The 137,744-nt window shown below is 45.4% G+C and overlaps 1 protein-coding gene, 2 non-coding genes and 1 pseudogene across 5 annotated transcripts; 2 read left to right on the top strand and 2 right to left on the bottom strand.

The window, feature by feature from the left end:
• The first annotated feature begins 3,413 nt into the window (after window positions 1-3,413).
• Window positions 3,414-4,131, top strand: LOC134809329 (nucleophosmin-like; annotated as a pseudogene).
• A 15,332-nt stretch (window positions 4,132-19,463) lies between these two features.
• Window positions 19,464-76,790, bottom strand: ZNF157 (zinc finger protein 157). 3 transcript variants are annotated; one of them, XM_054676772.2, is made up of 5 exons: window positions 76,104-76,790; window positions 71,920-72,106; window positions 32,381-32,507; window positions 32,008-32,189; window positions 19,464-30,401 (listed from the first exon to the last, which is right to left on the bottom strand). In XM_054676772.2, exons 4-5 carry the CDS (start codon window positions 32,078-32,080, stop codon window positions 29,176-29,178), a joined length of 1,299 nt encoding a protein of 432 aa, XP_054532747.1. In that variant the 5' UTR covers window positions 32,081-32,189; window positions 32,381-32,507; window positions 71,920-72,106; window positions 76,104-76,790; the 3' UTR covers window positions 19,464-29,175. The 3 variants fall into 3 exon arrangements, with proteins under 3 accessions (XP_054532747.1, XP_054532745.1, XP_054532746.1); XM_054676770.2 differs by having other exon boundaries at window positions 32,008-32,103; XM_054676771.2 differs by lacking the exon at window positions 76,104-76,790 and adding an exon at window positions 75,927-76,096 and having other exon boundaries at window positions 32,008-32,103.
• LOC112207681 (small nucleolar RNA SNORA11) lies at window positions 54,018-54,146 on the bottom strand. The gene has a single exon (XR_002942122.1). It is a non-coding gene; the product is annotated as a small nucleolar RNA SNORA11 (small nucleolar RNA).
• A 14,064-nt stretch (window positions 76,791-90,854) lies between the features above and the next one.
• LOC129138895 (U6 spliceosomal RNA) lies at window positions 90,855-90,961 on the top strand. The gene has a single exon (XR_008542137.1). It is a non-coding gene; the product is annotated as a U6 spliceosomal RNA (small nuclear RNA).
• The last annotated feature ends 46,783 nt before the right edge of the window (window positions 90,962-137,744 follow it).

Below are 137,744 nucleotides of genomic sequence, written 5' to 3'. Positions count from 1 at the left end.
AAGACAGGATCCAACCATATGCTACCTGTAAAAGCCACACTTTAGATTCAAAGTTACAAATACGCTGAAAGTAAAATGATGGAAAAATATCTAACATGCAAAGAGTAACATAAATGAGCTGGAGTGGCTATACTGATTTCTGGCAAAATAGAAATTTAGTTGGAAAATGTTACTAAACACAAAAGGGTCATTTTATAATGATACTATGGTCAATTCATCAGAAAAATATTTTTTTAATTTTATATAAATTTATAAAATTGTATATCAATGTATATTTTATTAAAAATATATATTTAATAATATATATTTATAAAACTATATATATATATATCTAACAAAGGAGGCTCGAAACACACGGAGCAAAAAACTGACAGAAACAAAGGGAAAAATAGACAATTCAGAAATAGCAGTTGGAGAATTCAATAACCCATTCTCAGGAATTAATAGAACAACTAGAAATAAAATCATCAAGGATATGGAAGACTTGAACAACACTATAAATCTGATGTGACCTAATTGACACCAATAGAACACTGCACTCAACGACAGCAGAATACACATTATTTTCAAATACATATGGAACACGCTCCAGGATAGATCTATGCTAGACCATAAAACATGTTTCAAAACATTTTAAAGGGCTTAAATTCTACAAAATATGTTTTCTGACTATAACAACTAGAAATCCACAAGAGAAGGAAATTGGACAAACCCACAAATATTTAGAAATTAACACGTTTTGTTTTGTTTTGTTTTGTTTTTTGTTTTTGAGACAGAGTGTCGCTCCATCAGCCAGGCTGGAGTGCAGTGGCATGATCCCAGCTCACTGCAACCTCCGCCACCTGGGCTCAAGCAATTCTCCTGCCCAGCCTCCTGAGTAACCGGGATTACAGGCGCCTGCCACCACACCTGGCTTATTTTTGTATTTTTATTAGAGACGAGTTTTCACCATGTTGGCCAGGCTGGTCTCGAACTCCAGATCTCAGGTGATCCACCCGCCTCGGCCTCCCAAGTAGCTGGGATTACAGGCAGCCACCGGGCCCGGCCAGAAATTAACACATTTCTAAATAAGCCATGAATGGGAAATTAGAAAGTAATGCATGAAAATGAAAACACAACATACCACAATTTATGGGATGCGACTAAAGCAGTACTTAAAGGGAAATGTATAGCTTTAAATGCCTATATTAGAAAAGGAGAGGGTGGCACGGTAGCTCGTGCCTGTAATCCCAGGACTTTGGGAGGTCAAGGCGGGCAGATTGCTTAGGAGTTCGAGATGAGCCTGGCAAGAATGGCAAAACCCCATCTCTATAAAAATTAGCCAGGTGTGGTGGCACGTGCCTGTAGTCCCAGCTACTTGGGATGCTGAAGCGGGAGGATCGCTAGAGCCCAGGAGGCAGAAGTTGCAGTGAGCTGAGATTGTGCCACTGCACTCTAGCCTGGGTGACAGAGCGAGACTCCATCTCAAAAAGAAAGAAAAGAGAAACGGAGAAAGATTTCAAACCAATAGTCTAAGCTCCCACCTTAAAAATGTAGAAATGTAGCAATCTACACTTAAAGCAAGCAGAGGTAAGGAAATGATAAAGATTTGGATGGAAATCATTGCAACAGATAAATTTAAAAAACAATAAAGAAAATTCGTGAAACCAAAAGTTGATTCTTTGAAAAGATCAACACAATTGACAAATATTTAGATGGACCAAGAAGAGAGAAGACACATCACCAAAATTAGGAGGCAAGACCACTGACCCTACAGAAAGGAAAAGGATGACAAGATACTTCTATAAAAACTTTATGCTAATAAATTAGACAACTTGGACAAAATGGGCAAATTTGTAAAAGTGCACCAATTATCAAAACTGACTCAAGAAGTCATAGAAAATATGAATAGAGCCAGGCACGGTGGCTCATGCCTGTAATCCCAGCACTTTGGGAGGCTGAGGTGGGCAGATCACAAGGTCAGGAGATTGAAACCATCCTGGCCAACATGGTGAAACCCCGTCTCTACTAAAAATTAGCTGGGCGTGGTGGCGGGCGCCTGTAATCCCCACTACTCGGGAGGCTGAGGCAGGAGAATCGCTTGAACCTGGGAGGCAGAGGTTGCAGTGAGCCGAGATCTCGCCACTGCACACCAGCCTAGCAACAGAGCGAGACTCCATCTCAGAAAATAAAAAAAAAGACAGAAAGAAAGAAAATATGAAAAGAGTTGTAATAAGTAAGTTAAAATCTGTTCACACAAGAAAAACCCAAAGCCAGATAGTTTAACTGATTAATTTTATTAAACATTTACAGGAGAAATAATACCAACACTCTACAAAATCTTTCAGAAGATAGAGGAGGCGTGAACACTCTCCAACCCTATGAAGCCAGTATTGAGACCTAAGAGACCTCTGAGATGTAAGCCAAACAAACACATCACGAGAAAACTATATAGCAAATTAAATTTAGCAACCTATCAAGAATTATACATCATGACCAAGTGGGGTTTACTCCAGTGATTCAAGGCTGTTTGAATTTTTTTTTTTTTTTTGAGACAGGATCTCCTTCTGTTGCTCAGGCTGGAGTGCAGTGGGGTGATCACTAGGCTTACTGCAGCCTCAACCTCCTGGGTTCAAGTAATCCACCTCAGCCTCCCAAGTAGCTGGGACCACAGGCGCATGCAACCACACTCAGCTGATTTTCGTATTTTTTGTAGAGACAGGGTTTCACCATGTTGTCCAGGCTGGTCTGAATTCCTGAGCTCAAGCAATCCACCTGTTTCAGCCTCCCAAAGTGCTGGAATTACAGGTGTGTGCACCCGGCCAACCTTCAAAATTGAATCAAAGTAGCTTGCACCAATGTGATTCTGTGTGACTGTTCTCTGGAACAGTAGTCGTTTAGCTCCATCCACCTTCCCTCCTATCTAAGTGCATGCCACCACCCCATGGAAGATTCAGTGGACATGGATATGAGCCCCCTGAGCTCCCAGAAGTATCTTTTTGGTTGCAAACTAAAGGCAGACAAAGATTGATCACTTTAAAGTGGATAATGATGAAAATGAGCACCAGTTATCTTTCAGAAAGGACAGTTTAGGGGCGGGTGCAAAGGGTGAATTGCACGTTGCTGAAGCAGAGGCAATGGATATGAAAGCAGTCCAATTAAAAGTAACACTGGTTGGCCAGGCACAATGGCTCACGCCTGTAATCCCAGCACTTTGGAAGGCCGAGGCAGATGGATCCCCTGAGGTGAGGAGTTCAAGACCAGCCTGGCCAACATGGTGAAACCCATCTCTACTAATAATACAAAAATTAGCCAGGCGTAGTGGCGGGTGACTGTAATCCCAGCTACTCGGGAGGCTGAGGCGGGAGAATCGCTTGAACCTGGGAGTCAGAGGTTGTAGTGAGCCAAGGTCACGCCACTGCAGTGAGCCAAGGTCACGCCACTGCACTCCAGTCTGTGCGGCAGAGCAAGACTGTCTCTAAAAAAAAAAAAAAGTAACACTGGCAACTTTGCAAATGTTTGTACAGCCAAAAGCTTCTCTTGTGGGCTTGGAAATAACACTGGCTATTGTCTTACAATTGAAGTGTGGTTTAGGGCCTATGCATATTAGTAGCACTTAGAAGCTGTGGAGGAGTCAGATGAAGAGGAGGATGCCAAATCCCTAAGTCTATCTGGAAAGCAATCTGCCCCTGGAAGCAGCAGCAAGTATCCACATAAACTAAAACTTGCTACTGATGAAGATGAATATGATGAGGAAGATGATGAAGATGGTGAACATAATGAGGAAACTGAAGAAAAAGCCCCAGTGGAGAAATCTATACGAGGCACTCCAGCCAAAAATACACAAAAATCAAACGAGATGAAAATGACTCACTACCATCAACACCAAGATCAAAAGTCAAGAATCCTTTCAAAAACAGGAAAAAACCTCCTAAAACATTGAAAGGACCTAGTTCTATAGAAGACATTAAAGCAAAATGTGGCCAGGTGTGGTGGCTCACACCTGTAATCCCAGCACTCGGGGAAGCCAAGACGGGAGGATCGCTTGAGCCCAGGAGTTCAAGGCTGCATTAAGCTATGATCACACCACTGCACTCCAGCCTGGGTGACAGAGTAAGACCTTGTCTCAAAAAAAAAAAAAAAAAAATGCAGACTGGGAGAAAACACTGGCAAATCATGTATCTGATAAAGGACTTGTATCCAGAATCTATAAAGAACACAACTCAGGCTGGGCACCGTGGCTCACGCTGTAATCCCAGCACTTTGGGAGGCCAAGGCAGGAGAATCACTTGAGCCCAGGAGATGGAGACCAGCCTGGGCAACATTAGGGAGACCTCATCTCTAATTAAAAGAATTCAAAAAGAAGACAAACAACCCAGTTTAAAAATGGGCAAAAGAGGTTGGGTGTAGGTGTCAGTGTCCCCATGCTGAAGCCAAAGGGATTGCATAGGGTAGGGAAGTGCCAGGTTGCCCCCGCACCCCTCACGGCCACTCTGTCCCAGGCAGATGCTCCTGCTGGCCCCTGCCTGCCTCGCCACCCGCTCAGCTCCAAGCAGGCATGTCTCTGGCCGGGTCAGGTTCCTGCCTGCTAGGGTTCTGCTGAGCGACCCTGGTCTGTCCTACTCCTCTCTGAGCCGAGACTCCTCCTTGGTCACTAGAAGATGAGAATGGTGTGGCATACCTTATACCAGAAGAATAAGAAAATAAAGTGTTTAGTGTGTAGTAGAGAAGAACCAGAAACATACTGAATGCATAACTTGGGTATTGGTTGAGAAACTGGGGCACATCCATACGGCAGGGGCGCACGGTGACACTAATGAAGAAACATTGCCGGGAGGAAAAACCAAATTACAGAATAGTATGCACAGCAAGACCTCATTTATGTAAAAACACACAGCAAACACAGTTTTTGATGTTTGTTTCTATAAATGCACAGTGAAAGGTCTGGAAGGTCATGTCAGACTGTTAATGGGAAGAGTATGCAAGTGCACTGAGGAAGGAAGTGCTTCTCTTTATATGGTTTTATACTGTTTTATTTTATTTTATTTATTTATTTATTTATTTGTTTATTTATTTATTTTGAGACAGAGTCTCGCTCTGTCACCCAGGTTGGAGTGCAGTGGTGTGATCTCAGCTTACTGCAACCTCCGCCTCCTGGGTTCAAGCAATTCTCCTGCCTCAGCCTCCCAAGTAGCTGGGATTACAGGCATGCACGATAAGGCCCAGCTAATTCTGGTATTTTTAGTAGAGACGGGGTTTCACCATGTTGGCCAGGCTGGTCTCGAACTCCTGACCTCAGATGATCCATCTGCCTCAGCCTCCCAAAGTGCCAGAATTACAGACGTGAGCCACCGCACTTGGCCAATTTCTATACTATTTAAATCCCCCTTTTTGTTACAATGGTTTGTATTTTATTGTTGAAACAAAAAAAAATTAAGAAAATTCCAAAATGTTTTTAAATGGACAAAAATATTGAAAAGACATTTCACCAAAGACAATATACAAATAAACAGATGATACTTTGGGAGGCTGACGCGGGAGGATTGCTCAAGCCCAGGAGTTCGAGACCAGCCTGGGCAACAAAGCGAGACCCTGGCTCTACACAAACTAATTTAAAAATTAGCTGGGCTCGATGGCACAAGCCTGTAGTCCCAGCTACTTGGGAGACTGAGGCAAAAGGATCCCTTGAGCCCAGGAGATCGAGGCTGCAGTAAGCTGTGATGGAGCCACTGCACTCCAGCCTGGGTGACAGAGTGAGACCTCGTTTCAAAACAACAACAACCTATAACACATGAAGAGATGCATAGCATCATAAGTCATTAGGGAAATGCCAATTAAAACCACAATGAGATACCACTTGATATACACTAAAGTAGCTTTAATTAAAAAGTCAGTTATAAGAAATGTTGGCAAGGATGTGGAGAATAAGAAACCTTCATACATTTCTGCTGTGAATGTAAAATGTAATAGCCACTTTGGAAAAGTTTGGCAGCTTCTTAGAAAATTGATCAAAAATTTGACCAGGCCCAGTGGCTCACACCTGTAATCCCAGCACTTTGGGAGGCCAAGGTGGGTGGATCACCTGAGGTCAGGAGTTCAACACCAGCCTGACCAACATGCTGAAACCCCATCTCTACTAAAAAATACAAAAATTAGCTGAGCGTGGTGGCAGGTGCCTGTAATCCCAGCTACTTGGGAGGCTGAGGCATGAGAATCGCTTGAGCCCAGGAGGCAGAGGTTGCAGTGAGCCAAGATCATGCCACTGCACTCCAGCCTGGGTGACAGAGCGAGACTCTGTCTCAAAAAGCAAAGAAAGTTGATCAAAAATTTACCATATATACAACCCAGCAGTGCTACTCCAAGGTATCTATCCAAAAGAAATGTGACAAATGTTCACACAAACACTTGCACTTGAATCTTCGGAACAGCATTATTCAAACTAGCTAAAAGGAGACAATCCAAAAGCCTGTCAACTGGCAAATGGATAAACAAAATGTGGTACATTTACCAAGAAAAAGGAATAAAATGTTGAGAAATACAACAGGGATGAACCTCAAAAACATACTAAGCAACTAAAAATACAAAAATTAGCCGGGCATGGTAGCGTGCGCCTGTAATCCCAGCTACTCAGGAGGCTGAGGCAGGAAAATTGCTTCAACCTGGGAGGTGGAGGTTGCAGTGAGCCGAGATCGTGCCACTGCACTCCAGCCTGGGTGACAGAGCAAGACTGTCTAAGAAAAAAAAAATCTATAGAGATCTGTAGATTACTGGTTGTCTGAAGGTGGGAATTACAATTAATGGATATTAACTGTAAATTAGCACAAGGTGCCAGGCACAGTAGTTAACGCCTAAAATCTCAGAGTTTGGGAGGCTGAGGTGGGAGGATTACTGGAGCCCAGGTCTTTAAGACCAGACTGGGCAACAAAGCAAGACCCTGTCTCTATAAAAAAAAAAATGTTTTTTAATTAGCTGGGCATGGTGATACATACACGGCTGCTGTCCTGGCTACTCGGGAGGCTGAGGTGGGAGGACTGCTGGAGCCCAGGAGGTTGAGGCTGCGGTGAATCGTGATTGTGCCACTGCACTCCAGCCTGGGTGAGAGACCGAGACCCTGTCTCAAAAAAAAAAAAAAAAAAAAAAAAAAAAACACACACACACACACAAGGGATCTTACTGGGACTATATAAATGTTTTAGAACTTGAATGTAGTGACGGTTGCACAAGTAGGTAAATTTAATAAAGTCAGAGCTGTGTTGGCTGTTGTAGGTCCTTTACATTTCCATATGAATTGTAAAATAAGTTTATCCAATTCTGCAAAAAAAAAAAAAAAAAAAAGGCTGTTGTGATTTTTATTGGAATTGGTTTGAATCCATAGATCAATTGGAGACATTTGAAATCTTTTTTTGTTTTTGAGACAGGGTCTTGCTCTGTCGCCCAGGCTGGAGTGCAGTGACTTGATCTCAGCTCACTGCAGCCTCAACCTCCTCGGGCTCAGAGGATCTTCCCACCACAGCCTCCTGAGTAGCTGGGATTATAGGCGCGAACCACCATGCCCAGCTAACTTTTGTATTTTTTGTAGAGATGGGGTTTCGCCATGTCGCCCAGGTTGGTCTCAAACTCCTGGGTTCAAGTGATTCACCCACCTCGGCCTTCCAAAATGCTAGGATTACAGGCCACCGCACCTGACCAGAATTGAAATCTTAACAATATTGAGTTTTCTTTTTTATTTTTTTATTTTTTTGAGACGGAGTTTCACTCTTGTTGCCCAGCCTGGAGTGCAATGGTGCAATCTCAGCTCACTGCAACCTCCGCCTCCCGGGATGGAGCAATTCTCATGCCTCGGCCTCCCGAGTAGCTGGGATTACAGGCGCACATGACCACATCCAGCTATTTTTTTTTTAATTTTTAGTAGAGATGGGGTTTCACTATGTTGGCCAGGCTGGTTTCGAACTCCTGACCTCAGGTGATCCACCCGCCTCGACCTCCCAAAGTGCTGGGATTACAGGCGTGAGCCACTGCACCTGGCCAATATTGAGTTTTCTGACTCATAAATCAGGATACCTCTCCATGTCTTTCTTTTCTGTTTCTGGTTTTTTGTGTGTGTGTGTGTGTGTTTGTTTGTTTTTGAGACAGTTTCACTCTGTCATTCAGGCTGGAGTACAGTGGCATGATCATAGCTCACTGCAGCCTCCAACTCCTGGGCTCAAGCAATTCTCCTGCCTCAGCCTTGAGAGTAGCTGGGACTACAGGCATGTGCCACTACACCTGGCTAATTTTTTAAAAATTATTTTTTGTGGAGATGGGCATCTCACTATATTGCCCAGGCTGGTCTCAAAATCCTGGCCTCAAGCAATCCTCCCACCTCAGCCTTCCAAAGCACTGGGCTTACAGGTGAGAGCCACTATGCCCAGCCCCCTCTCCATTTCTTTAATTTCTCTCAGTAATACTTTGTATTTTTCAGTGTACACATCTTTCACATATTTTGACAAATTATCCCCTAAATATTTCATATTTTTTATGCTGTTTTACTTGATATTGTTCTATTTCCACTTTATTGTGTGGTATTCATTTTTAAGTTCAATTTCTTATTGTTAATTGCTAGTCTATGGACAATAAATGGATGTTTGTAGTTTATCTTGTGCAAAAGTTAGAGGGAATAATCACCATACAAGACTGTATCCACCTCTGACACCAATTGCAAACTCAAAGGTCTCCAAGACCCTCATATTCAACAATTCACTAGAGGCTAGGCTGGTGGCTCATGCCTGTAATCCCAGCACTTTGGGAGGCCGAGGCTGGTGAATCACCTGAGGTCAGGAGTTCGAGACCAGCCTGGCCAACATGGTGAAACTCCATGTCTACTAAAAATACAAAAATTAGCTGGCGTGGTGGCAGGCGCCTCTAATCCCAGCTACTCAGGAGGTTGGGGCACGAGAATTGCTTGAGCCCGGGAGGCAGAGGTGCGATGAGCTGAGATTGTGCCACTGCACTCCCGCCTGAGCGACAGAGGGGAGACTCTCTCTCTAAAAAATAAATAAATAAATAAAAAATAAAAAAAACAATGATTCACTAGAAGGACTCACAGAACTCACTGAAAGCCATTATACCCATGGTTTCACTTTATTACAGTGAAAAGATACAGATTAAAATCAGCCAAGGGGTGAAATACACAGGGCAGAGTCCAGGAAGGTAATAAATGCAGAGCCTCCAGTTGTCCTCTTCCGTGGAATCAGAACAGCAATACTGTCTCAGCATTGTTGTGTGACAATAGCATGGAGTGTTACCAATCAGGGAAACTCACTCAAGCCTTGGTGTCCAGGGCTCCATCATGTAGGAAAAATTGACTGTCCACGTGGTTGATTTCAGTTTCCAGCCCTCAGGAGGTCAAGCCCCTACCCTAAATCACATAGCTATTATCTGGCTGGGCTAAATCCCCTACCCTAAATCACATTGCTTCAATCCGACTGGCCCAAGACCCCCAAGCAAACAAAGAGACAGACTCCTATCAAACACAACAGTCCAAGGGCTTAGAGATTACCAACTGGAATCTGATGGCAAAGGCTAGACCTCTCTTCAGATAAAGTTAAATTCCTTAATACACAGGTGACCCCTGGCCTTTGGCCAAGACTCATTCACAGCAAAATGATCGTATTTGTCTGGGCATCTACTTTTGGTATAGCATTTATGTGACATATAATAATAGTAAAAAACTAATTCATCCTATCAAACCATTATATACATCTTCATATTTTTGTACTAATTTTATTTTTTGTTCGTTTTTTGGGTTTTTTTAAATTTCTTTTTTTTTTTTTTTTTTTTGAGACAGTGTCTCTGTCACCCAGGCTGGAGTGCAGTGGTGCAGCCACGGCTCACTGCAACCTCCGTCTCCCGGGCTCAAGTGATCCTCCCATTTCAGCCTCCAGAGTAGCTGGGACTATAGGTGCATGCTACCACACCCAGCTAATTCTTTGTATTTTTAGTAGAGACAGGGTTGTGCCATGTTGCCCAGGCTGGCCTCAAATTCTTGGATTCAAGCAATCTGCCCGCCTCAGCCTTCCAAAATGCTGGGATTACAGGCGTGAGCCACCAAGCCCGGCTTTTTGAACTAATTTGATTATTCTTCCTCTTTGATCTCCCTCTATTTGTATCTTATGTAAACTTGTACAAAACTATTTAGCAGGCTGGGCGTGGTGGCTCACGCCTGTAATCTCAGCACTTTGGGAGGCCAAGGTGGGCAGATTACCCGAGATCAGGAGTTTGAGACCAGTCTGGTCAACATGGTGAAATTCTACTAAAACACAAAATTAGCCGGGCATGGTGGCATGTGCCTGTAATCCCAGCTACTTGGGAGCCTGAGGTTTGAGAATCGCTTGAACCCAGGAGGTGGAGGTTGCAGTGAGCCAAGATCATGCCGTTGCACTCCAGGCTGAGCGACAGAGCGAGACTCCATCTTAAAAAACAAACAAACAAACAAACAAAAACTGTTTAGCATAGAAATTAGCTGATGGTTAGCCAAAACCAGTTTTTCCACAAGGCAGTCATTTTCTATTAGTATTATATCTTGAAAGGCTTTAACTCAATTTACCAATATGTTTGACCATCAATATAGATATTATAATCTTAGCAACAATGCCAGTGTTACATTATATCATGCTATGGTAGTAAATGTAACCTGCAGAGTAAGAGTCAAAAGATACTGGCACATTACTGGAGTTCCCTTAACAATTGGTCCAGTTCATCTCCCAGAGCAATGCCACTGAGGTTTACAGGCATCGACCTTGTTAGGTTCTAAATGTTGAGGTTAGTTTTTGCAACATACAGTTTCATTGTGGTTTCATTCTTTTTCTTTCTTTCTTTTCTTTTCTTTTTTTTTTTTTTGAGACGGAGTCTCGCTCTGTCACCCAGGCTGGAGTGCAGTGGCGCAATCTCAGCTCACTGCAAGCTCTGCCTCCCGGGTTCCCGCCATTCTCCTGCCTCAGCCTCCCAAGTAGCTGGGACTACAGGTGCCCGCCACCACGCCCGGCTATTTTTTGTATTTTTAGTAGAGACAGGGTTTCACCGTGTTAGTCAGGATGGTCTTGATCTCCTGACCTTGTGATCCACCCACCTCCGCCTCCCAAAGTGCTGGGATTACAGGCGTGAGCCACTGCGCCCGGCCTTTTTTTTTTTTTTTTTGAGATGGAGTTTTGCTCTGTTGCCCAGGCTGGAGTGCAGTGGACTCAATCTCAGCTCACTGCAGCCTCGACCTCCTGGGCTCAAGCAATCCTCCCACCTCAGCCTCCTGAGTAACCGGGACTACAGGCATGCACCACCATGCTTGGCTAATTTTCGTAATTTTTGTAAGCAATGGGGTTTTGCCAGGTTTCCCAGACTGGTCTTGAACTCCTGACCTCAAGCAATCCTCCCACCTCAGCCTCCCAAAGTGCTGGGAGTACAGGCTTGAGCCACCGCGCCTGGCCACTTCATTCTTTCAGATATCCGGTATAATTGAGCCAATAAATAAAGTCACCTCTTGTTCTCGGCCTCTTTCAGGGCATCAGTGTAATGACTTTTCCTTATTGCACAACACATTTCTTCATTCTTTTACTCTCAGGTACCATTCCTCTTTCTCTCCATTTATGGCTGAATTTGACCCAACTTTTCCACCTTTGGAAGGGACATTAGGTTCAGCCTCTGTGCTAGTCTAGATTATCAGCAGCAATACCAGTCTAGCAAATGCTTCTGCCTCGGTCTACCCCCATCCATGTAGGGTATAGTTACATAGGTGTGGAACCAGTGGGCTACCTCAATCACTGGGTAACACAGCTGCATGCATTCACTGTTTACCCTAATTTGCCAGATGAGGTGAAGGCGCAGTCTATCATGTTAGGCCCTGTGTTAGGCTGTTCTTGCATTGCTATAAAGAAATACATGAGACTGGGTAATTTATAAAGAAGGGAGGTTTAATTGGCTCACAATTCTGCGGGCTTTTGTTTTGTTTTGACACAAGGTCTCACTCTGTCACCCAGGCTGGAGGGCAGTGGTGAAATCTCGGCTCACTGCAACCTCCAATCCCCGGGTTCAAGCGATCCTCCCACCTCAGCTTCTCAAATACCTGGGACCCAGACGCACACCACCACACCTGGCTATTTTTTTGTATTTTTAATACAGATGGGATCTCACCATGTTGTCCAGGTTGGTTGCGAACTCCTGAGTTCAGGGAATCTGCCCAACCTTGGCTTCCCAAAGTACTGGGATTACAGATGTGAGCCACCGCGCCCAGTCTAGTTCTACAGGCTTTACAGGAAGCATGGTGTTGATGTCTGCTCAGCTTCTGGGGAGGCCTCAGGAAGCTTCCAATCATGGCAGAAGGCAAAGAGGGAGCAGGCGTCTCATCTGGTGGGAGCAGGAGAGCAAGAGACAGCATGGCAGGGGGAGGTGCCACACACTTACCAACCAGATCTCAGGGGAACTCACTCACTATGGTGAGGACAGCACCAAGCCACAAGGAATCCACCTCCATGGTCCAAACACCCCCCACCAGGCCCCACCTCCAATACTGGCAATTACATTTCAACATGAGATTTGAGGCCTGGTGTGGTGGCTCATGCCTGTAATCCCAGCACTTTGAGAGGCCGAGGCGGGTGGATCACTTAAGCCCAAGAGTTCCAGACCAGCCTGGCCAACATAGCAAAACTGCGTCTCTACTGAAAAAACAAAACAAAACAAAACAAAAAACAGATTTGGGCAGGGACAAATATTCAAACTATATCAAGCCCTTAGGAATTCTGACATAAACATGTAAAAGTACAGTTAAAGTTTCTTGCTTAAGGCTCATCCCTGCTTCTGGAAGCTACAGTCGCAGTTCTGGTCCTGAGACTACTGCGTCAGGTAGGGAAAAACAGAAAGATGAGATGGTGTGGGAGGAAACTGTATATTGTACCAGCATCCACTCTGACTTCCTCTTCCCCAGATCCTTCTATAAAGTGAATGAATCCATCTGGTGGAGACCCTCCCTTGGCCCTCCTCATTTTGATGGTGAGCACACAATTGTGAAGGTGTGTACATTAGCCCTTCATGCCTTTATTGCCCCCATTTTTTTTGTTTGTGTTTTTCTTTTGTTTTTTTTGTTGTTGTTGTGTTGTTTTGTTTTGTTTTGTTTTTGAGACGGAGTTTGGCTCTGTCACCCAGGCTGGAGTGCAACAGCGTGATATTGTCTTACCACAAACTCTGCCTCCCGGGTTCAAGCGATTCTCCTTTCTCAGCCTCCCAAGTAGCTGGGGGTACAGGCATGTGCCACCATGATCGGCTAATTTTTGTATTTTTAGTAGAGACGGGGTTTCACCCTGTTGGCCAGGCTGGTCTTCAGCTCCTGACCTCAAGCAATCCACCTGCCTTGGCCTCCCAAAGTGCTGGGATTACAGGCGTGAGCCATCACACACAGCCGAGGGTTGTTGATACAGACTGAATTGTGCCCTCCCAAATTCATATGTTGAAGCCCTAACCCTCAATGTGACTGAAAGAGATAGGGTCTTTAAGGAGATAATTAGGGTTAAATTAGGTTAAAAGGGTGGAGCCCTAATCCAATAGGACTGATGTCCTTATAAGACGAAGATTGTGGCAAGCATTCACTTAATTAAACATATATGTACACACGTATATATACATATATACACACATATATACATATATACACACATATATACATATATACACACATATATACATATATATATACATGTATACACATATATACTATATATACACATATAGATATACATATATACATATATATACACATATACATATACATATATATACACACATATACATATACATATATACATATATATACACACATATATATTATTTTTTTAAAAGATAGAAAGAAGAGGAAGGCCAGGTGCAGTGTCTCATGCCTGTAATCCCAACACTTTGGGAGACCAAGGTGGGTGGATCACTTGAGGTCAGGAGTTTGAGACCAGCCTGACAAACATGGTGAAACCCGGTGTCTACTAAAAATACAAAATTAGCACCAGGCACGGTGGCTCACGCCTGTAATCCCAGCACTTTGGGAGGCCAAGGCGGGTGGATCACGAGGTCAGGAGTTCAAGACCGGCCTGGCCAAGATGGTGAAACCCCGTCTAACAAAAATTAGCTGGGCATGGTGGCAGGTGCCTGTAATCCCAGCTACTCGGGAGGCTGAGGCAGAGAATTGCTTGAACCTGGGAGGCAGAGGTTGCAGTGAGCTGAGGTCATGCCACTGCACTCCAGCCTGGGCAACAGAGCAAGACTCCATCTCAAAAATAATAATAATAATAATAATACAGAATTAGCTGGATGTGGTGGCACATACCTGTAATCTCAGCTACTCGGGAGACTGAGGCAGGAGAATCGCTTGAACCCGGGGGGTGGAGGTTCCAGTGAGCCAAGATTGTGCCATTGCACTCCAGCATGGGCAACAAGAGTGAAACTCCATCTCAAAAAAAAAAGGAGGAAGATACCACCCCCAAGAGTCTGTGTGTTAGGCCTTTCTTGCATTGCTATAAGGAAACACCTGAGACTGGGTAATTGATAAAGAAAAGAAGTTTAAGCTGGGCATGGTGGCTCATGCCTGTAATCCCAGCACTTTGGAAAGCCAAGGCTGGCAGATTGCTTGAGCTCAGGAGTTCAAGACCAGCCTGGGCAACATGGCAAAACCCTGTCTCTACAAAAAAACACAAACATTAGCCAGGTCGTGCTGGTGCATGCCTGTAATCCCAGCTACTTGACAGGCTGAGGCAGGAGGATTCCTTGAGCCCAAGAGATTGAGGCTGGAGTAAGCTGTGTCCATACCACAGCACTCCAGCCTTGGTGACAGAGCAAGACCCCATCAAAAAAAAAAAAAAGGAAAGAAGTTTAATTGGCTCACAGTTCTGCAAGCTGTACAGGAAGCATGGTGCTGGCATCTGCTCAGCTTCTGGGGAGGCCTCAGGAAACTTACAATCATGCCAGAAGGTGAAGGGGGAGCAGGTGCAACACAGAGCCAGAGCAGGAGCCAGGTAGGGGGGAAATGCCACACTTTTATTTTTATTTTACTTTATTCTTTTTGAGATGGAGTCTCACTCCATTGCCCAAGCTGGAGTGCAGTGGTATGATCTTGGCTCACTGCAACCTCCACCTCCCGGGTTCAAGCGATTCTCCCTGTCTCAGCCTCCTAAGTATCTGGGATTACAGGCACCTGCCACCACACCTGGCTAATTTTTGTATATTTAGTAGAGATGGGGTTTTGCCATGTTGGCCAGGCTGGTCTCAAACTCCTGACCCCAGGTGATCCACCTGCCTCAGCCTCCCAAAGTGCAGGGATTACAGGCGTGAGCCACTGCGCTCAGCCCAGAATCTTCTGTTTGTTTTAGAAACATCAATCCAGGATTTTTAGTTATACTTAGTGGGAGGAACAGGGAAAAACACATCTACCTCATTTTCCCAGAAGTAGAAGTCTTATAAAGTTGATTTGGGTCTTTTACAAACATTTCCCATGTCTCTACTAACTTTGTGAGCATATGCAATAGGTACAATAACTTTTAATATCCTTGTCTGCTAATTTTAACATTTGTGTCAGCTCTGGGTCAGTTTATTGGTTGATAGATTATTCTCAATTGTGTCCTGTTTTCTACTAGGAGGATGAGGCGGGAGGATCACTTGAGTTCGGGAGGTCAAGGCTGCAGTGAGCTGTGATTATGCCACTGCACTCCAGCCTAGGTGACAGACTGAGACTGCATCTCAAAGGAAGGGAAGGGGGAAGGGGGACGGGGGACGGGGGAAGGGGGAAGAGGGAAGGGGGAAGGCGGAAGGGGGAAGAGGGAAGGGGGAAGGGAGAAAGAACGAAAGAAAGAAAGAAAGAAACAAAGAAACAAAGAAACAAAGAAACAAAGAAATTACAAATAAGAAATATGCCAGTGGGCGTTTATTAACAAGAGTTTTCAGTGGAAGTCATCTATGGGCGATATGTCAATGTGTTTATTTCTAAATGGGGAGATTTGTTAGGAGGGGTCATGAATGGGACATTTTGATAGATGTTTTTGAATGGGGTGATTTTTTTTTCCGCAACAGGTTCATGAATGAAAGATTTGCCAATGGGTAGATATCTCTGAAAGGGGAGATTTGCCAGTCAGGGGGTCATCAATGGGGATATGTCGGTGGGATATTCGTGAAAAGGAAAGGCTCAGAAGCGGCCACAGTAGGCAGAATTCTAAGAATGTGCCCCCCATATCCCTCACCCCTGTATAAACTCCTTGATTGTAGGTAGAATCTGTGAATATGATGAGATCTCACTTGTGGTTATATTACATTATATAAAAAAGGGATCTTGCAGATATAACTAAGGTTGCTCATCAGTTGACCTTAAAATAGGGAGACTATTCAGATGAGCCTAATCTAAGCACATTAGCCCATCATAAAAGCAGAATTTTCTCCTGCTGGTGGCAGAAGAGGAAATCAGAGAGATTGGAAACATGAGAAGCATTTGACACGTCCTAGCTGGCTTTGAAGATGAAGAGGCCCACACGGTGAGAAATTCAGTCACCCTCTAGGAGCAGAAAACAGCCACTGGCTGACAGCCAGCAAGGAAATGGGGACATCAGTCCTACATACTGCAAGGAGCTGAAGTCTGCCAATAACCTGAACAAGGTTAAAAGTGTGTCCTTTCTGAGAACCTCCAGATAAGAGTCCAGCATAGCAAATACTTCGACCTTGGCCTTGTGAGACCATTAGGGAGAGAACCCAATACAACCTGCCAGGACTTCTGACCTACAGAACTGTGAGATAATAAATGGGTATTGTTTTAAGCTGCTAAGTTTGTGGTAATTTGTTATACATCAATAGAAAACTAATACAGCTGGTCAGGCAAGGTGGCTTATGCCTGTAATCCTAGCACTTTGGGAGGCCAAGGAGGGCGGATCACTTGAGGCCAGGAGTTTGAGACCAGCCTGGTCAACATGGCAAAACCCCATATCTACTAAAAATACAAAAATTAGCCAGGCGTGGTGGCGCACCTGTAATCCCAGCTACTGGGGAGGCTGAGACATGAGAATCGCTTGAACCTGGGAGGCAGAGGTGGCAGTGAGCCGAGATTGTGCCACCGCACTCCAGCCTGGGTGACAGAATGAGACTCTGTCTCAAAAAAAAAAAAAAAAGAAGGAAGGAAAGAAAGAGAAAGAAAGAAGAAAGAAAGAAAGAGAGAAAAAAAGGAAGAAAAGAAAAGAAAGAAAAAGAAAAGATAAGGAAAACTAATACAGTTAGTATTTGCCAGTTGGGTATTTGTAAAAGAGGACATATGTCACACTGAGGAGAGGGGGCTCTTTAAGAGAAATGTTTACCAAGGGCTTAGGGATTTGCAAGTTATCGTCTTGGCAATAGTTGGCAATAGTACAGATCTTTATTTATTTACTTTTTGTAGAGATGGGTATCTCCCTATTGCCCAGGCTGGTTTCCAACTCCTCGCCTCAAGCAATCTTCCCACCTTGGCCTCCCAAAGTGGTGGCATTAGACTGTGCCCAGCCCAGTAGAGATTTTTAAACCTGGAGATTTATCAAGTGAGGACTGCATACTGAGGAACTGTTATGGGTTGAATTGTGTCTCCCCAAAAGATGCATTGAAGTCCTAACCCCCAATACTTTAGAATGTGAAAACAGGCACATTATCATCGGGAGAAACTGTGCTCAGAAGTCTTTGAAATGTCGCAACTTGTCAGTGGGGAGATGTTCATACTAAAAATTAGCGTACAAGCATCATAATAAGAATGAAAACATTACAGGCCGGGCCTGGTGGCTCACGCCTGTAATCCCAGAATTTTGGGAGGCCAAAGCGGGCAGATCACTTGAGGCCAGGAGTCCAACACCAACCTGGACAACATGGCAAAACCCCATCTCTACTAAAAATACAAAAATTAGGCCAGGCGTGGTGACTCACGCCTGTAATCCCAACACTTTGGGAGGCTGAAGTGGGCGGATCACCTGAGGTCAGGAGTTCGAGACCAGCCTGACCAACATGGAGAAACCCCGTCTCTACTAAAAATACAAAATCAGCCAGGCGTGGTGGTGCATGCCTGTAATCCCAGCTACTTGGGAGGCTGAGGCAGGAGAATCACTTGAACCCAGGAGGCTGAAGTTGCAGTGAGCCGAGATTGCGCCATTGCACTCCAGCCTAGGCAACAAGAGCGAAACTCTGTCTCAAAAAATTAAAAAAAAAAATACAATAATTAGCCGGGCATGGTGGCATATGCCTGTAATCCCAACTACTCAGGAGGTGAAGGTTGCAGTGAGCCAAGATCGCGCTACTGCACTCCAGCCTGGACGACAGAGCCAGACTCTGTCTCAAAAAAAAAAAAAAAAAAAAAAAGAAAACATTACAAATGAACATATTATATTTGTGACATCTTTGGGAGAGATTCTCAAAATCATTGAGTTAAAGTTGTCAGTGTGAATAAAATTATTGCTACAAATATCATAAGTTGCCATTACTAAAATGTATCACTACTAAGTCATAAATTAAATTATATTTGCCATTACTACTACTAATATAACTAATACAGAGAGCTGGATATGTGCCTAGCATTATTCTAAGCACTGTACATTTATGACTTCATTGTCCCTCAGATTTAGGCATTATTTTTATCCCCATTTTACAGATGCAGAAACTGAGGCATAGAGAGGTAAATATGATTTCCCCAGGGACACATAGCTAAGACAAGGCAGAAACAGAAATGTTTTTCCCTAAAGTTTTATGCAGGCACTAATTAAATTTTTTCTTTTCTTTTTTTTTTTTTGAGACGGAGTCTCGCTCTGTCGCCAGGCTGGAGTACAGTGGCGTGATCTCGGCTCACTGCAACCTCTGCCTCCCGGGTTCAAGCGATTCTCCTGCCTCAGCCTCTTGAGTACCTGGGATTACAGGCATATGCCACCACGCCTGGCTAATTACTGTATTTTTTTTTCTGAGATGGAGTTTCACCCGGCTAATTATGTACTCTTAGTAGAGACGGGGTTGCACCATGTTAGCCAGGATGGTCTCGATCTCTTGACCTCGTGATCCGCCCACCTTGGCCTCCCAAAGTGCTGGGATTACAGGCATGAGCCACCACGCCCTAAATTTTTTTCTTAATGAGGTGGGGTGTGGTGGCTCACACCTGTAATCCCAGCACTTTGGGAGGCCGAGGCAGATGGATCAACTGAGGTCAGGAGTTGGAGACCAGCCTAGCCAACATGGCGAAACCCCGTCTCTACTAAAAAAATACAAAAATTAGCAAGGAGTGGTGGCGTGTGCCTGTAATCCCAGCTACTAGGGAGGCTGAGACAGAATCACTTGAATCCAGGAGGCGGAGGTTGCAGTGGGCCGAGATCCAGCCTGAGCGACAGAGCAAGACTTCATCCCAAAAATTAAAAATAAAAGTAAACAAATAAATAAATAAATTTTTTTCTTAAAGATAATATTACAAAGACTCAACTTTAAAAAATACTGACCTAGTTCAAATCTTTATTTTTATAATTTCCTATTTTTTAAACTTTATTGAGATGTAATTCACACACGTACAATACAATTCATCCATTTAACATCACAATTAAATTAGCTTTAGTACATTCAGAGTTGTGCAACCATTACAATAGAATTTTAGAATATTTTCATCACCCCCAAGAGAAACCCAGTACCTGTGAGCAGTCACTCCATTTCTACCACCTACCCCCACCCGAGTCCTAGACAACCACTAATCTACTTTTTGTTTCCCCAGTTTTGCCTACTCTGGACATTTCATATAAATGGAATTATACAATATGTGGTCTTTCCCAACAGGCTTCTTCATTTAACATGTTTTCAAAATTCATCCACATTGGCAGAATGTATCAGCACCTCGTTTCTTTTTATTACTGATTAATATTTCATTTTATGAACATACCACATTTTGTGTATCATTTCATCAGTTGATGGACATTTGGGTTGTTTCCACTTTTTGGCAAGTAGGAATAGCACTGCTGTGAACATCTGTATTCAGGTTTTTGTGTGGACATATGTTGGCATTTCTCCCACATAGATACCTAAGGATGGAATTGCTGGATCACATGGTACATTTATTTTTAACATTTTCAGAAATTGTCAAGCTGTTTTACAAAACAGCCGCACTATTTTACATCCTACCAGCAATGTAGAAGGTTCCAATTTGTCCACATCCTCTCCAACACTTGTTGTTATCTGTCTTTTGGATTCTAGCCACCTTATGGGTGTGTAGTGTTATTGTGGTTTTGATTTCCATTTACCTGATGGCTAATTACGTTGAGCAGTTTTTTTGTGGGCTTATTGGGCATTTGTATATCATCCATGGAGAAATGTCTATTTGAGTCCTTTGTCCATTTTTATTTATAGTTATTTATTTATTTGAGATGGAGTCTCACTCTGTCAGCCAGGCTGGAGTGCAGTGGCACGATCTCAGCTCACTGCAATCTCTGTCTCCTGGGTTCAATTGATTCTCCTGCCTCAGTCTCCCGAGTAGCTGGGATTACAGGTCCATGCCACCACGCCTGTCTAATTTTTGTATTTTTAATAGAGACGGGGTTTCAACATGTTGGCCAGTCTGGTCTCGAACTCCTGACCTCAAGTTCCACCCACCTTGGCCTCCCAGAGTGCTGGGATTACAGGGATGAGCCACTCCGCCCAGCCTTTGCCCATTTTTTAGTTGGGTTATTTATGGTTTTTTTTTTTTAAGCAAAGTTCTTTATGTGTGCTTTTTGTCCCATACCTAAGAAACCATTAAGGCACAGGATTTGAATGCATATCTGGCTCCAGCATTCATGTTCTTAGCCATTACACTACACTGCCTGTCTAGAAACTAAAGGCTGTTAGTAATATTGCACATTAAGTTATTATAAGGGTTTCATGTTGTGAACTAAAAAACACCCATGGGGCAGACACCCTATATTCATCCTCCAACATCAGCATGGACTTCTGAAGGATTCTGGGCTGGAACTGTGATGCCATGTATTAGGGAGAAGGAATGAGGCTCGGGCAAGAGCAGGACTGGTCCCCATGCTGCACACCACACACCACTGTGATCTCCATGTGCTTCCTCTCGGCCGTCACGGTCTCTCCCAAACAGAGACTCACACACAGACACCCCTAATGCTGGGAGGTGTTCACTTTAATGAATTTTCTAGCAGGGTGATGGAAGCAAATCTAGTGACTCTTGGGCTATAGATATCCTGCCAGGAGGCCACACCAGGGCTCTAAAGCAGGCAGCGTCTCTGCAGGGACTGTTTCCCCAGGGCATCCACAGCTAAAGAGGTCTACCTGGAAGGAAGGTGCTCCCCCTGCAGCCTGCCATTCCCACTTGCTGTTTAATGCCCCCCAGCTGCATCCAGGGTATGCAACAATCCTTGGGATGGAGAAACTGTAGGAGACCAGAAAAGAGGCAAGAGGAAGTATGAACATACCCAGGATTGAGGTAGCAAGAGGGAGGGTAAGGTAGCCTATTCCAGGCATTGGGGAGTCACTAGAAGCAGCTCGAACAGTCTGGTTCCAGACAATAGCCAAGGGCTGAGTGAACATGCCAGGACACTAGAAAACAGCCACGGGGACTGAGAAAGAGTCTTGCAGTGACATGAACAGCCAGAGTACAGTCCTTGTAGTTGGGACAGGCAAAGACTCTACAATAGTCAAACAGAAGAGGAAATTGTCACCACATGTCATGCAACAGTGAGAACTACCTTGGAAACAGCCAGAGAAATAAACAAACAGCCGGAGGCTTAAAGGAAAAGTGTCTGGCCTTGAGGAACAGCAGGATTGTTGAACATCTGGAGACCACAAACAGTCCTTGCATTTGGAAGACAGAGGAAAAGGGGATAAGACTCCACAGCCAAAAAGACCAAGGGACAATCCCTGATGCTAAATAAACAGTCAGAAAAATAAGAAAACAGCCTGAAGGCCTGGGGAACTGCCAGAGTTGAAGGAAACATTGCTGAGATTGAAGGAAACATTGCCGAGATTGAAAGAACAGTCAACAAACCAGTGTACGGAGATCAGGGAACAATAACTGCACCTCATAGAGGGTAATCAGAAACTGTATGGTGTCATCACAGAGATCAAAGCCACTATATTGATGACCAATGAGGATTCAACAGACACAGTGTTGGGAGCTATGATAGCATCAGCAGACATGGCTGTGGGAACTCATGAAGGTTAAAGACACTGTACCGGTAGCTAATACAGGATCATCTGAAACCATGTTATACTTTCATGAAGGGTAGGCTCTAATGAACCCCAGGCATTATGCCAGGGCTCATGAGGTCAGCACACTGTACTAAGGGACAATGACACATCAGTGTGGCAGGGATGGGGCTAATACCGCGATGGAGACAAAACCACTTTAGTGGTGGCTAATCAGCAGAGTGACTAAGGGCTAATGTGGGGAGAGCAGACAGGCTGATTTTTTATGAAGATTGAAGACACTGTACTTGTGACCAAGATTAGCAGACACATAGCTGGGCATGATGGCGGGTGCCTGTAATCCCAGCTACTAGGGAGGCTGAGGCAGGAAAACTGCTTGAATCCGGGAGGTGGAGATTGGAGTGAGCCGAGATTGCACCATTGCCCTCTAGCCTGGGCAACAAGAGTGAAATTCCATCTAAAAAAAAAGATTAGCAGACACAGTGGTGACACTAATATAGGGTTGGCAGATACTGTGATTGAGAAACATGAGGCAGACTCCATAGTGGTGTCTAGTAGTCGGCAGACACAGTGTTGAGGCTCATATAATCAGATTAGCAGACATAGTGATGGGCTCCAATGCAGGACAGCGTGTGCTGTGATGGGGCATCATTGCATTCAAAGACATTCTATGCATGGTTGATGGAGGATCACCAGGCAGTGATGGCAGTCAATACAGGGTCAGCAAACACTGTGATTGGGTCTTATGAGAGCCAAAACCACTGTATTCATGGCCAATGGGTGACCAGAAAGCCAAAGCTAATGTGGAATCAGCAGACACTGTACTGGGAGTTCATGGAGGTTAAAGTCTCTGTTCTTATGACTAAGTGGGGATCAGTAGAGTGAGAGTTGCTAAAGTTGGGTCAGCAAAGACATTGTTGGGGCCTCATGGGTGCTGAGGAAACTGTACTGTTGGCTAATGGAGGAGCAACAAACAGTGATAAGGGCTAATCTGGGGTCAGCAGACTCCACCAAGGCCTCAATGGGCCAATGACACAATACTAGTGGCTAATGGGGGGATTCAGCAGACACAATGATTGAACTATGGTAAGGACAAAAATATGGTGATGGGTCCAAAAGCAGGGCATCTGTGCTGTTGGCAAGTAAATCAGAAGACATTCATGTATGGTCAGCAGATATACTCATGGGCTGTAATACATGGGCAGTTGATACACCATTAGGGGCTATTTTTGGGGAAGCAGACACCACTGGGTCCTCAAGCTTAAAAATCTTGCAACCTGGTAATGGGGGATCAAAAGACAGTGACATGGTCATGCGAGTTCTGGAGACATTGTGCTGAGGCCCAAGAGGACCAAAGTCATCATATTGGTAGCTAATTGGGGAACAGCCATTGGGTGCCATTGTGCTGTGCTGAGCCCACTGTGCTGTGCGCTCATGTGGCAAAGACACTGTACCCACAGCTAATAAAAAAATCAGCAGACAGGCCCAGCATGGTGGTTCACACTTGTAATCCCAACACTTTGAGTGGCTGAGGCAGGAGGATCTCGAGTCCAGGAATTTGAGACCAGCCTGGGCAACATAGCAAGATCCTGTCTCTACAAAGAAATTTAAAAATTAGCCAGGCCTGGTGGCGCATGCCTGTAGTCCCAGCTACTTGGGAGGCTGTAGCCAATGGGGAATTAGCAAACAAAATGGTGAAGCTAACATGGAGTCAACAGACACTACATTAGGTCAACAGGAAGACAAAACACAGGGCTGTGAGCTAATCGGAGTCAGCTGTCACCATGCTAAGTCTAAAGGAGGGAAGTAAGACATGATACTGACTTAATGGAAGATCATCAGACACTAAGCTGGGGTTGAAGGTGGGTGATAAGATATGATGTGAGCTAATGGGTGATCACACATCGTGCTCTGGCTTAAAGGGGTGGTAAGAACTGCTGTGAATTAATGGAGGGGTTAGTAGACACTGGACTGCTGACTGATGGGGGTAAAAACTACTATGATGGTGGCTACTGGAGGATTGGCAGAGACTATCCTTAGGCTCTTGGGAGTCAAATCTACAGTGCAGTGTTGGCAAGTGAGGGAGCACCACGGATGGTGACGTTAGCTAATGAAAGTCAGTATACCCCAGACTGGGGCCTCAGAACATGTCATTTTCATGGAGCAAGACAATTTCTAAAGCCTTAGGAGGACCAAGTTGCCCACTGCCAAGAGTCTTTTATTTGCTCTAGCGATCAGTATTCCTGTTGTCCTCCCAGGCAGCCCAGACATGACTCCTGAAATGGGAACAGGGGATGTTTTATTGCTTTGTTTTCACATTTCAGTTGAGATATAATTTATATACAATAAAACAAATAAACCTTAAGTTTACCCACTTGATGACTATTGCATTCACACTCCAGTGAAGATATGGAGTATTTCCATCGCCCCAGTAAGTTCCCTCCTACCCCTTACAAGTCAATTTTCACCCCAGAGGCAACAACTATTCTGTTTTGTGTCACTATAAATTATCTTATTTATGGTTGGCATATTCCATAATAAAAATTTAAAAACATCAGCTGGGCGCGGTGGCTCACGCCTGTGATCCTGGCACTTTGGGAGGCCGACGCGGGCGGATCATCTGAGGTCAGGAGTTCGAGACCAGCCTGACCAACATGGTGAAACTCTGTCTTTACTTAAAAGACAAAACATTAGCTGGGTGTGGTGGCACATGCCTGTAATCCCAGCTACTCAGGAGGCTGAGACAGGAGAATCACCTGAACCTGAGAGGCAGAGGTTGCAGTGAGCAGAGATCATGCCATTGCACTCCAACCAGGGCAACAAGAGCAAAACTCCATCTCAAAAAGAAAAAAAAGGCGGGGGGTGGTGAGCTACAGATTGGAAGTATTGATGAAATGGCATCTTGATATACTTAATTAATACTTAATAGAGTGAGGGCATACTGCACAGAAAACACAAAGTGTATTTTATATATATTCAAATATATGCTGTATTGTGGGGTATCTGATGAGTAATTCAAATACCTTGGATCACGATAATCATTAAAGGACACTCAGGAAAAAAGTAAAAAAGTACTTAATTTTTTAATTTTTTTTTGAGATGGAGTCTTGCTGTGTCGCCCAGGTTGGAGTGCAGTGGCACCATCCCAGCTCACTGCAACCTCCGCCTCCCGGGTTCAAGTGATCCTCCTGCCTCAGCCTCCCGAGTAGCTGGCATTACAGGCATGCACCACCAAACCCAGCTAATTTTTACTAGAGACGGGGTTTTACCATGGTGGCCAGACTGGCCTCAAACTCCTGATCTCAAGTGATCCACCCGCCTTGGCCTCCCAAAGTGCTGGGATTACAGGTGTGAGCCACTGTGCCCAGTCAAGTACTTAATTTTTTATCAGTTTACTGTGACATAGTGCTACCAAATATTTAAGGTAAAGGATTCACTTTTACTTGTAAAAAAGTGTGGAGTCCCGATGAGATAAATAAGCAAGAAGGTGGGGAAGAACCATTGTTCTGAGAGACGACTAATCGCAAACAACCTGCTGGCACAACAACCTGTTCCCAAATACCTTGTTCTGTGCAAAGCCCCAGCAGCACAAACTCATTCCTCACATAGTCCCTCCAGCACAACCCTATACAACTTCCCTCCAGCTCTTGCCTCTTTGCAGACAGCCCCTTTCTCTGCTGTGCTGCCCATTGCCTCCTTGCAACCTACTTTCCCTCTAATAGACTTGGTTTCTTTAATTCATGACTGTCTTGGTAAATTCTTTTACCACCCGCGATGCCGGCCCCAGCCAGTGACAAAAGGTACAATGAAAAACATTTTTAGACAAAACTGAGAGGCTCACCAGCAACAGACTCTAAAGGATACTCTATGGAGTATTTTTCAGGCAAAGAAGAAAATGATCCTGGATGAAACGCAGACAGTAATGAAGTGCAACCAAGGTGGTAAATATTTGGGTAAAATGAAATTAAAACTGCCCACATCAAACAAAAATGTTGTGTGGGGAGATGTGTCTGTGTATGAGAGAGAGACACAAATATTATATGTAAGTATATATATAAACCCCACAACATCATTATATTTTGAAATATATATATGTATACCTGTATAAATGCAAAACTGCTATTAAAAAATTAACTTTCATAGACAATTTCTTGGAGAAAACCACAAAATACTATTGAAGGATAGGAAAGATGAGTTAAAAAATAAAGACAGGCCAGGTGCAGTGGCTCACTCCTGCAATCCCAACACTTTGGGAAGCCGAGGCAGGCGGATCACTTGAGGTCAGGAGTTCGAGACCAGCCTGGCCAACATAGCAAAACCCTATCTCTATTAAAAATACAAAAATTAGGTGGTCGTGGTTGTGTGCACCTATAGTCCCAGCTACTCGGAAGGCTGAGGTACGAGAATCACTTGAACCAGGAGGGAGAGGTTGCAGTGAGCCAAGATTGCACAACTGCACTCCAGCATGGGTGATGGAGTGAGACTCTGTCTCAAATAAATAAATAGGCCAGGCGCAGTAGCTCACGCCTGTAATCCCAGCACTTTGGGAGGCTGAGGTGGGCAGATCACCTGAGGTCAGGAGTTTGAGACCAGCCTGGCCAACATGGTGAAACCCCGTCTCTACTAAAAGTACAAAAATTAGCTGGGTGTGGTCATGCATGTCTGTAATCCCAGCTACTCGGGAGGCTGAGGCATGAGAATTGCTCCATCCCGGGAGGCGGAGGTTGCAGTGAGCCGAGATCACGCCATTGCACTCCAGCCTGGGCAACAAGAGTGAAACTCCATCTCAAAAAATAAAAATAAAAAAGAAAAGAAAAGAGAGAGAGAGAGAAAGAAAAGAAAAGAAAAGAACAAAAGAAAGAAAGACAAACCACATTCATGGAAGCCAAGGCTCAAAGCCATTTCAGACCTTACAGATTGGCAATAATTTAAAGGACTGATAATAAGTGCTGCTGAATGGCAAAATGAAAACTTTCTCAAACTGCTCATGGGAGTATAAATTAATACAATTTGGAAGGGAAATGTCAATACTTAATAAAGTTAAAAAACCTTCTGTATCAATCAGAGCCCAACTAGGAGACAAAAACCACACTAGTTATTTTAACAGAGAGAACTTATACATAATTTTAACTAGTTATGAGGTTGTAAACCAAATAACTGAAGAGACAGAGAACATTCAAGTTATCAGGGAGGTAGCAACTGCAGAAAACAGCTGGGCTGGCATAACAAAGGGAAGAAGTTGACAATTTTTTGGGAGACAGGGTCTTGCTCTGTTGCCCAGGCTGGAGTGCAGTGGCACAATCATGGCTTACTGCAGCTTCAACCTCCAGTCTCAGACTCCCAAGTACCTGGGACCACAGGTGTGGTCCCATGCCTAGCTGATTTTTGAATTTTTTTTGTAGAGGTAGAGTTTCACCATATTTCCCAGGCTGGTCTTGACTCCTGGGCTCCAGCAATCCACCCACCTTGGCCTCCCAAAGTGTTGGGATTACAGGCATGATCCACTGCACCCAACCATAAATTGAAATTACTAAAACTTAGAAGGGGGAGGAGGGGTCCCATGTGACTAGAATTCACATCTCTAAGGAGGTGACACCAGCCAGCTGATGCTTGTGTCTCAGAGGGGATGGGCTACCATCTGTGAGTGCTGGAAAGCTGCAAACTAGATTAAACTGCTGCTATGACAAGGAACTGCTGGTGTCTGAGTGAAGAAGCAATGCTTAGCGGACACTCCAATGACCAGGAAGCTAATAGGAATAGAAAAAAAAGGAGCAAGTCCCTTCTTCCCTCTCCAGCCCCAAAGTTTATATCTAGTATCTCTTATTGGCAAGGCCCAACAGGGAGCAGTTGACAAAGCCAAAATGTGGTTTGTAAAGTCACAAAGCACAGTCAAGAAGGGTGGGTTTGGAGCTCGGACACAATAGCTTAATAACCAGCACATTGCCTAAATCCTATGACCCATCAGTTCCACTTCTAGATTTAGACACTAAACTCGAAAAAGATACAAATGTCTTTTACTAGGGGAACGGAGAGATAAATGACTAGCCAGACCTATACTTATCAACAAGGACAGATCTTGGAAAGGTAACATTACATGAAAAAAGCAAGCTGCAGAACTTTAAATACAGTGTGAGCCCATTTATGTAAAATTATATAAAGACAATATAGTAGTATGTATTGCACACTTCATGCTATAACAAAAAAATCTCACAGGAGATTGAAATTCTAAATGTTGAAAGGAAAACCTTTAGAGGAAAGTATAGGTGAATATTATCACCTTGAAACTGATAATATTAAAATATAAAACTTTAGCCAGGCACGGTGGCTCACACCTGTAATCCCAACACTTCTGGAGGCCGAGGCGGGTGGATCACCTGAGGTCAGGAGTTAGAGACCAGCCTGGCCAACATGGTGAAACCCCGTCTTTACTAAAAATACAAAAATTAGCCAGGCATGGTGGTGCACACCTGTAATCCCAGCTACTTGGGAGACTGAGGCAGGAGAATCGCTTGAACCTGGGAGGCGAAGGTTGAAATGAGCTGAGGTCATGCCATTGCACTCCAGCCCGGGCCACAGAGTGAGACTCCATCTCAAAAAAATAAAAAATAAATAAATAAAATATAAAACTTCAGCAGAAGAAAACAGATGACAAAATTTAAAAAACCAACGACAGTCTGGGAGAAGATATTTGCAACACATATGACTGAAAAAAAAAGGATTTTTATATTCTCATATGTTAAAAAACAACAACATTTAAACCAAAAAGCAAGAGATGAACAGCCCATTTGAAAACAATGAGCAGAGGACATGAACAGTCAATGCACAGAAGAAAAAACCCAAATAGCCAATCAACAGATAAGATGTTCACACACCACTAATTAGGGAAATCCGAATAAAAACAATGAGCTATCCCCTAAGGGGATCAGGACATATTTTGATACAAATGTAGGTGCCAAATTTTCACAGGCACACTGTGTGCCCTGGTGATCATATGCCCCAAGGAGCTTGATCCAATGGTGAGGGAAGTCTTCAGGGAGAGGCTTTCTTCATTGTACAACGCCAGGACCAGCCTATGTGAGTTCTCTGATGTTCTGTGAGGTGTGCTTTCCGGCAGAAAGCTTTCCCACATTCTTGACACTCAAAGGGTCTCTCTCCTGTGTGAATTCGCTGATGTTCAATGAGGCGTACTTTCACATAGAAGGCATTTCCACATTCATTACATTCATAAGGTTTCTCTCCTGTGTGAGTTCTCCGGTGTTGACAAAGGGATTTCTTCATACTGAAGATTTTCCCACATTCACTACATTCGTAGGGTTTCTCTCCTGAATGCATCCTCTGATGTTCAATTAGGCGTGCTTTCACATAGAAAGCATTACCACACTCATTACATTCGTAAGGTTTCTCTCCTGTGTGAATTCTCTGATGGATCCCAAGAGATGAGTGCACCCTGAAAGATTTCCCACATTCATTACACTGATAGGGCTTTTCACCTGTGTGAGTTCTTTGATGATTATTGAGAGTCATCTTCATTCGGAAGAATTTCCCACATTCACCACACTCATAGGGTTTCTCACCTGTGTGAATTCTTTGATGCTGATTTAGGGATTTCTTTGCACGGAAGTTTTTCCCACACTCCCCACATTCATAAGGTTTCTCCCCTGTGTGAGTTCTGTGGTGTTGGGTAAGGGATATCTTTACACGAAATGTTTTCCCACATTCACTACATTCATAGGGTTTCTCCCCTGTGTGAGTTCTCTGATGAATTGTGAGGGTCGCCTTCTCAGAAAAGGTTTTCCCACATTCAGTACATTCATAGGGTCTCTCTCCAGTGTGTGTTCTTGTATGTAGGATGAGTTGTGACTTCCTGCCAAAAGATTTCCCACATTCATTACATTCAAAGGGCCTCTCCCCTGTGTGAGTTTTCTGATGAGCAATGAGGTATGATCTTGCACTGAAGGTTTTTGCACATTCACCGCATTCATAGGGTCTCTCTCCTGTGTGTATTCTCAGATGTTCAACAAGGTTTGATTTCCTACAGTAAGCTTTCCCACATTCATGACATTCAAAGTTTTTATCTCCTCTGGGTGTTCTTTTACGTCTAACAAAGCCTGTTTTCTCATGGAAGCCTTTCCTGCATCCATTATATTCAACATTTTGATCCAATGTTTGAATCTTCTGATGGTGAAGAAGGTCATTATCATGCCTGAGGGCATTATCCCCAACAGAACCATTGCCACACAGCAGTGAGAGAGATCCTTTAAAAATAAATCACAGCATGTCACTCTTTTATGTAAAATCCCAAACTGGCTTCTCTTGTCACAGTATAAAATTAAACTCCTTAACACAACCTTTAAAACTCTATTCCAGCCAGGCACAGTGGCTCACGCTTGTAATCCCAGCACTTTGGGAGGCCAAGGCGGGCAGATCACTTGAGGTCAGGAGTTTGAGATCAGCCTGCCCAACATGGCAAAACTCCATCTCTACTAAAAATACAAAAATTAGCTGGCCATAATGGTGCCCGCCTGTAATCCCAGCTACTCGGGAGGCTGAGGCAAGAGAATCACTTGAACCCAGGAGGTGGAGGTTACAGTGAGCTGAGATCGCACCACTGTACTCCAGTCTGGGCGACAGAGTGAGACTCCATCAAAAAACAAACAAACAAACAAAAAACCCTCTATTTCCTAAAAATCAGTATCTATCCTTCTTACCTTGCACTGATTTTCTTTTCACCATCAAACATATGATGTATTTGTTTGTTTCTGGTCACTTTCCCCCACTATATTGTAAGCTCCAAGAGAACAGAGATATTATTTTATTCACTACCAGTTTCCCACACCTAGAACATACCCAGCATATAACTGATACTCATTTAAAGTTTCATGGATGACTAAATGAATATATGAATGAATGCCTGATAACAGAAAGCATCCAAGGCAATGGAGGGAAGAAAGAATAAATGTTGCCAGGTGTGGTGGCTCATACCTCTGACCCTAGCACTTCGGGAGGCCATGGCAGGTGGATCACTTGAGCCCAGGAGTTCAAGACCAGCCTGGGCAACATAGTGAGATTCTGTCTCTACAAAAGAAAAAATAATAATAATACAAAAATCAGCCAGGTATGGTGGTGCGCGCCTGTAGTCCCAGCTACTAGGGAGGTTGCCCTGGAAAGGTCGTTTAAACCGGGCAGGTGAGGTTTTACGTTGAGGTTGAGCCATGATTGCACCACTGCACTCGAGCCTGAGCAACAGAGAGACACTCTGTCTCAAAAAAATAAAAGAATAAATGTTTAAGATGAGGCAGAGATAAATAAGAGTGGTAAATAACTTAAAAATCAAGATAAAGGCTAGGTGCGGTGGCTCACACCTGTAATCCCAGCACTTTGAGAGGCCAAGGCAGGTGGATCACTTGAGGTCAGGAGTTCGTGACCAACCTGGCCAACATGGTGAAACCCTGTCTCTACTAAAAGTACAAAAATTAGCCAGGCGTGGTGGCACGCACCTGTAATCCCAGCTGCTCAGGATGCTGAGGCAGGAGAATCGCTTGAGCCCGGGAGGTGGAGGTTGTGGTGAGCTGAGATCGCACCACTGCACTCCAGCCTGGATGACAGAGTGAGACTCCATCAAAAAAAAAAAAAAAAAAAAAATCAAGATAAAACAGGAGAAAGCACTGAAGTTTAAGTGTGATATTAAGATGTGTGACTTTGGTATCTGAAGCATGTAGACCTTCCGTCCTTATTTTCAAAGAGCTAGGAACTCTAAAAAGAGATTCCTAGAAAGTGTTACACAAGCATACCCTTTGACCTGAATTCCTGGGCTCTTATTTCCCCTATTTTCCATATGTCCAGTTCTTGCCCAGTACTTACCTGAGTAACCATGGCCTGAGGATTCCTCCTCTAATATCCACAGCTCTTCTCCTCGCTCCAACTTGAAGATCATCTCTGGTTTGGCCACGCAGAGGCCTGTTAATGGGAAATGGCACAGGACGTGGGCCAAGTTGTCTGAGCTCTAGGGCCTCTGATGGAGGAGGAAGGTGCATCTTCATGAGCTGCACAAGGAAGGGGGCCCATTTAAACCTTTCATTGGGGAAGTAAGAACGCACACATTTTTTCTGGTGCCCTAAACTGATTACTCATCTGTGACTCTTAATATCATTAAACCCTCGCAAGGCTGCACATGTTACAGCAACCAAGAAAGGAAACACATGCTCTCAGGAGTTACACGGACAATCATCCTCACCCACAGATGCCAGGTTGCTGTAGGTCTCCAGCATCACATCCTTGTGCATGGTCCTCTGAGCAGGGTCCAGTCTGTGCCACTCCTGTCGGGTGAAATCCACAGCCACATCCTCGAATGACACGGACCCCTGTAATAACAATCTCCAATGATCAGAATGGGATGCATGAAAAGGATGTGCAGGAACTAATCTTCTCAATGGAGCCCTGTTGAAAGTTGACTAAATAGAGCTACACTGGATACCTGATTTTGTGTCTCGCTTGATATACTTTTGGGGTGGGGGGTACCCAGAACAGCTCTATTACTGTGTTAATTTATTAATGCATGAAAAAAAGATCACTGCACTCCTGAGTTAACACTATGTGCCTCAGTAAGCATATTTCTGGAAAACCAATGAAAAAACAAACACTATGTGCCTGGACGTGTGCAAGTTGCTGGGTTAAAAAATGAAGAAGGAGGCTGGGCGCAGTGGCTCACGCCTGTAATCCCAGCACTTTGGGAGGCCAAGCTGGGTGGATTGCCTGAGGTCAGGAGTTCAAGACCAGACTGGCCAACAGAGATGGAGTGAAACCCCATCTCTACTAAAAATACAAAAATTAGCTGGGTGTGGTGGTGCACATCTGTAGTCCCAGCTACTCAGGAGGCGGAGGCAGGAGAATCACTTGAACCCAGGAGGCGGAGGTTGCAGTGAGCCAAGATCACACCACTGCACTCCAGCTCGGGCAACAGAGCAAGACTCCGTCTCAAAAAAAAAAAAAAGAAGCTGGCTGGGCATGGTGGCTCATGCCTATGATCGTAGCACTTTGGGAGGCCGAGGCAGGCGGATCACTTGAGGTGAGGAGTTCGAGACCAGCCTGGCCAACATGGTGAAACCCTATCTCTACTAAAAATACAAAAAAAAAAAAAAAAAATTAGCCGGGCATGGTGGCAGGTGCCTGCAATCCCAGCTACTTGGGAGCCTGAGGCAGGAGAATCACTTGAACCCGGGAGGTGGAGGTTGCAGTGAGCTGAGATTGCGTCACTGCACTCCAGCCTGGGCAACAGAGAGACCCTGTCTCAAAACAAAGAAACAAAATATATTTATACTTATAAATGATACAGAAGTGCTGTTCTGTGGGAGAAAGGGAGACAGTATTGCTCCCAGGATAACTGCATGAACAGCTGGGATGAGGCTGGAGCCATGTATAGACATTAGCAAAACAGGAGAGACAATGAGTTCATGGAAGAAAAACTGAGATAGACTTTGGAGTGTTTATGGAACATACTGACAGAGATGTCCAGCTGGAGCTCAAGAGAGAAGGCTAGCAGAGCCCAAGGTTTGGGGGGTAAGATCATTCCAGTACTAGCTGAAACCACCAGAATAAATTGGATAGCTAAGAAGGAGCACAGTTTGAGAGAAGCACCAAGTACAGAGTTTGAGGGAACACCAATATGCTATGAAGGTTGCAGAGTAAATTCCTGATATGGTTTGGATCTGTGTCTCCACCCAAATCTCATGTTGAATTGTAATCCCCAGTGTTGGAGGTAGGGCCTGGTGGGAGGGGATTGGATCATGGGGGTGGTTTCTCATGATTTAACACCATCCTCCCTTGGTGCTGTCATCGCCATAGTGAGTTCTCATGAGATCTGGTTGTTTAAGAGTGTGTGGCACCTGTGCCCCAATTCCTACTGCTCTGGCCATGTAAGATGTGCCTGCTGTCCGGGCGCGGTGGCTCATGCCTGTAATCCCAGCACTTTGGGAAGCTGAAGCAGGTGGACAGCTTGAGCCCAGGAATTTGAGCAGACTGGGCAACATGGTGAAATCCTGTCTCTACAAACAAACAAACAAAAATTAGCTGGGCATGGTGGTGCATGCCTATAATCCCAGCTACTTGAGGGGCTGAGGCAGGAGGATCACTTGAGCCCAGGAGGTCGAGACTGCAGTGAGCCAAGATCACACCACTGCACTCCAGCCTGTGTGACAGAGCGAGATCCTATCTTACACACACACACACAAAGATGTGCCTCCGGGCACGGTGGCTCACGCCTGTAATCCCAGCACTTTGGGAGACTGAGGTGGGTGGATCACCTGAGGTCAGGAGTTTCAGACCAGCCTGGCCAACATGGTGAAACCCCATTTCTACTAAAATACAAAAATTAGCGGGGCATGGTGGTGCACACCTGTAATCCCAGCTACTCAGGAGGCTGAGGCAGGAGAATCAGGAATCACTTGAACCCAGGAGGCGGAGGTTGCAATGAGCCGAGATCGTGCCCTTGCACTCTAGCCTGGGTGACAAGAGTGAAACTCCGTCTAAAAAAAAAAAAAAATTTATTCCTTCTTCCTCTTTGCCTTCTGCCATGGATTGGAAGTTTCCTGAGGCCTCCCCAGAAGCCGTTATGCTTTTTGTACAGCCTGCAGAACCATGAGCCAATTAAATCTCTTTTCTTTATAAATTACCCAGTCTCAGGTATTTCTTTATAGCAATGCAAGAACAGACTAATACAATTATTAGATGGTAGAAATAGAACCAGGAAAGTGTGGGGTGTTGGAAGGTAGGAGGGGAGACAGTTTCAAGTAACAGTGCCATTTCCAGTTTAAAGTGATAGGTAAGAAATGAGCTGGGTATGGTGGTGCAGGCCTGTAATCCCAGCTACTTGGGAGGCTGAGGCAGGAGAATTGCTTGAACCCGGGAGGTGGAGGTTGCAGTGAGCCAAGCTCCATCTCAAAAAAAAAGAAAAAAAGAAAAGAAAACAAAGAGATATTACTATATACCTCTAACAACATTAAAATGAGAGTAAGAGAATGCCACGAACATTTTTATTCACATAAATTCACCAACTTAGATGAAATGGACCAATTCCATGAAATATACAAAACACCAAAACTTACCCAAAGAGAAACAGACAACTGAATGGAATATCAATTAAAGAAACTGAACTTGTGGTTTAAAACCTTCCAAAAAAGAAATTCCCAGGCCTTGATAGTTTCACTAGTAAATTCTACCAAATATTTAAGGAATACATCAATTCTATACAGTCTTTCCTCTTCCATTTTCTAGACAAGGACACTTCTCATTTTATGAGGCCATCATTATCCTGATTACAAAATCAGACAAAGACATGACAAGAAAAGAAAATTGCAGTCCAATATCCCTTATAAACATAGAAGTAAAAAGCCTCAACAAATATTAGCAAATCAAATCAAGCAACATATGTAAACACATAGCATGATCAGTTGGTGTTTATCCAGAGAACGTGAGGCTGGCTGAACATTTTTAAATCAATCAATATAATCCACCATATTAAGAAACTAAAACAGAAAAACCACACAATCATCAATTGATACAGAAAAGTCATTTGACAAAATTCAACATTCATTCCTGACAAAACCTCTCATCAAAGTAGGAATAGAAGGAAACTTCTTTAACCTGATAAAGATCACCTACCAAAAACCTACAGCTAACATCATATGTAATGAAAAAGACTGAATGCTTTCCCTAGAAGATCAGGAAAAAGGCAAGAGACGTCCACTTTTACGAATCCTATTCGAAATCAAAATCCTATTCAAAGTCCTACTTTAGTGAAATCAGGCAAGAAAAAGGAAATAAAAGGCATATAACTGGTTGGAAAGAATAAATAAAACTGTCTCTGTTCTCACACAATATGATTGTCTATGTAGAAAATCCTAAGGAATCTACAAAGAAGCTCTTAGCAAGACTGCAGGACACAAAGTCAACTCATCGAAGTCAATCATGTTTCGGCCGGGCATAGTGGCTCACGCCTGTAATCCCAGCACTTTGGGAGGCCCAGGCAGGCATATCAGCTGAGGTCAGGAGTTCAAGACCAGCCTAGCCAACATGGCGAAACCCTGTCTCTACTAAAAATTTTTAAAATTAGCCAGGTGTAGTGGTGCGTGCCTGTAATCCCAGCTACTCAGGAGGCTGAGGCAGGAGAATCGCTTCAACTGGGGAGGCCAAAGTTGCATTGAGCCAAGATCGCGCCACTGCACGCCAGTCTGGGTGACAGAGTGAGACTCTGTCTCAAAAAAAGAAAAAAAGAGAGAGAGAGAGAGAAAGAAATACAGTAAATATAATATATACCACAGTGATTATAACATAAAATAAAATGAGAGAATTGAGACCAAGCTTAACAGTAACGCGAATAAATACAAATGGGCTTAATTCGCTTATTAAAGGAAAAAGGGAGCCAAATGTGGTGGCCCACACCTATAATCCTAGCACTTTGGGAGGCTGATGTGGGAGGATTGCTTGAGGCCAGGAGTTCAAGACCATCCTGGCCAACATAGGAAGATACCAACTCTATCTATTTAAAATAATAATAATAATATTTTTAATAAAACATTAAAGCAAAGCTATGAGGACACAAAGGCATAAGAATGATACAATGGACTTTGGGGACTGAGAAGAAAGGGTAGGGGGGTAGGGATAAAAGACTACACATTGGGTATACTGCTTGTGTGATGGGTGCACCAAAATCTTTGAAGTCACCACTACAGAACTTCTTCATGTAACCAAACACCAACCATTCCCCAAAACCTATTGAAATAAAAAAGAAACTGAAAAATAAAAATGAAAAAAACCTAAAAATATGTAAAAGCTATGTTTTCCATGTAAAAGCAAAGTACAAAAGACAAATGCATTTGATTACTATTACGTATGTCTGGCTGGGCTGTTCTATTGATGGGTCAGCAATATTTAGGTGAGTAATAAAATAAAAACATATACAATCAAAAAAATAAATAAAATAAAAAGGGTTTAATATTGCCTCATAAAGCAAAGCCCAGCACTATGCTGCATACAAGAGACATGATTAAAACACAGTCATGCAAAAGGCTAAAATTAAAGGGTTGGACAAAAATTTACCAAATGCCTAATAAACTTGCACATGTTCCTGATGTGGTTTGGCTCTGTGACCCCATGCAAATCTCATGTTGAATTATGATCTTCAGCGTTGGAGGAGGGGCCTGCTGGGAAGTGATTGGAACATGGGGGTGGATTTCCCCCTTGTTCATTTTTTTTTTTCAAGACAGAGTTTTGCTCTTGTTGCTGAGGCTGGAGTGCAATGGTGCAATCTTGGCTCGCTGCAACCTCCACCTCTGAGGTTCAAGCGATTCTCCTGCCTCAGCCTCCTGAGTAGCTGGGATTACAGGCGCATGCCACCATGCCCAGCTAATTTTTTGTATTTTTAGTAGAAATGGGGTTTCACCATGTTGGCCAGGCTGGTCTTGAACTCCTGACCTCAGGTGATCTACCCGCCTCAGCTTCCCAATGTGCTGGGATTACAGATGTGAGCCACCACGTCCGGCCTCCCCCTTCTTCTTGTGATAGTGATTGAGTTCTCACAAGATCTGGTTGTTTAGTGTGTGGCACTTCCCCCTTTGCTCTCTCTCTCCTGCTGCCATGTGAGACATGCCTTGCTTCCCCTTCACTTTCCACCATAATTGTAAGTTTCCTGAGTCCTCCCCAAAAGCAGAAGCCTGTCCAGCCTGTGGAACCATAAGTCAACTAAACCTCTATTCTTTATAAACTACCCAGGTCGTTCTTTATAGGAGTGTGAGAACAGACTAATACAGTACCCGAAACCTAAAATAAAAGTTAAAAAAAAATTTTTTTAAATAAATAATAAATAAACAAAGTCAAGACAATAGAGAATAAGAATAATATCCAGGGCACTTGGTTAGGAATTAGAGAAAGCCATACCTGAAACCCAAGTCTAGATATCTAGACTGGCGTTATGGTTCACAACATCATATTCAGTCACTCATTTATATATAGATAATGCAGGCTTTTTTCTATGCTTAAGTTCATTGATTCCTTTTTCATCTGCATTCTGCTGTCGAGTCCATTTCTGAGTTTCCATTTTGATTATTGTATTTTTAATTTCTAAAATTTCCATTTGGTTACTTTTTATGGCTGTTTGTTTCAGACAGATTCTCCCTCTGTCTGCCAGGTGCAGTGGCTCAAGCCTGTAATCCCAGCATTTTGGGAGGCCGAGGCAGGCAGATCACCTGAGGTCAGGGGTCTGACACCAGCCTGGCCAACATGGTGAAATCCCATCTTTACTAAAAATACAAAAATTAGCAGGGCATGGTGGTGCGCGCCTGTAATCCCAGCTACAGGGAGGCCGAGGGGGCAGAATCGATTGAACCTGAGAGATAGAGGTTGCAGTGAGCCGATATCAAGCCACTGCACTCCAGCCTGGGCAACAGAGTGAGACTCTATCTCAAAACAAACAAACAAACAGTCTGGCTCTGCCGCACAGGCTGCAGTGCAGTGGCTCCATCTCAGCTCACTGCAACCTCCACCTCCCAGGTTCAAGCAATTCTCATGCCTCAGCCTCCCAAGTAGCTGGGATTACAGGCGCTTACCACCACACCCAGCTAATTTTTGTATTTTTAGTAGAGACAGGGTTTCACCATGTTGGCCATGCTGGTCTCCAACTCCTGACCTCAAGTGATCTGCCCGCCTCGGCCTCCCAAACTGCTGGGATTACAGGCGTGAGCCTCTGTGCCTGGCAACTTTTTATGTCTTTTATTTCTTTGCTGGGGATTTCTATTTTTTTATGAAAACTTTCTAAAAAAGTTTGTTTTGAGTGTGTTCATAATTGTTGAAGTATTTTTATGATGGCTGCTTTAAAATCCTTGTCAAGTAATTCTAAACTCTGTATCATCTCAGTGCTGGCACCCATTGATTTTTTTCTCATTCAAATTGAAATGTTCCTGGTTCTTGATATAACTTTTGGATTTTTGTATAATGAGTAAACAATATCTTGGTCAGGTGAGGTAGCTCATGCCTGTATCCCAGCACTTTGGGAGGCTGAGGCAGGCAGATCAATTGAGCCCAGGAGTTCGAGACAAGCCTAAGCAACAGAGCAAAACCCAGTCTCTACTAAAAATACAATAAATTAGCCAGGTGTGGTGGTGCACACTTGTAGTCTCAGCTACTTATGAGGCTGACGTGGGAGAATCACCTGAGCCCAGGCAGTCGAGGTTCCAGTGAGCCGAGATCCTGCCACTGCACTCTAACCTGGGTGACAAGAGTGAGACCCCGTCTCAAAAAATAATAATAACTAGATACTGGGGTATTATAGTACAAGACTCTGGAGCTTATTTTTTTGTTTGTTTTTCGAGACAGAGTTTCACTCTTGTTGCCCAGGCTGGAGTGCAGTAGCGTGATCTCTGCTCACTGCAACCTCTGTTTCCTGGGTTCAAGTGATTCTCCTGCCTCAGCCTCTCTAGTAGCTGGGATTACAGGTGTCTGCCACCACACCCAGCTAATTTGTGTGTGTGTGTATTTTCAGTAGAGACAGGGTTTCACCATGTTGGCCAGGCTGGTCTCGAACTCCTGATTTCAGGTGATCCACCTGCCTCGGCCTCCCAAAGTGCTAGGATTACAGGCATGAGCCACTGTGCCCAGTCTGGAGCTTATTTAATCATCCGATTTAATGTACCCTATTCAGGTGATGGTGACACTAAAAGCCCAGACTTCACCACTCTGCAATATACGCATGTAACAAAGCTGTACTTGTATCCTCTAAATCCATACAAAATCTTTAGGCCGGGCACGGTGGCTCACGCCTGTAATCCCAGCACTTTGGGAGGCCGAGACAGGCGGATCACAAGGTCAGGAGATGGAGACCATCCTGGGTAACACGGTGAAACCCCATGTCTACTAAAACTACAAACAAAAATTAGCCGGGCGTGGTGGCGGGCGCCTGTAGACCCAGCTACTCGGGAGGCTGAGGCAAGAGAATGGCGTGAACCCGGGAGGTGGAGCTTGCAGTGAGCTGAGATCATACCACTGCACTCCAGCCTGGGCGACAGAGCAAGACTCCGACTCCAAAAAAAAAAAAATTAAAAAATTTATCAAATGCAAACAATAAAGTAACAGCAACAGCCTATATAAGCCGAAAACTACAAGAATGAAAGAAGAAATAGAAATATTCTCTAATGGGAGACTTTTAACATACCATTCACAGAATGAGACAGATTAAATAGACAAAATATAAGTAATAATATAAAAGACCTAAACCACATAATCAGTAAGGTTGATCTTTTGGATGTATATATATTGAACACCACACCCTGATCATATAGAATATACTTTTTCTCACGTGCACATAAAATATTCACAAAATTTGGTCAAATACTAGGGCACAAAGAAAACAACTTCGGTAGGTTCCTTAAGATACATATGTTACAAACAACATTGATCACAATCAATAAAACAAAATTAATAATTAGAAATTGACAAGCTGCTTCTAAAATTTATATGGAAATTAAAAGGGCCTCGAACAGCCAAAGCAATTTTGAAAAGGAAGAAAAAAGCTAGAGGATTTATATACCTAATTTCAACACTTACTATAAAGCTACCGTTCTCGGTCAGGCATGGTGGCTCTTGCCTGTAATCCCAGCACTTTGAGAGGCCGAAGCGGGAGGACTGCTTGAGCCCAGGAGTTCAAGACCAGCCTGGGCAACATAGTGAGACCCTGTCTCTCCAAATATAAAAAATTAGTGGGTGTGATGGCACACACCTGTGGTCCTAGCTACCTGGGAGGCTGAGGTGGGAGGTTTGCTTGGGGCAGGGAGGTGGAGGCCGCAGTGAACTGTGATTGTGCCACTGCACTCTGGCCTGGGCAACATAGTGAGACCTTGTCTCAAAAAACAAAAAACTGAAGAGCAAGCTAGGACTGACTTAAATACAATAGTGACATACATGACCAACAGAGGTGGTTGATAAATGCGACAAAAATCCAAAGGCCCACTCAAATGGTGAAATTCTTAGGAATAACCTGGGCAGGATCCACCCCTAACATTCCCCAAGCAAGAAAAAAATGAACTGCTGTCACTGCCTACTACCCCTGGTATACGCGAGAAACACAGTACCTAATCAGGTTACTTGTCATTTGCAGGATGCATGTTCCACATCTGAGAATATTGCTAGCTTCCCTCCATTAAACAGCACAAAAGAAGGCCATATTTACGCAGGCTATGTCTGAATTGCAAAGAGCAGACACTCTCTTGATGCTTTTGAGCCCTTATATAAGATCCACAGGCAGACATGATTTTGAAAATGTCTGCAACTTGTATTTATAGAGACTGGAGATTGTGGCAAAAGCCTGTGAGTGCTACCCAACAGCAATGGCTGAGGTTTTGGATCAGAGAATTTCCAGATGTGGTGGTATGGTGATTTTTTTGTGAATGAAAGATAAAATAATCTTGAAACCTGAAATACCCATAATGTCCTAGGTGATGTCAGAGAAACATTCTAATAAAGAAGGCAATGCCCAGAAGAGTTCCATAATATAATGCAAACAGTTTATACGAGGACATGCTACTGGAGGATTGCAAGGCAGTACTCATCGTATTCAGCATTTCCTCTAAGACCAACTTTGAAACCACCAGAGGAACTGACAGCTCCTACTGCCACATGGATGGCACCCTATGAACAGCTCTCATGACTGAGCACAGGGTCTCATGCCTATAGTCCCAGTACTTTGGGAGGCCGAGATGGGAGGACTGCTTTAGGCCAGGAGTTCAAGACCAGCCTGGAGAACACAGGGAGAACACATCTCTACAAAAAATATAAAAAATTAGCCAGGCACGGTGGCACATGCCTGTAGTTCCAGCTACTCAGGTGGCTGAGGCGGGAGGATCGCCTGAGCCCAGGAGGTCGAGGCTGCAGTGAGCCCTGATAGCACCACTGCTCTCCACCTTGGTTACAGAGCAAGGCTCTGTCTTGAAAAAGAAAGAAGAGAAAAGAAAAGAAACAGAAGATACTACACCAATTTAGACTGCCATGTTACATCTCTTCAGATCAAGGAACACACCTTACAGCGCATAGTATCCAACAATGGGCAAAAAGATAAAACACCAAATGGACATATTATGTTGCATATCATCCTCAGAGTTGTAGTTTTGCACAGAATTGGAATGGACAATTAAAACATCTGTCAAACGCTGGGTGCAGTAGCTCATGCCTATAATCCCAGCACTTTGGGAGGCCGACTTGGGAGGATCCCTTGAGCCCAAGAGTTTGAGACGAGCCTTGGCAACATAGCTAGACCCTGTCTCTAAAATAATAATAATAATAAGAGAGATAGAGAGAGATAGGAAAGGCTGGGCACAGTGGCTCACGCCTGTAATCCCAGCACTTTGGGAGGCCAAGGCAGGCAGGCAGATCACCTGAGGTCAGGAGTTCAAGACCAGCCTGACCAACATGATGAAACACCGTCTCTACTAAAAATATAAAAATTAGCTGGGTGTGGTGGTGCGCGCCTGTAGTCCCAGCTACTTGGGAGGCTGAGGCACGAGAATCACTGAAATCCGGGAGGCAGAGGTTGTGGTGAGCCGAAATTGCGCCACTGCACTCCCGCCTGGGTGACAGAGCAAGACTCTGTCTCAAAAAAAAAAAAAAAGAGAACAGAAACTGGGCAATGTGGCTCATGCCTGTAATACCAACACTTTGGGAGGCTGAGGCAGGAGGATCACTTGAGCTCAAGAATCTGAGGCCAGCCTGGGCAACATAGGGAGACCACATCTCTACCAAAAAATACAAAAATTAACTAGGCATGATGGTGTATGCCTGTAATCCTAGCTACTCAGGAGGCTGAAGTGGGAGGATTGCTTCAGCCCTGGAGGCTGAGGTTGCAGTGAGCCAAGGTTACACCACTGCACTGCAGCCTGGGCAACAGACCCAAACCCTGTCTCAAAAAAGAGACAGAGAGAGAGAGAAAGAGAGAGGAGACATGGGCTTAAAGAGCTGGCTTACACACCTTCCCAAGTTTGTGCTCACAGTCAACATGAGCAGAATCAATGGTACATTCTTGCTAGATAGATTCCGAGATTCCTCCACTTTTCTGAGAGATGAGGTGTAAAGGTGATGGGGGAGGATGCTAATATGACTATACAATTCTCCCCTATATTACCTAAACTTTCTTTCTTACTGCTTGTTGCAATGGTTCCAGGACCAGGGCTACAACTGTGGGTGCTGGAAGCAGAGATGATCCTTAGCAAGAATCTGTAACTATACTTTAAAAATATATATATGCCAAAATTCCTATGGGCCTAATGAGATAGATTGTGCCTTCACCCCATCTGACAAAATTGGGGTTGACAGTGAATCCAGATGCACTGTCTAGTGGTTGAGATACCCCATGAGTTTGGTACCAATATAACTACATGCTATATGAATGGGAAAAGACCAACGGGGAGGCATTTGCTAGACCAATATTGTTGCCAGCAACCTGGACCAGAACAGTGTGTGGGTAGAAATCAGTGACAAATAGAGAGAAATAGAAAGAATAGGCTGGACACGGTGGCTCACACCTGTAATCCCAGCACTTTGGGAGGCCAAGGCAGGCGGATTACCTGAGCTCATGAGTTCGAGACCAGCCTGGCCAACATGGCGAAACCCCGTCTCTACTAAAAAATACAGGCCGGGTGCAGTGGCTCACTCCTGTAATCCCAGCACTTTGAGAGGCTGAGGCGGGCAGATTGCCTGAGGTCAGGAGTTCGAGACCAGCCTGGCCAACATGGTGAAACCCTGTCTCTACTAAAAATACTGGGCATGGTGGCAGGCGCCTGTAATCCCAGCTACTCGGGAGGCTGAGGCAGAAGAATCGCTTGGGCCTGGGAGGCAGGGGTTGCAGTGAACCAAGATCGCACCATTGCATTCCAGCCTGAGTGACAAGAGTGAGACTTCATCTAAAAAAAAACACACACACACAAAAATTAGCTGGGTGTGGTGGCATGAGCCTGTAATCCCAGCTACTCGGGAGGCAAAGGCAGGAGAATCGCTTGAACCCAGGAGGTGGAGGTTGCATTGAGACAAGATTGTGCCACTATACTCCAGCCTCCAGCCTGAGAGACAAAGCAAGACTCTCTCTCAAAAAAAAAGAAAAAGAAAAAGAAATAAAAAAAGAAATAATAGCTGAAAGTAAAGGAATGAATACATGGGTTATGCAACAAAGGAAATCCACCATCATGGTATTCCACAAAGCATTGCTTCTGACCAAGGAACTTATTTCACAGCAAAAGGAGTGGGGCAATGGGACCATGCTCATGGAATTCACAAGTCTCACCATGTTCCTCACCATGCTTTTTGAAGACTCAGTTACAGTGCCAGCTAGGTGGCAATACCTTGCTGGGCTGGGGCAATGTCCTGCAGGAGTCTGAATATTCTCTGAATCCGCATTTAATATATGGTGTGATTTCTCCCGTAGCCAGGATTCACAGGTCCAGGAATCAAGGAGGTAAAAATGCAAATGGCTCCCAGCTACTCAGGAGGCTGAGGCAGGAGAGTCACTTGAACCCAGGTGGAGGAGGTTGCAGTGAGCTGAGATCATGCCAGTGCACTCCAGCCTGGGCAACACAGCAAGACTCCGTCTCAAAAAAAAACACAAAAACAAACAGAAATGCAAATGGCACTACTCACTATTACCCCTAGTAACCTACTAGCAAAATTTTTATTTCCTACCTTCATGATATTATGCTCCACTGGTGTAGGGGTCTCTGTTCCAAAAGGAGGAAAGCTTCCACCAAGAGATACAACAGTGATTTCATTGAACTGGAAGCTAAGACTGCCACACGGCCACTTAAGGCTTCTCATGCCTCTGAAGCAACAGGAAAAGAAGGGAGTTCCTGTATTGGCTGGAGCATCTGATCCTAACTACCAAGATGAAATTGGCTTGCAGTAGGGCACGGTGGCTCACGCCTGTAATCCCAGCAATTTGGGAGGCCAAGGCGGGCAGATCATTTGAGGTCAGGAGTTCTAGGCTACCCTGGCCAACATGGTGAAACTCTGTCTCTACTAAAAATACAAAAATTAGCTGGGCATGGTGGCAGGCACCTGTAGTCCCAGCTACTTGGAAGGCTGAGGCAGGAGAATCGCTTGAACCCAGGAGGCGGAGGTTGCAGTGAGCCGAGATTGTGCCGCTGCACTCCCAGCCTGGGTGACAACAAGACTCCATCTCAAAAAAAAAATAAATAAATAAATAAATAAATAAATAAGGCAGGCATGGTGTCGCATGCCTGTAATCCCAGCTACTTGGGAGGCTGAGGCAGGAGAATCACTTGAACCTGGGAGGCGGAGGTTGTGGTTAACTAAGATCACATCACTGCACTCCAGCCTGGGCAACAGAGTGAGACTCCATCTCAAAAAAAAAAAAAAAAGAAAGAAAAAAAGAAACTGGGTTGCTATTAAACAATGAAGATAAAGAAGAGTAGGCCTGGAACACAGAAGACCCCTTAAAGCACACTACAATGCCCTGTGATTAAAGTCAATTGAAAACTACAACAACCCAATTCAGGCAGGACTAACAGTAGCTGGCTGATAGGGTTTGGCTGTGTCCCCACCCAAATCTCATCTTGAATTGTTGCTCCCACAATTCCCATGTGTTGTGGAAGGGACCCAGTGGGAGGTAATTGAATCATGGAGGCAGGTCTTTCCTGTGCTGTTCTCATGATAGTGAATAAGTCTCACAAGAATGGATGATTTTATAAAGGGGAGTTCCCCTGCACATGCTCTCTTGCCTGCCACCATGTAAGATGTGACTTTGCTCCTCTTTCGTCTTCTGCCATGATTGTGAGGCCTCCTCAGCCATGTGGAACCATGAGCCAACTAAACCTCTTTCCTTTACAAATTACCAAGTCTTGGGTATGTCTTTATTAGCAGCATGAGAACAGACTAATACACCCAGACTCTGCAATAATAAAGGTTTGGGTCACCCCATCGGGTAAAGAAGCAGCTCAGGTGTCTGCTGAGGGCAAAGGGATCTGGAATGGGTAGAAGAAGGCAGTTATAAATACCAGCTATGACCATGTGACCAGCTGCATAAATTACGACTATATATAAATATATAACTTTTTTTTTTTGAGACGGAGTTTCGCTCTTGTTGCCCAGGTTGGAGTGCAATGGCGCGATCTTGGCTCACTGCAACCTCCGCCTCCTGGGTTCAAGCGATTCTCCTGTCTCAGCCTCCTGAGTAGCTGGGATTACAGGGATGCACCACCATGTGCAGCTAATTTTTTCCTTTCAGTAGAGACAAGGTTTCACCATGTTGGTCAGATTGCTCTGGAACTCCTGACCTCAGATGATCTGCCCACCTTGGCCTCCCAAAATGCTGGGATTACAGGCATGAGCTACTGCACCCGGCCAATATATCATTTTTTTTAGAGGTAAGGTCTTGCTACGTTACCCAGGCTGGACTGGATCCTCTTCCCTCAGTCGCCCAAGTAGCTGGGACTACAGGCGTGCACCACTGCCCCTGGCTACAGGACTGTAATTTTTATGAGTATTTCTTCCTTATTTTGTTAGGCATATGTGTGTGGATATATAAATATATATGCATATACATCACAAGTATTTGTTTTGTTCCCTCTCTTATCCTCTTATCATCTAACATGAAAACTATTAATACTTAACATTATAGTACAATATTCATTTTTTGAGACAAGGTCTCGCTCTCTCACCCAGGCTGGAGTGCAGTGGCTCAATCACAGCTCACTGCAGCCTCGACCTCCAAAGGCTCAGGCAGTCCTCCCACCTCAGCCTCCTGAGTAGCTGGGACCACAGGCACACGCCACCACACCTGGCTAATTTTTGCATTTTTTGTAGAGATGGGTTTTCACCATGTTGCCCAGGCTAGTCTCAAACTCCTGATCTCAAGTGACCCTCCCACCTCAGCCTCCCAAAGTACTGGGATTACAGGTGTGAGCCACCACTCCTGGACCTCAATATTTATTTATTTAAGTTACAGGACATCAGGGGAAAGTGTGAGCATCACCCACTGACTTTGTCTCCTCTTCTGAGGAAAAGAAGGTGTTTTTAGTTGTATACTTGAGAATTGCATCATGTTAGGCAGAAGTATGAGCTTGTTATCTTTATTTAGAGATTAAGTATGATTTAAAGAGATATGTATAGGTGCCAAGATAATGAGGGGTGGATTGCAATAATCAATTTGATGTGTCAGTTGGACTGGATATATGCCCCAGTTATTCAATCAAACACTAATCTAGGTGTTGCTGTGAAGGTATTTTGTAGATGTGATTAACATCTACAATTAAGCCAGGAATGGTGACACACACCTGTAGCCCCAGCTATTCAAGACGCCAAGGCAGAAGGATAGCTTGAGCTCAGGAGTTCAAAACCAGCCTGGGCAACATAGCAAGACGCCCATCTCTTGAATAAAAAAATCTAGCCAGGAGCAGTGGCTCGTGCCTATATTCCCAACACTTTGAGAGGCTGAGGCAGGAGGATCTCCTGAGCCAAGGAGTGTGAGCAATGCCTGGGCAACATGGTGATGCCTCCACACCTGTAACCCCAGCACTTTGGGAGGCCAAGGTGGATGGATAGGTTGAGCCCAGGAGTTCAAGACCAGCCTGGGCAACATGGTGAGACCCCGTCTCTACCAACAAAAATACAAAAAATTAGCTGGACATGGTGGTGTGCTCCTGTAGACCCAGCTACGTGGGAGGCTGAGGTGGGAGGATCACTTGAGCCTGGGAAGTCAAGGCTGCAGTGAGCTGAGATCACACCACTGTACTCCATCCAGCCTGAGCAATAGAATGAGATCCTGCCAAAAAAAAGAACAAAACAAAACAAAAAAAACACTGCTGAGGAGGGCTCAGAAGGAGGAAGTAACACAACTAAGAAAGCTTCTATCGTCTTACAGAATACAAACATCATCCTGCACAAAATGTTGGAAATATGAATGTTAAAGGTGCTTCTAGTTTTGACTCAGAAGGAAATGAGGAACATGATATTGGAAACTAGATGAAAAACCATCCTTGTTATATAATGGCAGAAAACTTAACAGAATTTTATTCTGGAAATACCCAGAGGTACTTTCCACACAAATACTTCGGTATTTATTTAGCTGAGAGATTTTCGAGCAACGTGTTTGAAGGGACGGCCTGGTTTTTTCTTACAGCTTTCAGGAAAATGTGAGACATAAGAGATACATTGAGTAAGAAACTGTTAAGCCAAAAGGAACCAGTACTTGATGATTTGGGAGATTCTCAGCCTATCCAGATTGTAAAAGATGCTAAAATTAGAAAATTCACTGTTGGCCAGGTGCAGTGGCTCATGCCTATAATCCCAGCACTGTAGGAGGCCAAGGTAGGAGGATCACTTGAGCTCAAGAGTTCGAGGGGCCAGGCGCGGTGGCTCACGCCTGTAATCCCAGCACTTTGGGAGGTCGAGGTGGGCGGATCACGAGGTCATGAGATCAAGACCATCCTGGCTAACACGGTGAAACCCTGTCTCTACTAAAAATACAAAAAAATTAGCCGGGCGTGGTGGCGGGTGCCTGTAGTCCCAGCTACTCGGGAGGCTGAGGCGGAGAATGGCGTGATTCTGGGAGGCAGAGCTTGCAGTGAGCTGAGATCGTGCCACTGCCCTTCAGCCTGGGCAACAGTGCAAGACCCCATCTCAAAAAAAAAAAAAAAGAGTTCGAGACCAGCCTGGGCAACAAAGTGAGACCCCGTCTCTACAAAAAATAAACAGAATTAGTTAAGTGCCTGATTGGGGTTGGAACTTTGAGCCCCATACTCAACCTCCTGGGAGGGGAGAGTGGCTGAAGGTTGACTTGATCACCAGTGGTCAGTGGTTTAATGGTTTAATCACTCCAGCCTGGGCAACAGAGCAAGACTTTGTCTAAAAAAAAAAAAAAAAGGGGGGGGCGGTGGCGGGGATGGTAGCTCAATCCGGTAGTCCCAGCTATTCGGGAGGCTGAGACAGGAGGACAGCTGGGTTGGAGCCCAGGAGGTTAAGGCTGCAGTGAACGGTGATCATGCCACTGCACTGCAGCCTGGATGACAGAGTGAGACCTTGTCTCAAAAAGAAAAAAAAGAAAGAAAATTCACTGTTGGGAAAGCATGCTCTTTGTGATACTCAAGGATCCGATGACCCATTTCAGCAGAATCAGGAATAGAGATGGGATTATCCAAGAAAGCTCTGTGGACGGCCTTCTTCTCTAATAGGAACACATACAGGAGAGTGACAAGGCTTTTGGGAATGTTATACCAGTACAAACACTGCCAGCTTAAACAGAAAGAAACAGAGAAAAGACAAAATGACAGAAGGCTGTCAGACTTCCAAAACTTTATAGGCAGGAAATGGGCTGATCGAACTATCTGGTTATAAGCATGTGCTACCTGCAACACAAAGGAAGAATGACTCCAAGGGCAGAACCGCAGGTGCAGAGGCATGGGCGAGGCAGAGGCCAAGAGAGCAGAGCAACAGGAGATTTTTTTTTTTTTTTTGAGACAGTCTCACTCTATCCCCCAGGCTGCAGTGCAGTGGCAGGATCTCGGCTCACTGCAACTTCCGCCTCCCAGGTTCAAGAGATTCTCCTGCCTCAGCCTCCTGAGAAGCTGGGATTACAGGCGTGCGCCACCATGCCTGGCTAATTTTTGTATTTTTAATAGAGACGGGGTTTCACCATGTTGGCCAGGCTGGTCTCGAACTCCTGACCTCAGGGATCCACCTGACTCGGCCTCCCAAAGTGCTAGAATTACAGGCATGAGCCACCATGCCCGGCCTCAACAGGGGATACTTTTCAGGCCTTAATCTAACGATATTTTCCCTACTGGGTTTCAAACTTGATTGGGACCAGTGAACCCTTTATGACTTCCAATTTCTGCCTTTTGGAATGGGAATATCTGTCCTATGCCTGTCCCACCATTGTAGTTTTGGAAACAGATAACTTGTTTTCCAGTTTCACAGATCCACAGGCAGAAACTGATGCCGTAATGCATTAAGACTTTTGGGTATGTTGGGATGGGATGAATGTATTTTGCATGTGGGATGGACATAAATTTGGAGGCTAGAGAACAAACTATAGTGGGTTGAATGGTGCACTCCCCCAAAAGATATATCCACATCCTAACACCCAGGCACGGTGAATGTTACCTGGGTGTTATTTGGAAAAAGGATCTCTGCAGATGTAGTTAAGGATCTGAGTTGAGATCATTCTGGATTAACTGGGTAGCCCCTAAATTCAATGACAAGTGTCTTTTTCCAGAAGAGGAGAGGGGAATGATGCTATACTTCCAGGAAACCATTCAGGTCGCCATCACAGTGGCCAAGAGTAACATCACAGTTGTCATAGTGTCATGGCAGCTGATGATAAACAGCCTACACAGATGGCTGCAGGTTAGGAAGATGACAAAGTGACAGAAGCATCCTCAAACAGTTCTGTTGCTATTAACAGCAATGCAGGTTCAGGGCTGGGCACGGTGGCTCACGCCTGTAATCCCAGCACTTTGGGAGGCCCAGGCAGGTGGATCACGAGCTCAGGAGATCGAGACCATCCTGGCTAACACGGTGAAACCCCGTCTCTACTAAAAATACAAAAAATTAGCCGGGCATGGTGGCGGGTGCCTGTATTCCCAGCTACTTAGGAGGCTGAGGCAGGAGAATGGCGTGAACCTGGGAAGTGGAGCTTGCGGTGAGCTGAGATTGCACCACTGCATTCCAGCCTGGGCGACAGAGCGAGACTCCCTCTCAAAAAAAAAAAAAAAAAAATCAATACAGGTTCAGTATCCACAGTCCAAAAATCCAAAATCTTGGCCAGGCGCAGTGGCTCATGCCTGTAATCCCAGCACTTTGGGAGGCCAAGGCGAGTGGATCACCTGAGGTCAGGAGTTCAAGACCAGCCTGGCCAACATGGTGAAACCCAGTCTCTACTAAAAATACAAAATTAGCCGGGTGTGGTGGCACATGCCTGTAGTGCCAGCTACTCAGGAGACTGAGACAGGAGAATTGCTTGAACCCAGGAGGCGGAGGTTGCAGTGAGCCGAGATCGTGCCACTGCACTCCAGCCTGGGCAAGACAGAACAAGACTCTGTCTTTTTCCAGAAGAGGAGAGGGGAAAAAAAATCCAAAATCTGAAATGCTCCAAAATACAAAACCTTTCGAGCACCAACATCATGCTCAAAGGAAATGCTCATTAAAGCATTTTGGATTCAGATTTTCAGATTAGGGATCCCGAATCAGTGAATATAACTCAAACGTTCCAAAATAAGAAAAAAAATCCAAAACACTTCTGGTGCCAAGTGTTTCAGATAAGAGAGTAAACCAAAAGATGCAGTAACTAAAAACTGAAACATGAGTTGCAAATGGGAGCCAGTCAGAAAGTTTAGTCACTGTTTCATCCCTCATTTGAACCCAGTAACACTTGTAACACTTTGGAAAACTTTCAGTGCAGAAATGTTGAGTTTTGTGATACACCACCTACCTCTCCTGACACAAAGTCATATATATTAAACAAGAGGAAACAGATCAGGGCATGTCATTGCCTCAAAGGGAGCTTAGAGGAAGGTCAAATCAAAGACCTACCAAGAACCTCACTGTCAGAGTGAACAGACTAAGACTAACCAAAATACTTGAAAAGGTAAGTGGAAGAACAAAGAGATCAAGAGGGAAATTGAGAAGGAAAACTGAAAGAGAAATGCTGTATATCAAAAGAAACAAGAACAATTGACAAAAAGAATGTAAGAACAAAGAAACAGGAAAGGCAGAATATAGGGCAGCTGAAAGACATATGAAACAGACAACTGCATGGAATCACGCAGAGTGCTGCTCATTTCACAAAGACCAGATGAGAGAGAGAGAGAGACAGAGACAGAGAGACAGAGAGAGAAGCTGCCAAAGCTGCTGCTCTGCTAAAAACAGGCAGAAATGGAATTCAAGAGGAAAACTTTTTTTCTTTTGAGACGGAGTTTTGCTCTTGTTGCCCAGGCTGGTGTGCAATGGCGCAATCTGGGCTCACTGCAACCTCCACCTCCCAGATTCAAGTGATTCTCCTGCCTCAGCCTCCCGAGTAGCTGGGATTACAGGCATGCACCACCACACCCAGCTAATTTTGTATTTTTAGTAGAGACGGGGTTTCTCCATGTTGGTGAGGCTGGTCTCGAACTCCCGACCTCAGGTGATCCGCCCGCCTCGGCCTCCCAAAGTGCTGGACATTTTGTGCAGGCATGAGCCACTGTGCCCAGCCCAAGAGGAAATCTTATACAAGACAAAGAAGCACTACTGCAGTCATTCAATTCTGTCTTTTTGATGGTTCTCCCTTCACAAATCAGCTTCCCTTTGGAAGCTCCTTAAGAAGCAGCACAGCAGTTTGAGGCACAGATAGGAAGACTGACTATATCCAAGGTATGCTCATCCCGTGGGGACACTGGATCCCTGTTGGGAACAATACTTTATCCATTCCTAGTCATCTGGATATTGACTAGCACTTCCTTATTTAGTAATGCTCCTCCCACACAGGCTTCTTTGAGAATAAAATCATCAGAAAACTCAAATTGTGCACCATCTACCAACTCAGAAAAAAATAGAACCAGCCAGAAAAAGAGTGCTGGAAAAGCATGAAGACATCAAACAGGAAGGGAAGATAGACTGAAGATTCAAGAGGATGGTAAAGATGAAAATACGTGGAATGCAAATTCTACTCAGTGGTAGCGAGACAAATACAGTACAATATGCAATAACCACTGCTTCCTTTTATTTTTCTTTGAGACAGGGTCTCGCTCTGTTGCCCAGGCTGGAGTGCAGTGGCATGATCTTGGGTCACTGCAGCCCCAACCTTCTGGACTCAAGCAATACTCTCACCTCAACCTCCCAAGTAGCTGGTACTACAGGCATGTGCCACTACACCCAGATAATTTTTGTATTTTTAGTAGAGACGGGGTTTTGCCAAGTTGGCCAGGCTGGTCTCAAACTCCTGACCTCAAGTGATCCACCCACCTCGGCCTCCCAAAGTGCTGGGATTACAGGCATGAGCCACTGTGCCCGCCCTTCATCCTGTAGTTTTTAAAATCTTACTTAAAAACTGAATGAGACCAAGGAGGGAGACTGGGGAACATAGGGAGACCTCCTATCTACAAGAAATTAAAAAATTAGCCAGGCATGGCGACGTGCGCCTGTAGTCTCAGCTAGTCAAGAGGCTGAGGTGGGAAGATCTGCCTGAGCTTCGGAGATTGAGGCTGCAGTGAGCTGTGATCAGGCCACTGCACTTGAGCCTGACCAGCAGAGCAAGACTCTGTCTTGGAAAAAAAAAAAATTAATGGCTCCCAGCTACTTGGAAGGCTGAGGCAGGAGAATCGCTAGAACCCAGGAGTCAGACGTCACAGTGAACTGAGATCTGCCATTGCACTCCAGCCTGGGCGACAGAGCAAGACTCTGTCTCAAAAAAAAGAAAAAAGAAAAAAAATTAATGAAAAAGTCTTTTCAAAAAGACAAATAGCCACAGAAGACCTGTAATATCACTTATGACAAGGTTGTAATTGAAAATATTGTTTCCGGCCGGGTGTGGTGGTTCACACCTGTACTCCCAGCACTTTGGGAGGCCAAGGGCGGATGGATCACTTGAGGTCAGGAGTTCGAGACCAGCCCAGCCAACATGGTAAAACCCTGTCTCTACTAAAAATACAAAAATTAGCCAGGCGTGATGGTGCTACTCGAGAGGCTGAGGCAAGAGAATTGCTTGAACCTGGGAGGTAGAGGTTGCAGTGAGCTGAGATCGCACCACTGCACTCCAGGCTGGACAAAAGAGCGAGACTCCATCTCAAAAAAAAGAAAAGAAAATATTGTTTCCATCATCCGTATGAAGATTTAACAAAATATTTCTTTTTTTCACATGTGGGGCATTTGTTCATAGAGAGGTCACAAGTTTTGTGCCCCCCGTCACAATGACCCCAGATTCCTATTGGGTGTGTTGTAAACAGAAGAAGCATTCTTCAGGCCCCCTGCTCTGAGCACACCCCAGAGGATTTCTTGACACTCAAGTATTAGGAACTGCTGCATGCAGTGGCTCACACCTGTAATCCCACCAACTCAGGAGGCTGAGGCAGGAGGAGTGCTTGAGGCCAGGAGTTCGAGACTAGCCTGGACAACATAATGAGACTCTGTCTCTACAAAAATAAAAATTAAAAAATTAGCCAGGCATGTTGGTGTGCGCCTGTGGTCCCAGCTATTCGGGAGACTCAGGTGGAAGACTCTGACTCAAAAAAAAAAAAAAAAAAAAACATAGCCAGGCACAGTGGCTCAGGCCTGGAATCCCAGCACTTTGGGAGGCTGAGGCGGGAGGATGACTTGAGCTCAGGAGTTCAGGACCAGCCAGGGCAACATAGACCTCATCTCTACTAAAAATCAAAAAAATTAGCTGGGCGTGATGACAAGCACCTGTAGTCACTGCTACTCAGGAGGCTTAGGTGGGAGGATCACTTGAGTGCAGTAGTTCGAGGCTGCAATGAGCTATGATTGTGCCACTGCACTCCAGCCTGGGAGATGAAGCAAGACCCTGTCTCTAAGAAAATAATAATAATAAAGTAATAAAAAAATTTAAGTATCAGGAACTCTCCACTATAAAGGAATTACTGATTTCTCTGTAGAAGCATTGTAATTCTCTAAGAAAATAATAATAAAGTAATAAAAAAATTTAAATATCAGGAACTCTCCACTATAAATGAATTATTGATTTCTCCGTAGAAGCACTGTAATTCTTTTTTTGTTTGTTTGTTTTTTTGAGACAGAGTCTTGCTCTGTCACCCAGGCTGGAGTGCAGTGGCACAATCTCAGCCTCCTGTGTTCAGGTGATTCTCCTGCCTCAACCTTCCAAGTAGCTGGGATTACAGGCATGTGCCACCATGCCTGGCTAATTTTTATATTTTTAGTAGAGATGGGGGTTTCACTACATTGGCCAGGCTGGTCTCGAACTCCTGAGAACACCTTAGCCTCCCAAAGTGCTGGGATTACAAGTGTGAGCCACCGCGCCCGACTGAGGCATTGTAATTCTTGATTGCAGCTCCTGCTCTGCTGTGTCTTCCTAGAATATACAGATTAAGCAAGACTTCAGGACCAGGCATGGTGGCTCATGCCTGTAATCCCAGCACTTTGGGAGGGTGGGATGGGCGGATCACTTGAGCTCAGGAGTTCAAGACCACCCTGACCAACATGGTGAAACCCCGTCTACTAAAACTACAAAAATCAGGCTGGGCATGGTGGCTCATGCCTGTAATCCCAACACTTTGGGAGGCTGAGGCAGGTGGATCACTGCCTGAGTGGATCACTCAGTCGGGAGTTCGAGACTAGCCTGACCAACATGGAGAAACCCCGTCTCTACTAAAAATACAAAACTAGCCGGGCATGGTGGTGCATGCCTGTAATTCCAGGCTACTCGGGAGGCTGAGGCAGGAGAATCACTTGAATCCGGGAGGCGGAGGTTGCAGTGAGCTGAGATCGTGCCACTGCACTCCAGCCTGGGCAACAAGAGCGAAACTCTGACTCAAAAAAAAAAAAAAATTAGCAGGGCATGGTGGTGCACGCCTGTAGTCCCAGCTACTTGGGACGCTGAGGGACGAAATCGCTTGAAGAGAGGTTTCAGTGAGCCAAGATCACACCACTGCACTCCAGCCTGGGCAACAGAGTGAGACTCCATCTCAAAAAAAACAAAAACAAAAAAAAGACTGCAAAGTTTTCTTGTTCAGTAGGCTCAGTAGGATTGCTGACAGGCATGCTTACTTTCTAAAACTTGTATTGATATTTTCTTCTTTTTTTTCTTCCTTTTATTCTAATACGTATTTATTTATACTTAGAAGCATCCTAAAATACACAGGAAACAAAGGCAACAAGCAAATAAATAACAAATAAATAAAGGGCAAATTGGGAGCCGGGTGGCGTGGCTCATGCCTATAATCCCAGCACTTTGGGAGGCTGAAATGGGCAGATCACTTGAGGTCCAGAGTTCAAGACCAGCCCGGCCAACATGGTGAAACTCCATCTCTACTAAAAATACAAAAATTAGCCGGGTGTGATGGTGCACGCCTCTGGTCCCAGCTACTTGGGAGGCTGAGGCAGGAGAATTGCTTGAACCTGGGAGGCAAAGGTTGCAGCAAGCCGAGATCGCACCACTGCACTCCAACCTGACGACAGAGCAAGACTCCATCTCAAAAAAAAAAAAAAAGTCACATACTGTATACTTTCATTTATATAACACTCGTGAAATGACAACATTCTAGAGATAGAGAACAGATTAGTGTCAGGGTTAGGAACCTCGAGGGGATAGATGGCAGGAACAAGGGTAGCAGGTGTGGTTGTGAAAGGGCAGCAGGAGACATCCTGGGGTTGTGTCAATGGCCACATCCTGGTTGTGATATTGTGCTATTGTTCTGGAAGGTGTTACCATTGGAGGAAACTGGATAAAGCGCACATAGGATCTCTCTGTATTATTCCTATAATTGCATGGGAATCGATACTGATCTCAAAATCAAAGTTTAATTTTTAAAAATGCATAGCTCACCTAGGATGGTTGTATAACTGCTTTAGACTGTGGCTATGCAGAAGTAACCAGAGAGTGTCGAGAACAAGGTCAGGTAGGAAGGAATCTCCTGGACACAGAAGAGAACAAGCAAGAACATGGTGGTGGGAGCCACGCTGCCTGGGTTCAAATCTTGGCTCTGACTCACACTCGTGCTATTACTCTGGCTAAGTTACTACCTTCCTCTGAGCCTCAGTCTTGTCATCTGTGAAATTTGGGTGAATCATACGTGGAATCATGGCCGGGTGCAGTGGCTCACACCTGTAATCCCAGCACTTTGGGAGGCCGAGGCAGGTGGATCACCTGAGGTCAGGAGTTTGAGACCAGCCTGGCCAACATGGTGAAATCCTGTCTCTACCAAAAATACAAAAATTAGCTGGGCATGGTGGCACGCACCTGTAATCCCAGCTACTCAGGAGGCTGAAGCAGGAGAACGGCTTGAACCCGGGAGGCAGAGGTTGCAGTGAGCCAAGATCGTGCCACTGCAGTCCAGCCTAGGCAACATGAGCAAGACTCTGTCTCAAACACACACACACACACACACACACACACACACACACACACACACACGGAATCGCTTAGGGCAGCACTGATACAGAGCTAGCACTCAAGAGTTTGTTATTCTTTCTATCATTTCACCTAGGAAGGGTGTGCTCAACTGGAAATGCTAGGTGGACTTAGAGTAACACCGTAAAATCCATCATGTGAATATTTAGCTCATGGGAATTTCACTCTTCATGCTCTGGGGTAACTAATATATATTCTATATACTCACTTGTATGACTATTCAGATCTGCTTCAGTAATCATTATTCCAATTTATATGATGAGAAGAATATAAATTTGTAAATACTTAAATACTATTATTTAATTAAATCGTCAAAGAGTTATGAGAGGCAAAGAAGGAACCTTCTCAACTGAATAACACTAAAGTGATGACACGTAAATGCTAAACATAATCCTAAATTGGCTCCTTTTGCTATAATGGACGCCATTGGGACATCCAAACACGATGCAGTCCATTCGCCTTGGAACTGCCATCCACAAACCAAGCATCTTTTTGTTGGTCAGTTGAGAGCTGGAGCATTGTCCAATCGATGACAGAACCGACCAGCTCCTCCTCCATCAGTCCTGGCAGAAAGGAGTCTACCTGGTTGTGAAAACCACTAATTCCGCACTCCCCTGGCAGCATATTCTTGTACGAACCATTTCCATGTAATTATGGAACTACTCTGGGCACTGCACTCCCTATTGGAGCGTTACACCATCACCCGAGACATCATGGATATTTTAGGTTTCAAAATTATTTTATGTCCTTCAATCATAAGGGCACTTTCAATTAATGTCTAATCCAAGCTCAACTGGAAATTCTCTAGTCCAAAGTCCCAGGTTACCACTAGGAGGCGCTCTTAGGCTTTTGCCATAAGCGCCGGTCTCTGCTCCACAAAGGGCTATTGTACAGATAATCTGTCTGTGCGGCACCCCAGGTTCTATTCTATACTTCGTGGGCTTCGGCAATCTTACTGGTTCCCGTTTAGCATGTTCAAGTAATACCGGTTGAAGGGTGAATTTACAATACTAGAGAGGGGAAACATTCCACAGTCAGATACAATTTCAATCTCCATAATACATTGAGGTAAAAGAGATGCAACCATTTCAAATAAAGCCTGTTCAAATCTACAAATTTTCCAAACTTTCACCTTAATCCCATCAACCCTTATATTCCTCCATTGGGATTTCATCAACAGGTTTGAGTGTCACAATACTAGTTAGGGGAAGTGTTCCCTGTCAGTCATAATATCCATTCCCATAAAACATTCAGCTAAAACCTGTTTATTTTTATTTTTTAAAAAAAACATTTATTTATTTGAGACTTTGTCTCGCTCTGTCACCTAGACTGGAGTGCAGTGGCGCGATCTCGGCTCACTGCAGCCTCCCCGTCCCAGGCTCAAGCGATTCTCCTGCCTCAGCCTCCTGAGAAGCTGGGAGTACAGGCACGTGTCACCACACCCAGCTAATTTTTTTTTTTTTAATTTTCAGTAGAGACAGGGTTTCACCATGTTAGCCAGGCTGGTCTCGAACTCCTGACCTCAAGTGATCCACCCGCCTCGGCCTCCCAAAGTGGTGGGATTACAGGGGTGAGCAACCGCACCCAGCCACAAAGCCTGTTTAAACACATTCCAATTTTCACCCAAATGTACACCTTAATCCTATCAACTGTTACATTTCTATATTCTCCCAGTCTAGTTGTAGCCCATGTTACAGCTTCACTAATGGATTTTGGTACCTCCGTGTATGAGGCTTCCATATAAAGGAGTCCCAGAAAGTTCTCTTTTCCTCCCATTTTACCCAGAAACTTCTCTTCACCACCCATTTCATGTGCACAAAGCTTTGGGTCCCCATCCCGGGGTGGAGCCAAAGAACCTTTGCCCTTGGTCTTTTTTTTTTTTTTTTTTCTGAGACAGAGTGCAGTGGTGCGATCATGGCTTACTGCAGGCTTGACCTCCCCAGCTCAAGTGATCCTCCCACCTCAGCTTCACAAGCAGCTGGAATTACAGGCGTGCACCACCATGCTCAGCTAATTTTTTTTATTTATTATTTTTTTTTTGTAGAGATGGGATTTCGCTATGTTGCCCAGGCTGGTTTTGAATTCCTGGGCTCAAACGATCCACCTGTCTCAGCCTCCCAAAGTGCTGGAATTACAGGTGTGAGCCACCAAACAAAGCCCAACCATCCCATTTCTTTTTTTTTTTTTTTGAGACTGAGTCCCTCTCTGTCACCCAGGCTGGAGTGCAGTGGTGCGATCTCAGCTCACTGCAACCTCTGCCTCCCGGGTTCAAGCAATTCTCCTGCCTCAGCCTCCCGAGCAGCTGGGACTACAGGTGCCCGCCACCACGCCTGGCTAATTTTTTTGTATTTTTTAGTAGAGATGGGGTTTCACCATATTGGCCAGGCTGGTCTCAAACTCCTGACCTTGTGATCCGCCCACCTCGGCCTCCCAAAGTGCTGGGATTACAGGCATAAGCCACTGCGCCCGGCCATCCCATTTCTTAATAGCCACTGAGAGATTTCCACTTTGCTGGTAGACTTGACCCTTCCCTAGGCTTCTCCCCATTTTCACGTTAATGTTTTCATTAGCAGCTGTGGGATCCCTGAAGGGAAGCTGAGGCAGCAAATTCAATGAGGCTTTTGGGTCTATTGCTGTATTTTGCAGCTGTAAGTTTACATGGGGTGCCTATGCAAAAAGACCCCTTAACCATAGCTGAATATGGCCTGGGTAATGGGCATATTCAGTGGGTGAATATCATAGGCACCATAAAGCCAGTCCCACATGGCCTGCATATGAAGCCTATCAGCTGCTTCATCAGGGGTGCTCCTCTTGGCATATGTTACACAGTCCTGTACTTAGGGTTGTGAAGGAAAATAAATCTCAGGACTCCAAAATCATTAAGCCAAAGGGTGTTAGGCAAACCTGCTTCACATTTTATTCCCAAATAAGATAGCTACAAAGATTTAAAAAAAAAAAAAAAAGGCTACATGCCTCCCTCACAATTTGCCCACAAGAAAAGACCTTGTGGGCCTCAAGACCTTTACCTTAAGATGTTCTGGGCCGGGTGCGGTGGCTCATGCCTGTAATCCCAGCACTTTGGGAGGCCGAGGTGGGCGGATCACGAGGTCAGGAGTCCGAGACAAGCCTGTAATCCCAGCTACTCGGAGGCTGAGGCAGGAGAATCGCTTGAACCCGGGAGGCAGAGGTTGCAGTGAGCCGAGATCACGCCACTGCACTCCAGCCTGGGCAACAGAGCGAGACTGCGTCTCAGAAAAAAAAAAAAAAAAAAAAAGTTCTGTTGAATTTCACCCTGGCAACGTAAATTGATAGCTTATCTTCACAGGTGCAGGATGACAAAGGACAGACAGAACTCAATGTCCTCCCTCTGCTCACCTGAGACAAATGGATATCTGATTGCTTCCTCTGCCCTGTTGTTTCATTAGGCAGACTATTCTATCCCCTCTCACATGTAAATTATGTATTCAGTGAAAAGCTGATCAAAGACCCAAGAGAATGCAACCTTTTGTCTCTTATCTACCTGTTACCTGGAAGCCCCCACTTCAAGTTGTCCCGCCTTTCCGAACCGAATCAGTGGACATCTAACACATACCTTGGGCACCTGTTCTCAGTATCTCCTGAGTGCTGGTTTGGAATAAGTCTCTTCAAATATTTTACAGAATTTGACTCTTTCCGCTGACAGGGTAAACACACTTTACAGTGGCTTTGAGCAAGTCTGGCATGCTAGGTCTTCCCTCATGAATAACTTCTTGTGTTTTTGTGTGTCTGGCTCAAGTACAGCCATCTGTGATTGGTCACTATGAGCTGTGGGTCCTGCATCAACCCAGACATGCTCTTCCACTCTACAGCATTCAAAATCAAACATACTACCCCTATCATTTAGCTACTCTCACAATCCATTTCACTAAAGGATTTTCTGGCACTATTAAGTGATTATAGTAAAGTCACAGGATACAGGCTTAATAAAAGTCAATTGTTTTCCTATATACCCGAAATGAACAATTGATATTTAAAATTAAAAACATAATACCATTTACGTTAGCACCAAAAAGATAAAATATACATAAACCTAACAAAATATGTAGAAGACATACATGAGGAAAATCAAAATTTGACATGAAATATATCAGAATATATAAGTAAACAGAGAGATATTGCATGTTTATTGACAGAAATGTTAGAATAATTAGGTAGTTAGGTAGTTAGACAAGAGCAGAGCAGGAGAGCACCCCCCCTCAAACCCCACCAGGAGGTGATGGTCAGGCAGTTGTTAAAACTGTCTCTCTAAAATAATAATTGCTCCCTGCTCCTCCTCCTGCTCCTCTTCCTCCTGCTGCTCCTCCTCCTGCTGCTTCTCCTCCTCCTGCTCTTTCTCCTTCTGCTCTTCCTCCTTCTCTTTCTCCTCCTCCTCCTGCTCTTCCTCCTTCTCTTTCTCCTCCTCCTGCTCCTCTTCCTCCTCCTCCTTCTCTTTCTCCTCCTCCTCCTGCTCCTCCTTTTCTTTCTCCTGCTCCTCCTGTTCCTCCTCCTTCTCTTTCTCCTCCTCCTGCTCCTCCTTCTCTTTCTCCTCCTCCTGCTCCTCCTTCTCTTTCTCCTCCTCCTGCTCCTCTTCCTCCTCATCCTCCTCCTCCTGCTTCTCCTGTTCCTCCTAAAAAAAAAGAATAATAATAAAAAAAATAAAAATAATAATTGGTTGCAGCTGGCGCCAGGGAAAGGCAGTCTCTCAACAGATACCAAAAAACCTGAAACTGGTGATCAGCAGCTTCCCAATAAGATCTCAGGAGTTGGGCCAGTGGGCTCAAGACATGTGCACTACGATGCAAAATGGCCGAGTTTAACTGGTATATAACCTTCCTTTAGGAACACTCCGCTGGTAAGGGAAAAACTCCTCAAGTGAGCATGCGTAGAACTTCAGTAACCACAATGCGCATGCGGCCCCTTCTCAAGCGCTGACAAGCCACAGCACATGCGGACAGCCCACCCCAAGGTAAGAATCAAAGGAGGGGTAATATAGACCCAGGAAGCATAAAACCCCAAGTCAAAGTCAAACCGCACATTTGATCTCTGAAGTCGCCTGCTTGGCCCTCTTCCAAGTGTAGTTTGCTTCCTTTCATCCTTGCTCTAAAGCTTTTTAATAAACTTTCACTACTGCTCTAAAACTTGCCCTGGTCTCTCACTCTGTCTTATGCCCCTCAAATTCTTTTTTCTGAGGAGGCAAGAATTGAGGTTGCTGCAGACCCGTATGGATTCTCTGCTGCTAAAGGGAAGACTCAATACTGTTAACATGTCAATTGTCCCCACCTTGATCAGGAGATTCAACATAATCCCAATCAAATTCCCACCAAATTATTTTGTGGCTATCAACAAACTGATTCTAAAGTTTATATGGAAAGGCAAAAATCCAAAGTAGTCAACATAGTACTAAACAAGAACAAAGTCAGAGGACTGAGACTACCCAACTTCATGACTTACTATAAAACTAGACTAATCAAGACAGAGGTATTGGTGAAAGAATAGGCAAATAGATCAAGGGAATAGAATAGAGAACCTAGAAATATATATACACACAAAAACAGCCAACTGATCATTGACAAAGGAGCAAAAGAAATTCGGTGAAGAAATAAGTCTTTTCAACAAATGGTGCTGGAACAACTGGACATCCATACGCAAAAAAAAAAAAAAAAAAAAGCATCTAGACACAGTCCTTATATGTTTCACAAAAATTAACTCAAAACTGGGAGGCCAAGGCAGTGCATCACTTGAGGTCAAGAGTTCGATACCAGCCTGGCCAACATGGTGAAACCCCATCTCTACTAAAAATACAAAAATTAGTCGGTTGTGGTGGTGTGCACCTGTAGTCCCATCTGCTCCAGGGGCTGAGGCAGAATTGCTTGAACCCAGGAGGCAGAGGTTGCAGTGAGCCGAGATCGCACCACCGCACTCCAGCCTGGGTGACAAAGGCTGGAGTGCAGACCCTGTCTCAAAAAAAAAAAAAAAAAATTAACTCAAAATGGATTATAGATCTCTATGTAAAATGAAAAACTATAAAATTTATATAAGATAACAAAGAAGAAAATTCAAGTAACCTTGGGTTTGGTGATGAGTTTTTAAATACAACACCAGCCAAGTGCAGTGGCTCATGCCTGTAATCACAGCACTTTGGGAGGCTGAGGTAGGTGGATCGCTTGAGCCCAGGCGTTCAAGACCAGCCTGGGCAACCTAGTGAGACCCCATCTCTATAAAAATATATATGTATATGAATACAACACCAAAAGTATGACCTGTGAAAGAAAAAAAAAACAGTACATTGTGCATTATTAAAATTAGAAACTTCTCTTCTGTGAAAGACGCTGATGACAGAATAGACAAGCCACAGACTGGGAGAAAATATTTGCAAAACACTTATCTCATAAAGGACTTGTATTGAAACCACCGTTGTAAAATTATAATGAGAAAATTATTACAGTGAAAGAGATCCAACCTAAACCAACTCCGTCTTGCTTCTAACCTCCAAACTACCCTTGTTCATTCCTGGGCACAGACCAAACTAACTTTGAGAGGAACTTAGTTTTTTTTTTGAGACAGAGTCTGGCACTGTCGCCCAGGCTGGAGTGCAGTGGCACAATCTCGGCTCACTGCTACCTCCGCTTCCTGGGTTCAAGCGATTCTCCTGCCTCAGCCTCCCGAGTAGCTGGGATTACAGGTGCAGGCCACCACGCCCAGCTAATTTTTATAATTTTGTAGAGACGAGGTTTCACCATGTTGGCCAGGCTGGTCTCAAACTTCTGACCTCAGGTGATCTGCCTGCGTCGGCCTAAGTGCTGGGATTACAGGCATGAGCCACCGCGCCCAGCGTGAGAGGAACTTGGCTTATAGTTTAACGTTGAAACAAAGAGGATAACAGCCCTTTCCCAAAACAAACCCCCTTCCTGCCTGGGGATTAGACTGCCTTTGTAGGACTAAGAAATTAGCCACAAGATTAGAAGTAATGATTCAGGAGTCATGCAACTAGAGACTACAAGATTCTGACTCTAGCCAAATTGTTCCTGGGAATAACATCACAATTGTAAAACCTAAGATTAGTGCTTGAGATATTTTGCAGACTCTGCACTTAATTGATCAGTTGGGACCACCCAGATCCATAAACTGGCTCGATCTGGTCTTGTGGCCCCCACCCAGGCACTGACTCAGCACAAGAGGACAGCTTCAACTCCTATGATTTGATCCATGACCTGACCAATCAGCACTTCTAACTCACTGGTCCCTACCCACCAAATTATCGTTAAAAACTCTGATCCCCAACTTTTCAGGGAGACTGATTTGAGTAATAATAAAAATTCCAGTCTCCCGTACAGCTGGCTCTGCGTGAATTATTCTTTCTCTAGTGCAGTTCCCCTGTCTTAATATCAGCTCTGTCTAGGCAGCGGGCAAGGGGAACCCATTGGGAGGTTATAGTATCCGAAACATACAAAGAACTATTAAACTCAACAATAAGAAAACAAACTACTCAATTAAAAAGTGGGCAAAAGATCTGAAAAGATGACCTCATCAAAGACATTCAGATGGTAAATAAGCATATAAAAAGGTCCTCAACATCATGTCACTAGAGAATTGCAAATTAAAACAAGGAGATAGGATCACACACCTATTAGAATGTTTTTTTTTTTTTTTAAAAGGCTGGGCATGGTGGCTCACACCTGTAATCCCAGCACTTTGGGAGGCTGAGGCGGGAGGATCATTTGAAGCCAGGAGTTCAAGACCAGCCTGGGCAACATGGTGAAACCCCATCTCTACTAAAAATACAAAAATTAGCCAGGCATGGTGGCACATGCTTGTAGTCCCAGCTACTCTTGGGAGGTTGAGGTGGGAGGATCACCTGAACCCGGGGAGGTTGAGGCTCCAGCGAGCTGTGATCATACCACTGCACTGTCTCAAAATAATTAATTAATTAATTAAAAAGCTGACAATACCAAATGCTGGTGTAACTGCCCAATGGCTTCACCTTGCCTGTTACCCAGACAGAGCAGATTTATTAAGACAGAGAAACTGCAATAGAGAAAGAGTAATTCACACAGAGTAATTCACAAAGACCCAGAATTGTATTAATACTCAAATCAGTCTCCCCGAGCATTTGGGGATCAGAGTTTTTAAAGGATAATTTGGTGGGGCGGGGGGCAGGGGTAGGGGAGAGCCAGTGTAAGCCGGGAGTGCTGATTGGTCAGGTCAAAGATGAATCCGTAGGGAATGGAAGCTGTCTTCCTGTGCTGAGTCAGTTCCTGGGTGGGGGCCACAAGATCAGATGAGCCAATTTATCGATCTGGGTGTTGCCAGCTGATCCATTAGGTCCAGGGTCTGCAAAATATCTCAAGCACTGATCTTAGGAGCAGTTTAGAGAGAGTCAGAATCTTGTAGTCTCCGGCTGCATGACTCCTAAACCATAATTTCTATCTGGTGGCTAACTTGTTATTCCTACAAAGGCAATCTAGTCCCCAGGCAAGCAGGGGATTTGCCTTGGGAAAAGCCTGTTACCATCTTTGTTTTAAACTATAAACTAAGTTCCTCCCTAAGTTAGTTCAGCCTGTGCTCGGGAATGAACAAGGACAGCTCGGAGGTTTGAAGAAAGATGGGGTTGATCAGATTAGATCTCTTTCACTGTCTCAGTTACAATTTTGCAATGGTGGTTTCATTGGTGAAGATGAGGAGTAACAGTAATACTCATTCATTGCTGGTGGGAATGCAAAATGGTGAAAAACTTGGGAAGACAGTTGGGAAGTTTCCCTTTTTTTTTTTTTTTTTTTTGAGACGGAGTTTCACTCTTGTTGCCCAAGCTGGAGTACAATGACGCGATCGTGGCTCACTGCAACCTCTGCCTCTCAGGTTCAATCCATTCTCCTGCCTCAGCCTCTCAAGTAGCTGGGATTACAGATACCTGCCACCACACCCAGCTAATTTTTTGTATTTATAGTAGAGACGGGATTTCACCATGTTGGCCAGGCTGGTCTCGAACTCCTGACTTCAGGTGATCCACCTGCCTCAGCCTCCCAAAGTGCTGGGATTATAGGTGTGAGCCATTACGCCCTGCCTGGGCAGTTTCTTATAAAGTTTATAAAGCTTATATGACATAGCAGTTATGCTCCTAGTTATTTAGCCAATTGAGTTCAAAACATGTTCACACAAAAATCCGCACATGAATGTTCATAGTAGCTTTTTTCATCATTGCTAAAACCTACAAACAATGAAAGTGCCCTTCGGTAGGTGAAGGAATAAGCAAACTGTGGTACTTCCAATTCTTGGAACTATCAAACCACAAAAAAACATGGATGAACCTTAAATACAAATTGCTAAGTGAAAGAAGCCAGTTTGAAAAGACTACATACTGCATGATTCCAACTACATGACATTTTAGAAAAGGCAAAACTAGACCTGGCATAATAGCTCACATCTGTAAATCCCAGCACTTTGGGAGGCTGAGGTGGGCAAATTGCTTGAGCCCGAGTTCAAGACCACACTGGGCAACATGGTAAAACCGTGTCTCTATAAAAAATACTGAAAATTAGCCAGACATGGTGGCATGTGCCTGTGGTCCTAACTACCCAGGAGGCTGAGATGGGAGGATCACCTGAGCCTGGGAGGTAGAGGCTGCAGTGAGCAGTGATCACACCACGGCACTCCTGCCTGGGCAACAGAGTGAGGCACAGTGTCAAAAAAAAAAAAAAAAGGCAAAACTACAAAGACAGTAAAAAATGAGTGGTTGATAGAGGTTCGGGCAGAGGGAAAGGCAGGATGAATCGCTGAAGCACAGGTGAAATGGAATGAAACTGTATGAAGCTGCACTGGTGGATATATGTCATGATCTATTTGCCAAAACCCCTATGTACAACACAAAGCAGTGAGCCTTACTATAAACTGTAGGCTAAAATTAATAGTAATATATCACTATCAGTTCATTAATTTTTACAAATGTACCACACTAATGCAAGATGTGAATAATAGGGAAAACTGCACCAGTTGTGGGGGGGGGTGAGGAGGTGACAGCATATGGAATTATAGGTACTATCTTAACTTTTCTGTACCTCTAAAACTGTATTAAAAATGATTGTCGGCCAGGCACCGTGGCTCATGCCTATAATCCCAGCACTTTGGGAGGCCGAGATGGGTGGATCACGAGGTCAGGAGTTCAAGGCCAGCCTGGCCAACATGGTGAAACCCTGTCTCTACTAAAAATACAAAAATTAGCCAGGCATAGTGGTGCACACCTGTAATCCCAGCTACTCGGGAGGCTGAGGCAGGAGAATTACTTGAACCCGGGAGGCAGAGGTTGCAGTGAGCCAAGATCGTGCCACTGCACTCCAGCCTGGGTGACAGAGCAAGACTCTGTCTGAAAAAAAAAAAAGATTGTCAGCCGGGCTCAGGGCTCACGCCTGTAATCCCAGAACTTTGGGAGGCTGAGGTCAGGAGCTTGAGACCAACCTGGCCAACATGGTGAAACCCCATGTCTACTAAAAATACAAAAAAATTAGCCAGGCATCATGGCGGGTGCCTGCAATCCCAGCTACTTGGGAGGCTGAGGCAGGAGAATAGCTTGAACCTGGGACACAGAGGTGGCAGTGAGCCGAGATTGCATCACTGCACTCCAGCCTGGGTGACAGATCGAGACTCCATCTCACAAAAAAAAAAAAAAAAAAAAAAAAAAGATTGCTGGGCGTGGTGGCTCACACCTGTAATCCCAGCATTTTGGGAGGCCAAGGCGGGTGGATCACCTGAGGTCAGGAGTTGGAGACCAGTCTGGCCAACATGGTGAAACCCTGTCTGTACTAAAAATACAAAAAATTAGCAGGGTATGGTGTTGGGTGCCTGTAATCCCAGCTACTCAGGAGGCTAAGGCATGAGAATCGCTTGGGCCGGGGAGGCAGAGGTTGCAGTGAGCCAAGATCACATCACTGCACTCCAGCCTGGGCGATAGAGTGAGACTCTGTCTCAAAAAAAAAAAAAAAGATTGTCTATTAATTCTGTTCTATATGCATTTGGCATACAATCCCACAATTGTTCTCGCATGCATTTACCCCACTGTGTAGGAGTAGAAATACAAACACAGTTTCTCCTACTAGACTCTCATAACATGCTGTGACAACAGATGAGTGAGGGATTTTCCTCACACATCAAGCAAGAGGTCAATTCTGCAGTAGACAACAGCTGGGTGTCCTCCAATTCAATTCCATTCTGACACTATCTGCCAGGATATAGCATCAGGTCCCACAGGTTGAGGGCTCAGTTCTGAAGACTACCCCCACTTCAGACTCCAGAGCTTCGTACTGACCAGCTACAAGTCAAGCTTCCCACAATCCCCTCCTAGGGTTCAATTAATTTGCTAGAGTGGCTCATAGAACTCAAGGAAAGGCTGGGAGTAGTGGCTCATGCCTGTAATGCCAGCACTTTGGGAGGCTAAGGAGAGAGGATTGATTGAGGCCAGGAGTTCAAGACCAGCCTGGGAAACAAAGTGACACCTCATCTGTAAAAAAAAAAAAAAAAAAATTTTTTTTAATTAGCCGGGCGTGGTGGCACACACCTGTGGTCCTAGCTACTTGGAAGGATCACTTGAACCCGGGAGGCTGAGGCTGCAGTAAGCAAGCTGTCACTGCACTCCAGCCTGGGCGACAGAGAGACCCTGCATTTAAAAAAAAAAAAAAAAACTCAGGGAAATGTGGAGTCCTAATTAGGGAAAAGGAGTTGCTCCAGGACATATAAACAAAAAGAAGATGCAGATAAGTTTAAGTTATAGGTCTGTCTTTCTTTATGGCCCAGGACATATAGTCCTCTTGAGCAAATAATGTACATAACTCACAAACTTCCTGCTTATCATCAAACACTCCAATTCATCATCAAACACCTTGGCTGACAGAAGAATGCAAGTTAGCTCCCTGCTACCTTGGCGTTATCAAACAGCCCAAGAACCATCCTATAAAATCTCCAGCAAGCCTTCATTTCCTCGAAGTCAGTTCCTCTTTTGCTGATTCTACCTGTTGCTCTCTTGCAATGTATTTTCCTCCTTTCTCTAATAAATCTGCCTTTCTTTACCTACAACTGTCGTGGTAAATTCTTTTACCTGTGAGCCACCGGCCCAGACAGTGGCCGCTCACCCTCAACAGGAAACACAAAACTGACTATGTTTACTGGTTTATTATAAAGGATTTTTTTTTTTAAGACAGAGTCTCGCTCTTTTGCCCAGGCTAGAGTGCAGTGGTGCGACCTCGGCTCACTGCAACCTCCGCCTCACAGGTTCAAGTGATTCTCCTACCTCAGCCTCCCGAGTAGCTGGGATTACAGGTGCCCGCCACCACACCCAGCTAAGTTTTGTATTTTTAGTAGAGATGAGGTTTTATCATGTTGGTCAGGCTAGTCTCGAACTCCTGACCTCAAGCGATCCTCCCACCTCGGCCTCCCAAAGTGCTGGGATTACAGGCATGAGCCACCGTGCCCCACCTGAGCTTTATTTTTTGTAGTAATGAGGTCTCACTTTGTTGCCCAGGCTGGTCTTGAATTCCTGAACTCAAGCAATTCTCCGGCCTCTCCCACCAATAAAGGATATTTTAAAGAATACAAATTCAGGCCGGGCATGGTGGCTCACACCAGTAATCCCAGAAGTTTTGGAGGCCAAGGCGGGTGGATCACCTGAGGTCGGGAGTTTGAGACCAGCCTGACCAACATGGAGAAACCTCATCTCTACTAAAAATACAAAATTAGCTGGGCGTGGTGGCATATGCCTGTGATCCCAGCTACTCGGGAGGCTGAGGCAGGAGAATCACTTGAATCCAGGAGGTGGAGGTTGCAGTGAGCCAAGATCACGCCATTGCACTCCAGCCTGTGCAACAAGAGCGAAACTCCATCACAAAAAAAAAAAAAAAGAATACAAATAAATCACAGCCAAATAAAGAGATACATAGGGCAAGGCATGTGGGAAGGGGCCTGGAGTCTTCATGCCCTCTCTGGGTGCACCACCCTCCAGGAACCCCCATGTGTTCGGCTACCCAGAAGCTCTCCAGACTTTATCCTTTTGGGGTTTTAGGGGGGCTTCATTATGTAGGCATGATTGATTAAATCATTTGCCCTTGTGGATCGACTTGACTCTCAGCACCCTCTCTCCTCCCAGGTGGTTGGAGGGTCCCAACCCTCTAAACCTACCTTAGTCTTTCTGGTGACCAGCCCCATTCGGAAGCTGCCTAGGGACTGCCAGGCATCAGTCAACTCATTAGCATACAAAAAGACACTTTAGTACTTTAGAGATTCCGAGGATATTAGGAGTTGTTTGCCAGGAAAGACCAATTATATATTTCACAGTATCACACCCCTACAAAAACCTTACACAAACTATTATAGGATCTTTATTCATAATATCCAACAACTAGAAACAACCAAGATGTCTTTCAACCAGTGAATGGTTATACTGTTTGGTACATCCATGCCATGGAAAAGTATCAGCAATAAAAGGAATGGGCAGGGCACGGTGGCTCACGCCTGTAATCCCAGCACTTTGGGAGGCTGAGGCAGGTGGATCACGAGGTCAGGAGTTCAAGACCAGCCTGGCCAACATGGTGAAACCCCGTCTCTACTAAAGATACAAAAAATTAGCCAGGTGTGGTGGCACGCACTTGTAATACCAGCTACTCGGGAGGCTGAGGCAGGAGAATAGCTTGAACCCGGGAAGCAGAGGTTGCAGTGAGCCAAGATCACGCCATTGCAATCCAGCCTGGGTGACAGGGCGAGACTCTGTCTCAAAAAAAATGAATGAACTATTGATATACTGTTAGCTATTGATATCTCCACAGAATTTTGCTGAATGACGAAAGCCAGTCCCAAAAGGTACATACTGTACAATCCGATTAATATAACAGTCTCTCTTTTTTGTCCTTTTTTTTCCTTTTTGTGGAGAACAGGGTCTCACTATATTGCCCAGGCAGGTCTCAAACTCCTAGGCTCAAACTATCCTCCTGCTTCTGCCTCCCTAAGAGCTGGGATTACAGGCATGAGCTGCCATGCCCGGCAAATAAAACTTTTTTTTTTTTTTGAGACAGGGTCTCACTCTGTCACCCAGGCAGAGTGCAGTGGCGTGATCTTGGCTTACTGCAACCTCCGCCTCCAGGTTCAAGCGATTTTTCGGTCTCAACCTCCCGAGTAGCTGGGAGTACAGGTGCGTGCCACAACACCTGGTTAATTTTTGTATTTTTAGTACAAACAGGGTTTCACTATGTTGGCCAGGCTGGTCTCAAACTCCTGGCCGCAAGTGATCCACCGGCCTCAGCCTCCCAAAGTGCTGGGATTACAGGTGACAGGCGTGAGCCACCACGTCCAGCCACAACATTCTTGAAATGAAAAAATTATAGTATTGGAGAACAGATTGGTGGTGCCCCACGGTTAAGAGGGAAGTGATGGAGGAAATGAAGTGGTTGTGTCTATTTAATGACAACATGGGGGATCCTTGTGGGGATGGAAATGCTCTGCATGTCAATATCCTGGGTATTACGAGATGTTACTACTGGGGACAAAAACTAGGTAAATGGTACATTGCATTTGAATCTACAATTATCTCAAAATATAAATTTAACTAAAAATAAATAAAAAAATAAAGAACATATAGAAAAAAATAGGATCCTCCTCCTTACCTCAAAAGATCTGCCAGGTTCTCCCGGAATCAGGGCAGGGAATCTCTGGGGTGATGTCCCATTAGCTGGCATGTTCACCCTGGGCCTCAGCCCACCTTCCGTGCTGGACAGCTGTCTGTGTGTAGAGGGTCCTGCAGCCTCCAGTAAGGGGTAAGGCTCAATGGCTCCACAGAGACACCAAGAAATCCTAAAAGGACAGTATCCGTATCATCAGTGTCATCCCACATTCATGCCACAATGTTCAGCATCCCCAGAGCATGAGTCAAGGTGGATTACAAAATGATCAAATTTGGGGCCAAATTAATGAGCTTGGGGTCCCTTCTTGAGTGGCTCTACCAGGTGCTTCACTCACTACTCAGCCAGCCTACACCTCAGTTCAAGTTCAAGGCAGATCTGGGTTTAGGAGAAGTAGAACTGGGGCAGTGCTTAAGGGTGCTTAAGGCCCATGGGGTGGGCAGGTTCAAGGGGACCTGGTGGGTGACTGTGAGGGCAGGAAACCTGGAAAGCTGATAATCTAAATGAAAGGAAATCGGCTGGTCCTTTCTTCTGCCGTCTTTTGTTTTTTTCCACTCTTAGATGAAATATCCCTCTTAAATTCTTTTACTGGGAAGCTTTTAGCCTCTTCTTTCCAGAAAAAAAATGGTTCAATCTTAATAATGTTATGTATTTTTTCTTTCTTTTTTTTTTTTTTTTTTTTGAGATGGAGTTTCACTCTTGTCACCCAGGCTGCAGTGGAATGGTGCGATCTCGGCTCACAGCAACCTCCGCCTCCCAGGTTCAAGGGAGTCTCCTGCCTCAGCCTCCCTAGTGGCTGGGATTACAGGCGCCCACCACCACGCCCAGCTAATGTTTGTATTTTTAGTAGAGACGGGTTTTCACTATGTTGGTCAGGCTGGTCTCGAACTCCTGACCTCAAGTGATCCTCCCGCCTCGGCCTCCCAAAGTGCTGGGATTACAGGTGTGAGCCACTCCACCAGGCCTAATGTTATGTATTACATCAACAAATTACAGAGGGAAACACTCTGCTGTTAACTTACACCAAAAAAGCATCCAACGCAATTCAGCAGCCATTACTAATATAAGCTCAAACTAAAATCATGGAAAAAGTAAATAACTTAAGTGCCACAAAAATCAATTATGAAACATAACTCTGAAACACCATGCTAAAAGGTAAAATGATGAAGCTATTGCCGCAAAATTAGTACTGTCTGCTATAACCCAAAATTGTTTTGTGGGCTCTAGCTCACACAAGAGAAGATGAAATAGAGTGGGTTGGGCACAGTGGCTCATGCCTGTAATCTCGGAACTTTGGGAGGCCAAGACAGGAGGGTTGCTTGAGTCCAGGAGTTCGAAACCAGCCTTGGCAACAAAGTGAGACGCTGTCTTTACAAGAAATAAAATAATCCGAGTGTGGTGGTCCACATCTGTAGTGCCAGCTACTAAGGAAGCTGAAGCAGAAGGATAGCTTAAGCCTGAGAGGTGGAGGCTGCAGTGACCTCTGATGGCGCCACTGCACTCCAGCCTGGGTGACAGAGCAAGACTTTGTCTCTAAAAGAGAAAGAAAAAGAAAGAAAGAAAGAAAGAAAGAGAGGAAGGAAGGATGGAAGGAAGGAAGGAAAGAAGGAAGGAAGGAGGGAAGAAAGGAAGGAGAAAAGAAGAGAAAAGAAATAAATAATCAGGCTAGGTGCAGTGGCTCACGGCTTTAATCCCAACACTTTGGGAGGCCAAAACAAGAGGATCCCTTGAGCCCAGGTGTTCAAAACTAACCTGGACAACATGGCAAAACCCAGTATCCTTAAAAAACAAACAAACAAACAAAAACACACACACAGCGTTGCAGTGCGTTGAGATCACTCCACTACACTCCAGCCTGGATGACAGAGTGACACTTTGTTTCTATTAAAGAAAAAAAAAAGAGGCCAGAGGAGGTGGCTCACGCCTGTAATCCCAGCACTTTGGTAGGCCAAGGCAGGCTGATCACCTGAGGTCAGCAGGTCAGGAGTTCAAGACCATGGTGAAACCCCGTGTCTACTAAAAACACAAAAATTAGCTGGACATGGTGGCACACACCTGTAATCCCAGCTACTCAGGAGGCTGAGGCAGGAAAATTGCTTGAACTCGGGAGGCAGAGACTGCAGTGAGCCGAGATCACGCCACTGCACTTCAGCCTGGGTGACAGAGCAAGACTCTACCCCAAAAACAAAACAAAACAAAACAAAACAAAAGAAAAAGAAAAAGAAAAAAAGGCAGAAAGAAAAAAGAAAATAATAATTAGGGTGAACATGAACATTGGGAAAAAATGAAAATGAAAATGTAGCTTTCTATCCAATAAGATGATTTTATACATGGAAAACCTACCAGACTGCTAAAAGACTACTAAAATTAATAGGGTATAATATAATGTAAGGGGCTGGATACAAGGTAAAATTACAAAAGCAGATAGTTTCTTTTCTTTTTTTTTTTTTTTTTTTTTTGAGACGGAGTCTCACTCTGCCGCCCAGGCTGGAGTGCAGTGGCATGATCTCGGCTCACTGCAACCTCTGCCTGGGCTCAAGCGCTTCTGCGATTCTGCTGCCTCAGCCTCCTGAGTAGCTGGAATTACAGGTATGCACCACCACACCCAGCTAATATTTGTATTTTTAGTAGAGATGGGGTTTCACCATGTTGGTCAGGCTGATCTCAGACTCCAGACCCCGTGATCCTCTGACCTCGGCCTCCCAAAGTGCAGGGATTACAGGCATGAGCCGCCGCGCCTGGCCAAAAGCAGATAGTTTCTCTCTATAATAACAATGAGGCAATGGAAACAAAATTGCATAAATAATGATAGCAAAAACTATATAAAATACGTAAGTGTAAGTATAACTTTTTTTTTTTTTTGAGACAAGGTCTCCCTCTGTCACCCAGGCTGGAGTGCAGTGGTGCAATCACGGCTTTCGGAATCAGGCAATCCTCCCACCTCAGCTTCTGGAGTAGCTGGGACTACAGGAACGCTCCACCACGCCCAGCTAATTTTTCTTTCTTTATTTCTTTTTTCATTTTTTTGTACAGACGGGGTTCTCCCTGCGTTGCCCAGGCTGGTCTCGACTCCTGGACTCAACCGATCGCCATCCTCGGCCTTCCAAAGTGCTGGGATTACAGGAGTAAGCCACCGCGCCCAGCCAGAATAAACATTTTAAGGAGGTGGGCCTATACGATTACAAAAAGAAAAAAATTTTGACTAATATAAAATAGTCGGCCTGGGGCAGTGGTTCACGCCTGTAATCCCAGCACTTTGGGAGGCCGAGGCGAGTGGATCGTTTGAATCCAGGAGTTCGAGACCAGCCTGGGCAACATGGCAAGACCGCCATCTCCACTAAAAATATAAAAATTAGCTGGGCGTGGTGGCGTGCGCCAGTAATCCCAGCGACTCCGGAGGCCGAGGCACGAGAATCGCTGGAAACGGAGGCGGAGGTTGTAGTGAGCGGAGATCGCGCCACTGCCCTCCAGTCTGGGCGACAGAGCGAGACTCCGTCAAAAAAGAAAGAAAGAAAGAAAGAAAAGATGGTGTATACAAAATATTCTTGATTGCAGCTAAAGAGATTCTTAAGGAAAAACGCATGCTCTTAAAATTTTTTTTAACAAAGAAAGGCTGAGCATTAATGAATTAACATCCAATTTAAGAAGTTAGAGAAAACAGTACAGATAAGAGCAGAAATTAAAGAAATAGGAAACGAAGGTACATCAGAAGAGATCTGTGATCAGAGGAGCAACAAGGTCAAAAGTTGTTTTTTTGGAAAGGCTAATAAAATTAGCAAACCTCTGGGAATACTGATAAAGGAAAAACCTAAAGCGCACACTATTAAGGCTGGACATCAAGACACAGCAGGGAATCTAAAACCTGACTACTCCAGAGGCCCTCATCCCTGACACTCATAGATTCCCATTCATTAGGTTCTTTATTTCCCCACCAACTGACACCACAACTGCCAATGCATCATCCCCCGAAGCCAACAAAACCTCAAAATCACCTGAGCGACTATCACGCCATAAAACCTCGTGCACTGCATTTAGCATCGTGCGCCAAGAAGACTTAAACGGCCTCTGAGGGGGATTTCCGTTTCCTGTCCTCACCCCTGACACTGCACCTTCTAGGGCTGTTGATTTTGCACACGATCATTAGGACTGAGAGATTGTAGTCTACTCACTGAACACAGCGCTGTTACGGATCGGCGGAGACTTGGTCCATGAGTGGCGTTGTCAGGCGAGGAATATGGCTGCGCTATGTCGTGTCTCTTGGGAGCCGCCATCTTAGCACCCATTCCGTACAGTGGGCTGTTCCACAGAAGGCGGGGGCGAGAGGGCGTTCACGGGTAGAATCCCTCTAAGGGCAAGATTCTGGGAGAAGCTGGTCTTTGGAACTCGGTTCTATAAGTTTGGGCAAAGTTTAAAGAAGCAGAGGTGCGCCTCCTACCCAGGGAGGAGGGGGGCGTGTTCTGATGCTCAAGGGAGACACCACTGGGCAAGAGGGGGAAGAAGTCAGGGTGGTACAATCCCCCCCTTGGCGATACCACTGGGAAGAGGGGGAGAAATCAGGTTAACACAGGTGCCCGTCGTGGGCGATACCACTGGAGAAGAGGGGAAAGGAGTCAGGGTGTACAATCTCTCGATGTGCTGCAGTTACCATGGAGAAGACTTGAATTCCCCCCATCTCCGTTACCCTCCTTGCCCCACTACAATGATAGTAGTTAGGAATAATAATAATAGCCTTTGATATGGACAACCAATGGTTTGTTTGTTTTTCTTTTCTTTTTTGAGTTTCACTCTTGTTGCCCAGGCTGGAGTGCAATGGCACGATCTCGGCTCTCCACAACCTCCGCCTCCCGGGTTCAAGCGATTCTCCTGCCTCAGCCTCCCGAGTAGCTGGGATTATAGGCATGCTCCACCACGCCCGGCTAATTTTGTATTTTTAGTAGAGACGGGGTTTCTCCATGTTGGTCAGGCTGGTCTTGAACTCCCGACCTCAGGTGATCCGCCTGCCTCAGCCTCCCAAAGTGCTGGGGTTATAGGCGTGAGCCACCGTGCCCGGCCATGGGCAACTAATGTTTTTTTAGCAAATTATCAATAGAAAAATGCTTAGAGGCCTGGCGCGGTGGTTCATACCTCTAATCCCAGCACTTTGGGAGGCTGAGGTGGGCGGATCACTTGAGATCCAGAGTTCGAGACTAGCCTGGGCAACATGATGAAACTCGTCTCTACTAAAAATACAAAAATTAGCCGGGTGTGGTGGCACACGCCTGTAGTCCTAGCTACTCAAGAGGCTGAGGTGGGAGGTTCGCTTCAGCCCAGGAGTTAGAGGCTGCAGTGAGTTATGATTGCACCACTGCACTCCAGCCTGGGTGACAGAGTGAGACCCCATTTCAATTTATTTTAAAAAAAGAAAAATGCTTAGAAAACAGCCAGGCGCGGCCAGGCGCGGCAGCTCATGCCTGTAATCCCAACACTTTGGGAAGGGGGTGCAGGAGGATCGCTTGAGGTCAGGAGTTCAGGACCAGCCTCAGCAAAATGGCAAAACCCTTCTCTACCAAAAATACAAAACTTAACGGGTGTGGTGGTGTGCATCTGTAGTCTCAGCTACTCAGGACGCTGAGGTGGGAAGATGGCTTGAACCCAGGAGGCAGTGGCTGCAAGTGAGCAGAGATCGCACCACAGCACTCCATCCTGGTCAACAGAGTGATACCCTGTCTAAAAAAGAAAGGAAAGGAGAGGAGAGGGGAGGGGAGGGGAGGAGGCCTGGCGCCATGGCTCACACCTGTAATCCCAATACTTTGGGAGGCCAAAGTGGGTGGATCACCTGAGGTCAGGAGTTCGAGACCAACCTGGCTAACATGGTGAAACTCCATCTCTTGTATTAGTAAAATACAAAAATTAGTCGGGCATAGTGGTGCGTGCCTGTAGTCCCAGTGACTCAGGAGTCTGAGACAGGAGAATAGCTTGAACCCGGGAGGTGGAGGTTGCAGTTAGCCAAGATCACATCACTGCACTCCAGCCTGGGTGAAAGAGCGAGACTCCATCTCAAACAAACAAAAAATGTTATTGATCTTGGCTGGGCGCGATAGTCCACGCCTGTAATCCCAGAATATGGGGGAAGGCCAAGGTGGGCAGATCACTTGAGACCAGCCTGGGCAACATAGTGAGACCTTGTCTCTGCAAAAAATAAACAAAATTAGTTGCGCATGGTGACGCGCACCTGTAGTCCCAGCTACTCAGGAGGTGAGGAGGTGGGAGGATCTCTTGAGCCTGGGAGGTCCAGACTGCAGTGAGCCATGATCGCACCACTGCACTGCAGCCTGAGGGACAGAGCGAAACACTGTCTCAATCAGTCAAATGGTATTGATCTTGATTACTGAGTTTTTTTGGTACCCCCTTACATTTTACACTTAAGGCGAATGCCTCCCTCACCTTACCCTAGTCCTAGCCCTGCAGAGAAACCTTGTTCTCTAAAATCATAGACTATCGGAAAATTTCCTGTTTGAAATAATATCAATAAGAATAAAACCTCCTACTCTTCCCTGGAGGATCTAAGTTACTTTGACACAGAGAAACAGCCTTGATTTCTGACCCAGGTGCAGAGCTTCAGATAATGGGTATCTGAAGCCAAAACTTCACATCTATGTTTAGTGTTTTTTTTTTCTTTTCTTTTTTTCTTTTCTTTTTTTTCTGAGATAGGGTCTCACTCTGTCACTCAGGCTGAAGTGCAGTGGCATGATCACAGCTCACTGCAGCCTCAACCTCCTAGGCTCAAGTGATCCTCCCACCTTAGCCTCCCAAGTAGCTGACAGACTACAGGCACACGCCACAACGCCCGGCTACCTTTGTTCATTTTTTGTAAAGACAAGATATTACTGTGTTGCCCAGGCTGGTCTTAAACTCTTGGGCTCAAGGGATTCACCCACCTCAAGTGCTAGGATTACAGGCCTGAGCCACTGCACGCAGCCTATCTTTTGTGGTTTTTTTTGAGACAGAGTCTCGCTCTGTTGCCCAGGCTGGAGTGCAGTGTGTGATCTCCACTCACTGTGACCTCCGCCTCCCGGGTTCATGCGATTCTCCTGCCTCAGCCTCCCGAGTAGCTGGGATTACAGGCATGTGCCACCACACTCAGCTAATTTTTGTATTTTTAGTAGAGACGGTTTCATCAAGTTGGCCAGGCTGGTCTCGAACTGCTAACCTCAGGTGATCCAACTGCCTCAGCCTCCCAAAGTGCTGGGATTACAGGCGTGAGCCACTGCGCCCAGCTTCTTTTGTGTTTCTAAAGAAAAAGGACCCTAGGTCTGCTTCACAGTCTGAACCTAATGTTAATCCTTTTCCATACCAACCTCCTTTGCTTTGGGCTTGTCAAAACACTGCTTCATTTAAACTTTACCTAAACTCCACTCCTATATCCTATACTAATCCCATTTCTTCCTTTGTTCATTGACACTAAGGTGATCAACCAACTCTGTTTGCCCAGGAATAGGGTTTACTGGGACAAGGGCATTCAGTACTAAAAGCAGGAAAGTCCTGGGCAAACTGGAACAAGTTAAGTTACCTTAGGTGAGACATCCCCACAGTTCCCGTGGGGCGTGGTCTTCCTTGCCGCAGCAGGTTAATAAACCCATCTCTTTTGCGACTATGGATGTGACCTTGGTAGTCTTTATCAAGGTCATTAATGTTGGAAGAGTTCACAGAGGTGAAGTTTGAGATCAGTCCTAGTATGCATTGACGGTGGAAAAATGAATAGGCCTGATTCAGGCTCCAGGTCAGCGGGGCATTGCTGGGGGAATAGTTAAAGGCTGAATGCTAAGCTATACCAGAAAGGCATTGATGGTGGAAGAGTTATCAGAGCACTAGATTGAGGTCAGACTAAATACTGCTGGGAAGCCGAGCGTGGTGGCTCACGCCTGTAATCCCAGCACTTTGGGAGGCCGAGGCGGGCAGCCTGGCCAACATGGTGAAACCTTGTCTCTACCAAAAAAACAAAAATTAGCTGGGTGTGGTGGCTCACGCCTGTAATCTCAGCTACTCGGGAAGCTGAGACAGGAGAATCGCTTGAACCCGGGAGGCAGAGGTTGCAGTGAGCCGAGATCGCGCCACTGCACACCAGCCTGGGCGATAGAGCGAGACTGTCTCACAAAAAAAAAAAAAAAAAAAAAAAAAAGATGGGGTTTAAAGTTGGTCCAGAAGTGGTGAAAATGTTAACAGGGGCCCAGATTTTAGATTTTGACAAGGGAGTTATTGACGGTGGATTAGATAACAAATGACCAAGTTCGAGGTCCAGCCAGATGAGCAGTGGTGGCAGCAGAGTTCATAGAAACCAGCAGTTTGAGATTTCTTGTCTAGACCAAATCTGGGGAGTTGTAGACAGATGGTGCAGCTGACCAGTGGCTGCATCGGGGAGGTGGGATCTGGTTCCTGGTGGCCAATGGGATGAAGTAGCAGCCTGTTCTAGGGAGAAGCCCCTGTTGCTATGTGCAGGGTGAAAGGGACCTGAGTTGCTATAAATAGTTAGCCAATGAATGCACGAGAAGATGGGCTTTAGTCTCTTCAGCCTATGGCAGTCATGGTAAACTGTTACTAGGTAGTAACTAACCCCGTTGCCATGTGAAGCGAGGCAGCCAAAGCCTAGCTTGAGAAGCTGTGGACAGAAGGCGCAGTTAGCTAATGGCTGAATATAAGAAACAGGCTCTGGTCTCCCAGGTCAATATGAGGCTGCCTGATCTGTAAATCAGCAGAAGTCCCCATTGTCCAGTGCAAGGAAGGGGCAGGACGGACATAGCCTGACGGGGAGGGTGCAGGTAAATAGCACAGCTGGAGGTAGTTGAAGTGGGTGGGGGCACAGCCCGAGGTTGCTTTGGAGAGATGGTGCAGCTAGCCAATGGCTCTGTGTGGGAGGCAAGCTTTAGTCTCCATGGCCAATGAAATGCGAACATCCTTGTCACTAGGCGAAATAATTTTGCGGTTCAAATTACATCATTAAGAATGAAGCATCTTAATGCCTGAGAGACTAAATCACTTTGACACAGAACAGGAGCCTCAATTTCCAACCCAAGTGGAAGACAGGGAGGAGATGTAACATGAGAGGTTGCAGACAGATGACACAAAAAGGAAAAGAAATAAGTTAAATTAACTTTAATAACACACTTTGTTTGAACTACATTAACCAAACATTCTTATTTCAACAGGTAATAAATTTTTAAAATTACCTAGATATTTGGCATTCTTTTTGTGGTAATAACACTGTGAAATCAGATGTGTATTTTACACTGACAGCACATCTCAATTTTGAAAGCTAAATTTTCATCAGAAATACTTGATTTGTACTTAGATTTCACAAAATTTAGTTGAAAACATAGGTTAACATTCCTGGCGTGGTGGCACACCCCTGGAATCCCAGCACTTTGGAAGGCCGAGGCGGGTGGATCACCTGAGGTCAGGAGTTTGAGACCAGCCTGGCCAACATGGAGAAACCCCGTGTCTACTAAAAATACAAAAAATTAGCCGGGTGTGGTGGCATGTGCCTGGGAGGTTAAGGCAGGACAATCGCTTAAATCCGGGAGGTGGAGGTTGCGGTGAGCCAAGATCATGCCATTGTACTCTGGCCTGGCAACAAGAGCGAAACTCTCTCAAAAAACAAAAACAAAAATATTCACAAGTGGCCAGGCACAGTGGCTTATGCCTGTAATCCCAGTACTTTGGGAGGCCAAGGAGGGAGGATTGCTTAAGGCCAGCAGTTCCAGACTAGCCTGGGCAACACAGTGAGACCCTGTCTCTACAAAAACTAAACAAAATTAGCTAGTCATCGTGGTGCTCCCCTGTGGTCCCAGCTACTCAGGAGGCTGAGGAGGGGAGATGGCTTATGGCCAGAGGTTCCAGGCTGCAGTGAGCTATGATTGTGCCACCATACTCCAGCCTGGGCAACAAAGAAAGATCCTGTCTCTAGAAATAAATAAACAAACAACAACAAATTCACAAGTCATTCCAAATATACTTTAAAAGTTTTCCAATAATTTAATTATCTATTTTATTGTGTGTGTGTTAATTTTTTTTTATTTTTTACTTTTGTGGGTACATAGTGGGTGTGTGAGTATCTAATTTAAATGTTAAATTAACTAAAATGAACAAATTTAAAAATTCAGTTCCTCAATCTGATTAGCCTCATAGTTTTTTGTTTTGTTTTGTTTTGTTTTGTTTTGTTGGAAACAAGGTGTTGCTCTGTCGCCCAGGCTGGAGGGCAGTGGTACAATCATAGCTCACTGCAGCCTCGATCTCCTGGGTTCAAACAATCCTTCTGCTTCAGCCTCCCAAAATGCTGAGATTACAGGCATGACCACTGCACCTGGCCTCATTAGCCTCAAGTGCTCAATAACCATGTGGCTATTTCGGCCTTATCTGATGGCACAATTCTAGATAACATGACTTTTTTTTGAGACAGGGTTTCATTCTGTCACCCAGGCTGGAGTGCAGTGGCATGACCACAGCTCACTGCAGCCTTGACCTCCCAGGCTCAGGTGATCCTCCCATCTCAGCCTCCTGAGTAGCTGCTACTACAGGTGCAAGTCACCACACCCCAGCTAATTTTTGTAGAGACAGAGTTTTGCCACGTTGCCCAGGCTTGTCTCAAACTCCTGGGCTCAAGTGATCCTCCCATATTGGCCTCCCAAAGTGCCAGGATTACAGGGGTGAGGCACCGCACCCAGCCTCAATAACATGCCATTGATGGTGATGGAGCTGAGTGATATTGTGGCATATATATTTGGTTTTGTCCCAGTTTCCGGACAAATGGCTCCAAAAACCCTTGGAATATCCAGAATGATAAGAGTGTCTTTTGCTTGTTAATGAGATGACTGGTGGCTGGGGGCCTCTAGATAGCTTCAGGTTGGGGGCTGAGCAACTAAATAGGGAGTTGGGACTTTGAGCCCCACCCCCAACCTCCTGGGAGGGGAGAGTGGCTGAAGATTGACTTGATCACCAATGGCCAATTGTTTAACCAATCATGTCTAGGTAATGAAGCCTCCATAAAAAACCAGAAGCATCAGCGGTGGCTCATGCCTGTAATCCAAACACTTTGCGAGGTCGAGGTGGGAGGATTGCTTGAGCCCAGGAATTCAAGACTAGCCTGGGGCCGGGCATGGTGGCTCACACCTATAATCCCAGCACTTTGGGAGGCTGAGGTAGATGGATCACTTAAGGTCAGGAGTCAAGACCAGCCAGGCCAACAGAGTGAAACTCCATCTCTACTAAAAATACAAAAATTAGCCAGGTGAGGTGGCTCATGCCTGTAGTTCCAGCTACTCAGGAGGCTGAGGCAGGAGGATCGCTTGAACCTGGGAGGTGGAGGCTGCAGTGAGCCGAGATAGCGCCACTGCACTCCAGTCTGGGAAACAGAGAGAGACTCCATCAAAAAAAAAAAAAGAAGAAGAAGAAGAAGAAGCATAGGTCACAACCTGTGCTTGCCATTGGCATCTGAAGTTGGGGGAGGTTTTGTGGTACTGAGCCTATGATACTGAGACCATCACCTGATGGTCACCTGACATTGCTGGTCCTAGGTGTGGGAGGAAAGCCTTCTCCTGCCCTGCTAATGCCTAACTAGCTGCCTACTATAACTCTAGGGGATCTGACTTCCAGATAGGTAATGTTGGAATGGAATTGAATTAGAGGACACCGAACTGGTGTTTGCTGGAGAATGTGCCAGAAATTTGCTGGGGGGCGGGGGGCACTGGGGAACCTCCACACATCTGGTATCAGAAGTGCTGAGTGAGAGTGGAGTGTAGGAAAAGGAGACCAGTCACAGTGGCTGACTCCTGTAATCCCAGCACTTTGGGAAGCTGAAACAGGAGGATCACTTGAGGCCAGGAGTTTGAGACCAGCCTGGGCAACGTAGTGAGACCCCCATCTGATATGGTTTGGATCTGTGTCCTCTCCCAAATCTCATGTTGAATTGTAATCCCCAAAGTAGGAGATGGAGCCTGGTGGGAGTTGATTGGATCATAGGGGTGTTCCTTCATGAGTGGTTTAACATCATCCTCTTGGTGCTGTTCTCTCGATAGTGAGTGAGTGAGTTATCAAAAGATCTGGTTATTTAAAAGTATGTAGCACCTCCCCCTCTCTCTTCCTGTTGCAGCCATGTAAGTCGTGCCTGCTTCCTCTTCACCTTCTGTCATGATCGTAATTTTCCTGAGCCCTCCTCAGAAGCTGAGCAGATGCCAGCACCATGCTTCCTGTATAGCCTGTGGAACCATGAGCCAATTAAACCTCTTTTCTTTGCCCAGTCTCAGGTATTTCTTTATTTTTACTGTTATTTTTTATTTTTAGATGGAGTCTCTTGCTCTGTTGCCCAGGCTGGAGTGCAGTGGCAAGATCTCGGCTCACTGCAAGCTCCGCCTCCCTGATTCACACCATTCTCCTGCCTCAGCCTCCCGAGTAGCTGGGAGTACAGGCGCCTGCCACCACGCCCGGCTAATTTCTTTGTATTTTTTTTTAGTAGAGATGGGGTTTCACTGTGTTAGCCAGGATGGCCTCGATCTCCTGACCTCGTGATCCGCCCGCCTCGGCCTCCCAAAGTGCTGGGATTACAGCGTGAGCCACCGTGCCCAGCTTTTTTTTTTTTTTTTTTTTTTTGAGATGGAATCTCGCCCTGTCGCCAGGCTGGGGTGCAGTGGTGCAATCTCAGCTCACTGCAACCTCTGCCTCCCAGGTTCAAGTGATTCTCCTGCCTCAGCCTCCCGAGTAGCTGGGACTACAGGTGCGCTCCACCATGCCTGGCTAATTTTTGTATTTTTAGTAGAGACGGGGTTTCACTATGTTGATCAGGATGGTCTCCATCTATTGACCTCGTGATCTGCCCGCCTCGGCCTCCCAAAGTGCTGGGATTACAGGCATGAGCCACTGCACATGGCCCCAGGTATTTCTTTAGAGCTGTGCAAGAACAGCCTAATGTACCATTTCTTTCTTTCTTTCTTTCTTTTTTTTTTTTTTTGAGACAGAGTCTTGCTCTGTCACCCAGGCTGGAGTGCAGTGGCGCAATCTCGGCTCACTGCAAACTCCGCCTCCCAGGTTCACGCCATTCTCCTGCCTCAGCCTCCCCAGCAGGTGGGACTACAGGTGCCCGCCACCACGCCCGGATAATTTTTTTTGTATTTTTAGTAGAGACAGGGTTTCACCGTGTTAGCCAGGATGGTCTCGATCTCCTGAACTCGTGATCTGCCCGCCTCGGCCTCCCAAAGTGCTGGGATTACAGGCGTGAGCCACCGTGCCCGGCCCTAATGTACCGTTTCTTAAAAAAAAAATTAGCGGCTGGGCGTGGTGGCTCACGCCTGTAATCCTAGCACTTTGGGAGGCCGGGGCAGGTGGATCACCTGAGGTCAAGAGTTCAGGACCAGCCTGGCCAATATGGTGAAACCCCGTCTCTACTAAAAATACAAAAATTAGCCAGGCACGGTGGCACGTGCCTGTAATCCCAGCTACTCGGGAGGCTGAGGCAGGAGAATCGCTTGAACTTGGGGGGCGGAGGTTGCAGTGAGCCGAGATCATGCCATTTCACTGCAGCCTGGGAGAAAAAGCGAAATACTGTCTCAAAAAAAAAAAATTAGCTGGGCGTGGTGGCATGTGCCTGTAATCCCAGCTACCGGGAGACTGAGGCAAGAGAATCCCTTGAACCAGGGAGTTGGAGGTTGCAGTGAGCCGAGATTGCGCCACTGCACTCCAGCCTGGGACAGAGCGAGACTCGGTCAAAAAAAAAAAAAATTAGCTGAGTGGCTGTAGTCCCAGCTACTCAGGAAGCTGAGGTAGGAGGATCACTTGAGCTGGCAGCTGGGATGTTGAGGCTGCAATGAGCCATGATGGCACCACTGCACTCCAGCCTGGGTGACAGAGAGAACCTGTTACAAAAAAAAAAGAAAAAAAAGGAGTAGGAAAAGTACTTTTGGTTTTTCCTAAATCACATCAAGCTGAGAGAGACATGATTTTGTATTGTAGACCAGAGGACTATGAATGATAAGAGTTAATAGAGGCCAGAGTTAAAGATGTATGAAAGATGGGTGAATTGCTGACAGAAGCCCATATTCAAGGACAGACAACAGTAGCATTGTAGGCTGGGTATGGTGGCTCACACCTGTAATCCCAGCACTTTCAGAGGCCAAGGCAGGAGGATTGCTTGAGGCCAGGAGTTTGAGATTACCCTGGCCAACATAGCAAGACCTTGTCTCTAAAAAAAAAAAAAAAAAAAAAAAAAGAGGCAGGGAGCGGTGGCTCATGCCTGTAATCCCAGCACTTTGGGAGGCCGAGGGGGGCAGATCATGAGGTCAGGAGATGGAGACCATCGTGGCTAACATGGTGAAACCCCGTCTCTACTAAAAATACAAAAAAAAATTAGCCAGGCGTGGTGGCGGGCGCCTGTAGTCCCAGCTACTCGGGAGGCTGAGGCAGGAGAATGGCGTGAACCCGGGAGGCGGAGCTTGCAGTGAGCTGAGATCATGCCACTGCACTCCAGCCTGGGTGAAAGAGTGAGACTCCGACTCCAAAAAAAAAAAAAAAAAAAAGAGAGGCCGGGTGTGGTGGCTCAAGCCTGTAAACCTAGCACTTGGGGAGGCTGAGGCAGGTGGATCACTTGAGGTCAGGAGTTTGAGATCAGCCTGGGCAACATGGTAAAACTGCATCTCTACTAAAAATACAAAAATTAGCTCGGCATGGTAACGCATGCCTGTAATCTCAGCTACTCAGGCGGCTGAGGCAGGAGAATGGCTTGAACCTGAGAGGCAGAGGTTACAGTGAGCTGAGATCATGCCACTGCACTCCAGCCTGGGGGACAAGAGCAAAACTCCATCTTAAAAAAAAAAAAAAAAAGGCCAGGTGCGGTGGCTCATGCCTGTAATCCCAGCACTTTGGGAGGCCAAGGCGGGCAGATCACAAGGTCAGGAGATCAAGACCATCCTGGCTAACACAGTGAAACCCCTTCTCTACTAAAAATACAAAAATAAAATAAAATAAAATAAAATAAAACTAGCCGGACGTGGTGGTGAGCCCCTGTAGTCCTAGCTACTGGGGAGGCTGAGGCAGGAGAATGGCGTGAATCCAGAAGGCGGAGCTTGCAGTGAGCCGAGATCGCGCCAGTGCACTCCAGCCTGGGCAACAGAGTGAGACTCAGTCTTAAAAAAAAAAAAAAAGAATAGGCATTGTTGATGGAATAATTAACAGAGGGTTTAAGGTCAGACCTGAGAGGCATTGGTGGTTAAAAAATAGAGATTTCCAGTCTGGACAAGATAACATAGACCTATTTCTCCCTGCTCCTTCCTGCTGAGCACAACTATCAACCCTGGAAATAGTACAAGAGACAACCAAAGGGAAACTATGCATGGCGGCAAGAAGAAACTGAACTCCTTGGCCAGGTGCAGTGGCTTACCCCTGTAACCCCAGCACTTTGGGAGGCTGAGGCAGGCGGATCACCTAAGGTCGGGAATTTGAGATCAGCCTGACCAACATGGAGAAACCCCATCTCTACTAAAAATACAAAATTAGCCAGAAATAGTGGTGCATGCCTGTAATCCCAGCTACTCGGGAGGCTGAGGCAGGAGAATCGCTTGAACCTGGGAGGTGGAGGTTGCGGTAAGCCAAGGTCGTGCCATTGCACTCCAGCCTGGGCAACGAGAGTGAAACTCCATCTCAAAAAAAAAAAAAAAGAAAAAGAAAGTGAACTCATTTAGGATTCCAAGACTGGAGAAACAGCACTACTACAGGGCATCTTATGTCCCCCTACCCACCAGAAGAAGGCAACTCAAGCCCAGCATTTCCTGACCCTGATCCAAGCCATGGAAGGCAGCCCCAATAGGCTAGTTCCTCCCCTGGATGAAAGGGAAGTCCCTCTGATAACGTGAGGTAAACCCAACACCAACAGTGAGGGGGTGGATCGGGAACCCACTAACAATAAGTGGTCATGAAAAGTGCTGTCCTTCTCCACAGGGCCAGGGATAAGCCTCCCCAACAAGGGACCTCCCCCCGACCCCACCCTGCCCAGGCGGATAGAGACAACCTATACTGCATCAAAAAGGCACAGCCATAGCAAGAGGCCAGGCCTGGACAATCCCTTACCTTAGGTGCCTTGAAGACCCGAGACTCCCTTCTCCCAACAGGAAGCCTGGGACTAGTAGGTGAAACTGGCAGAAATGATATAACCACAGCAGGTGACCAGACTCAGAAAATCCCTCTCCTGCTCAGAGGCACCGGGGCAAACAGGCATCACCAGCAAGGGGACCCAACTACAACAAGCATCCTGGCCCAGGAAGCCCCACTGGCTTTGCAGGCCTGGGATTCTGCTTCCCTGCAGAGACACCTGGGCAGCCAGAAGGCACTGGTAGGGGGACCTCATCACATCGCCCCATCATCAAGAAACACCCGGAGGCCGGGCGCAGTGGCTCCTTCCTGTAATCCTACCACTTTGGGAGGCTGAGGCGGGACTATTGCTTGAGCCCAGGAGTTCGAGACCAGCCTGGGCAACATGAGGAGACCTTGCCTCTACCAAAAATTAAAAATTAGCCAGGCGTGACATCACATGCCTGTGATCCCAGCTACTCGAGAGGCTGAGGCAGGAGGATCACTTGAGCCCAGGAGGTCGAGCCTGCAGTGAGCCATTATCACGCCACTCTCCTTCATCCCAGGTGACAGAGTGAGACTCTGAGAAAGAAAGAAAAGAAAAGAAAGAAAGAAAGAGAAAGAAAGAAAGAAAGAAAGAAAAGAAAGAGAAAGACGTGGAGATCTGGCCTGAAAGAAAGAAAGAAAGAAAGAAAGAAAGAAAGAAAGAAAGAAAGAAAGAAAGAAAAGAAAGAGAAAGACGTGGAGATCTGGCCTGAAAGAAAGAAAGAAAGAAAGAAAGAGAAAGAAAGAAAGAGAAAGAAAGAAAGAAAAGAAAGAGAAAGACGTGGAGATCTGGCCTGAAAGAAAGAAAGAAAGAAAGAAAGAAAGAAAGAAAGAAAGAAAGAAAGGAAAGAAAGAGAAAGACGTGGAGATCTGGCCAGAAAAAGAAAGAAAGAAAGAAAGAAAGAAAGAAAGAAAGAAAGAAAGAAAGAAAAGAAAGAGAAAGACGTGGAGATCTGGCCTGAAAGAAAGAAAGAAAGACGTGGAGACCTGGCCTGTAGAAATTTCCCCTGCTTCCTCAGGCAGCACCAGCAGAGACAAGTGGGAGCCTCAGAGGTACCAGATAGACCAAACAGACAAAAATAACACCACAAAGGCTCTGAAGACTAAACCGCCATTAGAAACACAGCAGAAAAACTAGGCCAAAACCTACATGATAAACCTAAATAGAGTGACTGCCTGCTAAAATAAGACTTAAATAGGACTCCGAGTCTCCTAACATAATAGACCAGGATGCACCTCAAAAAATTAAAAATAGGCCAGGCACAGTAGCTCACACCTGTAATCCCAGGACTTTGGGAGGCCAAGGAGGGAGTATCACTTGAGCCCAGGAGGTAGAGACCAGCCTGGGCAACATAGCAAGACCCTGTCTCTACAAAAAATACAAATATTAGCTGGGTGTGGTGGCACACGCCTGTAATCCCAGTTACTTGGGAGGCTGAGGCAAGAGGATCACTTGACCCCAAGAGGTGGAGGCTATAGTGAGCTGCGATTGATTGTGCCACTGCACTCCCGCCTGGGGGAGAGGGCAATATCCTATCTCACACACACACAAAAAATTTAAATAGAATTACCATATGATCCAGCAATCTCCCTACTAGATACATAACCAAAGGAAATTATATAATGAACCTGGAGGACAGTATGATAAGGAAATAAGCCAGGCACAGAAAGACAAATATCACATGGTCTCACTTATGTGTGGAATCTAAAAAAGTTGAACTCATAGAAGCAGAGAGTAGAATGGTGGTTACTAGGGGCTGGGGGTGAAGGGGGTTGGAGAGATGTTGGTGAAGGATACAATATTTCAGTTAGGAATAAGTGAGATCTATTGTACAACACAGTGACTATAGTTAAGAGTAATGTATTGTACTCTTTTTTTTTTTTAAATAGATACAGGGTCTCCCTGTGTCTTTGGAGTGTAGTGGCGTAATCTCGGCTCACTACAGCCTCGGTCTCCTGGGCTCAAGTGATCCTCCTGCCTCAGCTTCCTGAGTAGCTGGGAACACAGGTGTGCACCACCACGCCCAGCTAATTTTTTATTTGTAGAGACGAGTTCTTGCTATGTTGCCCAGCCTGGTCTCAAGCTCCTGGGCTCAAGTGATCTTTCTGCTTTGGCCTCCCAATGTGCTGGGATTACAGCCATGAGCCACCGTGTGCCTGGTGGTGTTGTATTCTTGAAAATTGCTGGTCGGGTGTGGTGGCTCACGCCTGTAATCCTAGCACTTTGGGAGGCCGAGGCGGGAGGACCACTTGAGCCCAGGACTTCAAGACCAGCCTGGACAACATGGAGAAACCCTGTCTCCACAAAAAATACAAAAATTAGCCGGGCATGGTGGCAGGTGCCTGTCGTCCCAGCTACTCAGGAGGATGAAGTGGGAGGATCACCTGAGCCCGGGAGGTCAAGGCTGAGATGAACCCAGATTGCACCACTGCACACCAGCTTGTGCAACAAAGTGAGACCCTGTCTCAAAATAAATAAATTAATTAATTAAATAAAATAAATTGCTAAGGGAATAGATTTCAAGTATTCTCACAAAAACATGATAAATATGTGAGGTAATGCATGTTAATTAGCTCAATTTAGCCATTCCACAGTGTATATATATTTCAAAACATTATGTTGTACTATAGATATATATATATATACACAATTTTTGGCCATTTTAAAATTTTAATTAAAAACAAATCGCCAGAATACAATAGAAAATTACACATTATACTAAGAACCAAGAAAATCACAACTTGAATACGAAAAGATAACCAACTCACGCCAACATCAAGATGACTCAGATGTGCTCACTTTGGCAGCACATACGCTAAAACTGGAATGATACAGAGAAGATTAGCATGGCCCCTGTGCAAGGATGACATGCAAATTAAAAAAAATTTTTTTTTGTTTAAAGATGACTCAGATGATGGAATTATCTGACAAGGGTTTTAAAGCAGCCATCATAAAAAGTTTCAGCAATCAACTACAAATTCTACAAATTCTCTTGGAACAAATAAGGAAACAGAAAAATCCCAGCAAATAAATAGAAATTATTAATACAAAAAAATGGAAATATAGAACTGAAAAGTGCAATAACAGAAATAAAAACCACGGCCGGGGGCAGTAGGTCACACCTGTAATCCCAGCATTGGGAGGCCAAGGTGGGGAGCCCAGGTGTTAGAGACTAGCCTGAGGAAAATGGTGAGACCCCATTTCTATTAACAACAACAAAATTTAAAAAAAAATTTTTTAAATCTCACTGGGGCCTGGTGTGGTGGCTCACACCTGTAATCCCAGCACTTTGGCAGGCCGAAGTGGGCAGATTACTTGAGGTCAGGAGTTCGAGACCAGCCTGGCCAACATGGTGAAACCCTGTCTCTACTAGAAATACAAAAACTAGCCAGGTGTGGCGGAACATGCCTGTAATTCCAGCTACTTGGGAGGCTGAGGCAGGAGAATCACTTGAACCTGGGAGGCAGAGGTTGCAGTGAGCCAAGACTGCACCATTACACTCCAGCTTGGGCAACAAGAATGAAAATCCGTCTCAAAAAAAAAAAATCTCACTGGATGGGCTCAATAGTAGAATGGAGAAGACAGAAGATAGAATCAGTTAACTTTTGAAGACAGATCAGTAAAATTCACCCAATATGAATAAAGGAGTGAAAACTGACAGAAAACATTGAACAGAGCTTCGAAAACCTATGAGACAACAACAAAAGACCCAGTGCATTCGTTCGTTTTCTTTTTCTTTTCTTTCTTTTCTTTTCTTTTTTTTTTTGAGACAGTGTTTCGTTCTTGTTGCCTAGACTGGAGTGCAATGGCGTGATCTCGGCTCACCGCAACCTCTGCCTCCCAGGTTCAAGTGATTCCCCTGCCTCAGCCTCCCAAGTAGCTGGGATTACAGGCATGCGCCATGATGCCTGGCTAATTTTGTATTTTTATTATTTATTTATTTATTTATATTTTTATTTATTTATTTATTTTTTGACTCTTGCTCTTTCACCCAGGCTGGAGTGCAGTGGCGTGATCTCGGCTCACTGCAAGCTCTGCCTCCCAGGTTCATGCCATTCTCCTGCCTCAGCCTCCTGAGTAGCTGGGACTACAGGCACCCACCACCATGCCCGGCTAATTTTTTTGTATTTTTAATTTTGTATTTTCAGTAGAGACATGGTTTCTCCATGTTGGTCAGGCTGGTGTCAAACTCCTGACCTCAGGTGATCCACCCGCCTTGGCCTCCCAAAGTGCTGGGATTAAAGGCATGAGTCACCACGCCCAGCCTTATTTTCACACTGCTGTAAAGAGCAACCTGAGACTAGGTAATTTATAAAGAAAAGAGGTGTAATTGACTCACAGTTCCAAATGACTGGGGAAGCCTCAGGAAACTTACAATTCAATCATGGTGGAAGGGGAAGGAGAAGCAAGGCACGTCTTACATGGTGGCAGGAGAGAGAGAGAGCACGCAAAGAGGGGAAGTGCTACACTTTTTAACCATCAGATCTTGTGAGAACTCACTCGTTATCAAGAGAACAGCATAGGGAAAATCTGCCCACGTGATCCAATCACCTCCCACTAGGTCCTTCCCCTGAAATGTGAGGATTACAATTCTACATGAAAATTGGATGAGGACACAGAGCCAAACCATATCACCCAGTATTCATACCATGGAAGTCCCACAACAAAAGAAAGGCAATGAGGCCAAAAGAGAATTTGAAGAAATAATGAATGAAATGTCCCAAATTTGGCAAAGGACACAAACCTACAAATCCAAGAAGCAGAGGGAATCTCAAAGAGGATAAACTCAAAGAAGTCCATGTCTAGATATATTATAATAAAACTTTTGCCGGGCATGGTGGCTCATGCCTGTAATCCCAGCACTTTGGGAGGCTGAGGTGGGCAGATCACCTGAGGTCGGGAGTTCAAGACCAGCCTGACCAATGTGGTGAAACCCTGTCTATACAAAAAATGCAAAATTATCCAGGTGTGGTGGTGCATGCCTGTAATCCCAGCTACTCGGGAGGCTGAGGCAGGAGAATCGATTGAACCTGGGAGGCGGAGGTTGCGGTGAGCCAAGATGACGCCACTGCACTCCAGCCTAGGCAACGAGAGCGAAACGCCATCTCAAAAAACAAAAACAAACAAACAAAAAAAAACTTTTGAAAGCTAAAGAAAATGAAAATAACATGAAAGCAGCCGGAGAGAAACAAGCATTACTCATAGCAGAACATCAATTTAAATGTCAGCATTCTTCCTTTCCTGAGCAGGAAAAAAAACGAAAAAAAAAGACAGGAGATTTCTCATCTGGAGGTCAGGAGGAAGTAGCATAACATTTTTCAAAGTGCTGGAAAGAAAAGAGCTGTCAACTACAAATTCTATATCTGGTGAAACTGTCAGGTAAAAAGGGAAATAAAGACATAGACAGGAAAACTTAATAATCTGTTGCTAGCAGGCCTACCCTTAACAACTGACTAAGGAAGTTCTTCAAAAAAAAAAAAAAGAAAAGAAAAGAAAAAGAAAATGAGAAAAGAAAGATTCAGCTAGGTGCAGTGGCTCACACCTGTAATCCCAGCACTTTGGGAGGCTGAGGCTGAAGGATTGCTTGAGGATAGGAGTTTGAGACTAGCCTGAGCAACATAGCAAGACCCCCATCTCTACAAAAAAATTCAAAATTAGCTAGGCATGGTGGTGCACTCCTGTAGTCTCAGTAACTCCAGAGGCTGAGGCAGGAGGACCACCTGGGCCCAGGAGTTCAAGGTTACAGAGAATTATAATGGCACCACTGCACTCCAGCCTGGACAACAGAGTGAGACCCTGTCTCAAAAAAAAAAAAAGAAAAAGAAAAAGAAACAAACAAACAAAGGAAAAGAAGAAAAATTCTTGGAGCATCAGGAAGGAAAAACGCTCAATGAAAAGAGCAGAAATATGAGTGCATAAAATAGACTCTCCTTTGCCTCATGAGTTTTATATACCATATTTGATGATTGAAACAAAAATTATAATACCATTTGATACTAAAGCAATGATATTTAAAAGTGGGTTAGGTAAAGAACCTAAATGAAAGTGAGGTTTCCACATTTCACAGAAAGTGAGAAATTATTAGTACCTATAGGTTTAAAATATGAGGCCAGGTGTGGTGGCTCACGCCTGTAATCCCAGCACTTTGGGAGGCTGAGGTGGGTGGAACACTTGAGCTCAGGAGTTCAAGACCACCTTGACCAACATGATGAAACCCCATCTCTACTAAAAATACAAAAATTAGCTGGGCGTGGTGGTGCATGCCTGTAATCCCAGCTACTCGGGAGGCTGAGGCAGGAGAATTGCTTGAACCCAGGAGGCGGAGGTAGCAGTGAGCCGAGATTGCACCACTGCACTCCAGCCTGGGAGACAGAGTGAGATTCTGTCTCAAAAAACAAAAAAAGAAAGAAAGAAACAAATATATATATATATATATATATATATATATATATATATATATATATATTCTGAATTCATACAAAACTCATACAGTAAATCTTAATCTCCAGAGCAATAGTATTAAGAGTTGGGCCTGTAGGAGGTGAATAGATTATAAAGGCTCTGCACTCATAAGTAGGATTTAGTGATGTGACCTTATAAAAGAGGCCTGAAGGAGCTTGTTGTCCCCTTCTGCCATGCGAGAAGACATAGAAGGCACCATCCATGAGGAATGAGTCCTCATTAGACACTGAATCTGCCGCCTCCTTGATCTTGGATTTCCCAGCCTCCAGAATTGTAAGCAGTACATTTCTGTTGTTTACAAATTACCCAGTCTATGATATTTTGAGAGAGCAGCCTAAACAAAGGAAGACAATAGGTGTTTCTTATTCAGGTACCATAAGGCCAACAGGTCAGTAGATAACTGACCTTGAAAAGATAGTTTGGCTGGTCACGGTGGCTCACACCTGTAATCACAGCACTTTGGGATGCCAAGGTGGGCAAATTGCTTGAGCCCAGGAGTTCAAGACCAGCCTGAGCAACATGGTGAAACCTCCACATCTACCAAAAAAAAAAAAAAAATACAAAAATTAGCCAGGCATGGTGGCATGCACCTATAGTCTCAGCTACTCAGGAAGCTGAGGTGGGAGGATCGCTTGAGCCCAGTAGGCGGAGGATGCAGTGAGCGGGAATTGCGCCACTGCACTCCAGCCTGGGAGACAGAGCCAGACCCTTAGAAAGAAGGAAAGAAGAAAGAAGGAAGGAAGGAAGGATGGAAGGAAGGAAGGAAGGATGGAAGGAAGGAAGGAAGGAAAGAAAGAAGGGAGGGAGGGAGGGAAAAAAGAAAGAGAGAGAGAGAAGGAAGGAAGGAAAGGAAGGAAGGAAAGAAAGAAAGAAAGAGAAAGAAAGGAAGGGAAAAAGAGAAAGAAGGAAAGAAAAAAGAAGGAAGAGTGGGGAGGGAAGGAAGGAAGGGAGGGAAGGGAGGGAAGGGAGGGAAGGAATCCTGGCTAACACGGTGAAACCCCATCTCTACTAAAAATACAAAAAATTAGCTGGGCATGGTGGCAGGCGCCTGTAATCCCAGATACTCAGGAGTCTGAGGCAGGATAATCGCTTGAACCCCAGAGGCAGAGGTGGCAGTGAGCCAAGATCACGCCATTGCACTCCAGCCTGGGCACAAGAACGAAACTCCATCTCCACAAAAAAAAAAAAAAAAAGAGAGAGAGACACCAGGCCAGGCACGGTGGCTCACGCCTGTGATCCCAGCACTTTGGGAGGCCAAGGCAGGTGGATCACTTGAGATCAGAAGTTCAAGACCAGCCTGGCCAACATGGTGAAACCCTGTCTCTACTAAAAAGTACAAAAAATTAGCTGGGCATGGTGGCACACACCTGTAATCCCTACTAGAGAGGCTGAGGCGGGAGAACTGCTTGAACCTGGGAGGCACAAGTTGTAGTAAGCTGAGATCATGTCACTGCACTCCAGCCGGGGCAATAGAGTGAGACCCTGCCTCAAAAAAAAAAAAAGAAAGAAAAAAGGCCAGGCATGGTGGCTCACGCCTGTAATCCCAGCACTTTGGGAGGCCGAGGCGGGTGGATCGCAAGGTCAGGAGTTCAACAATAACCTGGCAAACATGGTGAAACCTCATCTCTACTAAAAATACAAAAAATCAGCCAGACGTAGTGTCACATGCCTGTAATCCTAGCTACTCAGGAGGCTGAAGCAGGAGAATTGCTTGAACCCGGGAGGTGGAGGTTGCAGCGAGCCGAGATCGCACCACTGCACTCCAGCTGGGGCAACAGTGCGAGACTCTGTTTCAAAAAAAAAAAAAAAAAGACACCATAACATGCATCTCCATCTCTCTGTCTCTGGCAATGCAGGGTAAGAAGGTTTAGGATTAGCTTGTTTGAATAATTTCAGCATATGGGGCATAGAGACAGTTTCTAGTTGCCTGCCCCTGGCATGGTTAGGACAGGGGGATAGTGGCCAAGAATGTGACAGCCCCATAGAAGAGATGGTTGGGGTTACGGACTCTGGATTGGCTGGTTTGCATTTGAAAGGTACACCCAGGGACAAGTTGCCTGCTATCTCTAGGAATTGGTGAAGCCTGGAAGGGACAGCCCCTCCATAGTCAGCAAAGCTCCAGATGGTAAAGGATCAGAAAACAGAAAGTAAAAGACACGGTTAATAGCAGGAAGATTACCACTATTAAAAAAAAAAAAAAAAGACACCGTTACTGACACAGTAGACTGAGCTGGGAGTGGTGGCTCACTCCTGTAAACCTTGCATTTTGGGAGGCTGAGATGGGTGGATTGCCTGAGGTCAGGAGTTCGAGACCAGCCTGGCCAACATAATGAAACCCTGTCTCTACTAAAAATACAAAAAATTAGCTGGGCGTGGTGGTGGGCACCTGTAATCCCAGCTACTAGGGAGGCTGAGGCAGGAGAATCACTTAAACCCGAGGAGGCGGAGGTTGCATGAGCCGAGATCGCTCCACTGCACTCCAGCCTGGGCAACAAGAGCAAAACTCCTTCTAAAAAAAAAAAAAAAACACAGTAGACTGTGACAAGAGACTAAGAGACACATGCGTATTTTAATACCCAGAACAATCACTATGAAAACTATGCAAGGAAGAAGATACACTCGAAAACATTAAATAAATCAAAATAGAATTCTAAAAAGTATTCAAGTAACCCACAGTAAGACAAGAAAAACAAAGGACCAAGAACCAAAGAAAACAAACAGAAAACAAATAATAAAATGAAAAACACAAGTGTTAACATAGCAATAACTGCCTCAAATGTAAATGGTCTAAACACGCCAATTCAAAGACAGACATTTAGCCGGGCTGGGTGGCTCATACCTGTAATCTCAGCACTTTGGGAGGCTGAGGCAAGAGGATTGCTTGTGTCCAGGAGTTCAAGACCAGCCCAGATAACATAGCCAGACCTCATCTCTACAAAAAAATCAAAAAATTAGCCGGGTGTGGTGGTGCATACCTGTGGTCCCAGCTACTCAGGTGGCTGAGGTGGGAGGATCATTTGAGCCCAGGAGGTCGAAGCAGCAGTGAGCCATAATCACATCACGGCACTCCAGCCTGGGCAACAGAGCAAGACCTTGCCTCAAAAAAGAAAAAAAAAAAAAAAAGCTATACCATGCAAATATTAATGAAAAATAATGAAGTGGCTTTATTAAAACCTGATAAGGTAGACTTCAGAGAAAAGAAAATTACTAGAGAAAAAGAGAAATATTGCATAATGATAGAAGTACCAATCAATCCACCAGCAAATCATAAATATCCTAATTATTTATGCACTAAACAACAGAGCCTCAAAATACATTAAGCAAAAAATGATAGAGCTAAAAGGAGAAATTCTTATATCCACAATTATAGTTGGAAACATCAATACCCACTGCTCCCCATCTTATACAACTACTAGACATAAATCAGCAAGGTTATAGAAGATGTTCAAAACACAATCAGGTTGAGCTCATGCCTGTAATCCCAGCACTTTTGGAGGCCAAGGTGGGAGGATCCCTTGAGGTCAGGAGTTTGACCATCCTGGTCAACATAGTAAGACCCTGTCTCTACAGAAAAATTAAAAAATTAGCTGGGTGTGGTGGTGCACACCTGTAGTCCCAGCTACTCAGGAGGCTGAGGTGGGAGGATCACTTGAGTCTGGGAGGTCGAGGCTGCAGCAAGCCAGATTTCGCCACTGCACTCCAGCCTGGGCGACAAAGTGAGACCCTGACTCAAATTTAAAAAAAAGCATAAATAAACTGGTAATTCAAAAAGTTCGCTCATGCCTGTAATCCCAGCACTTTGGGAGGCCAACATGAGCAGATCACCTGAGGTCAGGAGTTCAAGACCAGCCTGACCAACATGGTGAAACCCCGTCTCTACTAAAAATACAAAAATTAGCTGGGCATGGTGGCGGGCACCTGTAATCTCAGCTACTTGGAAGGCTGAGGCAGAAGAATCATTTGAACCTGGGAGGCGGAGGTTGCAGTGAGCCGAGATTGCGCCACTGCACTCCAGCCTGGGCGACTGAGTAAGACTCTGTCTCAAAAAAAAAAGAAGTTCAATAACATTTATAATCCTCTAGGAAGACTGACAAATATTAAAAGACACAAATCACAAATATCAGAAATAAAATAGGGCTTATCATTGCTGATTCTGAAGACATTACAAAGATAATAAGGGAATAATACTACAAAACACGTTCTGCTCATAAACTTGATGACTTAGACAAAATGGACCAATTCCTCAGATATCCCAAACTACCAAAACTTAACTAAGATGAAGTAAATAATCTGAATGACCATTAAATAAATTTAAATGAATTTATAATTTAAAAGCTCAAGGAAATGAAATCTCCAAATCTAGATGGTTTCACTGGAGGTTTCTACCAAACATTTAAAGAAGAATTAACAGCACTTTTACGTAATCGCTTATAGAAAACAGAAGAGAACATTTCTCAACACTTTTTATGACATTAGAATTACCCCGAGACAAAAACAGGCAATGCCAACTTTTTTTTTTTTTTTGAGATGGAGTTGCGCTCTGTCGCCCAGGCTGGAGTGCAATGGCAAGATCTTGGCTCATTGCAACCTCCGCCTCCCCAGTTCAAGCAATTCTCCTGCCTCAGCCTTCCGAGTAACTGGGACTACAGGTACCTGCCACCACACCCGGCTAATTTTTGTATTTTTAGCAGAGACGGGGTTTCACCATGTTGGTCAGGCTGGTCTCAAGCTCCTGACCTTGTGATCCGCCTGCCTCGGCCTCCCAAAGTGCTGGGATTACAGGCATGAGCCACTGCACTCAGCCAATGCCAACATTAAACAATAAATCTGGCCGGGAGCGGTGACTCACACCTGTAATCCCGGTAGTTTGGGAGGCTGAGGTGGGCAGATCACCTGAGGTCGGGAGTTCGAGACCAGCCTGACCAACATGGTGAAACCCCGTCTCTACTAAAAATACAAAAATTAGTTGGGCGTGGTGGTGCACACCTGTAATCCCAGCTACTCGGGAGGCTGAGGCAGGAGAATCACTTCAAACCCGGGAGGTGGACATTGCAGTGAGCCGAGATCGCGCCACTGCACTCCAGCCCGGGTGATAGAGTGAGACTTCATCTCAAAAAAGAAAAAAAGAAAGAAAGAAAGAAAGAGAGAGAGAGAGACAGAAAGAAAGAAAGAAAGAAAAGAAAGAAAGAAAGAAAGAAAGAAAGAAAGAAAGAAAGAAAGAAAGAAATCTGCAAACCAATATCCTTTATGAACCTAGACACAAAAATCCTCAACAAAATATTAGCAAACCAAATACAACAATGTATTAAAAGAGCTATAAACCATGACCAAGTGAGATTAATTCAAGATATGCAATATTGGTTTAATATTGCATATTGGTTCAATATTGACAATCAATCAATATCATCCACCATATTAACAACCTAAGAAGAAAAATTATACAATCACATTAGTAGATGTAGAGAAGACATCTGAAAAAATCCAACACAAATTCTTGTTTTTTAAAAAATAGTCTCAGCAGCTGGGCGCAGTGGCTCATGCCTGTAATCCCAGCACTTTGTAAGGCCAAAGTGGGTGGATCACCTGAGGTCAGGAGTTCGAGACCAGCCTGACCAATGTGGTGAAACCCCGTCTCTACTAAAAATACAAAAATTAGCCAGGTGTGGTGGTGGGCACCTGTAGTCCCAGCTACTCAGGAGGCTGAGACAGGAGAATTGCTCAAACCCAGGAGGCGGAGGTTGCAGTGAGCTGAGATTGAGCCACTGCACTCCAGTCTGGGTGACAGAGCGAGACTCCATCTCAAAAAAAAAAAAAAAAAGTCTCAGCAAGTTAGAAATAGAGGAGAATGCCCTCAACTTGATAAAGAGCATCTACAAAAAACCTACAGCTAACATCACATTATTGGTGAAAGACTGAATTATTCCCCCTAAGATAGGGAGCAAGAATATCTTCTCTCACCATTCTTTTTCTTTTCTTCTTTTTTTTTTTTTTATTTTTATTATTTATTTATTATTATTTTTTGACAGGATCTCACTCTGTCACCTAGGCTGGAATGCAGTGGCGAGATTATAGTTCGCTGCAGTCTTGACCTCTCAAGCTCAAGCGATCCTCCCACCTCAGCCTTCCCAAGTAGCTGGGGCCACAGGTGTGTGCCACCATGCCCAGCTGATTTTTGTGTTTTTTGTAGGGACAGGGTTTCACCATATTGCCCAGGCTGGTCTCCAACTCCTGGACTCAAGTGATCCTCCTCCTTGGCCTCCCAAAGTGCTGGGATTACAGGCATGAGCCATCACACCCGGCCTTCTCTCACCATTCTTATTCAACATAGTACTAAAAGTTCTAGTCACCATAACACAAGGAAGGGAATACAAGCATACCAATTGTAAAGGGAAAAATAAAACTGTCCCTATTTGTAAATGATATGATTATCTATGTAAAATATCCCAAGAAATCTACAGAAAAAAAAAAGCCAACTAGAATTCATCAGGGAGCTCAGTGAGATTGCTGAATACAAAATCAACAAGCAAAAACAAGAAAGAGCTGGGTGTGGTGGCTTGCACCTGTAATCCTGGCTATTCCAGAGGCTAAGGCAGGAGGCTTGCTTGAGGCCAGGAGTTTGAGACCAGCCTGGGCAACATAGCAAGACCCCATCTTTACCGAAACAGAGTTGGCCAAGGATGGTGGCATGCATCTGTCGTCCCAGCTACGTGGGAGGGTCCCTTGAGCCCAGGAGTTCAAAGTTGCAGTAAGCTATGACTGTGTCACTGTACTCCAGCCTGGGTAACAGAGGGAGACCCCATCTCTAAAAAAAAAAAAAGATCAACAAGCAAAACAATCACACTGTATACTAACAATAAACATATAGAAACTGACATTTAAAATACAATACAACTTACAATTAGTCCTAAGAAAAGGAAATATGTGGGTGCACACCTAACAAAACTTACACAGGATCTATATGATGAAATTACGAAATCCTGATAAAATAAAAAAAGACTAAATAAATGGAGAGGCATGCTGTGTTCATGGATTGGAAAGCTCAACACAGTAAATATGCCCATTTTCAGGCTGGGCATGGTGGCTCACGCCTGTAATCCCAGCACTTTGGGAGGCCAAGGTGGCTGGAACTCCTGAGCTCAGGAGTTCAAGACCAGCCTGGAAAACATGGCAAAACCCCATCTCTACCAAAAAAAAAAAATTAGCTGGGCATGGTGGCACATGCCTGTAGTCCCAGCTACTCAGAGGCTGAGGTGGGATGATTACTTGAGCCTGGGAGGTGGAGGCAGTGAATCGAGATTGCCCCACTACACTCCAACCCAGGTGACAGAGTGAGACCCCATCTCAAAAAAAAAAAATGCCCATTTTCCCCAAAATTGGTACCTAAGTTTAATGCAATTCCTATCAAAATCCCAACAAAGATTTTTCACAGACATAGACAATAATTGTTTCAAATTAATACAGAATGACAAAGGAACTAGAATAGCTAAGGCAATTTTAAGACAGAAGAACAAAGTAGAAGGAATCATTCTATTCAGTATTAAAGCTTACGATATAGCCACATTAATCATGACAGTGCGGTATTGGTGGAGGAATTGGCACATGAATCAATGAAACAGAATAGAAAACCCAGAAGAAGCCCCACACAAGTATGGTTACACAAGCAATATAATGGAGAAGGATAGACTTTTCAACAACTGGTGCTGGAGCAAGTGGAGATCCATAGGGAAAAACTGAGCCTCAAACTCAGTCACATCTTACACGAAAGTTAGTGCAAAATGTAAAACTATAAAACTTGTAGGAAAAAGGCATAGGAAAAAATTTTTTGGAATTTTGAGATGGGCAGAGTTCTTGGTTTTTGTTTTGAGATGGAGTTTTGCTATTGTCACCCAGGCTGGAGTGCAGTGGTGCGATCTTGGCTCACTGCAACCTCCGCCTCCCAGGTTCAAGCGATTCTCCTGCCTCAGCCTCCCGAGTAGCTGGGACTACAGGCGTACAACAGCCCGCCCAGCTAATTTTTGTATTTTTAATAGAGACGAGGTTTCACCATGTTGGCCCGGCTGGTCTCGAACTCCTGATCTCAAGTGATCTGCCCGCCTCGGCCTCCCAAAGTGTTGGGATTACAGGCGTGAGCCACCGCACCCAGCGGAGATGGGCAGAGTTCTTTTTTTTTTTTTTTTTTTGAGACGGAGTCTTGCTCTGTCGCCAGGCTGGAGTGCAGTGGCACGATCTCGGCTCGCTGCAACCTCCGCCTCCTGGGTTCAAGCGATTCTCCTGCCTCAGCCTCCCGAGTAGCTAGGACTACAGACACACGCCACCACGCCCAGCTAATTTTTTCTATTTTTAGTAGAGACGGTGTTTCACCATGTTGGCCAGGATGGTCTTGATCTCTTGACCTCATGATCCACCCGCCTCAGCTTCCCAAAGTGCTGGGATTACAGGCATGAGCCACTGCGCCCGGCCCAGAGTTCTTAAACTTGACACCAAAAGCATGATCTATTAAAGGAAAACTTGATCAACTGTCCCTCATCAAAAATGTAAAACTTTTATTCTATAAAATCTCATGTGAAGATGGAAGGTGAAAAGACAAGTTACAGACCGGGAGAAAATATTGGCAAACTATACATCTTACAAAGTCATTACAAAGATAATAAGGAAATAATGCTATAAAACCCGTTAGGCTCATAAACGTGTTTTGAGATATATACTTTGTGAGATATATTGCATAGATCTAATCACAGATATAGACATACAAATTTTAAAATGCCTATCATTTACCTGAACAAACTGTATTGGCAAACTATATATCTCACAAAGGACCACTTTCCAGAATATTTAAGGAGCTCTCAAAACTCAGTCGGATAAAAACAAATAATCCAATTGGAAAATGGCCAAAAGACATGAAGAGATATTTCACTAAAGAGGGTATACAGGTGGCAAATAAGTACATGAAAAGATGTTCAACATCACTGGCCATTAGTGAAATACAAATTTTGACTACAATGAGATATCGGTATACATATACCGAAGCACCTGAAATAAAATATAGTGACACCAAATGGTGGCTAGGATATGGAGAAACTTGATCATTCTTAGATTGCTAGTGCTAATGCAGAAAGGTACAACCGCCCTGGAAAATGGTTTGGTAAGTTTCTTATAAAATTAAACATACAATGTAGCAGTTGCATTCTTGGGCATTTATCCTAGAGAAATGAAAATTGGCCAGGCGAGGTGGGTCATGCCTGTAATCCCAGCACTTTGGGAGGTTGAAGCAGGCAGATCACTTGAGCCCAGGAGTTCAAGACCAGCCTGGGCAGCACGTGAAACCCCGCCTCTACAAAAAAACTAAAAAATTAGCCAGGCATCGTGGCACGTGCCTGTGGTCCCAGCTACTCAGGAGGCTGAGGTGGGAGGATTGCTTGAGCCCAGGAGGTCAAGGATGCAGTAAGCCATGATGGAGCCACTCCTGTCACTCACTGCCCCAACGCTGCATACCTAACCCCAGAGAGTCCATCACTCAGCCTACAGGATGCCAGAACCCCCAGCACTCAGGCCACAGACTTCCCCATCATTGTATTCATAGACTATATCATTACTTACCAAACAGACCCCACCACTCACCCCACAAACCCCCTTCAGGTCTCTCAGAGTCATAAGGACTTTCCTTATTTCTGGTACCTCAGTGTTAACGTGGCTTTGTCAGTGGGTGGCTTCTAGGTGATGGGTGCCATCTCAGGTGGTTTCCATTTGGTACAAGAGAAGCACTCCCTCTGCCAACATGGTCAGGGGTAATCTGTTATACAGCAATACATGAGTAGGATACACACACACACCACATACACACACACACACACACACACTACACATACATATATATAAGGAAATGCAATCACAGATGCAGAAGGATATAAGGTCAATACTACATGTAACCAGGCAGTGGTTCATACTTGTAATCCCACCACTTTGGGAGGCTGAGGTGGGCAGGTTGCTTGAGCCCAGTAGTTCCAGACCAGCCTGGACAATATAGGGAGAACCCTGTCTCTACAAAAAATACAAAAACTAGTTGAGCTGGTACTCAGGAGGCTGAGGTGGGAGGATTGCTTGAGCTGGGGAGGTGAAGGCTGTAATGAGCCGAAATTGCGCCACTACACTCCAGCCTGGGTGACACAATGGGACCCTATCTCAAAAATAAATAAGAAGGGCCAGGCGCAGTGGCTCACGCCTGTAATCTCAGCACTTTGGGAGGCTGAGGCAGGTGGATCACCTGAGGGCCAGGAGTTCGAGACCAGCCTGACCAACATGGTGAAACCCCGTCTCTACTAAAAATACAAAAATAGGGCCGGGCGCAGTGGCTCAAGCCTGTAATCCCAGCACTTTGGGAGGTCGAGACAGGCGAATCACGAGGTCAGGAATTTGAGACCAGCCTGGCCAACATGGTGAAACCCCGTCTCTACTAAAAATACAAAAAATTAGCCAGACGCGGTGGCAGGCGCCTGTAATCCCAGCTACCTGGGAGGCTGAAGCAGGAGAATCGCTTGAACCCGGGAGGCAGAGGTTGCAGTGAGCCGAGATCGCGCCACTGCACTCCAGCCCGGGTGACAGAGTGAGACTCTGTCTAAAAAAATAAAATAAAATAAAATAAAATTAGCCAGGCATGGTGGTGCATGCCTGTAATCCCAGCTACTTGGGAGGCTGAGGCAGGAGAATTGCTTGAACCCAGGAGGAAGAGGTTGCAGTAAGCTGAGATCACACCATTGCACTTCAGCCTTTTAAAAAGTTCTTATTATGGAAACTTAAAGCACATGAACCAAAGGTAATAAAAAGTATAACGAACTGGCTTGTAACTGTTACAAGTTTCAATAATTTTTATGAAAATGATCTTAAAATCCAACATATATCACGTATGTGTATAGACTTTTTATATCTCTATAATTGACTTTATGTGTTTTTAGAGTTTTATGTCTTTGAGTTCTCCAGACGTCACATTGTGAGACACAGTTCCAACACTCCAACCTCTGTCTACCCAACTCCATGCCCAACTCCACGCCCAACCCCACCCCACCCCACCCCTGGCTGCCACCTGCACTGCCCCCACACCTGAGCCCCACTTGCTGGAGAAGCTGCGCCTTGGGAGGCGTCACTGCGGACAGACGGACAGCCCCCAAGCACCCGAAGGAGCAAGATCCTCAAGGCCACCAAGGCCATATTGGCTGTGGACAAACTGAGACTTCACAGCTGCTAAGGAGGATGCGAAAGGCAGCAATTATATAAGCCAGGAGTGAGAGACAGGGCCAGATGTAAGGCAGAAGTGGTCTTTGGACAGCGAATCACCTAGACACTGGCTTGTGTCAGGAATGACGACTTCGCTCAGGTATAGGGGCAGGGGAAAGCCAAGTTGTGTCTATCTATGGGGTCACTAATAGAGAGTCTGCGGGGTGAGGAATGATGGGCGACTGGGGTGAGTGAGTGGGTGTGTGTCAGTTCCGTGTTTTGAAAAGCTTATTTCCTGAATTATTTTCCTGCGTTATATTACAAATGATATGTTGAGATATGGCTTTCTTTTCTTTTCCTTTATTTATTTAGGTGAGACAGGGTCTCGCTCTGTCGCCCAGGCTGCAATGCAGTGATGTAATCTCAGCTCACTGCAACTTCTGCCTCCCGGGTTCAAGCAATTCTCCTGCCTCAGGAGAACCATTTTTAAAATTTTTTAATTTTAATTTTTTTTTTGAGACGAAGTATTACTCTTGTTGCCCAGGCTGAAGTGCAGTGGCACGATCTCGGCTCACTGCAACCTCTGCCTCCCGGGTTCAAGCAATTCTCCTGCCTCAGCCTCCTGAGTAGCTGGGATTACAGGCACCTGCCACCACACACACTCAGCTAATTTTTTGTATTTTTAGTAGAGATGGAGTTTCATCATGTTGGCCAGGTTGGTCTCGAACTCCTGATCTCAGGTGATCCACCCTCCTCGGCCTCCCAAAGTACAGGGATTACAGGAGTGAGCCACAGCGCCTGGCCTTTTTTTTTTTTTTTTTAGACGTAGTCTCACTTTGTCGCCCAGGCTGGAGTGCAGTGGCACAATCTCAGCTCACTGCAACCTCCCCCTCCTGGGTTCAAGCGATTCCATGTTTCAGCCTCCCATGTAGCTGGAACCACAGGCACACCACCATGGCCAGCTAATTTTTTTTTCATTTTTTGTACTTTTAGTAGAGACAGGTTTTGCCATGTTGGCAGGGCTGGTCTTGAACTCCTGGCCTCAAGTGATCCACCCACCTTGGCCTCTCAAAGTGCTGAGATTACAGGCATGAGCCACTGCACCCAGCCTCTTCGAAAAAATTTTTAAAATTAGCTGGGCTTGGTGTCAAGCACCTGTAGTCCCAGCTGCTCACCAGGCTGAGGTGGGAGGATTGCTTGAACCCAGGATGTTGAGGCCACAGTGAACCATCATTGCACCACTGCTCTCCAGCCTGGAGACAGAGCTAGACCCTGTCTCAAAAAAACATTAAAAAATAAAATTTGGCCGGGAGCGGTGGCTCACGCCTGTAATCCCAGCACTTTGGGAGGCTGAGGGGGGCGGATCACCAAGTCAGTAGTTCGAGACCAGTCTGGCCAACATAGTGAAACCCTGCCTCTACTAAAAATACAAAAAATTAGCTGGGTGTGGTGATGTGCACCTGTAATCCCAACTACTCGGGAGGCTGAGGCAGGAGAATTGCTTGAACCCGGGAGGCGGAGGTTGCAGTGAACTGAGATTGCACCATTGCATTCCAGCCCGGGTGACAGTGGGAGACTCTGTCTCAAAAACAAACAAACAAAAAGCAATAATAATAATAATAAGTACAATTCAACTACTATTCCTACTGTATTAATACCTTTTTTTTTCTCCTGACCTCAGGTGATCCGCCCGCCTTGGCCTCCCAAGGTACAGGCGTGAGCCACCGCATCTGGCCCTTCTCTTGTACTCCTTACTACCTGTATTTGTTCAAATTAATTCACTAATGACTTATCCATATTTATTGTCCAAAGGAAAATTATTTGAAATTATATATTTGGGCTATTGCTTTTTCAATTTTATAATTTAATCTCTTCTTTTATCTATTTATTCCTTCTGCTTCTTTTTTTTTTTTTCGACAAGGAGTCTCACTTTGTCGCCTAGGCTGGAGTGCAGTGGCTCGATCTCGGCTCACTACAAACTCCACCTCCTGGGTTTGAAGTGATTCCCCTGCCTCAGCTTCCTGAGTAGCTGGGATTACAGGCATGCACCACCACGCCCGGCTAACTTTTGTATTTTTAGTAGAGACGGGGTTTCACCAAGTTGGCCAGGCTCGTCTTGAACTCCTGACCTCAGGTGATCTGCCCGCCTCGGCCTGCCAAAGTGCTGGGATTACAGGCGTGAGCCATCGCGCCCCGTCCCCTCTTCCTTCTTGAATTGGATAGTCAATTCATTCATCATCACTTTTTTCTTGTTAAGGTAAGTTTTTGAGGCAATGATTTTTCTTGTTTCAATTTAGCTGTATCTTACAGATTCCACTAGGTAGTTTTTGTTTGTTTTTGTTTTTAAATTAGAGGCAGAGTCTCACTCAGTTGCCTAGGCTGAAGTGCAGTGGCTGGATTATAGCTCACTGCAGCCTCTACCTCCCAGTCTCAGGCCTTCCTCCCACCTCACCCTCCTCAGTAGCTAGGACTACAGGCATGCACCACCACGCCCAGCTAATTTTTAAATATTTTGTAGAGACAGGGTCTTGCTATCAATATAGCAAGCGTATAAAGTGGCATAGCTGGTCTCAAACTGTTGGCCTCAAGCAATCCTCCCACCTCAGCCTCTCAAAGTACTGGGATTACAGGCTTGAGCCATCAAGCCTAGCCTTTCTTTTTTAGTTTAAAAAAATAAAAAGTGCCAGGTGTGGTGGCTCATGCTTGTAATCCCAGCACTTTGAGAGACCAAGGTGGGAGGATCACTTAAGGTCAAGAGTTCGAGACCAGCCTAGGCAACATGGTGAAACCCAGTCTCTACCAAAAATACAAAACTTAGGCAGGCGAGGTGGCACACGCCTGTAGTACCAGCTGCTGGGGAGGCTGAGACACGAGAATCGCTTGAACCCAGGAGGCAGAAGCTGCAGTGAGCTGAGATAGTGCTACTGCACTCCAGCCTGGGCAACAGAGCGAGATCCTGTCTCAAAAACAAAGCAAAACAAAAAGCAAAAACAAAAAAACAGGCCTGGCGCAGTGGCTCATTCCTGTAATCCCAGCACTTTGGGAGGCCAAGGTAGGTGGATCACCTGAGGTCAGGAGTTCAAGACCAGCCTGGCCAACACGGCAAAACCCCATCTCTACTAAAAATACAAAAATTAGTCCGGTGTGGTGGTACATGCCTGTAATCCCAGCTACTCGGGAGGCTGAGGCAGGAAAATTGCTTGAACCCAGGAAGCAGAGGTTGCAATGAGCCGAGATCGTGCCATTGCACTCCAGCCTGGGCAACAAGAATGAAACTCTGTCTCAAAAAAAAAAAAAAAAAATTGTGCAGATAACCTTGGTTGATGTTTTAAACAATATATTGCTTTGAAAAAATCCCAAGCTTACAGAAAAGTCACAGGTATAGTACACATAACTTTTCTTTTTGAACTACTTAAAATTAAAGTGCTTGGTCACATACTTGGGTTAGAAAAAAAAAATTAAAGGCCGTGCATGGTGGCTCACGCCTGTAATGCCAGCACTTTGGGAGGCCAAGGGCGGGGAGGGGTGGATCACGAGGTCAGGAGTTCAAGACCAGCCTGGCCAATATAGTGAAACCCCATCTCTACTAAAAATAACAAAAAATTAGCTGGGAGTGGTGGCGGGCGCCTGTAATCCCAGCTACTCGGGAGGCTGAGGCAGGAAAATCGCTTGAACCCGGGAGGCAGAGGTTGCAGTGAGCCAAGATCGTGTCATTGCCCTCCAGCCCAGGCAACGGTGCAAGACTCCATCTCAAAAAAAAAAAAAAAAAAAAAAAATTAAGTTGCTAACCTGATGCCTCATCAGCCCTGAATGCTTTAATGTGTATTTCCTACAAATGAGAACGTGCTCTTATATAACCAAAATACAGCCATCAAAATCAGGAAATGATGTAATATGTTGCTACCATCTAATCCTCAAACTCCATTCAAGTTTTACCACTTGTCTCAATAATATCCTTTCTAGTCGGGCACAGTGGCTCATGCCTGTCATTCTAGCACTTTAGGTGGCTGAGGTGGACAGATTGCTTGAGCCCAGGAGTTCCAGACCAGCTTGGGCAACATAGGGAGTCCCTGGCTCTACAAAATATATAAAAACTAGCTGAGCCTGTTGGTGTGAGCCTGCAGTCCCCGCTACTCAGGAGGCTGAGGTGGGAGGACCGCTTGAACCCAAGAGGTCAAGGCTGCAGTGAGCAGTGATTGTGCGACTGCACTCCAGCCTGGGCAACCGACGGAGAACCTGTCTTGGAAAAAAAAAAAAGTGAAGGCCAGGCCTGGTGGCTCACGCCTGTAATCCCAGCACTTTGAAAGGCTGAGGTGGGTGGATCCCCTGAGGTCAGGGGTTTGAGACCAGCCTGGGCAACATGGGGAAACCCTGTCTCTACTAAAAATACAAAACTTAGCCGGTTGTGGTGGTACACCCCTGTAATCCCAGCTACTTGGGAGGCTGAGGCACACGAATCACTTGAACCCAGGAAGGGGAGGTTGCAGTGAGCCCAGATCATGCCACTGTACTCCTGCCTGGGCGACAGAGCGAGACCTCGTTTCAAAATAATAATAATAATAATAATAATGTTATTATTATTATGATAAATTCACATGCAGTGGTAACAAAAATTATATAGGGAGGACCCATGCACTCTTCACTCAATTCCCCAAATGGTAACATCCGGCATAACTATAGTACCATGTCAAAACCAGGATATTAACATTGGTGCAATCCAGAGCGTATTCAGATTTCACCAGTTTTGTGTGCACTTATGTGTGTGAGTTTAATTCCATTCAGTTATTTCACATGTAACCACTACCACATTCAAGACAGAGAAGGCTTCCATCCCCACAAAGCTCTCTTGTGCTACCCCTTTATAAATGGAACAGACACCTACCTTCTCCACCACCCTAATCCCTCGCAGCACCTAATCTCTATTTTCTTATTTCAAGGTTATTGTATAAAAGAAATCATACAATATGCAATTTTTTCAGATTGGCTTTTTCACTCAGCATAATCTCGTGGAAATCCATCCAAATCGTTGCATGTATCAAGGGTTTGCTCCTTTGTATTGCTGAGCACTGTTCCATAGTATGGATATATCACAGAGATAAACATTCATCCCTATTGTTGAAAAGGCATTTGGGCTGTTTCACTTTGTGGCTATTACAAATAAAGCTGCTATGAACATTCATGTACAGGGTTGTATTTTTTGTGATCCTCCCACCTCAGCCTCCAGAGTAGCTGGGACCACAGGCGCACAACACCATGTCTGGCTAATTTTCTTTCTTTTTTTTTTTTTTAATAGAGACAGCATCTCGCCATATTGCCTACACTGGCCTCGAACTCCTAGGATCAAGTGATACTCCCACCTTGGCCTCCCAAAGTGCTGGGATTATAAGGGTGAGCCAGCACACACAGCCCTTAAAATATATTTTCATGTGAATATTTTTCATCTGTATATCCTTTTGGGAATTGTCTGTTCATCTCTTGTAGAGATTTTTTCATTGGATTTTTTGTTTACTATTGAATTTTGAAAATTATTTATATATTCAAAATCCTAGTCATTCATAGGGTATGTAGTTTGCAGATGTTTTTCATCCTCTTAATGGGGTCCTCAGCAGAGCAAAAGTTTTTTAGTTTTTGTTTGTTTCTTTGTTTTGTAGAAACGGGGTCTCACTATGTTGCTCAGGCTGCTCTCAAACTCCTGGTCTCAAGCAGTTCTTCCTGGGCCTCCCAGTGTGCTACAATTACAGACATGAGCCACACCACACCTGGCCAAAAGTTTCAAATTTTGATGATGTCCAGTTAATCCAATTTTTTTATGGATCATGCTTTTGGTGTCAAGTCTAAGAAGTCTGCCTAGCTTGTGACCCCAAAGATTTTCTGCTACATTTTTTTTCTAAAAGTTTGCAGGTTGACATTTTGCATTTAACTCTGATTCACTTTGAGGTAGTTTTTCTATAAAGTGTGCCCAAGGTTTTTTTTTTTTCTTTGCCCGTGGATGTCCAATAGCTCCAGCTCCGTTTGTTGAAAAGACTGTATTTCCTCCATTGAATTGCTTTTACACCTTTGGTCAAAAATCTGGTGGCTAGGCTGGGTGTGGTGGCTCATGTCTGTAATCCCAGCATTTTGGGAGGCTGAGGCCAGCGGATCACTGAGGTCAGGAGTTCGAGACCAGCCTGGCCAACATGGTGAAACCCCATCTCTACTAAAAGTACAAAAATTAGCTGGGTGTGGTGGCACACGCTTGTGTAATCCCAGCTACTTGGGATACTCAGGTGGGAGGATTGCTTGAACCCAAGAGGAGGCAGTTGCAGTGAGCCGAGATTGTACCACTGCACTCCAGCCTGGGAGACAGAGTAAGACTCCATCACACACAAAAAAAAAATAAATAAAATAAAATTTGTGTGTGTATCTATTTTCTGAGCTCTCTATTCCATTCCACTGATCTAGATGTTTATTCCTTCACGAATACCACACCACCCAAATTACTATAGCTATACAGTAAGCCCTAACATCAAGTGGAGTGAGCCCACTCATTTTATTCTTCTTTTCCAAATTGTGTTAGCCATTCTAGTTCTTTTGCTTTCCATATTAATTCTACAGTAAGCTTGCTTGTGCCTACAAAAAAAACCTTGCTGAGACTTTGGTAGGAATTGCATTAAGCCTGTAGATCCTCTTAGGAGGACTGACATCTTTATTGTATTGACTTTACTAACTCCTGGACATGGTATATCTCTACATTGATTTTGTCCTTTGATTTCTTGCATTGGCATTTTGTAATTATTATCATAAAAATTCTGTACAAACAAAAAATAATAATAAATAATACATTTTTAAAAAATTCTATACATGGGCTGGGCACAGTGGCTCATGCCAGTAATCTCAGCACTTTGGGAGGCCAAGGTGGGAGCATCGATTGAGTTCAAGACCATCCTGGGCAACATAGCAAGACCCCATCTCTACCAAAAAGTAAAAAAAAAAAAAGTTAGCCACACCTATAATCCCAGCATTTTGAGAGGCCAAGGATGGACGGATCACTTGAGCCCAGGAGTTCGAGAACAACCTGGGCATCATGGCAAAACCCAGTTTCTACTAAAAACAAAACAAAACAAAAATTAGCGATGATCCACGCCTGTAGTTTCAGATACTTGGGAGGCTGAGGTAGGGAGAATTACTTAAGGCTGGGAAGTCAAGGCTGCAATGAGCCATGATTTTGCCGTTCAACAGCCTGGGTGACAGAGTGATACCCTGTCTCAAAAAAAAAAAAAACTGTACACATTTTGTTAAAAATCTGTACATATTTTGTGCATACCAAAATATATATTTTTTCTTTTGTTTTTCTGTGAGACAGAGTCTTGCTCTGTCACTCAGGCTGGAGCATACCCAGGCAGGAGTAAGTGCAGTGGCACAATGTACAGATTATTATTATTTTGAGACAGGGTGTCCCTCTGTCACCCAGCCTGGATGCAGTGGCATGATCATGGCCCATTGCAGCCTCAACACCCCAGCCTCAAGTAAGTCTCCACACTTCATGGCTCACTGCAGCCCAGGCTAATTACCATTATTATTATTATTATTTAATTTTTTGTAGAGATGGGGTCTTGCTATGTTGCCCAGGCTGGTCTTGAACAGGGGATCCTTACACCTTGACCTCCCAAAGTGCTAGGATTACAGGCATGAGCCACTGTACCCTGCCACCTTCTGTATTTAAGTAAGTCTGGGGGAAATTTTTTGGTGAGACACTGGGTTGTCTTATGCTTGTTGGAGACAACTCTTTAAGGGCCTCAATTGCTAATGTCTCATCATGGGAATTTAAGAACTGCTAAGAAACATCTTCATCAGCCCCACGAAACCAGATGGCCACACAGGCCCTAACATGGCAAATCTGAGGCTTCCTGGGGTCATAACTGGGATAGTGAGTTACAGATTCAGACCATGACTGGGTGTTGTGGCTTACAACTGTAATCCTAATGATTTGGAAGGCCTAGATGGGAGAATCCCTTGAGGCCGGGAGTTCAAGACCAGCCTGGGTAACATAGTGAGACCCTGTCTCTACAAAAAATTAAAAAATTAGCCAGCCATGGTGACATGTGCCTGTACTCCCAGCTACTCTGGAGGCTGAGGTGGGAGAATTATTGCCTGAGCCCAGGAGGTCGAGGCTGCAGTGAGCCAAGGTCACACCACTGTGCCCCAGCCTGGGCAACATAGCCAGACCATGTCTCTTAAAAAAAAAAAAAAAAAAGGCCGGCGCAGTGCCTCAGCCTGTAATCCCAGCAGTTTGGGAGGCTGAGGCGGGCGGATCAGGAGGTCAAGAGATTGAGACCCTCCTGACTAACCAACATGGTGAAACCCCGTCTCTACTAAAAATACAAAAATTAGCTGGGTGTAGTGGCACATGCCTGTAGTTCCAGCTACTCGGGTGGCTGAGGCAAGAGAATTGCTTGAACCTGGGAGGCAGAGGTTGCAGTGAGCCAAGATTGAGCCACTGCACTCCAGCCACTGCACTCCAGAGCGAGACTCAGTCTCAAAAAAAAAAAAAATAGATTCAGGCCACTACATCTGCAAGACATCAGCATTTGAGAAATCGCTTGTCTCCAAGGCCTGGCACTGGTTTTCATCCTGGTATTAGAAATGCATCAGTGCTCCCTGGGGAAGGGGCCAGTTTCACCAGCACCTGCCCCATGAGCTGTGAAAATGTGCATTCTAAGAAGGAGCCAGACAGGGCCCGAGACCCTCCGTGACCCATGGCCCGTGATAAAGGTGTTGGAACAATCGTGCCAATATGGCCACAGGAAGCATGATTGTTCTCTCCTTGCGCATTGCAGGGGCTGGAGGTTGAAGGTGTGACCTGTGCTGTTGTCCCAGGAGCCCGGGCTTTCTCAGAAGCCCTTTTCTTGTGATGCCCAAACAACCACGCAGAAAATGCTAATTGGTTACCCTCCAAAACAACAGTGAAAAATGATGCTTTAGGCTTCAATAGCCCCATCACAGCTTTCATCACACCAAGAAACCCTAGGCCAAGCTTGTGCAACCCTCAGCCTGCAGGTCGTATGTGACCCAGAACGGCTTTGAATGTGGCCCAACACTTTCTTAAAATAAAACATTATGAGAGGTTTTGTGGGTTTTTTTGTTTTTTTTTGTTTTGTTTTTTAGCTCATCAGCTATCATTAGTATTAGTGCATTTTACGTGTGGCCCAAAACAATTCTTCTTCCAATGTGGCCCAGAGAAACCCTGCCTGGGCTTTTCCGATTTAGCCCTCCCACATTTCCCAGAGCAGGACAGTCCCTCACACCAGTCTCAAAGGCCAGCAGGGCTTTTCCTCACAGACTGAGAGCTATGGTCGCTAAAGTGTTCAGAAGTGATGATAACATAATCAAGACTCTTCCTTAGGGCTTGAGGGTTCCAGCAAACATCTCTGCCATCTGTCTGCCTGCTTTTTCTGTCACTTCTGAAATTCTGGTATCATGCCCGTGGTCAAAGCAACTAACTTCTGCGGCTACTAGAACTTTCTTCCTGCTTTTCTCACTCTGCACTTCCTGCTGCTGTCAATGAAACTCAGCTTCTTATTCCCAGGCACTCTCAGAGTGAGGATCCATAGGAGGCTTTGATTCTCAGGACAGATAACCCCATCTTTCCTCTGGTTCTGACCTATTTTTCTGTGTCCTTGTTACTGTGGTCATACCCAGAGAAGTAACATTTTGTCTTGAATTTGTAAAAATCTCTACCTTTCCCCACAAAGGGATTTCAGCACAGTGGCTATTTTAACAGATACCGTGCAGCACGTACCACACGTTCCCTTCCTGAGTCCTTGAAAGTAATTTTCAGCTTTTGATCGGCTATATTGTTCTTCCCAGCTACATTTTGGGAAGTCCAGCAGAATAACTTGCTACTCTTTTAAAGGTCCTAATGATAAAACAAAACAAAACACCCCCTTTTTATCATCACCCACAAAGCCCTAATGCGTGCAACAAAGATTGTGAAACGTCCAGGGAACAGTTTGTGAGACAGAAAGGATGGCTTTGTTGATTAGCAAAAAGCTGGAACGTGGACACCGGCAACACAACAGGATTGGGACCCGCCTTCTTCAAGTGAAACAAAGTTGGAATTATTTTCAATTTTAATGTTAAATGGTTTTTTTGTTTGTTTGTTTCCAAATTATTTGAAAAGTTACTAATCCAAGCGTGGTATGAGTGGTATCATTTTGGTAATTAGATTAATGCACTACCAGATCCTAGAATTTCCCACTTTACCAAATAAAAGAATGTTCTGTGGAATTCTCCTAGATCAAGACAGGCTTTTCCCCTGAGCAATAGTGATAAAGTTGTCTAAATACATGAACTGGTGGCATTTTTCAAAAAGTAATAATGTTATAACCAAGAGGTGGTGTTGCTATGTTGCCCAGGCTGGTCTTGAACTCCTGGTCTCAAGTGATCTGCCAGCCTTGGCCTCCCAAAGTGCTGGGATTACAGGCATGAGCCACCGTGCCTGATGGTGGCATTTTGTCTTCTTCACAGAAAAAGTTAAAAGATGAGTTGGATGACATTGTGAACAACATAGTGAGATCCCGTCCCTTAAAAAAAAAAAAACCAAAAATTAGCCACGTGTGGTGGTGTACCCCTGTAGTCCCAGCTACTCAGGAGGCTGAGATGGGAGGATCATCTGAGTCTGGGAGGCCAAGGCTACAGAGAGCTGAGATTGCATTGCTGCACTCAAGCCTGGGTGACAGAGTGAAACCTTGTCTCAAAAACAAAACAAAACAAAACACTGCCACCATGCCTGCCTAATATTTTTATTTTTATTTTTGTAGAGATTGAAGGGGGTCTCACTATGCTGTCCAGGCTGATCTCAAACTCCTGAACTCAAGTGATTCTCCTGCCTTAGCCTCCTAAAATGCTGGGATTACAGGCGTCTTTAAGTGCTGGGGGTCGGCATATTTAAAATGAACACACTGCCTATAATCCCAGCACTTTGGGAGGCCAAGGCAGGTGGATCACCTGAGGTCAGGAGTTCGAGACCAACCTGGCCAACATGGCGAAACCCCCTCTCTACTAAAAATACAAAAATTAGCTGGGCATGGTGGTGGGTGCCTATAGTCCCAGCTGTTTGGGAGGCTGAGGCAAGAGAATCGCTTGAGCCCAGGAGGCAGAGGTTGCATTGAGCCATATCGTGCCACTGCACTCCAACCTGGGTGACAAAAGGGAGTCTCCGTCTGAAAAAACAAATAAATTAATTAATTAATGAAAATAAAATGAACACACTGTTTTAGTTTAACAGACTAAAGAGGTGCAACCGTATGGAATAAATGAGCCTGGACTTAGTCTTGTGTTTTAAAAAAGTTATAAAAGATGTATGGGAGCCGGGCGCAGTGGCTCATGCCTGTAATCCCAGCACTTTGGGAGACCGAGGGGGGGGCGGATCACAAGGTCAGGAGTTCAAGACCAGCCTGGTCAACATAGTGAAACCCTGTCTCTACTACACATACAAAAATTTGCCAGGCATGGTGGCACGTGTCTGTAGTCCCAGCTACTCGGGAGGCTGAGGCAGGAGAACCGCTTGAACCCGAGAGGTGAAGGTTGCAGTCAGCCGAGATCTCGCCACTGCACTCCAGCTTGGGCAACAAAGTGAGACTTCGTCTCAAAAAAAAAAAAAAAAAAAAAAAGATGTATAGGACAACTGGGGAAAATTAAATATGGACTGGATATTAAGCAATATTAGGGAAGTATTTAGAATATTAGGGAATTATTTAGAATTATTTAGAATTGAAAGGTATTACTGTGTGCAGCTAACTTTCAAATGGTTTGGGGCTGGGCGCGGTGTCTCACGCTTGTGATTCCAGCACTTTGGAAGGCCAAGGCAGGCAGATCACCTGAGGTCAGGACTCTGAGACCAGCCTGGCCATCATGGCATAACGCCATCCCTATTAAAAATACAAAAAATTAGCTGGGCATGGCGGCGGACGCCTGTAATCCCGGCTACTTGGGAGGCTAAGGCAGGAGAATCACTTGAACCTGGGAGGCAGAGGTTACAGTGAGCCGAAATTGCACTATTGCACTCCAGCCTGGGTGACAGAGCAAGACTCTATCTCAAAAAAAAAAAAACAAGAAAGAAAGAAAAATAAAAATAAAAAGGCCAAGTGCAGTGGTTCACGCCTGTAATCCCAGCACTTTGGGAGGCTGAGTCAGGTGGATCACTGGAGGTCAGGAGTTCGAGACCAGCCTGACCAACATGGCGAATCTCCATCTCTACTAAAAACACAAAATTAGCCGGGTGTGGTGGCATGCGCCCATAATCCCAGCTACTTGGGAGGCTAAGGCAGGAGAATCACTTGAACCTGGGAGGCAGAGGTTGCATGCAGTGAGCTGAGATTATGCCACTGCATTCCAGCCTGGGTGACAGAGCAAGACTCCATATTAAAAAAAAAAAAAAAGAAAGAAAGAAAGAAAAAGAAAAAAAGAAAAAATTATTAATGACTTGAAATCCTACCACTGTACAGTTAGCACTACACACACACACATAATTCTACCAAAGTGGATCATAATATTTATGCTATTATAATGATTTTTCACAGCTATCTATTTTAATGTTATTTTGTTTTCTTTCCTCCTTCCACCTGGTAACCAGCTTCTGCATCCTGGTTTATGTTGTGAAAGGAAAATATCTTCGGCCCCTTCAAGCTGGTAATTGCTCAGGGCAAGTCTGCCTCATTCTATTCGAAGTCATCCCTCTGCTCACTGAAATTAATGCATATTCTGATTGCCTCCTTTGGAAAGGCTTATCAGAAACCAAAAGAATGCAACCATTTCTCTCTCACCTGCCTGTGACCTGGAAGCCCCCTCCCAGCTTCAAGAGTTGTCCCTATCTTTCTGCATGAAACTAGTGTACTTCTTACATATATTGACTGATGTCTCATGTCTCCCTAAAATGTATAAAACCAAGCTGTGTCCCAATCACCTTGGGCACATGTCATTAGGACTTCCTGAGGCTGTGTCATGGGCGCACTTCCTTAGCTTTGGCAAATAAACCTAAAATGGTTGAGACTTGTCTTATCATTTTTCTCAATTGGCAATGTCCTTCCATGCCTTTTGCTGATAAGTTGCTGACATGTATTGAACATTTACTACAAAGCAAGGACCAGGACTTTACATACACACTATATTTTACAAAAACCCCATACTGTTATTATCTCCATGGTGTTGACAAACAGAGAAGCTAAGGAAATTTCTCAAGGGCACACAACCAACACATATGTGAACTGTTTTTGGTTGGGTTGTATTTTATATATATATATTTTTTTTTAATGTACTTTAACTTCTAGGGTACATGTACACAATGTGCAGGTTTGTTACATATGTATACATGTGCCATGTTGGTGTGCTGCACCCATTAACTTGTCATTTACATTAGGTATATCTCCTAATGCTCTCCCTCTCCCATCCCCTGGTTGGGTTGTATTTATTTATTTATTTATTTATTTATTTTGAGATGGAGTTTCCTTCTTGTTGCCCAGACTGGAGTGCAATGGTGCGATCTCAGCTCACCGCAACCTCCACCTCCCGGGTTCAAGTGATTCTCCTGCCTCAGCCTCCTGAGTAGCTGGGATTACAGGCATGTGCCACCATGCCTGGCTAATTTTGTATTTTTAGTAGAGACGGGGTTTCTCCATGTTGGTCAGGCTGGGTCTCGAACTCCCAACCTCAGGTGATCTGCCTGCCTCAGCCTCCCAAAGTGCTGGGATTACAAGCGTGAGCCACCGCGCCCGGCTTTTTTTTTTTTTTTTGTACAAAGATGAGATCACATTGTAAAACCCTAGTTGCTTTCTCACTCATATCTTGAAATTTTCTTCAACTCATCTGGTATACAGGAAGTCCTCACTTAACATTCTCCATAGGTTCTTGGAAACTTTGAATTTCAGAGAAACAACATATAACAAAAACCAATCTTTCCATAGGCTAATTGACATAACAAGGGTCAAGCTCCTATGGCATATTTCTGATCACCAAAATATCACCAAACTTCTAAATAAAGACCCCCAAACACTTCTCATATCAAATACTGAAATAAATGTGAGCTGGCCAGGTGTGGTGGCTCACGCCTGTAATCCCAACACTTTGGGAGGCTGAGGCGGGTGGATCACCTGAGGTCTCACTCTGTTGCCCAGGCTGGAGAGCAGTGGGGTGATCTCGGCTCACTGCAACCTCCGCCTCCCCTGCCTCCCGGGTTCAAGCGATTCTCCCGCCTCAGCCTCCTGAGTAGCTGGGACTACAGGTGCCCACCACCACACCCGGCTAGTTTTTGTACTTTTTGTAGAAAAGGGATTCCACCATGTTGCCCAGGCTGGTCTTGAACTCCTGGCCTCAACTGATCCCCCTGCCTCAGCTTCCCAAAGTGCTGGGATTACAGGCATGAGCCACCGCGTTTCGAATGAGTCATTACCCTAGAGGTAACTTCTTGCTGCTGATGACAACCTCCAAGTCCTCCCCCACCGTGCCCCCAGTGGGCATTAACAGTCTCATGGATGACAAATATCAGTGGGCAGGTCTCAGGGACTGTACGATCATGATCATCACCTCCCAAGACGCCAGTTCCTGCCTCAAGATGTCTCTGAAGGTCCTGGGTGGTGGTGGTGAATGTTGGCCATTCAGGCAGAGGCTTACCCATTCTTTCCTGGATGGGCATGAGAGGTGTGTGTTCCTGTATAAGAGCTACAGCTACTGTTTCCCGGCCGGCCTGTGAACCGCAGCCAGAACAGGTTGGCACTTGTGCGTGGGCCTGAAGGATTAATGATGTCAGGGACCTGCTTGTCCCCAGGAGCAGGGAGGGATGCCTGGGAGGCAGTGTGGGAGGGAGGAGGAGGGAAGGACAGTGTCCTAAGGTGAAGGGGACAGCCTGAGGAGAGTGTGTAGGGATGTTTGTGTCCTGACCCTCATTGTCCCTTGTATTGTTTTCCCTTTCTCCTCAGCGGCCCCCAGCTGCTCTCCCAGCAGGTACCATGTCTCTCCTCTCAGTTTGCATGATCCGCCCAAGCCGACTGCAGAAGCCGACCACTGCTCGACTGCAGAAGCCGACCACTGCTCGCGGCTCACTACGCGAGGACAGAGGAAGCCTCGAGACAAAGCTACTGAGCGGTGTGCGAGGGGCCAACGCAAGGAGCTCAGAATAAACTCTTGTGCGTCTCACCACCTGCTCTCCACCTCTAAATGGGACCAGGTGGCCACACGGAGGCTCAGACAGGGTCAAGAGTGCCATGCTGGCGGGGGTGGGGTGACGATGGGAGTGCTGAGAGTGGACTCAGATGAGGCATTCCCCTTGGTGGGTGGGCGTCTAATCGGTTGAGGGGCGCAAGCTTGGGCTTGGTGATCAGTCTAGGGACTGACATTAATACTACGCTTAGGCCTGGGATTTAGGGTCTTGTCCTGCAATCAAGCAGCTTAAGTTCCTAAACTGGAATTTAGCTACAAGGAAACTCCTAGCAACAAGCCAGCCCCTTAGTTACAGTGGGGGCACTAGCAATGCAGGCCTCAGATCTCCCATGGGAACATTTGGCAGGTCACGCTGAGGCCTGGAGGTCACGATCAGAGACAGAATGCTCGGCAGAGTACATATGTGCTGGAGACTGGATCGTACCCAGGCCTGGCCAGGTGTGGTGAGGAGAATGGGATTCAGGCCTAGTGCATCCGGGGGAGGGGGAATCACGCAAGCCCAGGGGTGGGCGTGGCTAACAAGGAGCTGACTCTCGGGGGAGGGAGAGGCTAAACGTCATCCAACATGGCGGCGCCCGAGGAAGGCTACAGTGTGGGCGCCGCCATTTTGTTTGAGGTTAAGGCAAAGGATGCTGAAGGATGAGTAGCACCGCTGTCGGGAGGGCTATGTTCGTTGAAATCGCCCCCTACTCCCCTCGTCTACAACCGCAAATCCCCAGTGAGCTTGCCCGAAGGAGACTGTCAGCTTTCTAGATGGAGCCTATGGGAATTGTGCCAAGTTTAAGAACATGGTTAACTTAATAAAATCTCAATGGCAGACCATACTTTTAAAGAGAAGAAGGCTGGGCGCAGTGGCTCACGCCTGTAATCCCAGCACTTTGGGAGTCCGAGGCGGGTGGGTCACCTGAGGTGGGGAGTTCGAGACGAGCCTGACCAACATGGAGAAATCCCATCTCTACAAAAAACACAAAATTAGCCGGGTGTGGTGGCGCATGCCTGTAATCCCAGCTACTCGGGAGGCTAAGGCAGGAGAATCGGTTGAACCAGGGAGGCGGAGGTTGCAGTGAGCTGAGATTGCGCCATTGCACTCCAGCCTGGGCAGCAAGAGCGAAACTCCGTCTCAAATAAATAAATAAATAAAATAAAGAAAAGAGCTTTTATATCAACAGGGAAACCAAGAAAGTATAAATTTAGAGATATACATATATAATTATATAAAAAGTAATCATTTTACATTTTTATATAATGTAAAGTGAACAATTACATTAAGAATCCCCTTGAGGCCGGGTGCCGTGGCTCATGCCTGTAATCCCAGCACTTTGGGAGGCTGAGGCGGGCGGATTACTTGAGTTCAGGAGTTCGAGACCAGCCTGGGCAACATGGCAAAACCCCGTCTCTTCTAAAAATACACAAATTAGCTGGGCGTGGTGGTGCATGCCTGTAATCCCACCTACTCAGGAGGCTGAAGTGGGAGGATCGCTTGAGCCCAAAAGGTGGAGGCTGCAGTGAGCTGAAATCATGCCACTGCACTCCAGACAGGTCAGGCCAAAAGCAAGTTAAGGAGGGCACTATATCTATCAATAAGTCAATCAATAGATCCATCGGTATAGATATACCAATGAAAAGCTATCATTTTCAAATTCTGGATGATGGCTTTCTGACTTGGGGCAAGAAGGTCAAGGCAGGCCTCCATGCAGAGGTGCTATTGGAGCAAAGACAGGAGGGAGCAGCAAGCCACAGAGGCACCTGGGAAAGAGCAAACACAAAGGCTTGAAGTGAGAAGTTACTGGGTGTAATAGGGGCATGGGGCTTGAGGGAAGTTGGAGGGGGCGACCAGAAAGAGAGCAGAAAGACAGGATGTCGGAGATGACAGGGAATCAGATCTCAGGGTGAAGGGGCATGCAGGCTCACAACATACCTTCTCTTCAGCATCGTAAGCAGAGGCCCATGTGCAGCTTGGGTCTCCTTGTAAAGCTTGAAGCTGGGTGGGGTTAAGGTGGTCGATCCTCTCTAGCAGTGTTCTGGGTGAACCTGGCTTGAGATGTGTAACTTTTGGTTAAATATTAGATTCAGAGTTAGAATAAGGGCTGTATACAAAACGTTGAGTCTTAAAATTATTTGTTTTTTTTTTTTTTTTTTTTGGAAACAGGGTCTCATTCTATGGCCCAGGCTGGAGTGCAGTGGCGCAATCACAGCTTACTGCAGCCTCCAACTCCCCAGGCTCAGGTGATCCTCCCACCTCAGCCTCCCGAATAGCTGGGACTACAAGCACACACCACCACACCCAGCTAATTTTTGTATTTTTTAGAGAGACAGGGTCTTGCTATGTTGCCCAGGCTGGTCTTGAAGTCCTGGGCTCAAGTAATCCTCTTGCCTCAGCCTCCTAAAGTGCTAGAATTATAGGCATCAGTCACTGTGCCCAGCCACAGCTTTATTTGTATTTATTTCTTTATTTTATTTTTATTTTATTTTGTTTTATTTTTTGAGTCTTGCTCCATCGCCCAGGCTGGAGTGCAGTGGCGTGATCTCAGCTCACTGCAAGCTCTGCCTCCCGGGTTCATGCCATTCTCCTGCCTCAGCCTCCTGAGTAGCTGGGACTACAGGCACCTGCCACCACGCCCAGCTAATTTTTTGTATTTTTAGTAGAGACGGGGTTTCACCGTATTGGCCAGGATGGTCTCGATCTCCTGACCTCGTGATCCGCCCCCCTCGGCCTCCCAAAGTACTGGGATTACAGGCGTGAGCCACTGCACCCGGCCTATTTCTTTATTTTTTTAAGACGGAGTCTTGCTCTTGTCGCCCAGGCTGGAGTCCAATGGCATGATCTCAGCTCACTGCAACCTCCACCTCCCGGGTTCAAGCGATTCTCCTGCCTCAGTCTCCCGAGTAGCTGGGATTACAGACGCGCACCACCATGCCCAGCTAAATTTTGTATTTTTAGTAGAGACAGGGTTTCACCATGTTGGCCAAGCTGGTCTCAAACTCCTGACCTAATGTGATCCACCCACCTCGGCCTCCCAAAGTGCTGGGATTACAGGCGTGAGCCACCGCACCTGGCCTGTTTGCTTGTTTTTGCTAAGCACTGGGTCCATGATGATTCCCAATTTACAGATGAGGAAAATTAGGCCTGTAGTGCTGAAATACTCTGCATGAGGTCACATAGCTAGCAAGATGTAAAGCAGGGATTTGAACCCAGGTCTGACTCTACTAATCTATAAAGATGATAAAGAAATTCTAGGCAGAGTGAGTGGAGGGTGGGATTAGATTTGCTACCTTCTGTGATCTGTACACAGGGCAGGGGAAGAGAAGGTGGGCATGAGAGGCTTCAGAGCTGATGGAATTCAAGCTTTTCATTGAAGCCAATGGGAGGTTTGTTTCTTTTCTTTTCTTTTTAAAATTATTATTATTATTATTATTATTATTATTATTATTATTATTATTTTGAGACAGAGTCTCGCTCTGTTGCCCAGGCTGGAGTGCAGTGGCATGATCTTGGCTCACTACAACCTCTGCCTCCCAGGTTCAAGCAATTCTCCTGCCTCAGCCTCCCGAGTAGTTGGGATTACAGGCGCCTGCCACCACACCTGGCTAATTTTTTTTATTTTTAGTAGAGACAGGGTTTCAACATGTTGGCCAGGCTGGTCTCAAACTCCTGATTTCGTGATCCACCCACGTCGGCCTCCCAAAGTGCTGGGATTACAGGCGTGAGCCACCACATCCGACATCCGACCTTGTTTCTTTTCTTTTCTTTCTTTCTTCTTCTTCTTCTTTTTTTTTTTTTTTTTTTTTTTTTTGAGACAGAGTCTTGCTGTGTCGCCCAGGCTGGAATGCAGTGGCACAATCTCGGCTTACTATATCCCCCTCCTCCTCCTGGGTTCAAGTGATTCTCCTCCCTCAGCCTCCTGAGTAGCTGGGATTACAGGCACACACCACCACACCTGGCTAATTTTTGTGTTTTTTGTAGAGATGGGGTTTTGCCATGTTGGCTAGGCTGGTGTCCAACTCCTAAGCACAAGTGAGCCGCCCGTCTCAGCCTCCCTGTGTTGGGATTACAGGTGTGAGCCACGGTGCCTGGCCCAATGGGAAGTTTTAACTAGTGGGAATAACATAATCACGGTGTATTTCCAGCAGTCGCGTTGCAGAGTGAAGTGTACATTTAAGAAGGGGGAGAGAAGTGGGGATCAGATAGATATTTAGGATACTACTGCAGAAGTCCAGGTGCAAAATGTAATCAAGGCCTGAAGTAAAAATAGGGAACACTCTTAGCCAGTTTCCCTGTACTATGAGGCCCGCTGCATGCGCACCTCCTGGCCCATACACCCTGACCCCAGGGAAACCTTTTCTTGACAACTGGAACCAAGATCTTGGTGTTCTTTTGCAAAGTCAGAGCTTGTTAAATTGGAGTATAGGTTGGGCGTGGTGGCTCACACCTGTAATCCCAGCACTCTGGCAGGCTGAGAGGGGGGTGGATAACTTGAGCCCAGGAGTTCAAGACCAGCCTGGGCAACGTGGTGAAATGCTGTCTCTACTAAAAATACAAAAATTAGCTGGGCATGGTAGTGCCCGGTTGTAATCCCAGCACTTTGGGGGGCTGAAGCAGGAGGATTGCTTGAAGCCAGGAGTTCAAGACCAGCCTAGGCAACATAGTGAGACCCCTGTCTCTACAAAAATAAAAATCAATAAATTAATTTTTTTAAAAAGCAGTGAGCAGCTGGGCACGGTGGCTCATGCCTGTAATCCCAGCACTTTGGGAGGCCAAGGCAGCAGATCACCTGAGGTTGGGGGTTCAAGACCAGCCTGGCCAGCATGGTGAAACCCCATCTCTACTAAAAATACAAAAATTAGCTGGGCGTGGTGGCAGGCGCCTGTAATCCCAGCTACTTGGGAAGCTGAGGCAAGAGAGTTGCTTGAACCCGGGAGGTGGAGGTTGTGGTAAGCCAAGATGGTGCCATTGCACTCCAGTCTGGGCAATAGGGGGAGACCCCATTGAAAAAAAAAAAAAGCAGTAAGCATGAGATGTGTCAGGGGGTTGAGAGACATTTGAAGAAAGTAAATCCTAGGGTTGGAGGACTGATAAGATGTAGGAACTGAAGATTACAGGGACAGTATCAAATCTGTTTTGAACAAGATGAGTTTGATGTATCTTTGTGACATCCAGATAGAGCTGTCCATCAAATAGTTATATAAAAGGGCTAAGGGCAGCATTTCCCAAAATGGTTGCCACAAAAGATAGTCCCCCAGGGCACCAGCAAATGTTAAAGGGAAAGCGGTGGGAGGGCTCTCCAGGGTCAAAAAAGTTAGGGAAAATTTTGGTTAAACAGGTGCAGAGCCTTTAAGATGCTAATATCTACTGGGAAATTCCAAGAGTAAGGGCATTCATTACTTATTTTTAGAGATTGTGTGTGTAGTGGGGGCGGGGTGTCTCACTTTGTTGCGCAGGCTGGTCTTGAACTGCTAGCCTCAAGCGATCCTCCCACCTCGACTTCCCAAAGTGTTGGGATTACAGGCATGAGCCACCATATCTGCCCCCTGAAAACTGTTTTGACCATGAACCGGTTTCTCTTTCCATAGAGTATCTAGGGGGACTCACGTTCCAAAGAACCATTTCTGCAATGCTTGTTTTGAGCCTAGGAGAGAAAAGTGCATAACAGCATGGGGCAGCCCCTGCGTTACCATGGGAACAGAAGGCATGGCAGCAAGGAGATCAATAAAGAGCCCCTGGAGTGAAAAGAAAGGAGGGCTGCAGACAAAGGCAGAAGCCGAGAGAAAGCCTGAGGAAGGCTGCCTAGATGGCTGGCCACCGCGCTTGGACGGGAGTCAGGAAACAAGAGCGTCTGGGAAGCTTATCTGTATGAAATCATTTTTTCCCAGGCCATTTTCCTCTTCATCGTTTATTCTTTCTGTTGATTTGTAAAACCTTTCACTGAAGCTTTTATCAGAAAAACGTACAAAGCAGCAGGACGGTAGCCATGGAAGCCAAAATCCACTAAGGAGTGGAGTGTGTAACCACTCACCTGCCAGGAAAAAAATATATACACAACCCATGGGTCCAACTGACCGAATTATTCCAAAGTGAATACACATTCCCCACAGTGACAATGCTTAGGTCAAGGAACAGAACATCACCAGCACCCCCAGAACCTCCCTTTGTGTCCTTCCCAAGCATTTGTTCCTACCCTCACTTGTTGCACCGTAGATTCATTTTGTCTGTTCTTTTTTTTTTTTTTTATTTTGAAACGGGGTCTCCCAGGCTAGAGTACAGTGCAGTGGCGTGAGCTGAGATCACTGCAACCTCTGCCTCCCAGGTTCAAGCGATTCTCCCGCCTCAACCTCCTGAGTATCTGGAATTACAGGTCCATGCCACCACTCCCCATTAATTTTTTTTGTATTTTTAGTAGAGACGAGGTTTCATCACGTTGGCCAGGCTGGTCTCGAACTCCTGGCCTCAAGAGATCTGCCCGCCTTGGCCTCCCAAATTGCTGGGATTACAGGCATGAGCCACCAAGCCCAGCACTCCCTGTGCTTTTTAATGTATCCGTATAAGAAAATTTAGTTTTATGACAATATTACCAGCAATACAAAGTATATTTTTAATCCAGACTCCTGAGGACAAGAATCTGAATTTATCCTGCATAGAAGATTAGAGAAGAAATAAACAAGTAACCATGTGTTTAAAGACATTTAGACATTTGGATAGTAACGTTGATTTAAATATAATTCTCTGGCAATAGAAAGTTGTTTTGTTTACAGCCCTTGAGGGTTTGCAAAAAGTCACTATGGTCGGGCGCAGTGGCTCACGCCTATAATCCCAGCACTTTGGGAGGCCGAGGCGGGAGGATCACCTGAGGTCGGGAGTTCGAAACCAGCCTGACCAATATGGCGAAAGCCTGTCTCTACTAAAAATACAAAATTTAGCTGGGCATGGTGGTGCGCGTCTGTAATCCCACCTACTTGGGAGGCTGAGGCAGAAGAATCGTTTGAACCCGGGAGGTGGAGGCTGCAGTGAGCTGAGATTGTGCCACTGCACTCCAGCCTGGGCAACAGGGCGAGACTCTGTCTCAAAATTAAATAAATAAATAAATAAATAAATAAATAAATAAATACTGATAAGATTCTAAGCTATAAGGCCTGTCTCATTGTATAAATTGTATGTGGAGGGCTCTAGCCAGGTGCCCTGGCAGCCTGGCATTTCTCCGCATAGGCTACAGAGTCAAAGCTTGGGAGCAGTCACCTGAATCCTGGTGGCATGCCCTGGCATCTTCGCCTGGAACACAGCAGTTCTATGAAGAGCTATCACAAAGCTGTTTCTCATCTGCCTCCCTGGTTCTTTTTTTTGAGACAGGGTCTTGTTCTGTCACCTAGGCTGGAGTGCATGATCACGGCTCACTGCAGCCTTGACTTCCTGGGCTAAAGCAATCCTCCCACCTTGGCCTCCTGAGTAGCTGGGACTATCGGTGCATGCCACTACGCCTAGTTAATTTTTGTATTTTTTTGTAGACACAGGGTTTCACCATGTTACCCAAACCGATCTCAAACTCCTGGGCTCAGCTGGGTGCAGTGGCTCACGCCTATAATCCCAGCACTTTGGGAGGCCGAGGTGGGTGGATCACCAGAGGTCAGAAGTTTGAGACCAGCCTGGCCAACATGGTGAAACCTTGTCTCTACTAAAAACACAAAAATTAGCCAGGTGTGGTGGTGGGTGCCTGTAATCCCAGCTACTCGGGGGGTTGAGGCAGGAGGACTGCTTGAAACTGGGAGGTGGAGGTTGCAGTGAGCCAAGATCACACCACTGCACTCCAGCCTGGGTGACAGAGAAAGATTCCGTCTCAGAAAAAAAAAAACAAACAAACTCCTGGGCTCAAGCGATCTACCTGCCTCAGCCTCCCAAAGTGTTGGGATTACAGGTGTGAGCCACTGCACCCAGCCTGTCTCTCTGGTTCTGATGACACAGGGGACTTTCTGCCTCAGCAGGCCTGCCCCTTAGGGTACAGTGGAAGATTTCACTGTAATTCTCAATTCCATTTTTTTTTTTTTTGAAACAGAGTCTTGCTCTGTCACCCAGGCTGGAGTGCAGTGGCACAATCTCAGTTCACTGCAACCTCCGCCTCCCGGGTTCAAGCAATTCTAGTGTCTCAGCCTCCCAAGCAGCTGGGACTACAGGCATGAACCACCACACCTGGCTAATTTTTTGCATTTTTAGTAGAGATGGGGTTTCACCATGTTGGCCAGGCTGGTCTTGAACTCCTGGCCTCAAGTAATCCACCCACCTCGGCCCCCCAAAGTGCTGGGATTACAGGCCTGAGCCACCGCACCCAGCTGACTTCATTGTAATTTTTAAGACGGCTTGGCTGTAGTTTAGAGGAGGGTCATCCATAACAAAGTGAGCCACCATGCATGTTTTGTGTCATCTAGTTGAGTGTCATCCTCTGGGATGACACAATGACCTTGCTTTTACTGTGTGTACATAATAAATCCTTATGCGGCTGGGCAAGGTGGCTCACACTTGTAATCCTTAACACTTTGGGAGGCTGAGGCAGGAGGAATGTTTAAGTCCAGGAATTCAAGACCAGCTGAAGAAGCATAGCAAGACCCCATCTCTACAAAAAATAAAAATAGAATTGTCAGGCGTGGTGGCACATACCTGTAGTCCCAGCTACTCGGGAGGCTGAGGTGGGAGGGTCACTTGAGCCTGGGAGTTCGAGGCTGCAGTGAGCCGTGATTGTGCTACTGAACTCATGCCTGGGTGACAGAGTGAGACTGTGTCTGAAAAAAATAAAAATAAAAATAAAAATGAGTTTGTTGTCTCCTTACCAGCTGAATCTAAAGAAATGTGACAAGCCAACTTTACTGTGCTGCTGCTTAACAACTGCTTGGCCGCTTGACAAATTGGCATCCAACGTGAAGCCAAGTAAGGTCACAATGTCTTTTTGGAGAGAAGACAGAGGAGCTCTGCAAGCCAAGTTAAGGGCAATGGGGAGACACCCCCCAACCCTGCCCCCCCCACCGCCCAGGTCTAATCACACATGCTTTCTTTCTCTTTTTAGGGCACTGCCACATGTAAAAAGCACTCATAGGGAAAACTCTACTACCATTTGTCACCAGTGGGTGAGTTCTCAGTGCAAGTACCTCTACCCTCTGATGTCTGGAGCTTTCACTACATAGCTGATGTTCCGTTGGGTGGCAATTCAAAAGCATTAGTCTCGGCTGGGTGTAGCGGCTCACACCTGTAATCCTAGCACTTTGGGAGGATGAGGCGGGTGGATCACTTGAGGTCAGGAGTTCAAGAACAACCTGGTCAACATGACGAAACCCCGTTTCTACTAAATGTACCAAAAAATTAGCCAGGCATGATGATGGGTGCCTGTAATCACAGCTACTCGGGAGGCTGAGACAGGAGAATCACTTGAACCCGAGAGGTGGAGGTTGCAGTGAGCTGAGATCACGCCACTGCACTCCAAACTTGGTGACAGAGTGAGACTCCATCTCAAAAAAAAAAAAAGCCTTAGTCTCAACAGCCCGAACTAAGGTGTTGTCGCGCCTCCACCAGCAGGGGTAGCTGGTCAACCCCAACAAAATCCAGAGTCCTGCTTGCCAAGTAAAGTTTCTTATAGCGAATCTGCAGGGGTGGATTCAAAATACTCAGCTCTCTGGAAGCCAAAAGGGGGAAAAGATGCTGTTTGTTACAAAGTAGAGAACTCTACATTTATGATTCGGATGCCAGACCATTAGTCCATTAGTCTTTTGGTTACAGAGTCCCCATTACACTAGGCATTGGCCCCCACCTGCTCCTAATAGATTGACCACATCAAACCTGTGACACCCTCTCAGGTTCTCAGGGGTGCCTCACCATGGTTGATACTGTTACAGTAGGTAGTCAGGCAGACACGAGCAGGGCAGGAGCGCCCCCACCCCCACCCCCAGGAATGTCAGGCGACCATCAGGTGACAGTCAGGCGGTTGTTAAACTGTTTTTCTAAAATGGTAATTGGTTGAGGTTGGCACCAGGGAAAGGGGGTCTCCCAATAAATAGAAAACACCTGAAGCTGGTGAACAGCAGCTTTCTGATAAGATCCCAGGAGTTGGGCGAATGGGCTCAATCATGCGCACTAAGAGGCGGAGTTTAACTGGTATCTGACCTTTCGGCTGGTAAGGGAAGAATGCCTCAAGTGAGCTTGCGTACAACTCCAGTAAACACAGTGTGCATGTGGCCCCTTCTAGGTGCTGGCAGGCCACTGTGCATGGGGACAGCCCACCCCAAGGGAAGAATCATGGGAGAAGGGACGCAAGACCCTGGAAGCATGCTGAAGTATAAAACCCCAAGTCAAAGGTCAAACCATGCACTTGACTCTTTAGTCACCCACTTTGCCCTCTTCCAAGTGTACTTTACTTCCTTTTGTTCCTGCTCTAGAGCTTTTTAATAAACTTTTGCTCCTGCTCTAAAACTTGCCTCAGTCTCTCCTTCTGCTTTATGCCCCTCAGTTGAATTCTTTCTTCTTATGAGGCAAGGATTGAGGTTGCTGCAGACCCACACGGATTCGCCACTGTGAAGGATACTTGTTCAAACTGTGTTATGTTTTACTTGATGGACACACACTCAAGTGGTTTGAACTGATGCTGCTAAAAGTACCGTAATAGTCTGGGCGCAGTGGCTCAAGCCTGTAATCCCAGCACTTTGGGAGGCCGAGGCAGGCAGATCACCTGAGGTCAGGAGTTCAAGACCAGCCTGGCCAACATGGTGAAACCCCGTCTCTACTAAAAATACAAAAAAATTTAGCCAGGCATGGTGGTGCACACCTGTAATCCCAGCTACTTGGGAGGCTGAGGCAGGAGAATCACTTGAACCCGGGAGGCGGAGGTAGCCATGAGCCAAGATTGCTCCACTGCATTCTAGCCTGGGCAATAGAGCAAGACTCAGTCTCCAAAAAAGATAAATAAATAATAAAAGTACTGTAATAATAGATGTGTAATACTGCTCCTGGTTTTCTTGGTTTTTTTGAGACAGGGTCTCACTCTGTTGCCCAGGAGAGTGCAGTGCACAATCATGGCTCACTGCAGCCTCGACTTCCCAGGCTCAAGCGATCCTGCTGCCCAGCCTCCTGAGTAGCTGGGACTACAGGTGTGTACCATCATGCCCAGTTAATTTTTGTATTTGCTGTACAAACATAGTCTCACTATGTTGCCCAGGCTGGTGTCAAACTCTTGGATTCAAGCAATTCTCCCACCCCAGCTTCCCAAAGTGTTGGCATTACAGGCATGAGCCACTATGCCCTGCCTTCTCCTGATTATATGAGATGTTCTCAATGGAGGAATGCTACAATTAAAACAGCAGCTGTGGGATAGAACACAAGCAGGAGTCCACCTGGCTTCCTCCACCCAGCCATGAGGTATCAGTAAGATAACACAAGATGGAGGAGGGGTGTGGAGAAGATCACTGTATTAAACAAAAACCTAATAGAGATGGCAGTGCTCTGAATAAAAAAATCCAACGGGCTATACAGAGTGCCATCACACTTGGGCCGATCAGGCCTAATGGGCCTTTTGAATGCCAGGGACTGACAATTATGCAGACAGGAAGCTATGGCAAAAAGAAGTTGCCACTATGCCATGCTGCCCCCTGGGATTTTGCATATGGCACTTGCCTTGATACATGGAGATTCCTGAGGCTAACAGGATCTGATTCACAGACAGATCAACTAAGTGAAAGTCTGATGAGGTGCCCTGGGCCATTTGCAGCAGTGCAACCACACACACACACAAAAACTCTGTTTAAAACTTTGCAGCCTGGGCAAAATTGTGAGACCCCATCTCTACAAAAAATAAAAATTTAGCCGGGCATAGTAGTGCGTGCCTGTAGTCCCAGCTACTCGGAGGCTGAGGCAGGAGGATTGCTTGACCGCAGGAGGTTGAGGCTGCAGTGAGCTGTGATTGTGCCACTCCACTCAGCTTGGATAACAGAGTGAGAACCCGTCTCAAAACAAAAACAAAAACGAAAACAAAAAACTTTGCATCATGCAGACCCAGGGGAAGGGGAGAAGACCTTCTACTCCTAAGTCCAGCACCAAGGCAAATGGAGCAGAAGGCCTACCAACACCCGAAGCTGAAAAAAGTCCTCCCACCTCCCAACTCCACATCTTCCATCCCCTACCCAGCAGCACCAGATGGAACCAGGGAAGCAACATCTGCCCCTGGCACCAATAAAGACTGAGATAACGCCCTAATGGAACCAGGCAAATGAAACAGACCAGAAGGACACTGTAAGGTCTCTGTAAACAAAATTGTCATCGGAGGCTGGGTGTGGTGGCTCACACCTGTAATCCCAGCACTTTGGGAGAGTGAGGTGGGAGGATCACTTGAGCCCAGGAGTTTCAGACCAGCTCAGGCAGCATAGCAAGACCTCGTCTCTACTAAAAATTAAAATATTAACCAGGCATGGTGGCACGTGCCTATAGTCCCAGCTACTCAAGAGGCTGAAGAAGGAGGGTCCCTTGAACACAGGAAGTCAAGGCTGCAACAAGCTATGATCATACCACTGCACTCCAGCCTGGGCAACAGAGCAAGATCTTGTCTCTACGAATTTTTTTTAATTGTCATTGGAACCTGAATGCTAAACCTAAACAGAATGACTGCCTACTAAAATAGAGATTTAAATAGGACCCTGAATGTCCTAGCATATAGACGAAATGTCCAGGATACAATAAAAAATCAGATGTCATAACAAAACCCAGAAAAATCACAATGTAAATGAAAGGAGACCATCAATAGAAGCCAATAGTGGCTGCGCAGGGTGGCTCACAGCTATAATCCCAGCATTTTGGGAGGCCAAGGCAGGCGGATCACTTGAGCCCCGAAGTTCAAGACCAGCCTGGACAACATGGTGAAACCTCATCTCTACAAAAAAAAAAATAAACAAACAGAAAAATTAGCCAGGCGTGGTGGCACATGCCTGTAGTCCCAGCTACTCAGGAGGCTGAGCTGGGAGGATCACCTGAGCCCAGGTTAAGTTGAGGCTGCAGTGAGCCATGATTGTGCCACTGCACTCCAGCCTAGGCAACAGAGTAAGACTCTGTCTCAAAAAAACAAAAACAAAAACAAAACAAACAAACAAACAGGCCAGGCGCAGTGGCTCACACCTGTAATCCCAGCACTTTGGGAGACCGAGGCGGGTGGATCACTTGAGGTCAGGAGTTCGAGACCAGCCTGACCAACATGGTGAAACCCCTGTCTCTACTAAAAATACAAAAATGAGCCGGGTGTGGTGGCAGGCACCTGTAATCTCAACTACTCAGGAGGCTAAGGCAGGAGAATCGCTTGAACCTGGGAGGCAGAGGTTGCAGTGAGCCAAGATCATGCCACTGTACTCTAGCTTGGGTGATAGAGCAGGACTCAGTCTCAAAAAAAAAAAAAAAAAAAAAGCCAAAAAACAAAACAGAGAAACAGAAGCCAATAACAAGATGAATCAGATGCTGGAATTATCTGACAAGGATTTTAGAGTAGTCATCATAAAAATGATTCAATAAGGAATTACAAATAAACTGGAAACAAAAGAAGAAATAGAAATCCTTGTGCCAGGCGTGGTGGCTCACGCCTGTAATCCCAGCACTTTGGGAGGCCAAGGCAGTTGAGTCATTTGAGCCCAGGAATTCGAGACCAGCCTGGGCAACATGGTGAAGCCCCACCTCTACAAAAAATACAAAAAGTAGCCAGGTATGATGGTGTGCACCTGTGGTCCCAGCTACTTGAGAGGCTAAGCTAGGAGAATCAATTGAGCCCAGTAGGTTGAAGCTGCAGTGAGCCGTGACTGCACCACTGCACTCCAGCCTGGTCAATAGAGTGAGACCCTGTTAAAAATAAATAAATAAATAAATAAATAAATAAAACAAGAAGGAAAATCTCACCATATAGATGATATAGAAAAAGAACCAAATAGAAATGATAGAAATAAAAATTATAAATGAAAGTTAAAACTGATCAGGTGCGGTGGCTCACACTTGTAATCCCAGCACTTTGGGAGGCCTAGGCGGGCAGATCACATGGTCAGGAGTTCGAGACCAGCCTGACCAAGGTGGTGAAACCCCTTCTCTAATAAAAATACAAAAATTAGCCGGGTGCGGTTGCACACATCTGTAATCCCAGCTACTCAGGAGGCTGAGTCAGAAGAATTGCTCAAACCCAGGAGGCAGGGGTTGCAGTGAGCCAAGATCGCGCCATTGCACTCCAGCCTGGGCGACAGAGGGAGATTCTGTCAAAAAAAAAAAAAAAAAAGTAGGCGCTGTGGCTCACGCCTGTAATCCCAACATTTTGGGAGGCCGAGGTGGGTGGATCACCTGAGGTCGGGAGTTTGAGACCAGCCTGACCAAAATGAAGAAACCCTGTCTCTATGAAAAATACAAAATTAGCCAGGCATGGTGGCGCATGCCTGCAATCCCAGCTACCCAGGAGGCTGAGGCAGGAGAATCACTTGAACCTGGGAGGCAGAGGTTGTGGTAAGCCTAGATCGCGCCATTGCACTCCAGCCTGGGCAAAAAAAAAAAAAAAAAAGTTAAAACTAATGCAAAGGGTTCAATGGCAGGATGAACGTGACAGAGAAGTGATCTGGCAGACAGAACAGTAGAAATTGTCCAATCTCATCAACAGAGGTAAAATACACTGAAAAAAAGATGGACAGTCTCAGAGACCTACAGAGCAATAACAAAGATCTAAGATTTATATCACTAGACTGGACTTCTACAAGTAGACAAGAAACAGAGTAGTGATGAAAAAATATTGGAAGAAATAATGGCTGAAAGTTTCATATATATTTTTTTTTTTTAATTTTTTTTTTCTCGAGACAGAGTCTCCCTTTGTTGCCCAGGTTAGAGTGCAGTGGTGCTATCTCAGCTCACTGCAACCTCTGCCTCGTGGGCTCAAACAATTCTCCTGCCTCAGCCTCCTGAGTAGCTTGGACTACAGGCGTGTGCCACCACGCCCAGCTAATTTTTTTTTTTTTTTCAGTAGAGACGTGGTTTCACCATGTTGACCAGGCTGGTCTCAAACTCTTGACCTCAGGTGATCCACTCGCCTCGGCCTCCCAAAGGGCTGGGGTTACAGGCATGAGCCACTGCACCCGGCCCAAGCTTCCCAAATTGGGCAAAAGACATAAACCTACGGATTGAAGAAGCTGAGCAAACCCCAGTAGGGTAAACCAAACGAAACCCACGCCCATATGTCATCATTTAACCTCTAAACACTAAAAACAAAGGAAAACCCTTGAAAGCAGCTAGAGAGAAATGACACATGAGGCATAGGGGACACTGATTAGAATGACAGTGGCGTTCTCATCTGAAACTAGGGAAACTAAAAGGAAGTGGCATGATATTCTTCAAGTACTGAAAGAACTGTCAACTGAGAGTCCTACATTGAGGAAAGTCTCTTTCAGGAATGAGAGGGAAATAAAGACATTCTCAGGCGAAGGAAAACTAAAACAAGTCTGTGTTAATCAGTTCAGGCTACCGTGACGAAATACCATAGACTGGGTGGCTTGAACAACATGAATTCATTTCTCACAGTTCGGGAGGCTGGGAAGCCCTCAGTCAAGATGCTGGCTGATCTGGTTCCCAGAAAGGGCTCTCTTAGCAGCTTGCAGAGGGCTGCCTCCTGGCTATGTCCTTCCATGGTGGGAGGAGAGAGAAGGGTAGGGGAAACAAGCTCTCTGGTGTCTCTTATAAGGGTACTCATCCCATTACAAGGGCCCGTGATGACCTCATCTAAACCCAATTACTTTCCCAAAGTCCCACATCCAAATACTGTCACATAGGGGGTGAAGTCTTCAACACATGAATTTTGGGGGAGACAAAATTCAGTCCATAGCAAATTTGTTTCTAGGACATCTGCTATTAAAGAAAGGTGACAGGAAGTTCTTCAAACAGAAGTGAAATAACAGATGAAGGCTTGGAACTTCAGAAAGGAAAAGAGAACAACAGAATGGGTTAAAACAGGAGTAAATACTCTCCTCATGAGCTTTTTTTTCTCTCATGAGGTTTTAAAACCATATTTGATGGTTGAAGCAAAACATTGTAACAACATTTGATACGGTTTTCAATGTATATAGAGAGAACACTTAGGACAATTACATTTTGAAAATAGGATAGGTAAAGGGATCTAAAGGGATCTAAAGGGAAGTAAATTCCTCCACGTCAATTACAGTAGTAAAACATTGACATTGGTGGACTGTGATAAGTTACACGTGCAGGTTGTAATACCTAGAGCAATCACTAAGAAGACCATACAAAGTGATTGTCGTAGTACATTCTGTGCTGCTGTAACAGAATGCCTGAGATTGGATAATTTATAAAACACAAAACTTTATTTCTCACAGTTCTGGAGGCTGAGAAGTCCAAGATCCAGTCACTAGCAGGTTTGGCATCTGGGAAGGGCTGCTCTCTGCTTCTAAGATGGTGCCTTGAATGCTGCATCCTCTGGAGTGGGGGAACACTGTGTCCTCACATGGCAAAAAAAGGGGAAAGGGCAAAAAGGGAGGTATTCCCTCCATGAAGCCCTTTTCTAACAGTATTAATCTCTTCATAAGGGCAGAGTCCTCTTGACCTAAACACATCCCAAAAGACCCCACCTCCCAACACTGCTGCATTGGGGATCAAGTTTAGACATGAATTTTTGGAAGGGACACAAACATTCAAATCATAGCAGTGATATGCTCAAAAATTATATAAATAAGTCAAAATGGAATTCTAAAAACAATGGTCATGTACCCACCCCAAGGAAGGCAAAGGGAGAGAAACAAAGAAATGAGAATCAGAGAGAACAAACAGAAAAAAATAATAAAA

The sequence above is a fragment of the Pan troglodytes genome, chromosome X (assembly GCF_028858775.2).
Source record: "Pan troglodytes isolate AG18354 chromosome X, NHGRI_mPanTro3-v2.0_pri, whole genome shotgun sequence".
In the NCBI taxonomy this organism is placed as follows: Eukaryota; Metazoa; Chordata; class Mammalia; order Primates; family Hominidae; genus Pan; species Pan troglodytes.
This window is presented reverse-complemented; position numbering and strand designations above follow the sequence as displayed.

Coding starts and splice junctions, on each gene's coding strand:
- ZNF157 (XM_054676770.2), bottom strand. CDS start 71,991: ATGCCAGCTAATGGGACATCACCCCAGAGATTCCCTGCCCTGATTCCG. Junction 32,508..71,919: donor AACCTGGCAGATCTTTTGAG/GTAAGGAGGAGG, acceptor TTGTTATTACAG/GGGTCCGTGTCATTCGAGGA. Junction 32,104..32,380: donor CAGCAACCTGGCATCTGTGG/GTGAGGATGATT, acceptor TCCCATTAACAG/GCCTCTGCGTGGCCAAACCA.